At 39.9% G+C, this 144,179-nt stretch overlaps 3 protein-coding genes across 3 annotated transcripts; 2 read left to right on the forward strand and 1 right to left on the reverse strand.

Annotated features, from left to right (window-relative positions):
• Positions 1 to 16,273: 16,273 nt before the first annotated feature.
• INPP5F (inositol polyphosphate-5-phosphatase F) lies at positions 16,274 to 55,103 on the forward strand. Its single transcript, XM_032191019.1, has 20 exons — positions 16,274 to 16,399; positions 30,500 to 30,580; positions 37,002 to 37,138; positions 37,858 to 37,986; positions 38,708 to 38,875; positions 39,166 to 39,222; positions 40,270 to 40,468; positions 41,207 to 41,386; positions 41,672 to 41,739; positions 42,186 to 42,310; positions 43,586 to 43,663; positions 44,379 to 44,499; positions 46,502 to 46,630; positions 48,112 to 48,229; positions 48,738 to 48,936; positions 49,763 to 49,834; positions 49,938 to 50,011; positions 50,834 to 50,962; positions 51,690 to 51,777; positions 52,566 to 55,103. Exons 1-20 carry the CDS (start codon positions 16,303 to 16,305, stop codon positions 53,695 to 53,697), a joined length of 3,381 nt encoding a protein of 1,126 aa, XP_032046910.1. The 5' UTR covers positions 16,274 to 16,302; the 3' UTR covers positions 53,698 to 55,103.
• A 1,858-nt stretch (positions 55,104 to 56,961) lies between these two features.
• MCMBP (minichromosome maintenance complex binding protein) lies at positions 56,962 to 72,920 on the reverse strand. The gene is made up of 16 exons (XM_032191669.1): positions 72,730 to 72,920; positions 71,914 to 71,999; positions 69,850 to 69,990; positions 69,477 to 69,518; positions 68,889 to 68,990; positions 67,397 to 67,526; positions 65,795 to 65,946; positions 65,242 to 65,342; positions 63,320 to 63,489; positions 62,582 to 62,705; positions 60,646 to 60,763; positions 59,924 to 60,089; positions 58,811 to 58,944; positions 58,074 to 58,238; positions 57,600 to 57,688; positions 56,962 to 57,338 (listed from the first exon to the last, which is right to left on the reverse strand). Exons 1-16 carry the CDS (start codon positions 72,785 to 72,787, stop codon positions 57,212 to 57,214), a joined length of 1,905 nt encoding a protein of 634 aa, XP_032047560.1. The 5' UTR covers positions 72,788 to 72,920; the 3' UTR covers positions 56,962 to 57,211.
• A 166-nt stretch (positions 72,921 to 73,086) lies between these two features.
• Positions 73,087 to 94,212, forward strand: SEC23IP (SEC23 interacting protein). The gene is made up of 19 exons (XM_032191289.1): positions 73,087 to 73,262; positions 76,245 to 76,780; positions 78,219 to 78,414; positions 78,766 to 78,959; positions 79,307 to 79,396; positions 80,716 to 80,836; positions 81,149 to 81,238; positions 81,794 to 81,935; positions 82,526 to 82,734; positions 83,299 to 83,417; positions 84,013 to 84,183; positions 84,526 to 84,621; positions 84,816 to 85,022; positions 85,709 to 85,864; positions 86,343 to 86,445; positions 87,351 to 87,536; positions 88,457 to 88,619; positions 91,487 to 91,575; positions 93,959 to 94,212. Exons 1-18 carry the CDS (start codon positions 73,109 to 73,111, stop codon positions 91,566 to 91,568), a joined length of 3,015 nt encoding a protein of 1,004 aa, XP_032047180.1. The 5' UTR covers positions 73,087 to 73,108; the 3' UTR covers positions 91,569 to 91,575; positions 93,959 to 94,212.
• Positions 94,213 to 144,179: the final 49,967 nt, after the last annotated feature.

Below are 144,179 nucleotides of genomic sequence, written 5' to 3' on the forward strand. Positions count from 1 at the left end.
GCTCAAGGCCAGGATTCATATAAGTCACTTTTTTTTTTTCCTGAAATGAAGTTTTTGCACATCCTATTTTAAAGCATACAATCACAGTGATATACATCAGCAACAAAAGCTGCCAAGAAGTCAGAAATCATCTGACTCTGTGGGTTGCTCCAACCTTTGGATACAATAGGTGATACAGCCTTCTCTTAAGCTGGGCTGTAAGCAAAGGACATTCGAGCACAGAGCAAAAATACGGACTGTGTACAATGGAGCACTGCCTACACAAGTTCATCGCATTATTGCAATGCCTGGTGATTATTTTCCAAAGACTGCTGAATATTTTTAAATGACTGGTGATTATTTTTCAATGAATTTCCCTCTCAGGAGGCAACTTCATATGCTCTAATTTGTATTTAGCGAGTATTTTAATTATATGATTCCAACGTGCTTTCTAGTCAAAGTACTCCAAAATATTCCCCAGGAATAACAAATGTATCTATTATTCCAGTTTACAAGTGTCAGAGTAAATTATTTGCAATATCAGTAGGTGTTGAGTGGTAAGCCAGTGGTGTTGATTCCCAGTCCTTTCTGAATCCCATTAATACAGGCATTATACTGCTGTGACAGGGCATCAGTTTCTATTTTACCTTCCATAAGCAGAATCAAAATAAATTAAACAAAACTGAAGATACATGATATAAAAAATCATATGATAATGATATATTCCAAGTGAGAATCAAATCTGTGACCACATTTAGTGTTTCTGGTGTTAAATTGCAATTGCCTGGATGCTGTGTTTGATTAAAAGCAGGGTAGTAGCATCTATTTTAAGATTGTTAGCAAATTTTAAATACAGAGTCTGTACTTATCCTTTTCACTGTAGTTAACATTAGGGCTTGAGGCAAATCAAATCAACCAAACAGAACAATTGCATGCATAATGCACTAGCTGGGCTCAGAAACCTCATTTGAAACCATTTTTGTTGAACAATTATTTGGGGACTTGCTCACATTTATTTTCTCTTCCTCTTTTTTTCTTTTTTCCCCCCACACATTCAGAGCTATTGGTTCTGTAAAGGAGTAAGCGTGGCTGAGCAGGAAAATGTGGAATGCCAACTTTTTGTCTTTTTTTTTTTTTTTCCCATTCTGTATGTGAATTTTTTTCTTTACACAGCTTATTCTTTTTTTTTTTATTATTATTTTTTATTATTTTTTTATTTTTTCTTTTTTGGTAAACTTTGGAAAAGGTTTTAAAGTATGCTTGAACTACAGATGCTTAGAAAGACAGCATGAGTAGCCAGCTCAGAAAGAAATAAAACTCTTGGGAAAGAGGCACTCATTGTCCTGAAATTTGCCAGAAATTATACCACTGCTAAGCAGAATCTGGATGCTGAAGTTCAATTTGCACATTATAGACAAATGAGGCGGGTTTAAATTAAATAACCTCACAAGACCTGAGCTGGGGACAGGACACTAAAACCATCATTCTGAAGACTCAGAAGCCAGCCGGGAGAAGAGCTGCAAGGGAGGAAGGTAAGGTAGCATGAACATTGCAATTTCCTGTTGGCTAACCACTTGCAGTTCTGTGGTGGTGGTGGTGTACTTTGACAGAGAGCACCGCTAGTACTTTATAGGTATATGCACGAGAGAAGAAACACAGAATGGAATGGACGTGAGGAAGGCTAAGGAAATGTGTAGATGTGTAAAGAGATTAAGATTAAAAATATATATACATGGTTGCAACAAATCATATGAAATTGTGAAAAGGAAATGATCACATTACCTCATTCCCATCTTGCTCAACCTGTACCTAAAACCCACTAGTGGTGAATATTGCACAGCTCATATCGGTGAGCAGTCTACTCCTGTGCTTATTTATCCAAACTCTCACTTTCTGCCTAATCTAACTCATTCTTCCTGCAATTATTACTTTTTGTATTATCTGAGCTAAGAGTTGGGATTGTTTGGCCTCAAAAAAATGGCTTGGGGGAGACATTATCAGTGTGTTTAAGTGCCTGACGAGAGGCAGAAAAGAAGATGGGCCAGAGTCTTCACAGTGGTACCCAGTGACAGGACAGGAGGCTACGAGCACAAACTGAAATACAGGAAACTCCACATGAGGATAAGAGAAGGCTTTCCTCTTTGCCATACATCCCTAAAGAACTGTAATTCTTCAAAAAATATATCTCCTAACATTTATAATATCCTTTGGCCTTTTTCAATGAATTCATATAATTCTTAAAATGATGGCATCAAATAATATAGTACCCCTGCTGCAGCCTTACTAGCAGTGGAGCAAAAGGATTATTGCACAGGCCTTATGTATAATGCTCCTGTGTATTCATCTTAGCATAACTGGATTTTTTTTTCTTTTTTCCTGCTGGTTGGTTGATCCATTTGTGATCTAGGATTACCCCAGAATTCCCAATTAACCAGCTGTTCCTCAGTTTGTATTTATAGGCACGATCATTACTTTTCACAATTTTTCACTTACCTGTCATTTCCTTCATTTGGGACCATTTCTTCAACTTGGCACAGTAATCTCATAATGGAATCCTGATAGCGGGTGGGCTTTCAAACCCTCCTAGCCTGATGATTTACTAAATACACTGCTTATTCCATTATTGGAGCCATCAATAAAAACACAGATGAGTATCAAACTTGTGAGTTAACGTGACTGGTCCCCCCTGCTCCTGACCCCTGGTTAGCATAGGCAATGATAAGGCAACCACCCATACTGTGTAAGTGGTCTGACCATGTACTGTCCTCTCTGCTTCTCTCTCCTCCTCTACGGTGACAGCTTGTGGGGCCACCCATTAATGGGGTGACAAGGCCATCAGTATTAGCAAGACCCAGGTGCTGGGTTGCCAAGATGTGGTGATGCCCGTCATGGGACACCAAGCATGGGGAACACCATTTATAAAATCAGGCAGCAGTGGAATTGGATCATAATTAATTGCTGCTAGATGGCAAAATCCATGATCAGGAACTGAGAATTCCAGAAATTCTGTGCAACTGTAAGCTATGCTTCATGCTGTAAATTGTAGATAATCTACCCAGGACTTCTAGACTCGCATAAGAGGAAAGGGTATTGAATCTTAAATTTGTTATGTTAACTGTTCTTTATTGTCTTGCAGGTACCTGAGAGTAGATACTTTGATTTATTTTATTTTATTTTTTTCTATTTTTGTCATGTACAAAATAAGGCTGACTGATCTAAAATTCTCCAAGACTCCCTTTTTTAAGCCCTTGGATGGTGGCGCAGATTCTGCATTATATAGAGAAAAAAATATTATATATAATATATATATATAAAAATTATAAAATATTATAATATTATAATAATATATTATATAAAATATTTATTATCTATAAATATAATATATATAAAATGTTTATTATATAATTATTATATAATATTATATATTATATATAAAATGTTATATATTATATATATTACATAGAGAAAAATCACACTTGCGTTGATTTTTCAAACGTTGGAAAACATTTGGTAAATTAGAAGCCCAAATAATTTTCCTGCCTTGTGGAGTCTCACTCATCCTCTGTTAGTTTTCAAAGATCGGTACTTACCACTCCAAGGCCATCACGTCTTCACCTGGTCCTACCAGGTCGATGACAAAATGTAGCCTCCTGCAATGACAACACACACTTGTCATTTTTCCCTTCAATAACTGCTCAGAGATCAATCTGTTTCCTCCTGCAGTTTCTGTGGCAGGCCTACGGTGCCTTCATAAATAAAAGGGTGCCTTGCAATTCTTTTTGTCTTTTTTTCCCTCCAAAGAGATAATTCAGTACATATAAGTGTATATATATATATGTATTGAATATTTTATATATATATATATAAGTATATATAGCTTCTAGGACATCTAAAAATTTTCAGGAATGGCTTTGGTTTTTTCTCAGAAACATCTTTTGGTAAAGCTGAGTCATCTGTGTAGCTACGTTATCAGTCACAGTGCTACAGCTCTCTGATGGCTCACACACAGCCTTACAATTAGGGTATAAGGCTGTCATAGATATGTATCTATAGATAGATACATAGATATGTAGTATCTATATTGCACAAATACATATATATGTTGTAGCATAATTAAAATGTCAAACAAAATGAAAAGCATGTTAGTAATTACCAGGCATTACGTGAGGCTCTGATTTTACCTTGGCTTCTTATTGGTATTTCCCTTCACGAATGACTCGAACAATACAGAACTTCCCAGATTTCTCTGAGGTACCATCTTACATATTTTCCCCCCTCTTATTATTTCCATAAAACACAGACCGTTCACTTATCTGCAAATTATTATGATTGTAATCTCTTCCATAACTTCTTTTAAAACCATTTTGCACGTATCGGTATACTTGGGCTCTAACACCTCTGCACAGTAGAGAAATATTATCTTCAGTTGTGTTTGTAAAAGGAAGACAAGTAATTTATCCAGGGGTAGACAAACAGAACAAGGATTCGTATTTTCCAATTTTCAGCACTCTTTTTCAGCCTCATGTCTATCTTCGTTCCCCAGGTTTTACAATGACCTACATATCATTGCATGAGAAGTGCAAAGCCAGCAATAAACACTTTTAGCCTGTAAATAGCAATGATCATCTATGCTAGCTATTTAAGCACAGAACATTTAATCTCTCAGGAAAATAATGTTCTTTTAATCTTCTGGTTTAGCCCTTTGAGAGTCACAAGAATTGTAATTACTGGCACGGTACTTAACTATGCATCAAGTGCTTGAGCACTGCAAATTTTATACATCCCTTTTTATCCACAAAGCACAGATGAAGGAAAAGCTGACAGTGTTTTTTGACCTAAATCATCTCCCAGCAGCTGGAGATTCTGCTCTCAGGGGAAAAGGGCTCAGAGTCACCCTCAGCACTTCATACATCCCGAATCCTTTCTCACACACTGCTATTCTCTGCAGTGTCAATGCAGCTCGACGTGGACGCTGAGGTTCTGTAAATATGGGGGCTGTTGGAGAACAAATACTGGGTATGTGTGGCAATGAGGCAGGCTCAGGGTTTTGCTGTTGCTCTCTATGTCTGCTAGAGTAACTACAATAGTGATGTTAAAAATAATCACCTCTTCAGCCAGCATAGCAGTGCTGGCAAACCTGGTTTGGATACAGGGAGGCTTACAGAAGGCTGCTCTCACTGTTCCAGCTCACGTCATTTGGGAGAGTGATGTAATTATGTCAGTGGAAAGGCTCCTTTGGATGGCATCCTCATCACCACCTCTAATGCTCTGAGGATGGACAAGCACGTGAACTGGATTCCCCGAAGCTGAAACAAAACCAGGTGTGCTGTGGGACTGCCTCCGGTGTGCTGCAGTTGCAAAGGGGGCCATAGGACAAAGCTGGGGCCAGACTTGGGTAAAGCTCCTGCAGTGTGCTTAGGGTAGAAGCAGGATCCTCAGCACCAGCTGTTTTCTTCTCCAAATCCTCTCCTACCTTATTGCACCACTTGCTGATGGAGGCACGGTGGGCACCGGCAAATTCCTAAAACAGACACGATCCAACTTGGCATGGCTTCACAACCCATAGTGAAGTGCCAAATGAGGGAAATCCTGACTAAAAAATTAAACCGCTTCTGTTCAGTAAGGGCCAGGTATGTTCACTATGACTCTGGTTACTGCTATGTGCAGCCTAGTTTCAAAACCAGCATTTTAGGAGGTTGTTCAGCAGCTGCTTTAGTTCCCCGAATTCAGTTCACCATACGCTGCACAAATGCTTGTGGCTATACAGTGCAGGCACGGTACAGGAATAGAAACACACAGCTGGGAAGGAGGAAATGGTTATTTAGGCTGGCCTGAGCAGTGCTGGCGAATGTCACAGGATGGCGAATATTACCCTGAAACACTCCTCTGGAACAGCAACTTCCAAGAAACCACTTAAGAAATTGATTCAAATTGGCTAAATGGTATCAGATAAAAAATGAACTTTATGTTCCAGAGATCCTAAAAGCCTACTTTATATCCTTTCTGAAAGGAAAATCTCTTTTTTTTTTTTTTTTTTTTTTTTTTTTTTTTTTATGTGAACTATTTTGCTCTTAAAAAGCAACCCAAGTTTAAAAGTAAAAAAGGAGGTAAACTCTTCTAAAGGGTAATAAGCCTTCTAATCTGCTGTCAGACTTTTGTAAAATCTTACTTTCTGAATCTCTCTTCAATGAGGTGCTAACAGGTTTCCATCCTATCTTTTATTAAATTTATTTTGCTGACACTGAGTGTGAGCAAAACTTTATTGTGTCAGCAAAAATTTATTTTCCAAGACACCGAGTTCAATATTGTTTCACATACAGAAGCACGAGCAAGACAGTATTGTCTTTGAAACATTTCCATACAAGCCTAAATTCTGACCTCACCTCACCCTGGTTGTGAGAAAGCCTGTTTTACAACGCCTACACTGAACATTTCTTTTATAAAAGGACAGGTATCTGTAGGTCTGGAAAGGAAAGTTTCTTGTATGAAAAATGTGCAAAAGCTCCCACTTGCGGAAAATGAGTCTGTTGTGTGGATTTCTTTGATGCTTTCTGAAAAATGGGATTAATGCTCAATCAGCCTTTAATAAATGAAAAGACTAAACTGGGCCTGTGCAGTAAAAAATATAATCTATTTAGTGAAGGATTTTCTGTGTTTGAAATAGTCTACGCTGTACAATGCAAAACAACCAGAAAAACAATATGCCTATGTGATCAGATTGGGAAAAACAAGTGAAATCTGGTGTAAATTAGCTGTGGATTTTATTACAACGCTGGTGAAGACTGGCAGTCATTTACCTAGGAGAAACTAAGAATTAAATGTGGTCTTGGTATACTACAAATAGTATTTTAACTTACGAAGGTGGACCAAGGACACAAGAAGCAATCTTTCCATGTGTGATTGCACTTGCTTGGTAGACTGCAAGTGCAATCTGTAATTGTAGAATAAAATAAAACAACGTAATTGTAGGCAGTGAAAGCATTCCCATTTACTTTTGCAAATGGTCTCATTGATTTGATCTTAACAGAAAATGCAACACGAGGAAGTCAATATATTACCCATAGGGCACATGGCGTGTTGCAGATGTTAACCACACGCACATTTTGAACAGAAAATCGTATTGTTTTCCTACGTGCTCAGTGGAGTCAATGGAAATGTTCCCATTGGCAAATAAGATGTTTCCATGGGAAAGGAGGAAATGCCAGAGTCTCTCTGCCTGTAGAGATAACAGCTACAGTCGCCATATGAAAAAGTTATTCCAGTGGAAAAAAAAAAAAAGTTAAAAATAAATTCTGGCAAAAATTCTTATGGTGAGCTGCTTTCCCTGGTTTCGAGAAAGTTTCCAATTGGTTTCCAAAAGGTAACATTCATGCCAGTGGTTTTGTATTTTTCTGTTGTAAAACAACATATAAGCATTTTTCAGAATATTTAATATCAAAAAGACTTTTACAGGTATCTCTGAAGTGTTCTGGTGCTGACTGTTGGCTGTCACAAACCTCTTTTTATCCGCTGTGTTGCCAGTCAGAAGAGCCTACTGTGTTCCTTCTCTCCTGAGGAGGTTCCTTCCCAAAGCAGGCTTTCAGAGTGTCTGTTTAATGCCTAATATAACCCCTATAAAAAATCCACAGAAGCCATTTCAAAAACATTTCAGTCGGGAAGTCGCTCGAGCCCTTCTTGCATCACAGCTCATTGACCACGTCCCACGGCTGGGGAGCTGCCGTGTCAGGCTAGTAAATATCTGATTAAGGATTAGGTAAATTACAGAATCTGACCTGAATATTGTAGAAGCCCTCAACCATGGATGTGATTGAAGATAGTAGGAGTATAGCCTCGTGGATTTATTATTCATACTCCTGTATTAGTGGGACGCTGTATTCAAGACATTTGAGGTGCAGAAAGAGGCAAACCAGTCTGTCTTGTCTGCAAATAACCAACCTGCAAGAAAAGCAGCAGGCAGAACAGCAGGCCAGCCGGACTGAACAGGGCTCACCAAGCTGACATGCAAAAAGGGAGCATATGGAAAACCTAAGTGCATATGGACTGCCAAGGAGGAATACAGATGCATCGCCTGGGCACACTGGGATGGAAATAGGAAGGCCAAAGCATGGCTAGATTAAAAACTGGCAAGGGGTATGAAGAAGAACGGCTTCTATAGCTACTTTGGCATCAAGATGACCTAAAAAAAGTGATCCCATTGCTGGGAGGCATCAGCAACCTTGTGATGACATAGAAAAGGCTGAGGCCCTTTTTTTTTGCCTCAGATTTTCTTTTTACTAATCTGCTATAAGGCCTCCCATGGCTCCTTGCCTAACTTTGGGTTCAGCATTCCTCCCTGTGGTAGGAAGAAGAGCAATGTAGGGACTACTTAAACTGACATGCAAAGTTTTTGGGAAGTGCTGGGGTGCATCCCAAAGTACTGAGGGACCTGGCTGATGTCACTGAAGGACTGCTTTTTATCTTCATCACAGAACTTGACAGTTCTGTAAACTGCTAGACTGAATATCCCTTATATACATCATAAGGTAGCAAAAATTACTTCCATTCCTTGTTGGATAGCTAAATTAATGATGGCTCAACTTGGCAGTTCAAAGCAAAGCAGTAAATGTCCGCACCACAAAACTTCCACCAACTGCACCTGTGAGCTGGTATCTCTGATAGCAAAGGAGGCAGGATCTGAATATGACAATAAAATACAGGATTGCTTCAAATATGTTATAGGCATACTGACTGCCAAAGATGATTTCTCTGATGCTCATCTGGAAGCTACCAGAGCATGAAAGTCTCTCCAAACAAACAAAAATATTCCACCATTTCTTAATCACAGGCAAATAAGTAAAAATCCTCACGTTCTCTTACACAGTTGTTTCTGAAACTGATGGCATCCATCTCAGGAAGAGCTGTGTATTTATCCAACCTAGCCAGTCAATTGTACTTGCAGGCCCGGACTGTTGCTAAATCAGATCACTTCCCATTAATCAACATTTAAATTTGAAATCAAGCTGTGGGCAATCAGGTAACACTGAGAGTGAGAGTGCATGACTAATGCCTGTGCATTTCCTTCCTGTTAGCTATTGTCAATGAATTGCAAAAATGCAAAGTTCCTTCTTTTTTTTTTTTTTTATTATTATTTTTTTTTCTTTTTTTTCTCACTAGCTGAGGCTCACGAGCTTATGAAAACACTGTCCAGCTGTGAATCTAAGGAAACCACACTGAATGTAAACAGAAAACTACCCAAGGGGAAAAAAAAAACAACTGATCAAAGGGTGAACAAGGGCAAAGCAAAGTCTGTCCTTGAATTCCTGCAAGGAGCTCTGAATTATTTTAACGGCAACCCTATGCCCTGCACTACTGCACTGAACTGCCTGGAAAATGCACACAGAACGGAGCTGCTGCTGCAAACAGCAGTGAAAAATGTCCAGCACGTGATAGAGCAGACTGCACAGAAATAGAGAAAAGAGATGGGAGCAAATCCCGTCAAGGTATTTGGTTCCCAGTCTTAAACCAGGAAAGTTCTGAATCCCGTGCTCGTTTTAAAAGGTAGAAATGTCTCATTAAATATAATTTAATTTATAAATCTAAAGTCAAGCATACAGTAAATGTTTTTTGAGACTGATTGTTCAGTACCCTCCAAAATCAAGTGCTTGCCTGGGTCTTGATTGTGAACGTGCAATAAGGAGATTTCTCATTTCTGAATGTCCTTCAGTCACGTGTTGTGTAGCATAACCAGTAGACATATCCGAATAATATGCTAGTGGAGAAATGTTGTGTCAGAGAGCAATGAGCCCTTTCAAAGCACAGTTTTGGAACAGTGCTGCTCAATATGAGGGAGTTGAATACTGGTTGGTGTAGCTGTGCATATTGCAGTGTGGCAAATACCAAGTCCAGTTCAACTCTCACTGACAGGGTGGAGTCCACAGCAGTGGGCAGGGCATCTTTCTTCCTGTCATTTAAAAACTGAAAAAAAAGGAAATGAAGGAATGGTGGCACTGAATAAGGTGTCTGCTTGCACTGCCTAGAAGACGATGACAAATATTTAATGTAGGCAGGTGTGTAAAATTGGCAGCTAAAAGAGGATCTTCTACCTGCTGAGAGTTAATTTCTCAAATACCTGCCTCATGACCCGTCTGAGTGAATCTTGGCCCCAAACCATTCTCAAATTTCTTTTTTCCTTAAGGCATCACACATTTCTCTGTGAAACAGCGAGTGCAGGCAATGCTGCAGCTACTGCTTCCTGGGTCTCATTAACAGAAGCACCTGCTCTGCCCTGCTCATGTACCAGGCGGGGAAATGAGTGAGGAGAAGAGCAAAACTCAAGAATCTCTTTCAGTTGTCATTTGCCAGCTTCTTTGCAGGGTCACAGAGTGACATCTCTCCAGCAGAAGGTTTCTACTGAGCAGAGCACCTGAAAAACCTCAGGGTCTTGCTGCTCCTCACCCTTTCCTCTTAGGCAGCTAAAAGCTTTCTTTGCAGAGCAGGAACTTTCACTTAGAGACACAAACTACGTCCCAGTGCAGTCTTTTTATTTAACTTGCAGTTTTACAGTCCTTTCTCTTCTTGGGCTAGGCTTGGTTTTATTGCACTATAAATGTTTCTCATTTACAAGTAAGGAAACAGCACAATGGTGTTCTGCTGGGAGAGCTGCCTGCATCCGTCTGTTGCTAAGAGTCTTTCTGTGTCTGCTTGCCTTCCTCCCCTTCCTAATTGTTTTTATCTATTTATTTCCTTGACGTTAATTTCAATTCTAATCAGCAACTACAAACTCATGCCTGGTGTTTATGACATTCTTTCTGCACTCTGATTCAGTTCAGATTTTGCTGTACTTAACACATTTTTTTTTTCTCAATTCTTACCCTAATTTTTCCTATTTGAAGGAAGTATTTCTTTTTAAAGAAATGTTATACAGAACCAGTAATGCTTCCTAAACCCTGCCCGCTTGCATCATTCAAGCAGTATAAAATGTCAGATCCTGGCAATCATCGGTCAGATTAAAGACTGCTGGCAGAACGCCAGAAGAGCTGTTTTTTTTTTTTTCACCACCTATTGCCTTCTCCCAGGACTTTAAAAGGTGCCTCAGGGCAGAGATGCATAGCAGACTGAAAAGAAGGGACCTGAAGCCCATGTTCCTAATGAGATATCCTTGAGATGCAAGTTTCAGTAGCTTCTGTAGCTGATGCCAGAATAGGAACAGAAAATAAAGAGATGTACCTTTCCTTTTGAAACTCCCATTCACTTGATGTTAACAGCAGGAAAGGATTTGGTAACCATCTAAAAACGTCTGTGTGGTCCAGTGGCCAATACTGTCCAGGCATCAGAAATATTTTTCTTCTCTCCCAGGCCTGCTCACAGCTCTTCTGGCCTCACGTCCCTAGAGTACCCCTGTTCAGTGAGACAAGAAAGAATGGGAAGAAATTAAGGCAGGAGCTAGTCCATGAATGCAGATGCTACAGGCAACAGAGAGAGATAACAGGAGAGAACAGGAAAAAGGAAAAAGAGAGGAAGAATTTGGAAAAATGAAAGAATGATCAAGAAAATAAGACAGAGAAAACTACTAAGGAAGTATCTTTTTTTTTTTCTTTCTTTTTTTTTTTTTTTTCCAGAAATACACAGCAGCTGTAGGTTGTTTTTGTAATGATAAACTAACACTGTATAAAACATTTCACCGTCAAGAAATTAGAGTATTTATTAAATAAGGTGAGCAGAGGAGAGAAAGGGAAATGCATGGGAAAGAACAGAGAGGCTTTGGGGGCAAAGGAAGAATCCCACTGAAACATAAAGCCCTCATCTCTTCTGAATACAGATCTTCTCTGTTGTCCCCTGGAATAATTCTTAAGTAAGTATCTTTCACATTTAATTTATACAGAGGCATTTTTAATCTAAGAGCCTGACACTCTTTCCAAACTCTGCTTCGCCTATTTTAACTTGCAGGGCAGAGGTTTTATTAGCTTTAATGCATTGTGGAAAGGTCAAAACGAAATTTCAGGTCGCTAATGCTGTCTGGTACAGCTGAACATGCAGTCTCATCCAGACCATTTGTTAGGCAGCAAAATTTATCAGAAGTCAAATGTTTTTGGTAGCCCTGCAATTGCAGAGAGTCCAAAGCCTTATTATGTATGCATTTCATCAGAAGGCTTCCGTCATTAATACAACATTTTTGTTTCAAAATTTGTAAACAGTCCCAGAGAGTGAAAATGTGTTTCTATTTTTGTTTATGCTGGGCCTTTTTTTCCCAAGCAGTAAAGAATCTTCTATTGAAAGTTGTCTATACACCCATTTCAAAATTTATTCTCATGAATATAGCATTAACTGATATTAATACTGCAATATGGAGGAAAAATATGTCTGTTAAACAAGCTACCAGAGCTGCCCCAGGGAAAAGGCTAGTCATGAGAGACTAGAGATCACATCTGTCACTTGTAAAAGGACTGCATGTTGTTATATCCACTGCCAAAATTATCGCTTCCCATGTGTTACATTAATACTTCTGCATCTTGGCTTCATTTTCTTGAGGTCAATGAAAGATGAGTGGAAGTTTTATATGTGTTTGTAGAACCATGGCCTGTGGATGCTGTGTGAAGCAGAGGTCAATTCGGCTAATATTATTTAAGTCATTTACCACTCAGGCTAGACAGGACCTAGGACAACTATTGCTGAAGTTGTTTTCCAGGGAAATGAAACAAAAAAAAAGAAGCAAACAGCTGTAATAGTGCCTTAAACCAGCATGAACTACAGGAGAAAAATACTCAGATTTAAATGGAAAAATATTTTTTCTTCACAGAATACCACATACATTGTTCTTCTGGATATACATTCTTGGCCTACAGGATTACTCTGTAGTTTTCCATAAAATACTTTTAAAGGTATTGTAGGAACTACTAGCACATCCTTCTTGGAGTGACATTTTTCAGTGCTGGCTTATTTATAAATGTATATGCAAAAGACTTAAGTAATACCAAACATTTGCCACCATTAGATCTTTTTTTGGAGCTTAGAAAACGCCCATCTCTTCCTCCCAGCAACTTTCTACTGTCTACGATGATGAACCAAACAAGCTAATGAGCTTGATCCGTCCTGTCTGTCTTCCTTGTGTGACATAAAACATAGATCTACTTTTTATATTCCCGTTGGAACGTCAAGATTGTTTCAGAAAGCTTCAAGAAAAGCCTTCATCTTCATGACATTCATTCTGATTTGATTGCAATGTTACTAAATTAGTTCTGAAACAATTTCTCCTCATGCTTGATACTGACACTGCAGACAGCAAAGGACAGTCCGAAGAATCAGTGCATCAACAGAATTCCCTCTGACTTACAAGGTATCTGTGAAGAAAATTGATGGGATGGAGGATGAAAGCAAAATAAAATACACTGAAGAGTTTTAAGTATCTGCTTAAGGTCTGTTTATTACAAAGTGATTCATTAGATTGCTTAACAAGGATGGATATAAGTATACAATAACTGTTAATCAAATGTTGAAATGGAATTGACAATTAACTACTTAGTTAATTGTAAAAACTCATGTTCCATACTTAAAATCTCTCTGAAACTTCAAACTCACAAATCTCTACAAAAATGTTGTCTTCAGCATTTTGTATTTGTCATTTTCCTGGTGCGTTAAATAGCTGTGTAACAGCACGAGTTTAGAAAGCTGGATGTGAATAATCTTTAATGATTTTATTAGAAGCACAATTAACACTTTAAACATATAAGCACTTTAACTACATTTTTTTTTATCCAAAGAACCAAATGATTTCATTACCTTGCTTTCAGATTCCTTTTTGCAGAAAAAAACACCTCTTCAAGGATTTATATTGGTGTAACACTGAAATAAAATAAAATAAAAATAAATCTACATCTTCTAAATACTGTGAATCATGGACCAATTAATCCGAACAACAATCCTTTGTAAAAATTACAGTAGAGCAAATAAGATGTGAACACAAAATACTACTTCTTACACAAAGGATAACGTAGCTTCATTTGCTGTGTACTTTTAGAGTCTAATGAAACAAGAGGAAAGTGGTGCACCATAGTGAATGTGAAAGCTGTACCATGCCCTTGGATATGGGCATGTACAGCAATACTAAGAAGAAGCTTTAATTGCCTGTGTTTACTTAAATGCACAGTTTTAAACATACGCCCTCAAGAGGAAGTCTTTCAATATAAGGTCTGTGGAACAATCCAACCCTTCACTGCCTTGCTGGGTATGTTTGATAGGCCTTTGACAGTACACGACATTGTGTTTATCACAGAATCCTAGAACCATTAGGGTTGTAAAAGCCCTCCAAGATCCTCTGGTCCAACCGCCCCCCTACCACCAATGTCACCCACTAAACCATATCCCCAAGCACCACGTCCAACCTTTCCTTGAACACCCCCAGGGACGGTGCCACTACCACCTCCCTGGGCAACCCGTCCCAACACCTGGCTGCTCTTTCTGAGAAGAAATGGCTCCTCATTGCCAGCCTGAACCTCCCCTGGCACAAACTGAGGCCATTCCCTCTGGTCCTATCACAGTTACCTGTGAGAAGAGGCCGACCCCAGCTCCCCACACCTTCCTTTCAGGGAGCTGTAGAGAGCAATGCGGTCTCCTCTGAGCCTGTTCTCTCCAGGCTGAACATCCCCAGTGCCCTCAGCCTCTCCCCATAGGACTTGTTTCCCAGGCCCTTCCCCAGCTTCATGGCCCTCCTCTGGACGCTCTCCAGGACCTCGCTGTCCTTGTAGTGAGGGGCCCAAAGCTGAACCCAGCGCAGAGCACAGGGGGCGATCACCTCCCCGGCCCTGCTGGCTGCACCATCCCTGACACGAGCAGGGTGCCGCTGGCCTTGCCCACCTGGGCACACTGCCAGCTCGTGTTGAGGTGAGCACTGACCAGCTCCCCCAGCTCCTTTTTCAGTGCACAGCTTTCCAGCCCCTCTGCCCCCACCCCGTAGCACTGCACGGGGTTGTTGTGACCAAAGTGCAGGACCTGACACTTGGCCATGTTGAACCTCATCCCCTTGGCCTCTGCCCATAGATCCAACCTGACCAGGTCCCTCTGCAGGGACTTTCCATCCTCCAGCAGATGGATACTTCCTCCTAACTTGCTGTCATCTGAAAACTCACTGAAGGGGCACTCAATTCCCTCATCCAAGTCATCAATAAAGATATTAAAATAGGAACATCAAGAAGAAAACAAAAGAGATCTATTTATGAAAATGCTGAGAAGCCATTTAAACCCGTCTCTTGCCTAATACCTGCTGGCCTGGCCTGACTGGCACAATCTGCCCCTGACATGGACGCCACACGCAGGAATGTGGCAGGCCAGCGCCGCGCTGGGAGCTGCAGGACAGTCACCAAGCTCAGCATTTTCAGTCAGTATCTGCAGCCAAGAAGGGGAAGGAAGGGTGGGCGTCTTTTGCATACCCGCCCTGTGTCCTTTGCATACCTGCCCTGGGGAAAACAGGGGCGGGTGCTAGCATCTATTACCAGAGCGAGTAGAGTCCAGTTCCCTTCATAGGGTTCCTGCATTAGTTATGGGTATGTGGGAATGACAGCGCAGATCACAGGTCTGATGTGAGATTTAAAATAAAAAACTTAAACTATACACAGAATTATATATTTAAATTTAAAATTATACAAAGCCTTGGAAAGGGTTTATATAGAGGGTCTATATTCTATAGGGGTCTATATTCTATATAGAATAGAAGTCCACCCCTCTAGCGAAATTTCAGAAAATCAGTCATTAAGAAGGGTGGACAAATACAAGATGAGGAAATCTCTTTTCATGTACCATGCACAACTGCTGAGGCGGGACGTGACTGCATTTTCAGGACAAAGTTTATTTTTTGGGGACACAGCAAAGCCAACAAGCCCAGCCCTGCCCTGCTGGCTGGGCGTGTGGTGGGGCGTTTTTTGTGAGAAGTGCTTTGTAACGCGGGTCCCCAACTCCTGGGGGGGGAGCAGGGAAGGAGGAGAACCCCTTTGGGCTGAGGGGGCTGAGGGGGCTGAGGGGGCTGTAGGGTGTGACAGGGGCTGAGGGGCTGTGTGGCGGGGAGGGCCCCGCGCTGCTCCTTTAAGCCCTCGGTGGGCGGGGCCAGCGGGCGGGGCCAGCGGGCGGGGTCACGTGCGGCGCAGCGGCCGGAACGCAGGGAGCGCCCCGAGCCCGGGCGGCGCCGGGACCCCGAGGGGGGAGCGGGAGCGGCGCGGGGTGGGGGAGGCGGGCAGCGCGCGCGCAGCGGGGCCGTGCGCGTCCCCGCGGCCGTGCCCGCGCTTCGCGTCGGGAGCGCGCCTCCCCCGCCCCTCAGCCGGCGCTGCGCGGCCTCAGGCAGGCAGGCAGGGAGGCAGGATGGAGCTGTTCCAAGCCCAGGACCACTACATCCTGCAGAGCGGCGAGCGGGCGCTCTGGTGCAGCCGCAGGGACGGCCGCCTGCAGCTGAGGGCCGGTGAGGGAAAATGGCAGCGGCGGGGGGCGGCTCGAAATGGCGGGCGGGGGGGCCCGGGGGGGAGGGGGGGGGGGCGGCGAGGGGGTCCTGAGGGGGGTCATGAGGGAAGAGGGGGGTCCTGGGGCTGTGAGGGGGGTCTGGGAGGGGAGAGGGGGTCCCTGGGGGGGATTTTTGGGTCCCTGGGAGGGATTTTTGGGTCCCTGGGGGGGATTTTTGGGTCTCTGAGGGGAGTCATTAGGGAAGAGGGGGGCTCCTGGGGCTGTGAGGGGGGTCTCTGAGGGGAGAGGGGGGTCTTGAGTCCCTGAGGGGGTCCCTGAGGGGTTTCCCTGTGTCCCTGAGGAGCGCAGCTGAAGGGTGCCGGGGCTGTGTCCTAAGCAGCTGGGTATGTGCTGTGTGGCACAGGGTATGTGGTGTGTGGCCCATCACGCAGCTGTTACTTAGAGCTTTCCGAAAGTGGGGTCTGTGTTAACCCCTAAACACATACAGGACCAGCTCTGGGTGAGTACAGCCCGCTCCGTGAGCCTTAAAAGGCTGGGGCAAGCTCTGGGTGAGCAGCGGCTCTCAGGTGTTTATCCACAGACCTGTTTGTCGCCCTGCTCCGTCCCGTGTCGCGTCCTCACGCTTCAGTCCCGGTGCTTTTGTCCTTTTGGTGCCGTTCCTGTGCGTCTCTTGGGTGATATTGCAGCCCGTCGGGTGTAACGTGACGTCTCGCTCCCCGCTCCAGGTCGGAGGTCTGGCAGCGCTAAGCTGATAAATCACCTCACAAAACACCTCGTGGTCCGCGAGACAGCAGTGCAGCTGGTCAAGGAAATGCGTGTTTTCACACAAACTCAGTGTTAAATTTGCTGTATTGTAAATACAACAGGCATAAAAGCTCTTATTCTACCCGGAGTAACAAAAGCACAAACTCGCGGGCTGGTTCTGGAGGCAGCTGTTTGGAAGCTTGGGTTTGAAGCATTGGTCGCTTGTTTTCATGCAGCTGCTGCTGTGATTTCCCGGAGCCCATCGGCTTCGGGGAGGCTTTGCCAGGGCTCAGCAGTCTGTCTGTGTGCTCCTAAGCAGGACTTTGTCTGTAATGGGACTCTGCGCTTCCAGTCCGAATAAATGCGATGCCTGTTGTGCACGACCCGCCGAGTAATGAAAAGTAACCTGAGAGTTAAGTCTCCTAGCCTGCTTGGTGTTCTTGTTAGTCACTCTTTCCTATTTCAGTGGATTTTTGGTTTTGTTTTTCCAACTCTGTGGCTCTGGATGGTCTTAGTGAAAATGGGTTCTAGTAGGGTGAAATGGGATGCCTTGCTGGGTAGGCTGAAAGGAAGCCTGAGAAGGGAGCACTTTGATCGCAGACTGATTTTCTTGGGTCAATAACTCTTCTGTATGTGAGGGCAGAGCTGGATATCCCCGAACTGGACAGTTTTATTACATCGGACCAATTATAATCAAGGCCACGGAGCGGAAGTGAGTAAATAGATTGCTGTGTGATGAGTCAGTGCTGAATTAAAAAAAAAAAAAACAAAACAAAGTCATAACTTGTATGCATTGACATGTTGAATAGTCTGTTGAAAGGCTATGATCTAACTGTGTCTCTATCAGTTTTTGGAAGCTTTGACTTAATTCTGAGCAGAATTTTGGGGGCAGAGTAAATCATTACACATCCGTGGGTTGAAACGGGCAGTCCTGGCAAACCTTGCAAAGCATTGCTTTATATGACAGGTCTAAGTCTAAGGAGCTGAAACTGAGCTTTATAACACTCTCCTCCCTCAACCATAAGGGCGCGTTCAGAAACTTGCTCATCTTGAAAACTGTATTTCAGGCTTCTTTGAATCGTGGCGAGAATTTGGATTAAAAACAAAACAGCAACAAAACAGTGAACTTGTAAATATTTGCCGTAAACAAAGTCTGGGGCTGGCCGAGGTCATGCCTGCGTTTACATGATGTCTCTGTCTGTTGGTGTTTTTCTTCTGTGAAGTGAAAGTAGTAATTGAGTCACCTGCAGGCAATCTGAATCCTGTTGGCATCGCAGGTTGTTGGGGTTTCGATGTTCGCAGTGTGCCTCTTCCAGTGTGGTAGAAAAACGTTGTTTAACCCTGCTGTAAGCACCTCGCCTCAGATCTTGATCTGGAGTTTGTTCACGCGTAGCTTGCCCTGTTTGTGCTCTGCTCGGCTGCTCTCGGCCAGCGGTTGTATGTAGATTACAGCATGGTGTTATTGCTGTCACGGCTGTAATTTATTTATATCTGCGTGTGTATATATAAAAGAACAGAAGTCGTTAAGGCGCTGAATTCTTCTGTCACTAGAAAAAGGACAGACCCTCCTGCTGAGTGAAAGCTTCAGCTCTCGCTGTGTTGGCCTTGACGATCAATACCTTGAGCAGCGGTGCCAGACGAAACGAGACTGGGAGGGAGCAGTTGTTCCAGAAAGCAGGGCAGTGATGCTGCCCTCTCCACCCTGCCCAGCCTTCTCCCCACCCCTGCAGGAGGAACAGCCCCCACAGGTTTCTGAGCATGTCTCAGACAGGTATTTGGACCCAGCTTTTTGGCTCTGCACGCTCAGATTCCATGACCTGCTTGTAAGAGGGAGGCGGTGATAAGATGTCTCACCTCTGGAGCTTAACTAGGGGCAAACGAGCAGTCATCTATTATTAAATGCCTTAGGAAATTAGCGTTACCGTGTTGGTTTTCAGCTGTTGGAAATGGTTGTGAATGGCTGGTTCAGCAACTGAAGCAGTACCTCTCAATAGATATGTTTTAAAAAATAATAAATTGCATAGATATACATGTCTTTTTTTTCTAATGAGAGGCTTGTTACCAAACAGTATTTTTCAGAGTATTGAGGAAGAGATGTCCGGTTAGGTGTCTTCATCTGATAGCATGAAATCTGAACTGAGTCACAAGTTATAATGCAACCCAACATTCCAGCTCTGGGTGCTTGCCCTACTCCTCAGCGGCATTACAGAGTCACGGAACAGTTTCTTGTCAGAATCCCTGACATTCTTTTACAGTCAAAAATCATGAAGAAAATTCCTTTGAAGCCTAGTGAAGGTGAAGGCCTTGAGGACAGAAGCCCACATTTGCTTTGTGTGAGGAGTGCTGCCCCGATCCCAGGGGATTTATCAGCAGGTTTAAGGCCCCAGAAGGGTCCTGCGCATCGCCCTGAGGGATGGCAGCCCATGTGTTAACTCTGGCTGCTGAACTAAATATGTCACGCACAACTGACTTCCTGAGGTGGCGTGCCTTAGAAATGGCCTGTCTGTTCTGGAAACTATTCCATGCCAGAGACTTGCAGCTTTAGAGTTCTCTCTGTTTTACGAGCTACTTCCTACGGGACCTCAAGCTGTTTTTTCTGACACTTCAGTTTCAGTCGTAGCAGTTGCGGAGCTGTTTCTCAGCAGTGCCTGCTCGTGCTGTTTGGTCCCCTTCCTTTGCTGTCAGCACAACATACGTGTGATGCGTGTGACAAACCAGATGTCAAACTGATCTGTGTTAAATGCAACCCAGCAAAAAAGGGTGCTCAGAACCAGCGAGCAGTTAGTTCCCTGTTGCTGCTTGCTCCTTCCTACAGAAGTGAGCAGGGACTAGAGGAGAGCTGTGTGCTGCTGCACATCTTTATCTACTCAAATACGTACATTAAAGAGTTCTGTACCTTCTGCCTGGGAGGTGAGATCTTCAAATGTATTTACCAGAGGGTTTTTCCTACTTTCCTTAAATAAGATGTGCTTTGTAATTTCACCCACTTTTTTTCTTTTTTTTTTCTAAATGGATCCTAGTTAAACAAACCCTGGGACTTAACTGAGTATGCCACATGCTAACCTAGTTAGAAATAAATGTTGAGGTGAGGTGTTTCTGGTTTAGTTTCCTGTTGAATCTTACTGGCAGAAGTGAAGCTGAATGTAACGAGGCTGTCCCCATCTTTCCCCTTCTCCTCCTGACTCTCTTTTTATACAAAGAGATCAGGAATTGTCAAACTTGTCCCAAGTCAGATGCATAAAGTGTTCTGGAGTTCCTGCCTGCTCTGAAATGACTTTTCGCTTTAAGTAAATGAAAACCCTTTCAAGCTTGACATGCTGATTCTTGTGAGTTGACTGTTTGCTCTGTAAAGGAAAAGGTAACTATTTTGGTGTGTGTGTGGCAGAGTTTAATCAAATCTGCAGTTCAGGTGCTTTTGGGGCTCGTGTTTTGGTAGCAGAGGTCCCGCATCTTTGACCTCTCAGAGGTTAGTACTAACTGGTGAGATGGAGGAGATCAGATTTAACTGCGACAGCAATATTGACAGGAAACAGCCCTTCATTTGAGAGGGGTCTGCACCTATACCAAAGAGCTTGTGGCTTCTCCATCTGTGAGTGTCGATGTTCTTGTTACTGGCTTTGTCACCCAGAGGTGAGGGGGGTGTCTCAGCTGTATGTGCAAGTGTGCAAGTCAACGTGAGAACTTTGTGGCAAGCTTTACAAAAACCTGTCTGAACTGCAGGGAAAGGCAAGTATTTCTTTCATGTGCCACTTAGGCTCTTTCAAAACAACTTCTTTGTTTTTGGAATGTGATTTTTGTTGTTTTTGTTATTTAATGGATACTATTCAGCCTGCAGGAAAGCTCAGGTTGCTGAAGTTCAGCTACTGGAAGCTGGCAGAGCTACCCTTCACCTGTGTGTAGGGGTGATGTCTGGTTTGACTCAGGCAGTAGCTACACTGTCCTTGACTAAGATACAGAGCTTTTTCTGGCACAGTAAGTGGGCAGTATGAAAATACTTTCATTTTTTTCTGTTGAAAAACAAATGCTTCATAATGGAATTATCATCATGAGAAACTGGTGATGCTGTAGCTTTTGAGAGACTTCTAAAGACGCTGACCTGAAGGCTTTGGTGACCAGAGGAAGCGATTTGGTGGGCAGCTGGGCATTTCCTGGCAGTAGGGGTGAGGCTCCCAGCAGGAAAACATTCCTTCGCTGCTGTTCCAGCCTGTTGCATGCCAGCTGCAGCTGGAGCCCTGAAATGTCAGGGGACTTGGCCGTAACTTCCTCTAAACAGTTCCCTCCAACTGTGAGAGGTGTTGGATGGTGGCTTTAGGCTTTCTTTTAGAGGTAAACTCTGCAGAGTCATATCAAGCAGCTCTGAAACATAGCTTAAATATTGAATCTTGTTGAAAGTCATTGTTAAGGCTCTGTATTGAGACTTAAGGCCCGGAGTCTGTCAGGCTATAGTTTTTCCCTCAAGTGCGTCAAAGATTCGAGACAACAGATAAAAGTAATAAAAGCTTCTGTCAGTGTCTGGAGGTTTCATGATTCATGCTCAATATAATAAAGAACACAATTTTTTAATATACTTAAAGGTTTTGAGAGGAATACACATTTGGTAGCTCAGAATTTGCTTCTCATAAGCATTACATTTGCTATAAACTTCGGCTTCTGAAAATTACTTGTGTTCATTGAACCTTCTATATTTGTTACAGAAATGCATATGGTTATTCCAACAGAAATTCCCACTTGCAATTAACAATCTGTATCTCTTGAAAACCCAGCATTCTGCCACACGAATCTAATTTGATTGGGGATGATTTAACTTGTTTTTCCCAATTTAGAGAGCTTTCGCAAGCTTATTTTCAGTCATCACTTAGCCATACTGCTTACTCTTGCAAGTATCACTTGGAAAATCTTAGCCAGGAAATAACACATGGCAAGAGGGAATATGAAAACAAAGAGCCCACTTAAGAGGGGGTGTGGGTGGATACATGCAGGTTTTTCTTCTCCCTCTGAGTAAACTTTTTGTGTAGTGCTTTAATTTTTGTAGGTGGGACTCACGTTTCCAGCTGGTGGTCTTCAGTTTTAGCAGCTGATTGTATTTGAAATATACTCTTTATCCTTTAGTTGCCAAAGTCACTGCATTTATGTCTTCACAGGAAACCGAGTAATAGGAGCAAATATCAAGGAGGCACGAGAAACCTTTAAACAGATTTCTGGAGGAGAAATTTAGAAATAGCACAAATTTCTTTTATGAAAGCTCTGCTTTGGTAAACACATATCATCACTCAATAATGCATTGCATATGCTTGTTCCAAACACCTCTACCTCCCAAAAATAAGACAAGGAATTATTTTCTGAATAGCTGAACTGACATTAATAGAATTCCACCTGAAAACGTTGGTCTTCATTTTAAGGAAGAAATCTTACTTGACTAGAAGCCCTGAAACAGCGTTTGTGTTGTCTGTGGAAAACTGAACACAAGCAACTTGAAAGTGCTGTAAGCTTGAAGCTCTGTGTGCCGCAAGTCTTGGTCTCTGATAACGTGCTAGGGATGGTTGGCAAGATCACATGAACGTGCTGAGGTAAATAAATGGCTTAAAATGTGACAGTGCTGAGGTTTAAAGAACAAAACAGAACTCAGAGCCAAATTTAGAAGTGCATGACACTGCCTGGGGGCAGTTGCAAAGTGTGAATGACAAGTGTGGTTGCTCTATTGCTAATTGGGAGCTTGGGTTTGTTTTTGCCACATTTGTTTAGAACAGCAGCAGCGTTCCCACAAATGACCGATGTTTAGCTTTTCTCAGTGCTAAAATGGTTTTAGTAATGTTCAAGTGATACATGGCTTGTCATTTGGTTCTACATAGTCTATTCATCCCCAGCAGTTACTTAAACAACAATAAAAATCTACCTAGCGTGGCATGAAATCCTTTGCTTTCTGTTCAGATACATGAATTAAGGGCTGCATTCAGAGTACGCAAATCCAATTTGTTCTGCAGTATCTCCTGCAGTTGTCTTCTGTAATTCTAAAATGATCATGCTTGTTTCTGTTGAAATATCAAACTGTTGAGAATACGCTTGTGTAGAAAGAGGCACCAAATTGTTTTTTTTTTTTTTAGTTAAATTTTGAGGCAGTTTTCCAGTCCATGCTGTTCACTGCTGAGTGCTTTAAATGTGATGGGTAGTAGAGGACATGCACGTTTTAGTTTTTGGATCCTTCTATGTAACTCATCCAAAGCATGTGTACAAAAAGAAATGTTTGAATAATGTTACAGAGCATGTATACTGTTAGAGTTACTTAGTCACGGTTCCTGTTAGAGTCACGCTTTCCTTCTGTAATATGAAGAAGCTTTTCAATCAGCTACAAGACTCTCCAGAATGCTTTTAGCCTAAAGCAGAGCTGTGCTTTCTGAGCAAAATATGCTGACTGGGAAAAACAAGGAAAGGGGACTGAATAGAGGCAGAAATCTTTGGCTAGAAGTAACTCTTATGCAAAGGATTTCTTAGTCACTGAAGTGCAGCCTGCTTATTCCGAGCTGTTTCCTCCTCAGTGTTTTTAAGGGAGCAAGGGGCCCTACAGGTGCAGAACAAGCTGAGGTGATGCTTTCTTTACAACCGCGGTCCCAAGTGAAGAGGTGAGCTCCTCCAAGGATGCTAAATCAAAGAGGCACATCACAGAAATGGTTAACCTCAAAAGAATAGGCAACACGGTACCGAGTAAGTACAACAACAGGACTGAGGATTTTAGGCCAGAGCAGCAAAAAACTAACTTCACTGTAGGTCTGAGATGTTCCAGTTTAACAAAACTGTCTTGTGGGCAGGGGATGGGGTTGATGGCAGCCTTCTCAAACTTGGTGTCCATGAATGACTTACAGAAAGCTTTTGTTTTGTTTTTAACTTGGTGGAAGGGGCCTGGGAGTTGAATTCAGTGAGTGTGACGTTCAGCTTGCTCCCGATGAGTTGATGAAGCTGTGTGTGTAAAAGAAGACTGCTGGATGGCTTGTTAAGGCACGCTGATGGAGTGTGCTGTAGTTATTTTGTTGTTAAGTAATCCATATGTGGGGAGCAGGGGCAACTAGAACAGCCTCCTGAGGTGGTTTCTAATACTTCATAATTAGCAATTAGAGTATTTTTTTGGTTTAATTGGATCTGCCGGCACTGTATGCCTTAGAACCGGCCTCAGAACAACTGCTAATAGCAGTTTGTCACGTGTAGTGCAGGAGTTCCTTCCCCAATTACTTGTCATATTGGGTACTCTCTAGACAACTGAATCTCCTCCATATGCTTTTATAGTTTCCTGAGCAGTGCCTGGTGACTCGGGGGATTTTCCAACTGCAGCAGAACACAAAGAAATGTATTTACCAACACAAGTAGTAAGGACTCTTCTGTGAGGTGCATTCTCAGGGCTTGCATCCTGCTTGCTCTTTTGAAGAAGTTTTGCTGTGATGAGATTAGAGCTGCGTTATATGCCCCCGTTCCCACTGCTGTAAATCTTGTCACTGTCCGACCTGAACTGAACTCGAATTGTTCCTGTTCATCCGGTCCAATGTTGAGATAGTTGAGGAAAGCGTCCAAGGAAGTTGAATGTCTGTTTCACTTAGACACAGGCCGGATGGATGCATGCTCTGTGGCGTGCTGGCTCCACCGTAGGAGCACATGCACTCTGTAAAAAACAAAACAAAAAAACTTGCATCGAGTTGCTGTTTGGCAAGTGTGCTTCCAATCCTTAGGGGCTGGAGGATGAACAGGCTCGAAGGTGGAGTAGCAAGGAGAAGACTAGTGGGGATTTTTTTTTTGAAATCCTCTGAGTTTAAGCTAGCTGTGGGTTTTTAAAGATGGGGGGAATGGGGATCAGTGGTGATCGGATTTCTCTGTTCAGAGGAGCACTTCAATTCCAAGCGATTGAGGGCTCTCAAGTCTCCCATGCAGACTGAGCAAGCTGTGTAAATGAAAAGTTAAAGATAATTAAACAAATTATCCCTTCAGCTAGCCACCCGTTTCAAGGATTGGGCTGGAAAATAAGCAAATAAATAAGGATAATACTTCACGACCATTAGGTGCTAGTAGTTGTAAGACTAAGTGTGTTAATGTTCCTCCATCTTTCTGCAATTACAGTAGATTAAACATGAATTTAGGAGTCTGTGCTAGAAAGAACTTAATTAGCCTAAGATTGCTTGGCAAAGTAGCACTTGGAGTCTTTTGTCTTGTAGGAAATACTTTGTGCTCTTAAGTCTTCCCAGTTAACTTGTAATCTTTTAATCCTGGCTAATATTTCGGAACACTATTCAAAGATGAACTGGAACTTGAAAGCGGAGTTGGTTCCCTTTGAAAAGTCATAAGGGCACAGTAGCGCTAATAATGAAGGCTTGTGGTTGTCTTTGATCTGAAGCAGCCAGAACTTAAAGGGGAAAACTTCAACTCTATTAAAATTGTTGTTTTTTTTTTTTTTTTTTTTTCTGGAAGTTTACTTTTCAGAGGTCAAGTATTATATTAGCAGAGCTGGAAAATTGACTTTGAACACGTACAATAGGTTGCTTCTGCGCTTTCTCTTTTTATATGGAAATGTCTTTTGTTTGTGTTGGATGCTGAGAAGGCTGTAGGTAAGAATTCATAAACAGTGTGCAGGTTTGGATGGTTTTGTCTATATCCAGCCTGTGTTTGTTTATAAATACGCGTTTATAAGCAGTCCATGTTTATATAGATACATATAAACTGAGCTTGAAGTTCTGGGACGTTCAGTCAATTTTTATACAGAGCTCACTGACAGGAAACGCTTCCCAGCTGAGGTCCTGAAGCTCCTGGGGGTTTGAGGAAGATAAGGAGAACGGCCCCCGAGTTACAGCAAAATTGGCTGATAAACGGCTATTGCTCTTTGAATCGGAGCTGGCCGCAGTAAGGGCTGGGTCAAAGTGATTCCAAATCAAATCTTTTTTTCTTCCTGCCTCCTTAACATCTCCAGACTTGCCTGTAGTCACAGCACGAAGCCGGTGGTGAATCCCAAAGCAGCGTGTTCCCTTGTCAGGGCTTGTGCCTGACCTGGGAGCGACGCTGCTGGGGGAAGAATGGCCAAAGGGCTGGAAAGCGCTTTTGGCTTTTGACCATCTTGCGAGTTGCTTTGTACCACCCTTCCCAGGATCACACTTGTGTAAACACAACCGGGTAAAGGAGCTTTATCTGGTGCTGCTGGTAAGTTCGGAGGGCTGGTGATGGAAATAATCACATCAAAGCTGGTTTTGTTCCCTGCTTGTGGCGGAAGCCCTGGTGTGCTGCGATTGCGATTCCAATGCACTCGCTGTGAAGCAACTGTGTGCTCCCTGACTGCTCATCTTAGATGGCAATCAGAAGAAAAAAAAAAAAAAAAGGCAGTTTTTTTCCAAATAGCTTGAATTTAGTTAGTTGGGAAAGGGAGGGAATGGGAAATCCCTTCCTTTGGGACAGAAACTTGCTGTGCAAGCATGTACCTCAAAGTTTTAAGAGCATGTGGTCTATCAGACCCTGGCAAGTCTTTAAATTAAAACCTCCACAGGGCATGATGATCTCCCCAAGGAGGAGAGTTTCCAACTCTTTGTTTGGAGTGCAGTGGCTACTTTGGCATCGTGTCTAACAAGCACGGTACCCTGAGAAGTCTGTTGGATGATGCTGGGTTGCAGTTTCAGGTTGATCAGTCTTTATTCCTGGCTGGCTGTGTTTGAAGGGATTGCTAGATTTCTAGCATGGCATCTGTAGGAAGACAAGTGGAAAGCAAAAGCAACTATTGAGCAATTACATTTGAAATTTCTCAAAGCACTTTTTTTTGTGTGTGTGTGTGTGCAGGGAATAGTCCAGTGTGTGCTTTTATGGAGCCTTGTGGTAGTTAATGCTCACTGATAGGTATTTCTTCTTTTTAAAAAAGAAAATTCAAACTTGCAGTTGTGTAGCTTCAGCATTCATCAGTCAAACATAGCTAAATGCCTTTTCTGTATACTATCAGAAGATTTTAACTGAGGATTTTCTTTTTTTTTCTTCTGTGGTTATTTTCCTCCTTGGCTTTAGAAAGATCTAGAGCTCTTTTGCAACGTGTATCACTGTCCAGCAACTTAAATTTTGCCGTATTTTACAGTTATTCTAATCTTGTAGACTTCCACTTAATTTTTTGGATCGAAATGTATTTGCAGTTGTTGCACAGCCATGTAACCTTCAGTCCTTAAAATTATGAGCAAAGATGATGGCTAAAGATACGGTGGCTGCCAGGATTGCTGGGCAGGGGATTAAATTATGGCAAACAGTCCTGAGTGATTTCACAGCACTGAGCAGAGGTCTGAGAGCTGCTTTTGCTGCAACGGAGTAAGCAGGACTGCACTAAACACGAAAGCCTGTATTTTTTGGGGGGCAGGGTAGTGGGACTAGAGAAAACAATCCTTTTATGTTGGTTCATCCACCTTCTGGTTCCAGAGCATGCTTCCTAGAGCAAGAGGTTCCTGTGGCTGAATACTTGAATTGTTTTTATTCAGCATGATTGGCGTTGGCTCTGAGCCAAGAGAGGGCTACCGAGCAGGAAATGGAGCTATAACTGGTAACCAAGTTCTAATCAGAATGTCAAACCTAGATGTGTTTTATTTAACAAAACCCACTTTGACCCGCTTGCTTCTGTGCTGTCACACATCCTTTCCTATACAAAGTTCTCTAGAAATACTGGTTAAAAAAAAAAAAAAAAAAAGCGATACTTGCCAAACAAAGTGTGATTCTGCAGTTGGTATTTTTCCACAGCCTCCAGGCATCTCTGCTGTGAGGCTTCTTCACATCTAGATTTTCACTGGATGCTGGAAGAAAAAACCCAAACACGTTAATATCCACCGATGTCCGTGACGGAGAGTTTACCTGCTACGTCCTGCCTTCCCCCAGGAGCATCTTCTGGAAACAGCTGTCGCTGTTGGGAGCTTGATATCTCTTATCTCACGAGCAATACTGCCCAGCTGGTCAATCTGCATTTGCCTTTTGAACTCTTAGCATAACATTAGGATTTAACTCCAGAGAGCTCCTCTTTTTGCAAAGCTCGTCTGTGCTTTAAGTGAACTGAGGAGTCAGGGGGCAGAGTCAGTTCTCACCTTCTCTGCTGCTAGGGAGAAGTATTCCTGCAGACGTCTTGGATGTAGCATATGATTAAGTTGAGGGCTACCTATGTCAAAGTAAACAGCAAAAAATATGGAAAAGTTTCAAAAATACTCTTTTTTACAGTCCCTATTACAGTTTCTTTATGCCCTTTCATATGGGCAAGTCTGAATTATCTTTTCCTTATATCTGCAACTAAAACTAGATCTTGGTTTCCCCCACCCCCTCCCCTTTCTGTAAGCTGCTAGAACGAAACCTCACTTGCCATCCAGGGCTTTCCCACTAATCTTGCCATAGCAGGAAATGAATGGTTTAGAGAGACTTAGGCCCTGTTCGGATTATTAGTTTTGTAGTTACAGTAAACCTGCACTGCTTTGAAGTCTTCTGAAGTCTGGCCTTTTTTTTTGCTGCTCGGTTTGCCTGGTTTGGAGCTCTCACGGTGGAAGGTGAATGATGAAGAGAACTGCAGGTACCAAAGACAGCAAGAAGTAGGTGATGTTTGAAACAGTACAGCTCTAGAAGGTTCCTGGGGCAAAGATGGCTCGGGGTGGTGTCAGTGAGCTGGGAAGAAGGTGGAAGACTTGAGAGCAGGGAAAGCTTTTTGTGTTCCTCTTTCCTGTAGGCTTGGTGCTGATTTCCACTCAGCGTAAGGATGCTCTGGCGTGTTATTTGGGCTGAAGCTCAGGCTGCCTTTGAGCACGCTTTGTATAAGCACAAGGTTTTTGGCAAACAGGTACAAGATGAATTGTACCCTGAGGCTTCTCTAAGTACTAAATCAAACTGTTCATGCTGTCCCTTATTTCCTTGTGCTCATCTACTTCAGTCTTCTCAGAAACTTAACCAAGTGATGGCGTGATCCCCTCTTACAGGAGGCTCTGTGCTAACTGTTTGCAGTGCTCTCTTACAGTGAAGCAGGAAGAACCTGGAGTTTCCCTGCAGGGGTCTCGCATGAGATGGCACAGCCTGGTTACACACACTGGCAGGAGCTCTGTGCTGCCTCCTGCAAACCTCCTCTGGTAAATTTTGCTACTGTGCACACTGTGTTCAGACAGACAAGAAGGAACAATGTGAAACTCCTTTTAAATGAGTGCAGTTTAGGTCTATTCTGACTTCTGTGTCTTGTGTCAATGCTTGTGTTTCATGATGAAATTAAACGAAAAGTGAGGAATTCTTGGAACAGCAGAGTCTGAATTGCAAAGAAGTTGCACAGAGAACATGTGTCTGAAAATCAGTGTTTAAAAACTTACTGTCAGGTGTATGTAAGTTGGTGATTGTACTCCATATCTTAGGGTATTGTGTGAGTCTGTTCCTCAGACCGTCTGTCTGTTTACCCTGGGAGATGACATCTGGACTAGTGAAACACTTCAGTTGGAGAATTCTGCCTCCTTTGGAACCAGTGAGGTTTGGCAGATAATAACAAACATCTTGTCCTTCTTGGTATGGGACAACCTCGCATACACGGGCATTAATTGCTTTTAATGATTCTCTTTCGTTTAAGATTTACTTCTGATTTTTTTCCACATTCTTGAACTTTTAGTACACTCCTATTAGAAACTCGTACTGACTATTGGCGGTGGGTACTCTGACCACAAGAGGCTTTTCGTGCTAATACTGACTTACGTGATGGTTTGATTCCTGTTGAGAGGAGAACCTTTCACAGATGGTGGAGCTGATAGTGTTGCCTTCCTGCTTGCTCTCACACTTCTTGTGGTTCACTAGAACTCATTACTAGTAGGAGAACTGGAGACCATAAACCTTGGTGTACTTCAGTATTGTTCTGTGCAGTTGTGAGACTTCTTTAACAAAAGACACTGTACCCTTGTGTATCTGTAAACATAAGAAGATGTGAAGCTAATAGTAACTGGGTGAATATAAGAGAGCTGGGACTGAAAGTTAACATCTGGTCTTCTTAGAGCTACATTAGCAGCTTAATGACCTGTATTTAATTTCACTATAACCATGTAAAATTTCAATTAAGTTACAAATTCCAGTGGATATTAGGAGAATTAACCCTCCTTTAAACTGAATTATGTAGCCCCAAATGCTCTTATAGTGATTTCCTGAAATAACCAGAAGGGATATGGCTCTAAATAGGAACAAATCATTTGGTCAGCTAATTAAAATGGCAAATTGGTAGCAAGCAAAAACTGAACAGCATATGCAACTTATTTTGTTGTGGGAATCATGGCATGCTTTCCACTCTCTGCTTGGGGAAAGTAGCGAGAATGGCCTGTATTGGATTGATCGTCCTGCTGAGTTCACCACAAAATATGTTCTCTTTTTCCAGCTACTGATCTTCTCTTGGCTTGGAACCCCATTTGCCTGGGCCTGGTGGAGGGAGTCATCGGTAAAGTTCAGCTTCATACAGGTACGTGTTCTTTCTTTTTGATGCTGCTAATGCACTTTGGGTTAGGGTCAGTGATACTGTAAATAAAACTGTAGCTGAAATGGATGATGTAATGTTCTTTGCAGTGGTGGTGTAAGCCAACTCCATAAATTTGCCAGTGTTTATATTATAGCTGTGCTTTGCAAATCCCTCTTCTTTCCAGTGCATGCATTCTGGTTTGTCGTTGTCTGATTAAAAGATGGAGAACTGTGCTCACAAATCATGCAAGTCTGTTCCCTGAAGTCCTGTCTGAGGCTCCGTGTGAGATGCACCCACTTGTAGTTTTGCACTTTTTTTTCAATAATGCTTTCAAGCTTTTTTGTTATTTGTAGGGCACTGTGCAGCAACTAACAATGCAAGTATTCACAGAAGTCAGGTTTTCAGATATCGAGAATTAAGGTCTTAAGAATGATTATCACCTTGGTGGATCACTGTTCGAAAGTAAAAGGAACATTCAGAGACTTCTTCGTTAAATAGGGATATTGTAAGACATAGCTGTAAAATAAAAGCAGAAATAGAATGTATTGTGGTTCATATTAAGCCTGTCTTTAACTGATTCTAAATAACTTTTTTCAGTAAAATAAAGTCAATCTCTTTGCTTTAGTCAGCTGTAAATTCCTGTAGCCAAAATAAATACCTGTTCTGGTATATACCAGCTTTTATCTATAAGGGGACTCTTATTACCAATAGGGCTCTAGATGTCTCTTTATGGGCAGCTTTTCTACCTGTCAGTAAACTCTGTTCATTTACTGGGTGCTGGTCTTTTTGTAAGTGCTTAAGCCCTACGTCTCACGTGGTGCCTGGCTGGATTATCGGTACAGGTAGGGTCTGAAGGGGTACCAGGAAGGGTTAAGTGCTGAAATGGATCAGATGTTTGTGGCACGTCACACACACAAACAGCTCAGTCAAGGTGGTAGTGGCACATTAACAACAGAGAAGGAAGGAAAATGGGGACTGCTGTACCCCTGAATATGACGGATTGAGTTCTGGGAATAGTTGGCTCCATAGTCACTGTAACCCCTAGGTCTTGCTTCTGAGAGAATAGTTTAGAGCCCATCTCTTTTCATAAGCCTATGATTGCTTTCCCTTTCCAGCTGCATCACTTATCTTTGAATTTCACATGATGTTTGTCTGTCCTCCTTCCGTCGATCTATTCAATCACCCTTTCTGATCTGATGATATGAAACGGTTCAGACTCTGCACTTCTCTGACGCTTTCCTTCTCATCCAGGCCGTCTGAGCTGTTCAGCATGTCCTGTCCATAACAAATGGATGAATGATGGCTGAGCTCCAGCAATGACCTTTTTCTGCTGTGGGAAAATGCTCCATGCTTGCTTGTAACATGTTTGTGTTTATTAACCAAGCATTTAGCTCCACAAAGGCCTCCCCCTTCTCCCTAGGAAGCCTCCTATAAAAGCATTTGAAGGGGGAGACCTTGTTTTCAAATACTTTCTGGAAGTTCTCCTGTGTCATGGCAACTGAATGTCCCTGCTTGTGTGCTTACTGGGAGGCGCTTCTGCTTATGGAAGCTGAGCTAAAACTCCCCAGCATGTGACCCTTGAACAAGTGCCAGCCTGCTGCTGTCAGGTAAATCAAGGTTATCAGGTAATAAGCCCGATACTGCTCTTCTTTCCTTATGTCCTTCACAGCGACTGTATCAGTTATGCTCATCCAGGCGCTTCATTCGCTTGTTGCTTAGGCCAGTGCTAGCGTTTTGTGTCTTTGCCTTGTTCAGGTAGCACATCACAAACCACTTACAGACCTTCCATCCTGTGCATCTTGCTGAGGCATTTAGTGATGCAGCTGTCCTGTAGACAAATGTTCATTCTCTGTCACTTCAGTGAGAGATAAGTCTGTAGTTATTTATCTGTAATCTTTTGCTGAAGCCTCTTGGTCCCCTGCATCTGCTGACAGTTCCTAAAAATTGTCTTCATTGGGTTGCAGCCCAAGTGAGAGGGCTGACTGAGGTGGCTTTCATAGCTAGTCCTAAACCTATTCATGTCGATGAACTCTTGCTTGCTTATTTTGAAGTGCAGTTTTATGTAATCCTCTAGCTGAGTCATCTAACACTGTAACAGTAACCTGTCTTCATTACTTATTCGTGTATCAATCTTTGTCACCTGGAAACTTTATCAGCAAGAGTTGTATAAATATTTAACAGAGCTGGACCATTATCTCCATACTTGGTAAGAGGACTGGGCTGTGGAAGCTGGATGAGATACTTCTTTTTCCCCAGACCTCGTATGTGTCAACAGGAACAGGAGGACTTGTTGCTCTGATTTTTTCCACTTTTCTTCCCCCCCTCCCTTCCTTTCCTGGACTATAAGGATCAGAAAACTTATTTTGAAGCTCTTCTGGCTAACTAGTCCTGTTTGGGCTTGTTCTGCTCAGCATCTTGTCGACTGATACTGGAAACTTTAAGTATTAAAATTGCTACCAGTGTGCTCAAACTGTCACGAAGCTCATATGCACTTTATCTTGGACATAGATCCTTATGTATTGTTGAAAGATTTGCTCAATGCAAGCATCCTGGAATAGTCCTAAGATGACCTTGAAATAACCAGATTGACTACAGGGGCATTCTTGATTTAGCACTGGCAGTTGCCAAATTGCTGTAACTAGGGATGTGGTTTGATATGCTCTTAATCTTGCTGGTTCTGTTGCTGACCCAGCACAGGAGAATTTGTAGAAAAGCTCTTTTGGCAGGGGAGCAGTCTTGTGAGAAACTAGCTAGCCAATATTGCATGTTTTTCTAATTCTGTAAAGAATTTTTTTACCCAAGAGGATCAGTTGTACATCTGGACACAATTGCACGCTCATTTCTGAGATGAATTTCTACCGAAGGTATCTTTTGGTTCTTCCCCAGCTGTCAAGTTCCTAAACAAATTTTTCTGGGGGGGACAGACCTATGATGGAATACTTGAAGGCTAGGATATGGGCTCTTACCCTCTGTTGGCCCATCCCAAGATGACAAGTAAGAAAGTGTGGGGTAAAAATAGGAATACAAAGGGGAAAGAACTTTAGGATGTGTCATGAGGACAACTTACTGAAATACAACATTGCTTGCTTTCTTGGTATAGAGACACAGAGAGTAGTCTCTGCACGTGCTTGCCCCTGTACGGAAAGAACATCTCTTACATAACCATGGTCTCCATTAAAGAGTATTAATCTTATGTTTTGTGATATATACATACAAAATATAAGGATAGCCATTCAATTGCCTTTAGTTGAGATTCCATTAAGTAACTAAAATGAGCTTTTGTTAAAATTTAGTTACTACTTTACCCTCTAAAATAGTAATGGTAGCCTGAAATCAAATTCTCAGTTGAGATTTTCTGACTTGCTTTAGCAATTTTGATTTCCCTTCACTTTGTTAGAAGAGCTTTGGCTTTTAATTACTGAGGTTCCTGCAGGTAGTATCGTTTGCTGGTTCAGGTGCACTTCTTTAGTGGTGTAAGTTCCCATGCAGAAGTTCTAATCAGTTATTAGAGACTACTTAGTGAGTTAATGAAATGTCGAGGTGCCAGAGTATGCTCAGTATAATAATCCTGTATATCTAATTATAACCAAGGCTGGATTTCTTAGCCAGTGCCAGCCAAATTCCACTGAACTCCTCTGTTGCAACCACACGTTTTTCTGTTCTGTGGTCAAAATGCATTTTAATGTCTGTGCTCTTAGCATGGGAAAAAACACAAAACCACTGGTTAATTAAGACCTGGGTTAAACACTGATGGCAAGTTTCCACAGACTCTACACAGAAGGGAAGCGAAATTTTTCCTTCCCTATCTGCAGGAAAGGAAAGCCCTTTCTCTTAGCCTGCCACTGGATCTTGATAGAAACAATAAGTGGTTCGCTATCTAAAATCTCTTCTAGGAAGTGCAACTGCTGCTGTCTCTAACTTCATCTAATCAACAACTTAAGACACTTGCTTTGCTTTCATCTAAATTCCTTGAACAAACAAAAATAAGAAGATGGTACCATAGTAATTCTTGGCTAGAATCAAAATACTTGCAAAAAACATAATTTATAGCAAACTTAGGCAGTTTAAGACAAGTTATTGCAAGAAAAAGGTACTTGGGAGAACTAAATGGTAAATTGTTTGGGAAATTTTAGAAAATAGCCTAAATGGCAGTGATGTGCTGACAGTAAAGCTGAATTCCAGGTTCAGGGAGAAACAAGAGGTGATGGTTTACTTAAATACAGTGCTTTAAATCAGTTGTTGCCACCTGCTCTGCCACAGTTCATAAAACAGTGAAACAACAACAACAAAACTTTACCTTTAGATGGATGACTTAAAATGTGCAATCTTCTGGAATGAGGTGGAGCGGTGGATCTCCTGTGTGTACCACACCTCCTACGTTGGGCAGGCAGTAAGCAGTCTTTTTCCCTTAAAAAAACAAGTTTGACAGAACTACTTTTTTAACTGCAGAAGCACAAACTCTGGCAGATTCAGTCATCTAGATGTTGTTGGCAATTACGATAAGCTTTTATGGCCGTTGTTGAAGCTTTTACTTCAGGGTATATTTTATCTGAATAATTACTTTTGGACTGTTTCTTTTGATCTGCCAGGAAACTCCTGTTTTCTTTCAACATTCTTTGGCTCTGGCTATAAGACAAATGGAGTTTTGAAACGAATGCCAAGATGACGGAGTCCTTTTTTCCTTTTTTTTTTTTTTTTTTAAAAAAAAAAAAAAGGCACTCAAAGGATACAGAACTCACTTGACTGTACTAAGTTCTTGTTTACTGCTAGCAGGGCTTGTTGATATAAGGCACTTCACTTTTTTTGGGTAATGGTGTCATACTGATTATTTTGCTTGAGCTCTAGATGGTGTATCCTTTCTTGAAAAAAATCTGCTTGTTTGTTGAAATACCGATCTCCTCCTGGGTGTGTGTTGTGTGGCTAACTTTCTGTAGGTGGGAACAAATGAGACTAGAACTGCACAGCAAGGCTGTCTGGGTGCTCGACTTGCTGCCTTCCTGTTAAGCCTGGATTGAGTTGGGTTTCCAAAGCCCTGATTATTGCACAGGAAAACCTAGACCACCTTTTTAGATGCAGGGATAGAGACCTTGACCTGCTGCTGGGGTTTTTGACATTTCGGTTTCGACATTATAGCTGGTGCTTCTTGAAGGTGATGGCATCCTGAGATCCCTCCCAGCCAAAATTCTCTCATCCTGCAGAGATCATGATTTTGATGCTGTGTTCAGGCAGCAGTGCTGGGCTCCTCTTAGAAGACTGCATAAATTAAACAAATGGTGCATGACTTCCCCCTTTTCTCTCTCCCTCTTCCCTTTTGGGAACAGCCTCTGGTTGTCACAGCACGTTTGTAATTCTGTGACTTTTAGAAGCTGCTTGGTGCCCTGTGTAGTAAGTGTGTCGCTCTACTAAAGATAATGGTAAAGAATTGAAGTACCAACTGTGGATGCACTGCTGTGCATCACCACAGTGAATATTGTCTTTATATAAACAAACTTGCTCAAACACTTTGTCAGCGTTGGGCAGAAATGTTGAAGATTTAATTGGAAAGATGCTCACAGCTTCGAAGCTTAAATTCTATGCTGAAAATATATTGGGAAAATATCCTGGCTTTCCTTACATTATAGGATGTGCAGAAATGCGTTGAATAAATTGAAGGCTAAGAAGCTGTTTGGAATTTATTGAGCAAGGAAAACAAGCTTTGCATTTGCTGCAAAGCCTCTAAATAGACTTTTCAGAAGCTAGATACTGTATTTCAAAGCATAACACATGATACGAGCTGCTGCCACAAGTATGGAAGCATATTCAAGTTACCATAGCAAGCTTTTAATGCTTCTGTAGGACTTCCTCTGTTAAACTCTGACTTCTCCTCAGTTAGGAGAACTAGTGAGCTTGTCTTTAAAACTTTCTGTACCTCTTCCATCTCTTAACAGACCTTTTGCTTTGACTCTTAATATCCCAGCATACCACTAGCCTGCTGATTCAGCTGAGGAAACCAAAGTACTGTTACCTGTGGCTGGCCTCTGTTGCTGTTTGCTGTACAATAGAAGGTGCAAAGGGAAAATCACAGCTTGCTGCCTGGTGATCCCTGCCTATTCTTTTCAAGTTGTACCATGGTTTGTGATAGTACATTCCACTGCGTGTGCATCATCCTAGAGACAGCCTAATTGCTGTAGATGAAGCAGTGATGGCTTTACCTTTAATGGGTAATTCTATGAAAATGTCTATCTTTTAGGTAGAGTAAATATGTTTTTTTTTGGTTTTGTTATTGTAATGCCACAATAGTGAAACAGGGCAGCAGCAAATCATCATTCACTGGACTTTTCTGGTCAAATAGCTTCTGGCAGGGGTTTTGCACTGGGAGAAAAATTTCTGACCGATTAGTTAAAGCAAATGACTTCACAGTAAGCCTCTATTAATCTTTCTTCAGATTTGCCGTGGTGGCTACTTCTAATTCGTCAGAAAGCATTGATTGGCAAACTTCCAGGGGACCATGAGGTGTACAAAATAACAAAGATTGCAGTGATTCCCCTTTCTGAAACAGAACCTCAGGATCTGGAATTGGAGGTATGACTATCTTTAATAAATCATGATTTTTTCCCCTTTTTTCAGTGAAATATAAATGTGAAGAGTAGATTAAATACATGCCTCCTTGTGGCGTATGTGGAAATGTTAAACATTTTTTTTAAATGCTGCTTTGATTTTAAAAATGTTTATTTGAAATAGCAAGATATGCTGGGGAGGGAAACTAGGATAAAATGATGTCCACATTTAATTGAAAACTCATTATAAAATTTGTTCTTGGGATATATATTTTTAAATTACTGTAATTGAGCACACTTCATGTGCGCTTTTTGCAGAGAAAAGCTGTCATATCTATCTCCTCTGAATCAGGAGGGCATATGTTTTTTTTTAAGGATGCTCTTGATTTTATCCTGTTTTGGGATATTAATTCTGTAACTTGGCTTCAAAGCCAAAAGAGAATTGTTAAAGGAAAAACATCATAAGTGAATAATACTGACTGACTTTAAAGGCTTGGTGGTAAGTGGAGGTGGGTCTGGATACTCATCTCACCTCAAACTGAGGCAGACAAGCAACCAAAGGGGAAAATGGCTTTTATAAAAGGAAGAGGAGAGAATTGTGCTCTAGATGGAAACCTGTATGCTCTCCCTGTGTTTCAGAGAATCTTCCCTAGGTTTGTGGACTTTGTAGACTTTCATTAGTTTCCTTGAATTTTCTAGAGGCTATTTAAATTTTGGCTTTAATTCAATATCATTATTGCTCAGCTTTGTAAAAAACATCACTTTGGGATAAACAAGCCAGAGAAGATTACACAGTCCCCAGATGACTCAAAATTTCTGCTGAAGACTCTTACTCAAATTAAATCCAATGTGTCTGCTCCAAATAAAAAGAAGGTAAAGTTTTTACTTTTTTTTTTTTTTTCTCCTTTCAAAATACTTGTTTAATAATTAGAATGTTAAGGTGGGTGGGTGATCAAGTGGAGCAGTAAGACCTGGAAAGAAAACCAGTAAGTCTGGAATGTGCAACTACCTTGTTTTGAAGTTCAATTTCATTTTTCATTACTTCACTGTTGCTTTTATATGTTTTTTTTTTCCATTTTGAAATTGTGTAATTGCTGAGTAACTGCCAACAGAACACCTTCCTAGGATTTGTTTCTAGTGAGGTTCTAAACTTCTGCAAGTTGTTCCACATATGCATCTCTTGTCAGAAAGACAAAGTTTGGCACACAGTTTCTCATACTTTTATTACTATCTTGAAAAAAAACAAATGCTTTAGATACCATGGTTTGGATATGAAAGTTTAAAGAATATTAAAATTAGAGCAGGTAGATGCAGTATTTTAGTTTAGAAAACCATACAGTTTGGAAGCTTTTCTGAGCCAACATTCAAGCAGCATGTTTGAGTCTGAGTGCTCTGGATGTCCTTCCTGATAAAAGTACTTTGGTGATATATGATATTAACGAAGATGCTTGCACTTGTGTTAATCTCTGCTAGGAATTTTAAGATCTTGTTCCTCAAAGAGAACTCATGAGGTTAGAAGTAGGTTTTGGCAAATGTGGCTAGAATCCTTTTTAGTAAAAGGAAGACATAAGGCATTAATTTTTTTTTTTTTCAGATTAAAGAAAGCAAAGAGAAAGAGAGGCTGGAGAAAAGACTATTGGAGGAGTTGTTCAAAATGTTCATGGATTCAGATTCTTTTTACTACAGCCTTACCTATGACCTAACAAATTCTGTGCAGAGACAGAGTGCGTGTGAGAAAACTGACTTGTCCCTGTGGCGAAAAGTAAGTGTTCTTCATTGTTGACCAGCACACCTAAAACATGCGTGGTCCAAATTGGACTGGTCACATTCTCTGATAGTACAGTATGAAGATCTTGCCCTGTTACTGGCTTCAGAGCATGGGAGTGAAGTGTCCAGCAGTGTGTTTTGAGCTGAACTGTCATAGTCAAAAGTAGTGAACTCTACACTTGGATTTGCAGTTGCTCTGAATAACGTTGGTGGTTTTACCAGAGAGGTTTCCAAATATTAACGTAAAATGTTTCAAAAAACAAAATCCCCTTGTTTTTTAAACAGGTTGATGACAGATTCTTTTGGAACAAACACATGATTGAAGATCTCATCATCACTGATGTGAGTCGTGTTTTTAACAATAGCTGTGCTTTATATGTACTGTTCATTTGTTTTAGTTGAAATGTTTACTTAAAGCCTCATAGAGTTTACTTAAAAACCTGTTTAGCAGACAGGTCATGATCAGGGCTGTACCTTCTGCCGCTGACTTCCTGGGCAGCTCAGGTTCCCTTCTTCCCCCTCCCAAACCTTTGGCAGCCTTTTAGTCAGTCTGCATTCACTACTAATGAGCAAACTAAACTGTAAAGAGTTATTAAAATATAGTAATGCAAAGTAACTTCATATACAATATGCCAGTTTGTACTGATTTCTGAAGGCAAGCTTAAGATCTATTTATCTTTGAAGTAAATTTTCACTGAAGAGAGCTGATTACTTGATAAGGAGGAAATGCCAGAAAGGGAACTAACTCTGAATTCCAAAATTTTGTTATGTGAAACAATCACAGAATGGTTTTTGTCTTCTGAAGTGAAGAATACTGTTGTCTTTTTTTCCCCCTTGGGCAGAGCAGCGGATCGGCATACAGTAGTGTAGAACCAGTCACCATGAACTTCAGTTTAGAGTAGATAAAGTATCTTCCTGTCTGACGGGTGCATAAGAATGGTTGTTGTATGTCTCTTAGTTTTTTGTTCATTGTATGATCTCACTTGATTCTGAATTAAACCCCTAGGTAAATGACTGAGATTTTAAGTACTAAATATGAAGTTAGGCCAACTCCTAGGATCTGTAAAAGATTACACTAGACACCTTGCATTATGCCCTATATCTTTCTCTTTCATTAATGGATTTTTGCTTTGCTTTGTTTCATTTCCATGGGGGTTGGGGGAACAAAACCTTAAGTTGCTTTCTGTCTTACTCCTGATTTAAAAGCCCTACAACTAATGGAGGGAAAGATGCTTGTACCTTTTACAGAAATAGGAGAAGGATATGGCAGAAATTTCTTTAAAACGTGAAAGGCATGTGGAGCAACTGCTTATAAATGTGGGAAATGGCAGAAATAATTGTAGGTAATATGAAACCAACAGGAGCATAAATTTTTTTTATAACCTTCAGAATACTGAAGTGGACTTCTGGATTATACCCATCATACAAGGATTTGTGCAAATTGAAGAACTTGTAGTAAACTATAGTGAGTCTTCCGATGATGAGAAGAGCAGTCCTGAAACTCCCCCTCAGGAATCAACTTGTGTAGATGACATTCATCCAACATTTCTGGTGGCACTTATTTCACGGCGGAGTCGGCACAGAGCTGGTAAGGAAATGTGAAGTATGAGGATTTTTCTTAAGTACTGGAGAGGGATGCCTGAGGTAAAACTTCAGTGCTGTGCTGTTCAGCAGATGAACAGCTCTTGTCAAAGTAGGCACTACAGCCTGCCTGCTTATGCGAGAACAGTTACTAAAACTGAGCTTCACAAGCTTCCTCTTGTGCACTGAATGTATCCTTGGAAATGATAGTTCCAAGATGAATTTCCATCTTTGCAAAGAACACTGATTAGGACCTTGCATATGACTGTCCTGATGTGACATTTCAGGCCTGAAATAGGCCTGGCCTTCTTTTCTGTAAAATGTATATATCTTCTTGGGCTGTTTCTGGGAGCTTATTATGAGAAGTTGAGCATCTGTCTGTAAAGATAGGCTTTAGGTTCATGGAAAACATGAAAGCAAACAGTAAAGTAAAGCTTCCTGCTGAGCTTGAGGGGACAGGGAGTAATGCAGCCTTTGGGGTGGATCAGAGTGGACCATTTGTGACCCGGCAGTGCCAATAAACTGCTTGGCCCTGGCAACTGACTTTCTACTGTATGTAGTATGTCAGTAAATAAAAGTTCATGTAGTCAACATACGTTTGGGGAATTAGAATAAGATTAAAGAAACTTTTATCATTGATCATGGATTTTGGCAGGAGTGCTCTCGTGTTCAGAAGTTACGAAAGTTACCCATCTTTAAGACTAATAATTAAATGTGAATTGGTCGTTATTCTTGTTTCTCCTAGGAATGCGGTACAAGCGAAGAGGTGTTGATAAAAATGGAAACGTGGCAAATTACGTTGAGACAGAGCAACTGATTCACGTTCATAACCACACTCTTTCTTTTGTGCAAACAAGAGGCTCTGTGCCTGTCTTCTGGAGCCAAGTTGGATATAGATACAACCCACGGCCCCGACTGGACAAGAGTAAGTATTGCAGCAGCGTGCTTAAAGATCCGTTCCCTCTCTCCACCCTGTTATGCACTCAAAAGTGAACTTTTTAAGAATGTCTTTTCAAGTAAACTATAGTAGTAGAACAATGCTGAAGTTGATTGAAGTGATGAAAGACCATAAAAGTAATTCTGTAGAAGCTCTCTCTAGGTACTTAAAGCAGAGCTGTCTTTTTGAAGAGCGTAAGTTTGGGTATCTGGTACTTCAAACAGAATTTGTTGCTAACAGCCTGTTTCTGTCTAACACTGCTCTGCCTTGTAGGTGAAAATGAAACAGTGTCCTGTTTTCGTGCGCATTTTGAAGAACAGCTGAAAAATTACAAAAAGCAGGTGAGGGCTACACGACAGTCATCGTACAAAAGTGCAGGGGATGAAAGTTGGGGTTTTCAGTTTTCCTTGGTATTGCTGATCTGGGTTGGTGGCTTTAATTATTTTTTGAGAAGCTTGGTTTTAGACATCTGGAAGGGTTGTGTGCTAATAAAATCTTACAGAGTTTCTCAAGTAACTCTGGACTGTGGTAACTTACAAAGACGTTTAAGGCCCACTCTTGTATACCTGTCCTAGCAGTTCGTAGCTTCTTTGTGCTAACATTCAGATAACTTCTAGAGCTTATTTGATCTCAAGTGCAACCTACCAAAGACCATAAAACTTCCTCAAGGTTACCCACAAATCTTTTTTTTTTTTTTTTTCTTTTTTAACTTTTGTACTCTATTACATGGTACCAGCAAGTCATGTTGCGGGGGATAACAAGTGTTAATTGTATACATTTTTGACAGGTCATTATTAATTTGGTGGATCAGACGGGCAGAGAGAAGATCATTGGAGATGCTTACCTTAAACAAGTTCTTCTGTACAACAATGCAAATTTGACTTATGTTTCATTTGACTTTCATGAGCACTGGTAAGAAACCTTTTTAAAATGTTGCTTTTCATTTTTATTTGGTATGGGAGGAGGGTAAGGAGGAGAAAGCCATTATTTCTGCATGAAGGTTTCTTCTAAATAGGAAAAATATCTTTTGTAAAGTAAAACAACGTAAAAAGTTTAAGTTGGCATAAACAAACATTGCTTTTTTCTTGACTTTGTACCCAATCTCTGTTAAATTTACACTTATTTATTAGGCAAAGCTTAAAAGTTGCTGTACCTTTTTAAGCAAGACCTTCCTTACCATGCTATGAATGTCCATCTGTGTAACCTGCTTTTCAAATAGTGTAGCATTCTGCCCTTACGAACAGCTTATAGTAAAGAATTCTGTTCCTTTTGCTTCTTTTCTGGAAGAACCCATCAGATGTTTAGAGAATTCTGGTGCTGTGTTCCATGATAAAAAATATACTGGATTTTACTTGAATCCAGTATAAATAGCTGCTGTTTTCATGACTCCGCTCTGGCATGCTCTAGTGCAGTGTTCACATGCCCAAGCATGTGAATTGTCACACAGGCGTGTGTTTCCCCTGCCTTCCTCTAGCAGACTGCAGTTGTAGACAAATACGAAATCTAAAAATTATGTTTTAATATTCATTTCCTAACTTAATATAGGCTCAGGATCTGTCCTGAAGAAGTGTTATGGACCCAGTGTGTCACTGGCAGATACTGTCTGAAATGGGGGAAAGGGAAAACCCTCAAAACACTTATGACCTTTAAGAGAATCCTTTTCTGTAAGGACATCCTGGGTTGATTTGCAACTTTACTAACATGAGCTTTCACTTTTGTTTGCTTACTCTTCTCCCAAGAAGTGCTGTAGCAAGGACTGTTTTCACACTGAGCATGAGTGAGTAGGGAACAATACTGAAAATACAGGATTTGGCAGGGGTGGGGGAAGGATGTCTGTAGGTGTGTTAGTACCATAGGATCATCGGTAAAGCAGGGCAGGCTATCTCAATTTCATTTCATAGTGGTTATTTTTGCTGACTCTGCATAAAATGAGTACAGAATGTTCCATGTTCCTGAATAGTTGCACACTTGTTACTCCTAATAGATTCAGGAATGCTGAATCTCTTGCCTTGGTTTTAGGTATTAAGTTGTTTAAAATAGTTCTGAATTTTAGCTGCTGTTTAAAGTTTGTCAGAATATCTGTCTCTCCCACTTAGCCAAACCCCTGTCATTATTTTGTATTACTTGTAATAACAGAATTTCACCGAACTTAGTTTGAACTAAAGTAGAGATCTTTCTCTATTTCAGCCGAGGAATGAAGTTTGAAAATGTTCAAACACTGACTGATGCCATTCATGATATTATTCTTGACATGAAGTGGTGTTGGTAGGTACTTTACTGTTTTCAGACTTGTATGAAATATTTTTTTTTTTGGGGGGGGGGGGGGGAAGTACCTGTTTAGAAGCCTTGACTTTGTCATAACTGTATGTTTTGGTGTCAAGCATTTGCATTGGGGTTTTTGCATTTAGTGTTCTGAAGTGTTGCTGTTTACAGACCTACCAGCAAAAATTTTCACATTGCTTGAGGTTTGCTGCCTTTAATATTCTTAGGGCTGCTTATATTAAATGGGCATCACTCTGTATTTGATCCAAAGGCCCTATAACTACTCTTTGAAAACAGTAGGCATTTTTGATCTTTAGTTTATATTAAAGTTTGTGCATTTTGAAATGAGGATGGCTGCAGACTTCCATTAGCTACAGTGTATTGTTCAATGTTTTCCAAGTGAAATATTGCTGCCACTAGGTTGCTTTGTGTTTCGAAGTTAATTTCCTTCTCTTGAAAGTTGGTATTATGTATGAATTGAATTGAACACCTGATGGCATACCATATCAAGTTTATAGCCTAAATAGGACGTGTTTGGGTATGTAGTCTAAACTAATGAGATGTGGACTTGAGGAACGATAAGTGAGAAAAAGGGTACCTAATCCTGTGTGACATGTAGCTGAGTTGAGTGAAACTAAATTGTATTCTGAACATAAGACTTCCTGCTGTCTGTAGAAGCTGGTACATTACCCTGCTTTTGCTCTTTTTCTGTTGAAAGGGTTGATCAAGCTGGTGTGATTTGTAAACAGGAAGGGATCTTTCGAGTTAACTGCATGGACTGCCTGGATCGTACCAACGTAGTACAGGCTGCTATTGCAAGAGTGGTCATGGAACAGCAGGCATGTACAAATAATGTCTTTTAAGTATTGAATACCTCCTCATAATTCACAGGGAAGTTTTTGTTACTGAATACAGATAAACTTCTACTGGATACTGAGAAACCTCTACTGGAAAGGGTTGCTGCGAACTAGGAGCCTTGAAGCTGCAAATAACACATAGTGCTAAATTAACATGAAATCATTCTAAAACAGTGATTTTCTTCACTAGTCTTTTTCTTCAGAGAAGAAAGGACTATCTGTCCACATCTTGAGAAGTCTCTTGTTTTGATTTAGTCATTTTAATTTAAGCTGTGCAGTAAAAAAATCACTCCCCCAAATGAAATGTTTAATGACTAAAATCCAGCTTCAAGTTGGATGCTATTTTAGCTGCTACTGAGTGAAATACTGTGGTGCAACACATAGGGAGATTTGTTGTCTCCCTCCATGTAGAAGAACGGGAGTTAGTTCGTGCTGTAAGTATCAGATAGCTGACCATCTTCCCTCCCCTCCTTCCTGCCCCAGTATTTTTTTTTTATGCAGAAGCTCAGTGATGAATATTCTTTTTCTTGAAAGGATGTCTGTAATATCTTGTAATAGTAGTTGTAAATAAAACATTGAAGCTTCAGCTACAGCCCAGCCCACACAAACAAACCTGGCTATACATAAGGTGAAGGCTAGAAGATGAGGTGGGCCTTCTGTAAGGATGAAGAATGAATGGTTCTTACCATTGTATCTAGCAGTTACTGTTTGCAGATAACAGGATGAGCACTTGCCATAAACAATATTTGGGATTGAAGTGGGATCAGCAATCTATAGTCATCTTAGACTAGGTTAGTTTCTATCTTCATTACCTCTGCAAACTCAAAGACCCTGTTTTTAAACTCAGAATTACACAGATTGTTGTGGAGAGGACTTTGTTAATCAATGTTATAGTATTAGTTCATGATGTGCTGTGTCATTTTCAAATTAAATCCAAAGTACTTCAGAATCAATTCATGCCGGAGAAGTGCCCCAGGCTTTGGAAGGTGATTGATGTGGAGTAGTTATGATTACAAGTATCTTGCCTTTTTGTTTCCTAGCAGCTATAGGACTTGTTTTATGTCAGCTGGGAATGTAACAGGGTTTTCAAAGTCCATGAACAGCTTTGTATCATTTTTCATTTAACTTGCAAATATGCTTGAGCACTTCATGTTATAAGCTATAAATTAAGGTTTGCTATTGTATCCCTGCAGTGGGCCTAACACTTAGTGACTACACTGCAGTTATGTGTGGTAATATTGACTTCAGAATGGGACACTGCAGCTTAAACCAATTTAGTGTGTGGGAAAAGACTTCAGTTTGTATTATACCCGAGACTTATCATGGAAAAACCTTAAGTACTGTTTGTTCCGGAGACTAAGATATCTGGCTTTCAGTATCAGCGTTAAACAGTAATGGTCCAAAATACACAAGTACTAATTATAAACACAGCATACAAATTTGCTAGGAAGGTTTTCTTCTGGGGGAGGGATGAATTTGGAGCAACTGCATTGGCTTTAGTGTCTGCAAACAGGAGATCAAGTCTTCATGGTGTGTTCTTTTCTTGTAACTGGAAAGAGATTCCACTTTATTTCCAGACCTTTGTTATGAATGCCCTTGCAATACAAGGCGTTAACTTGTTTAACCTGTTACCTCTGTTAAAGTTCTGTGACATCTGTTCTTTTGGGAGTTTCTCAGAGGAAAAGATGCTTCCTGTATCTTGAGTAACTAACTTCCTTCAGTTAAGTCTTGTGAAGATTGACTTCTACACCCATACTTCATATTACTGCTGAGGCCAGTGATTCTTTTGGTGTGATGTTTCATGATGAATCACGAATTCATTATTAACAGTGAATTTAATCTGAGAAATGAGAAGGTTGGGCTTCTTATTCAGACCATATAAAATTTAACATTGAAATATTTAAGTGTTCTTTTTTTAATCAAGCTCTGATACTGAGAATGGCTTTATCTGGAACTGTGTATTAATAAGTATGTCAAATTCTAGCTCAAAAAACTGGGTGTGATGCCACCAGAACAGCCTTTGCCGGTGAAATGCAACAGAATCTACCAGATAATCTGGGCAAACAATGGAGATGCCATAAGCAGGCAGTATGCTGGCACAGCAGCCTTGAAGGTAAGGGGTAAAGAGTTGTCTATTTTGATACTGAACAGTGAGCTGTTAGAGTTCTACCTCCAGTGGAGAATTCTCTTATGCAAGAACAGCCAAATGTTCTGCTTGTTTTCATCTTGGACACCTGTGTGGCCTTTCAGCAGAAGAACATTTTGTATCGTGCTTGGTGTGAAATGGGAAAGACTTGAGTGTCTGGGTGTCCTCTGTCACCGCTGGCTGTAGCATAATGTTATTCTGGTAGCTTCACATCCAGATAAAAAAAAAAAAAAAAAAGCATAGCTGAGCTAAGTTTGTTTTATATCAAGCATTACCTCAGTGCTTACATTTAAATAGTCATAGAACATTTAAGCACAGTTTTTAACAGTACTTCAAAATATTCTGAAGGAGTAATTATATTAATTAGAAGATACTAGAGATACTATTTTTTTTTTATTAAAGGCTTTTCTTAATTAGTTGCAATATGGTCTATCTAACAAGATCAGAATCAGGCATGGAATTTCTTCCTGTCTACTCTTTGTGGCTTGTCATCTCTGGTGAAAAGCCATAGAATTTGAGCTACTTTGTGTGTTCTGGTGGGACAATTCCTGGTACCTGGTGCTAGAGAAAACCTATGCAGTGGAAATCCTTAAATCCCTTTTAAAAATTGTTTCCTGAACTTTGGTTTGTTTACTTACTACATCAGTGTCTTTAAAATGATCAAAGCCAGCCTGATGCTTTTGTCTTATTGCAAGTATTTGGCTAATTCTGGAGCACAGAACTCAATTTGTAAACTTAAATTTTCAGTTCTTCTGCTTAGAGATCTCTCTGCTCACTACTGAGGTTAATGTTTTAATTGCAATGTCTTTCAGATTAACTGAAATACACTTGAAATGTTCATAGTAATAGTTAGCATGGTTTTTAAAACTATGCCAATGTTCAGAGTGTCGTTGAAAGTAGTCGGAATCCTCTAATGGAGTGTGGCCACCAAAACTGCTTTTTACTCAAATTCTAGATCACAGAAGGCCTAGAAACTTCTGTTTCTGAGGTTATGTGGATTTGTATTGTCTTCCAGTTTGTTGTGTTTGTCTTGCTTTAGTAGCAGAAGCAAAAAAGATGCAAAGCCTTTTCAGTAAGCTCCACTCTTATGTTGTTCCAATAGTGTTCTTTTTTGGTAAAGGACAAAATTTTTTGAGGTATTTGAGAATCCCAAAGTGATGTCTTGAAAGTTCAGCTTTAATGTTATCCAGATTTATCCAAATCCTACTTTCCATTATGACTATGTGCATTCATGGTCTAAGATTCTGTGCTGAGTTAAATACTGTTTATTTTATTTTATTTTATTTTTTTGAAGAACACTTATTTTCAACCTGAATATGGAAATAGTTACTTGAACACTATTTCTGAGTTGTCATCTATTCAGTTCGGAGTGTCAGAATGCCAAAGCTTTTTAGCTGAGACCGCTTCAAAGTTGTGTGTGTGCATGACTTGCATGTTCTGTGTAACAGGGTGACTTCACAAGAACTGGTGAAAGGAAGCTGGCAGGGGTAATGAAGGATGGAGTCAATTCTGCAAACAGATATTACCTGAATCGTTTCAGGGATGCTTATAGGCAAGCAGTCATAGGTAAGAATAAAACTTCAACTAAGCCAGATCACTGTACTTAAAAGTCTATTTAAAATTATCTTGGCTTTATCTTTGACTGCTTTTTCGAAGTGCTCTGGGTGTATTTAATGTTCGTTTCTGTGCAGTGGACACCATATGGCACAGACGTTTACTATTTGGAGATTAAACATCACTCACTGCATATAATTCCACTGAACTGTAAATCACTGTAGAATTTGTTCCTAACTTAATTAATTTTAGCATTAATTGCCCTGTAACATCTCTTAAAGGTCAAGTTTATGTTGGAAAGGTTTCGTATTTGGAGATACTTGAAAAATAGTTAATCTTTCTGAATCAAATGCTGCCTGAAATTAAAAACTTAGTAGGTAAAACCCTGTCTTCTATCAATAAAAATACAGCCCCGCATTTTAAGAACTACTTAGAAGGAATTTAGAAAGCATTTAACAGATTATTGTATATCACTGAACTGTTGGCAGCTTCTTACTGGTACCTTGTGTGTTTTATCTAGATTTGATGCAAGGTATCCCTGTAACGGAGGATCTGTACTCCATCTTCACAAAAGAGAAAGAGCATGAAGCCCTGCACAAGGAGAACCTGAGAAGCCACCAGGAATTGGTTAGCCAGCTGTTGCAGAGCTACATGAAACTGCTGCTACCAGATGATGAAAAATTCCATGGAGGATGGGCACTCATCGACTGTGACCCAAGGTTTGTTGAATAATCGTCCCTGATCAGCTGCTACTGTGACATATCTTAATTACTTCTGACATGTTAAATGATTTTGATGGCTGAAATGTTAAACAGTAAATGGACAGCTCTGTAGAATGACAGTCGTTGAAGAGATTGAGTCGTTGTAATTGTACAAGTAAAGGTCCTGTAAACATGTGATTCATCCCAAATGCTATAAAAATGGTGCGTGCTGGAGTTCTTGTGAGAAATCACCTGGTTATGCAGTTGATATTACCAAATTCTAGTAGGCATCATGAAGAACACTTTTAACTGCCTTTAGTTCTAAAAAGGGCTGTTTGACGAGCTGCTTTTTTTCCTGTTACTGCTTTATAGAGAACATGTAACGTGACTTGCAAGTCATATTGGATCAGATTAAGGATCACATTAAATTCTTGTGTAATGAATGGGTAGTAGGAAAGCCTAGATGTCTCTTCATCAAAGTAGAGAACAAACTCTAATTTCATTGTCTCCTTATCAAGTTCAAAATATTCTAATGTGTAATAGAAAAACAGCAGATCTTTTACAGGTGAAACTTTAGCATCTAAAATATCAGCACAGGATTCTATGGTAGCTATTCACAGCACAGACTCGTCTCCTGGATTGACTCTGAAATCTTTCCCCGTTTCTCTGTTAATATTTTAATAGGTTGTGGGTTTTTTATTTTTGTATCTGCTGCTGACCTATTTGAGCTACCTCCAGGTTTAAGAATTAACTGTGAAAGTGAGTCCCCGAAATACACTGGAGATCCACTATGTTTGTGGAAGTAAAAACTTTCTCCCATGTATTTATTTATTTTTCTCCTTAGTCTCATTGATGCCACTCATAAAGACGTGGATGTTCTGCTGTTACTTTCGAACTCTGCCTACTACGTTGCCTAGTAAGTTTCCAATTTCTCTTACTCTGTGTAGCGTCCTTTTACTAGCTTTGTTATAGATTAGTAAGAGTGTTAAACTCTGCTTCTTTTTTTTTTTTTTTTCTAGTTATGACGATGAAATTGACAAAGTGAATCAGTACCAAAGGTTAAGCCTTGAAGCTTTGGAAAAAATAGAAATAGGTAAGAATCTAAGCACGTGTTTCTCAAATGCTCTTAACGATAGCTCTCCCAGTTATTCAAAGTATCCTTCAGATACATTGGAACAGCAAACCTTACTTGGCCTCCTGTGTAATCCACCCTACTTAGAGTTGTGCTGTCTGATAAGATACCAGTCTAGGTCCTGTCTTCTGGTACTGCTTGAAATGTAAGCTTTGATCCATGGTAGGGCTCTTAAAAACAAACCAAACAAACAAAACCCAAAGCCTTTCACTATGTATGTGCAGTTCCCAGCAGTTAATTGGACAAGTCTGCCTCGCTTGTGTATTGTGGATGTCCACACCACATCTTGACTCACAGACAGAAGTTGAAACAGCAAGGCCAAATACCATTAAAAAACAAACTCCCCTCACACACAATGTAATGATACATATTCCTTGCAGTGCACTGAAGAGTTGAAGTGCTTGATTTAAATCTCTATATCTGTATTGCTTCTACTTGGTAAAAACATAGTAACTTTCTTTTAATCTTCTCAGAAATGCTTCCTAGAACATGGGATGGAATAGATACGGAATTTTTCTTCTACCTGAAAGTATGACTTGTAATAAACAGTCAGGCTGGATTATAACACATACAAAGTCCAGTTGCTTTTTGAAAGTAATTGATGGCTTAGTTATTGTGGAAAGTTTCATTTTAAAATGCTTGTGCTATTCAAAGAAAACATGAAGCTTAGCCTTTTCGGCATAAAGAAAAACTTGCTTAGACATTTAGCTGTAGTCTCTGCAATAGTTTAATTTTTTTCAGTGCTTAGTTCAAAAACATTTCTAACTTCCTGATTTTTCTCAGGTCCCGAGCCTACTCTCTTTGGCAAACCCAAGTTCTCGTGCATGAGGCTGCATTACAAATACAAGGAAACAAGTGGATATTTTCACACACTTAGAGCTGTGGTACGCAACCCAGAAGAAGATGGAAAAGGTTTGTTTCATGTTTAAGAGCTTTACATATGAAAGGATATTCATTATACCCATATGTTTCTCTAGAAAACACTTCCATAGCTCTTAAAATAACTTATGAAGGAGGCAACTTGTAGTGTAACCAGCTTCTCTGCTAGCAGGAAGAAAATTGTATGTGGCTTCCTGTGCAAATGCTAAACCGTCTCTCTTTTAACATACAGAAAAGTAAGCATCAGATGTGGTTTTAAAGCAATGCTTCCATCGAGAATGAACACAACTGGTTTTGAAGTAATGAAAATCTAGACATAAGGATAAAAGGCTTAAAACTATCTCCTAGTAGTAGAAAGAAATTGATTTAGTTAATGAAATCAGAATCTAGAAATGTTTCTTGTTTAACTACATTAAATGAATGCTAATAGGGAAAAACATCACTCTTTACCTGGAGCATTGTTTTGTCAGCAAGAATCAGAATAAATATAATTGTGTTCCTTTGGCACACGTATCATGGCAGTGATTCACATACACCTAGTATCTGGGGTTCAAGGAGAGTCTTTTCTTTCTTTTAAGCTTATTTGTAAGCTTTAAATCAGAGTTGCAACTTGGGCATGACTACTCCGGGGGGGGGGGGGGGGGGGGGGGCGGGGAATAATGTAATGAAGGATAAAAGAAATGGGTCTAACTTTATATTTTGGAATGTGAGGTTTTAAGTTTTTTTTAAAGAGTCTGATGGGCTGGTAATTGGATTTCAGACACTCTTCAGTGCATTGCAGAAATGCTGCGAATCACAAAGCAAGCAATGGGGTTAGATGTGCCCATTATTGAGAAAAAGCTAGAGAGGTAAGTACTTAAATCATGCAAATCCTTGTCCCACTTTTGCTCTCTTCTCAGTGGCTTACAGTACATGGTAACAGGTAAGTAGCTAGAAACCAAACTGTTTCTTTTAGTCACGTGCTAGGGCTTAATTTGTTCATACGCTGCTTTCAGTAGTCACTGTCTGCAGGTGCTTGCTTAGAAGTACAAACAAGAATGTTATTTTGCACATTTATGTTTACATAGAATATACATTGTCAAATGTAAGTAATGTACTGCAAATCAGATCAATTTGACAGACTAATTGTGAATTAACTTCCTACCTGAACTTGGTATCTGCTTTATTAGTTCTGTAGGTAGGAAAGAAACTAATGATGGAATTACTTCCATGTTGATTCCAATGCAGACGAGTATTCAACAAGCCCAGATAACATTTCAGGTCTTGTTTGAAGAACATTCATAGAAGATGATGTGATGTTTAACTCTTATAAAAAGAACGTCTTGGTATCTGGATGCTGGGTACAGCATGAACAGAGTTAGGGTTATAAGTACACAGACCTCAGATCCAGTTTCATCCAAAACTAAAAATGTTTGCATAAGCTTGCTTTTCTCCTTGTTTGGCTGCTGTTCTGTGGCATGCTCTTTGTTTTTTTTTAAATTTGATTAGCTTATATGGGTACAATTATGTATGGGAAAGATAACCTTTACTAAAATTCCAATCTCTATTATGGAAATAGACTGGAAGATGGTGAATACTCGGGGTTTATAAATGAAAATGCCATGATTGTGCATTAGAAATTTATTTTTTCTTCCAGGAGGAGCAGTAAACCTCATGAAGACATCATTGGCATTCGGTCTCAGAACAGAGGATCCCTGGCCCAAGGGAAGAACTATTTACTGAGCAAGTTCTCATCTCTCAACCAAAAAGTGAAACAAACTAAATCCAATGTGAACATTAGCAATCTTCGGAAGTTAGGCAGCTTTACCAAACCTGAAGTAAAAGTCAATTTTTTAAAACCAAATTTGAAAGTTAATCTTTGGAAATCAGATAGCAGCCTTGAAACTTTAGAGAACCCGGTGGCAGATGCTAAAGTTCATGCTGAATCTGATACAGAGATGTCAGATAATGATTCGTTCCACTCAGATGATTTCCTGACCAATTCTAAATCTGACGAGGACAACCAGCTAACTGACTCCCTGGAGAACATCGGGCAGACAGACTACGTGCTGCCTAGCTGCGGTATCATCGCATCAGCTCCTCGGCTGGGTAGTCGTTCCCAGTCTATAAGCAGCACTGACATGACCATCAGCATTCACGTTCCGTCCGAGGTCCATGTCACTCAAGCTGGCCAGTCGGACTGCGAGGACGTACCCGTTCCTTCTGCTGACAACGCGGAGATGGAGTTTGCGAAGCCCATCGATGTGTACTGTCAGAGGTTTGTACACGACGCCCAGAACAAGGTGTCGGACAGCTCTGAGGCAGAGGCTTGCTCTCAAGAGCCGCATCCCATGATAAATAAAACCAGCAATAATACCTGTAAGAAAGCAGAAAGCAAGGCTGAAACCATCAGAGACGTTCCTTCCAGACCATCCAAGCTGGACGTCCAGTCTTCCGAGCCAAATCAGCTCTTAGCTGTTGAAGGAACTGACTTGACTAAATCTCATAGAAGCCCAGGGTCTGCGTCTGGTATCCTTGAGACAGGACTTCACACGACTCCTTCCCCAGCTGACAGTAGCAGCAGCAGAGCTGTCTCTCCTTTTGCTAAAATTCGCAGTTCCATGGTCCAGGTTGCTAACATCACGCAAGCAGGATTGACTCAAGGGATTAATTTTGCCGTGGCAAAGGTTCAGAAGAGCCCTGCAGACCCAGAAGCTATAAATGAAGTCAAGCAAAGAGAACTGAAAGAAATGTTTACACAATGCCAGACGCGAATAATTCAAATTTAGTTGCTAATTTGTGTCCTAGTCGTCTGTTAATACAATACTTTTTTTTTTTTTTCTTTTTTAACATAAGAGCTCATTGTAGCATGAACTGCTACTGAATACTGGGATCAAAATATTTAGAAACTTGTTTACAGTAAGTACGAGATGCAAATGAATTTGGTTGTGACCAAGCTTCAGAATTCCTTTAGGCAGCTGATACAAAAGAAGGGTAAATCATATTTGAACAGGTAGTTTAGACACTGGGTTTTAATAAGCATGCTGTTTATCTTAGATTTGTTGCACAGTTATTTTTTTGAGACTAATTTTGTAGCTCTCCTGACTTATGTAGAGAGTATTTGTACTAAAATGGTTATACTGCACTTCTGTGACCTTACTTTCCTTGCACTGCACCAGCAAAATAACCTCCTGGTAAATCATGTGTTATTTATTTTTGGAGTAGTATTTTTACTTGTTTCCATTCACGTTTTAGATGTAGCTTTCTATGAATTGTGCCTCCACAATGGGACCTAATGCTTTTTTTTTTTTATTTATATATTTAATTACATTAACCAGTAATTAAAACTTGCTGTCCTCTTCTTTCCACACTTCCTGGGACACTTTCAGTATAGATACTGTGTATTGGTACAATTGCAAATACAATCCTGCAGTGCAAATTTAGTTTGTAGATTCATTTTGAGGTAATGGGAAATGGAGCAAATTCCCTGTAATTGCTTCATCTGTATTAAAGCTGTTCTATTCCATTGTTTCCAATTCTGAACGGTGGCAACGTGCTCAGTTTTTTCGCCTTGTATAAAGCAAGATGAGCCAGATAGCTGACCTTAGGTACTGGGTCCCTCTGTGCTCTGACTTCCTTAACATATACTAACTGTCCAGATAGAGGAGTTCAAATATCTCTTAAAACAAGGCAAGCGTACCATTTCATAAAGTCAGTGTTGACATCAGAGCATAGTTGTCATTATTTAATCAAAACCAAATTCATTACCAGCTCAAGCTTTGCATACTTGCAGGATAAGGCTAAACTTCCACTCGTGCTGGGAATTGGGTTAAGAAAGCACTCGTCTATGTGTCAAAAAATTAAACCTAAATTATTCTTTTCCAGAAATGCCTTGCAATGCCATTCTAGTGTAGGACACTGTCTAAAAGCTACTGTAAAGCAGGATCTTACTATGCTGTGGTTTGCAAATCCAACCTCCTTAACTCTAACCACTGTTATAGATCCAGTGCCTCTCTGTTCTAGTACATGTACTGTAGATAGGCTGCACGTGGTGTTTAAAGAAGCTAGTGTCATATGGGTAGGCTAGTACAGTGTCTTAGGACTTCTAGTTTATCTGAAATCATTATCATCTAATCCTGATGTCTGAAACTTTTTGATTTATTTATTTGATTCAAGTGATGTGGGTTTGTTTTTTTTTTTGAGTGTCTATATTTGTGGCTCTATTTAAAATTAAACTACTGCTGTATTTTAATGTGAACAATATATATATGAAATATTTTAATAAAAAAAATTAAAAAAAGATGCTTTCTGGGATGTGGTATCAAGACATGCTACTGAAGAATCCTGGGACTTTAAGTTTCAAGGGAGGGTGAGTTATCGTGACCCTTTAGCTGACAAATGACTTAAATCCTTTATCCTTTTTCTCCTGGAAACTGCAGTGCTAGAGTCCTCGCCTTAGGAGAGGAAAGGTCAGACAGTCCAAAAGGTGCACCTAAAACTGCCTAAGCCTTTGTACTGGTAAAGTGTCTGGGAGTGGGAGAAGAAATTTGCACAGTGGGAGTGCCTGGGAAGTATTTTGCTGTGATTCTGTTGGGAGAAAATTGGTCTGCATAAATATTTACATTGTGACTTCTGTGAGCTAAACCAGTCCCTTTACAAACTTGTGTGCTTGCAGTGTGTGCTGGTACTGCTTCTTAGCACAGGAGGACAGGGGTATTGGTATCTGTGATGTCAATCCTATACCTCCCACTGCTACCTTGAAAAAGGTGGCTTAGGGAGCAGTCTGGGGCTTGTTGGTGTGAAAACGAGCTCCTCATCTGCTATAGGGGATCATCAGCTTCTGAACAGTAGATCAGCAGTAATCTGAAAATATTCTTTCAGTTTAAGCCTTGTCTAAATACTATAAATAACAAAGACAGTTCCAAATCATGTGCCAACATGTCAAACCATTCCCTGAGTGTCACTGGAAGAAAACTTTCCAAAATCCTTCCTAGCCAGACTTGTATTCTTAAGACATTTTTCTGTAGTCATTCAGCTGATTGCTTAACATTGTGTTAATGTGGAACAAGTAAGACAAAACCAGGAATATTCATCTTTAGTACTCTATAAGCTGAGTGAGGTAAAAGGGCATCAAGCTCCACTTTGTTAAGAGTATTTCTGTATTGAGTCTTTTGACAGTTAGGGGTGAATTCATGTCTATCACACCTTCCTGCTTGAAAGTCTTGTATTTCAAGTAGATTTGATACTGAGGCTGAGGCAAGCAAGAGCATAACTGGAAGGGGCAAGCCTCTGGACTGTTTTTTACTTTTTAGCTTTTTTTTTTCTTGTTCATGAAAGAAGTGAAGCACTATCTTGTCATCTTTAGAACTAATTAACACTACTCTGATTCTTGCAGCCCTCTCCTGAGTTCCTCATGAGGACAGCCCTGCCCTATTATTAGTCTTTCTGCAATCTTTTCTGACTCTGTAGTGGAGCCGTATTTCACCCAAACCACCCCTGTGTGAGACCAGTTCTGCAAGTCCCATTAGCACTGGGGCAGTGTGACCTGACACTCACTGCACACTGCAGTGTGAGTAGGTATACCCTTCTTAATGTTTAGTTGATATTATTCAAAGAATCAAAGTGGTGCGTTACTGGTAATAGAGATATTAGAATATTTCTTGCACAAGTACACACGTATCACCCCTTTCCAGTTACATGTATACTTTAGAAGTTACACCAGAGTGCAGCTCAGGGGAATTTACAAGTTAGTCTTCTCTAAATACAGTAAAGAGATATTTCCTAGTGGAATTTTAGATAAATTCTTTCTATCACACTATAATCATCATTATGCTGCTGCTCAGAGGGGAAGAGCATCCCTTACTTAACAGGAAGAGCAGTATACAGCTTCAGATACCTGCAGTCAGAAGTTTCATTTAAATAAGCTATTTAGCAGAAACCTCTGTTCCTCAAAATTAAGTAGTTCAAAAATTCCATCATGCTTATTTCAAAATAAGGCCTACCCCTGTTTGGGTTAAATTTTCCTACTTTCAAAGGAAATGAGTTTACACACATTCAGTATTAAAGTTTAATATCAAACAATTTGCTCATTGTTACCAATTCTCAATTACAAAACAGGCTCCAAAAAAATTTCATAAAATATGTTTAAGTGGCTGAACAGAGATAGTGTGTTCAGACTGCATGGGTAAATATCCATAACATTTTGGTATAAATTATCTACAAAAAAACTGGTATAAACAATATCCCGATTTAGTATGGGTTCCATGTAGGATTAGACAAATTCTCAGTGACATCCACAGAACATTAGAGTTCATTCCCATTAACACATTTCTGCTGCTGAAGTCTGGCTTTACGTAGTGCCTCCAGTTGTTTCGCCCTCAGCCACCTTTCTCTTGACAGCGTTGTCTGCCCCGCGCTGAGAGACAGGAACCTAGGTGAACAGAAACAACAATTAAGAGCTTGTTCAAGCTGTCACACGTGATACACTAAAAGGACAAAAACAGTTTTCTTTCATTAACCTAAGAACTAGAATAGGCAACACTGCCTTCAAACACTCTGAATTAAGAATCTTTTTTTCTGTCACAGATTCCATCTTTTGTTTGCCAGCCAGCCTCATGCAAATATCAAAGTACAGCCTTGGTTTGGTTCCAGCTCGCTGGGAAGCCTTCAGTTCAAGCAGGCTGCTACCCACCTTGCTACCAGCAGAGTTCTGTGCAGATCGTCAGCTGTTATGCTCTCAGGGTCATTCTTGCGCATTTCTACAAAGTCTTCTTCTACTGCCTACAAACAACACAGCACGTAACTGAGTGGCAAAAAGAATCTTCAGTATCAGATAAGCCTTCAAGGAAGCTAAACACCATAATTAGCCTTAAATTACAGGAGAAACATTGTCAGGAAGCCAGCTGGGGTAAAAATAGGCTAGCTTGTCTTTGAAAGTAATTATTCTGAAAATGAGTTTTACCAAGCAGGATGCATATAAAGTATATACTGAAATACAACTACACACCCTTGAATTCACATTCAGGGCAAGAAACTGATTTTGATTTCTAAAGAAAGCTTCCAACAATCACTGCCAGGGAGAGCAACAGGCAAGTACAATACCATTCTCTTAAGGTGCTTTCTTTGCAAATAGACAAGGAGAAGATACTCGTGAAGTCTTCCATACCTTGGTCACTTCATCAGATATACTGTAGTCGAGCAGCCTCAGTAAACTGAGATAGATTCGAAATTTGTTCAACACAGAAGGGAGCACTGCTGTTAGGAGGCTGTTCATGTACTCCTCCATGTTTGGTGGAATTATCTGTGGTTGTAAGTGGACTTGGCAATCTGACTGAAAAAGAAAATCACACATCATCCCTTTTCACATCATGTTTTTCTATTCCAAGATTTATTTAACCTCTAAGGCAACAAAACTCACTATTTCCCAGAACTGAAGTAATTATTTTTAAATATTTAACAATTCCATCTGTGAAATCCACTGTGAAGTTCTCATTCAAGCAGGAATGGGTTTTCCTTAAAGGCAAGAGCAATTTCTCAGTTCATAAAGCTAGAAAGCAAGTGGTCAGAGATTTGTAAGGCTAGGCTAAGCAGTTTTGCTAGAGTCAATGCCAGAGCTGTTGCTCTTTATTCATACACCCACAGAAGCTACTGTACAGGAAGGCATTGAGAGTCATCTATCTGCAAACTTGACCCATTGGTGCAATATCCATTAGCCACTTCAGCCACTAGACGATGCCATCAGTATTTTGTTCCCAATCAAGAGGCATGGAAGGTGAATCTCTTACACCCACCACTGCTCACAAAACATTTCCCATCTTCCCTTGTCCCCGGAATGGTACACTCAGTGCTTTAAGTAGCTACCAACCCTAATGATTCCCCAAATTCAAGATGACCTCGCCATACCGGTAGGAGTGATCGGCCCTCTGAGGTGATCAGAACGTTAATATTGCAGGGGAATTCCATCTGGTGGTAACTGAAATCATAATCCACCTTCTGCCAAGTTATCAGATTACCCAATGCTTTCACATTATGTACACCTAGAAAAGCAAGAAAAAATTCTCTGAAAAATAGTCTTAAGTGTCAGACCTGAGTCCCCCCCCCCCACTGTTTTTAATGAACAAAAATTCTTGAAAAAAATCTTGAAAATAAAAAAAAACTAGAAAAATTCTTGCAGACTTTTTTTTTTTAGGTGTGTCTGTGCCGTCTTCCATATAGACACAAAGAATTGTTGATTTCCATCTTAATAAATGGTTAAGTCTAAATTTTCTCTTGTTCTACAAAGCCAGATAACTACTTAGACAGAATTTTTTTTTTTCCTCAGAAGACGACAAAACACTGTGACTTTTGTGACAGAATGCAAATGTGAATTAACAGTGTAAGGAAAAAAGCCTTGCTGGAGAGAGATCATTAGATTGGCCAGCAAGACTGGACAGTTGAAAAATATATCATCTTGTCAAATTATTGCAGAAATAGCTTGTCTTAGGGGGAACCAAAACCATTAGGTGGAACTGAAACTATTCTAATCAGAGGTAGTTTGGACTAAGACTTATTCCAATGCATGGCCTCTTCCATCAAGTATCAATTACGCTGTCCAGAGTACTCTACAATGCACCTACACTACACAGGGTGTTTCATTATCAGCCATTTGTGGTCTGGGACAGAGACTACTTCTCAATAAAGGGACTCTTGGGAAAAATAAGTGTAGGACTTTTCATCGAAGAGCTATTCATTTTGACTCAATACCAGCACCTCCAAGCAAAAACTTCCAGAAAGCAAAAACAGTTAGAAAAACAAAACAAAAAGAACAAGCCACAAAGCCAAACAAACCAGTAGATAACGCTCTAAGTTGTCTGAAAAGGCAGCACACTACTTGGAACACCAAAACAGGATACAGAAACCAACAGTTCTGGAATAGAAAGTGATCACTGGGACACAATCAGCACTACTGTCACTGAAATATATCAATCTTTGTTGTCCCCATACACTTTTTTTAATTAGAAAAAACAAAAACACTACCTGTTGTGTCAAGCTGTCCTTGCTCAAGCTGAGTCTCATCCACTACAAGGGAAGTGTTGCTGGCAAGCTGCAGTACTCCGCTGACTAAGCGATTAGCTGTGTAGTCTTTGTGTGGGATAAATCGTGAATGGTTCATGTTTTCAATTGTCATTTGTAGGCGATAGGACTGTAACGGGAAAAGAAACTCATCAGTGCATTTCCCCTCCTCCAACGTCCCTAGTAAGTAGTTTTTCCTTTAGCATGAGCTGCAACTGTGAACCTCCACAGTGAGTAAAACAAAACTTGTTACCACGCCACAGAATACATTTTACCCTATCCATTTATACTAGATGCCTAAAAAACATTACTAAAGGAAAATAATTCTGTTAAGAACCAAAACCTAACACTTGTACTGCATGCCTAGAATAACCAAAAAAACCACCAATAAATTATTGACACAACATAATTATTATGGCCCCAAATCAAATTACTATGAACTTTCTGCAGAACAGTATCCACAAACTCAGGTACGAACAGTAATGACACAATAATTAAGCATTCTATGCATTTAGATAAATCAACCCAGAAAGGCAAAATGAAGCATCTCCTTTTTACCTGCCCTTTAGATGGCTATCAGGACCTTTGTTTAATGAGCTTGTCTTTAACTAAATGTATTTGTTTGAGCCAACTACCCCAAATTTATGACTAAAAGTGTTACAAGACTATAACACCGTTGTTCTTACTGCGGGAACGAGCTGCTGGATGATGCGGTATATGTGCTCTGTGAAGATGCTGTTCCTTGGACATCCACTCAAGTTGACTGTGAATTTTCCCAGAGGAAGCACATCTCGTCTTGCATAACTAAACCAAAAGCAAAGCAGGTTAGGCAAGCATCTGATTAACCCGGTGATCACAGATACCACTCAATTTGAGTGCTGCGTGCCACCTCGGATAGCTAGCAGGGTTTCAATGCTAATACATACATAGTAACAGTCCTGTTCTTCCTCCTTCTCCAGCATCCAAGGAGCTAAATTAGGCTGCACACTGCTTTGGCAGGCTTTGCAGCATTGCACAAAAGCAGTACATTTATAGAGCCTGAGATCCTGTGATATGTTCTCTTCTCCTTGTGTTCTGCTGTAAATACTCCTTCATCCTTTCTCTTTCTTACTGCTCAATTTCCCTAATTATTATGCTCGTTCATTTCCTTTACCTGCCCTCAGCTTTCCTCTCCCTCTTCTTACTGTATATCTTCTCCCCATTCTTGACAAATTTCAACTTTTTTTTTTTGTGATACAGCTAAGAGAGAAAACACATTCTACTCGAAGTGTTAGAGCATTCACAGTCTAACCCAAGAGCACAAAGTGCATACATAAAGAAAAGCACAGTGATACTGAAGTATGTGTATTTATATGGGAATTAGGGACCAGGGTTCTGGGCAGACTGTGCACAAAGCCAGCAGAAAGCCTTCCAGCTGGTAATTACACTGCTGTGGCATTACGATTGGATCTATGCTGATGCTGAGAAATACCTTGGAGGTTTTTACACGTCACTTGCAGGTATGACAAAGGTAAGATGCTGATTCCACTCACAGCTCTGAAATAACTTTTATTAAGCATCTGTGCTGTACTAGATTTTTCATACATTGGTTTGAAAACATCATAATATATCCTGAGTTGGAAGGGACCCACACAAGGACTCATCTGCCTGCGAGTTTCATAAAGGACCACCCCCAAAAAAAAACCACAAAAAACAACAACCAACAAAACAAAACAAAAAAACAAAACAAACAAACAAACAAAAAACACCACCAAAAAATTAAAGTCAGACCTTATGTCTGAGAGCATTGTCTAAACGCTTCCTCTAGTGGTCATTCACTCTGTAGCAAAATGGGATTTTTGAAAACCACAGAACAAGTGGTTTGTATACAAATTACATTTAAAAAAATTGGAATCCATTCTGAATAAAATCTAAAATTAAAACCTAGCAAATAATCTATTCAAAACAGATTGCCTGAAGTTTCACACCTGAAATTTTCATGAGTCAAAGGACGGTGCTCTTTCATCCAGTGACAGTTTAAACCAACACAAAAGAACTTTAAGCAAATTCATTTTAATCAGCAATGAAGGTGGATCAAAATGTATGCACACTGAGCTGCAGCATCAGCTCAGGTAGCAAATTTCTACCGCTTGCTAAATATGAGTCACTTGAACTTATCATTAAATGCCTACGTTAATTAAACACAGTCCCAGACTGCACCTTTCAGTATCTTCTACTACGTAAACAATAACCATTGAAGTTGGTAAATAAAGATAACAAATGCTGTCTTTGAGAAGCCAGTCGCATGTCCTACTCTACAAAAAGTTAAAGGTAAAAAGATTTCACCCTACCTCTGCTTAAGCTTGTTTATTTTGGAGATTTTGTCCAACTATCAAAGCAATGCTGAATGGATATATCACCATGAAACTGGCCTTCTTACAAAACTTCTGGTATTTTCAGTCAACGAAATACATTTACTGCATCCATTACAACAGGACAACTTTAGGTGGATAAAGTACTGCTGGAATAGTATTTAAACTATTCTATTTCTGCCACTCAATGGCAGAATGGTGAAGAATCCCCCAAAAGGAAATGTCTTAAAAGATGAAGATATAAATTCTCAGCAAACACCAGAACACTTACACTGTGGAGATGAGATGCAATATAAGGTACTCGGCGGCCAAACTGTCTCCCAAGAACGCATGTGTGAGGAACCCAAGCAGCTCTGCTCTCACTGGTGACAGCTCAGACATGAAGTTAGAAACAACTGTTAAAAGAGCAGAAGACAAAAAATATCAGAAAACGTGCCCCTTTCCTCTACATAAAAGCTTACTTTGTTACAGCTAGATGAAGACAAATAGTTACTCCAAAGCAGTCTAGGAAAAACAAACATTCATTAGTTTTCCCACTGAGTATTACTGGCTTTGGGTAACAGTCACACAGGCCACAAAGAGCAGCAGTTACTTAAGAACAGAATTGCCTTTTTTATCATCACAGTATCATAATTCTTTACCCTGTGTGTTTCTCATTTTCATGCTTATGCTACATTGGAAATCTGGTTTTCCAGTAATTCACTACTCCATTTGAAAGTAATGTAAGCAATCTTACAGCTGAAAAACTTGAAGTCTTTGGGCTTTATCCAGAACAATTTTCATTTAAGTCACATTTATTTCAGAAAAAGCAGCACATAAGCATTGCATTAACACAGGCATTTGCACCTTGCCCAGTTCCGTAGTATTGAATGGCTCCTCATTTAGAAAGATTTAAACACAAATCTTTGCTCAGAGGTGCATGAATCACTGGCAAGAAGTAGTTGTTCATATGTACTAGCAAGGTGCACGTTTACATCTACAATGAATGAAGTCAAATTCAGATACTCACAGGTTTTACTCTCCTCTTCATTAAGGCATGCAGGCAGCAATGGATTAATGTGTTGTAATTTTTGTGCCAAAATCACGTGGATTCTGGGGACTAAGGAGGCTGGAGGACTGTGTACTCTCTGCTCTTCTGCTGTGTCCATGCACTCCATAGGATCGAGGGTTGAGTTATCCCTAGGAAAGGGCACAGCACAACTGAACTTCAAAACATTCCGTGCAAACTTCTCCACCTGACCACGTACAGCTGAGACCATGCCACAAACACAGCGTGTCTGCGTTCCCAACATCTGCTCCCAATGCCTGGCAACTGCTCTTGTACTCAAACCACAAGAACTGTCATCTTTATGATTTTTATAAGCACCATAAATACTGAACCACAATTACATAACCAACAATACAGAACCACCAGACCACGCTTGATCAAAGAAGTAGGATCCTATGATTTTCATAAAGTAACCGATTCTTATTTTTAATAGGAAAAAAAATTCCAAACCAACCAAACCAAAACGAAGTGAACAACCAAACCAAACCCAACAACAGACCACGCTTATTATTTGCTGCACCACTTAATAAGATGCAGCTTAACATGAAATGTTACTTAATGTAACATCCAGCAAGCACTGGATAAGGGCTCCACAGCAACTTCTCAATAAATAACATAACAATCTATTACATTTGTCTTGCGTATGCCCTTGTGGGATTTTCATATTCTACCTGGGTTCCAGAAATTGACAACGAAATCTTCTGGACAGTCACGTAACAGCTACATCACTGGCTGAGTAAAAAAAAAGTCCCAATATACCTAACTCAAACTTGCAGGTATTACCTCTCAATTTAAAAGTTCAGATATACAAGCTTTGGCCTTCCTGATGATGCCTTAAAAAAAATCCCTACCAGGTCACCTTTGGATCATAGTTTCTACATATCAGATTACAGTGAAGTTTAGTATAAATTTGATAAACTTTAACTGGTCTTTAAAGCTGAAAGGCTTCATGGCTTCAATGCTTCTTCAGCAGTTCACTGACTGACTGTCATCTCTTTCTACTAAAAGAAACTTCTTTGTTTAGCATCTTCACGTTAGAAAACATTACTAAACACTGCCACTTTGTCTATTTGCGATAGAATGACATGCAGGAAAAAATAAATAAATCTATGACACCAACTGAGCTGTCAATCCAGGATTAGCTTTCTGTCAGAAAGATGATAACCAAAAGCAGCTGACCAGGCCGAGTTCCTTTTAAGAAGCTGGCACTATAAAGGACACACTGCACTCCTGATATTGTACTTATCAAAAAGATAAAGTTACCAACACGAATTATTTATTTGAAGCTCAAGGCATTAGTAGTACCTGTGTTAGGCAGGTTGTTAATATTATTTTAGTAATCGATTTCTTGCATCTCTCTGGGTTATATGGTATTTTGTCAAGTAAGTAATCACAGAACAGCAGGTGAAACCAGAAGTTTCTACCAGCAGTATAATATGATGGTACAACTTTAATTAATGAAAAGTTCATCCCGATTTACACTCATTTTGGTCACTTTCACTATCTATGAATACATTTTTGTTTGTTTTTAATATTTTACTGAGCTGTTTACGGTAACAACTTTCAGGGAATTACAAATTTTAAAAGCATATTTTTATCATTTTAAAGCGCTGTTTCCTATTCATTTGATCACTGAATGTTAAATAGGCATGAAAGCTCACGGAACATTTAGCTACAGAAGCAATTCCTCTTTACAGACTGTACAACACCCTATAAAACAAAACGCATCGTGTATTCAAGGGTATGGATGTACCTATTTTTGTATGCTGTTTTTATGTATTTACACTCTTTCCTGCCTGGATTAAAGGGATAACCAAAACTATTTTGCCCATTAAAATGAAAAACATCCTGCATTTCAGAATCACACGCCAGCTAAGCCTTACCTTTCTTCATTGTTTACTATGCTCAGCACTGGATCCACAGACAGAATGCCATACACCTCCAGAACGTCATTGACTTTGTAGCTATCCCAGCTCTCATATACCTGCCACAGAGAGAGAAGTTTTGTGCTGGAGGTTTTATAGTCAATACAGCATGCTAAAGAATTAAAGACTATTTTAAATACAATACAAAGTGTTTAATGTATTGTTTTTTTTTTGCTTGTTTCATCACAACTTTTTCTTTAAGAGGGCAGATTCTAAAAGCAAAGAACCAGAAGCCAGCATCAGCTCCATACTTGAGCATCTGGTAACACTTTTTTCCTGTCCCTCACCAAGAGCAGTGAGAGCAGAGAAGATCCAATGAACGCTGTTGAATGATTTCAGCAATTTAAAGAGAGCAGTAGTGAAGAGAAATAATGCAATTATTTGTAGAAACAAGAGTTTTAGGCTTGAAAGACAACAGTGCCTATAAGCTAAAGGCTACTTGCACTTTAACTTCAGATTGTCTGCCTCACTGGGGCCACAGTCATGCTCATCATCTTTCTGTTCGTTTTACCTTTACGAGACATGCTGGTCCTTTCTCTCCTGGCAATGGAAAATTTAAGTCAAGAGGAGGGGAGCAGTTGGGAGAAATGAGATGATGACCCGCAGAAGCTTCCGTTTCTAATCTCTTTGGCTCCCCACATCCATGGATATCACCACCACTGCCTGAAAAACAGAGGGTTCATGGGCTCTTTAAACAGAAATGCAAAATGAACAACTTCCTACAGCAAACAACATTGCATTCAACTAATTTAACAAAAAGCCAGAAGGAAAATACACTTTTAAAAAGCAGTTTATTACAGAGAATATTCTGCCTCAAAACAGAGAGGTTTCACCTATTTTACCAAGATAAGCAGGAGTGTGTGTACAGATCTGTGTCTCTTAGTAGTGAGTAAAGTCTTCATAAAATGTGACCAAACAACCTGATTTTCAAAATGTAATGCCTGAACTGCATCAATTCAATTATTTTAAAGTTTGTAGGACTGCACAGGCAGTATCTTTCTGCATCTCGAGTCTAACTAGATATTTTTAAAGGTGACAGTACACATCAACAGAACAGATTACATTAAGAATCTCATTAGATGTTCAGCAGTAACAAAGCTACAAAAATCTAAGCTGCAATTCATCAGTCCAAATATGAAGACAAAACAGTCTAAACTATCTAATAAAACATTTGCAAACCAGTACAAATACAAAAATAAAACCCTAAAATTCAGCAAACAGGCCACATGGACATAAAACACCAAATAAAAGAAAGCAATAGCCTCTGCATTTTTATTCTTTTAATTGGGCTGATAATTTTAAACCATTTTCTCTTCAAAAGAAGAGAAGAACATTTTTATGTTCAAAGGGCAGCTCACCCAAGACCAGCATGGGTTTGGATTTTGTTTAAGTGGCATCTCCACAGAAAAGCACTGAAACATATAGCTCACAAACAGATCACAAAATGAGTAGGCATTGCATATCATCCTAACTCAGTTTTGGCAATACCATCTTCTTCAAAGGTTTCTTCTAGCTTTCCTTAAGATGCTACAAAGAATCTGGTATTTATCTGGTTCCCTTACAAATTTAGATTCGTAGATCTTGCACAAGCTAAAAAAGGGAAGCCTGTAGGAGACATATTTAGAAGCAATATCTTTGTTTGTATCAAAGAATCATCTAATCAAGATGCAGTTTGGCCTCAGTTTACGCAGCAACATCCACACACAGTAAGACAGAAGAAATTGCAATTTTCTCCAGATTATCTTTAAATCTCCTTGTTGAAAATTAAATAAGAACTCCTAAATTTCAGCCTGCTGCCATAAATCCCTTAACGTGCTGTCATTTAGGAAATGTAATACACAAGTGGTGCTGAACAAAATGTTTATTTTAGGAATTGTGTTACTAACTCTAGGAAGTGATACCAACAAGTCATACAATATCCAAGCACAACACCATAGGCTCACCCAACACTACTCAGTCCACTGATGACTTCAACAGAACCACCAAAATAGTTATCAAGTTTCCAGTAACACTACTAGTTCAAACAACTGAAAACATTTCCATTTCTAAAAATGGAATTCCTGCAAATTCTGCTAGAATACCCTAACGTCCAGTTGTCAATTCTGAGTATTACCTATATGTTGCTCTTTCTGCTTCGATGGGTGCAGTTCCATATCCTCATCTTCCTCGTAGCTCCTCTTGTGGCGACTTGGTGTGTAGGATGTTGAAGGACTAACTCGCGCTTGGCTTGCACTGATATAGGCGTAAAATTGAGGATTAAGGACAACACCACACTCAGTTGAGAAAATCCAGGCAAAATAAGCTTTGGCAACAAAATGTGAATATGCGATTTTGAACAAGATATTAAAATAATGATGCAAACCTTTACATTGGTGACATCTCTTCAAATACTTAAGTAACCTGCTTTAGAACTGTACAGCAATCATAGGCTTTGTTGAAAATGGACACAACCTACCCCCAACAAGTCCTTTTCCACTACCAGTCTCCAAAAAAAGCCTTGTCTTCAGGCCCAGAGAACATGCAGGCAGTCAGAAACAACTCAATCTCAAGAAGTTCCTCTTCTGCAGCTCAACCCCACAGAACAGACTTTGTAAGAAGAGTTGCTAGCTGATACAAGTATGTAAACATTTTCTGTGTGTTTATTTTCAACGTAATCACAGAAATTGTAAGGTATCATTGCTGTCATATCTATAAATTAATTTTGATAAAGTTTATACACTTTTTTTTTTTTAGCATGATGAGCAAACATTGAAATGATGCTCAGTATTTTCATAATAGTCAAGGTCATTTTTAAATCCCCATAGCTGCAGAACTTTGATATAAGCATTCCTCAAAAACTAACTCTTGCCAATCATTTGGTTACAAAGAAAACGTTACTTCAATTTTAAAGTTGTGTTGGCAGTCTGTGCCAATGGCAAGTAGTTTTCTTAAATTCTGAACTCAAAACAGGAAATATCAAATCATATTATGTTTACCAAAATCCACCTTCTTACAAAATGCAAAATATTTCAAGGTTTCTAGCCATCACCCACTCCCTCAGAGAAGAGGATATAAGCTCCCTGAAGCTTTTAAAAGCATCCTGTAACCACTCCTCTCAGGTAATTCAACTTCCTTTTATTACAAAAAACTAAACCATGATTCGTGTCTCCCCAGGCCATTTCCTGTACTCATCGCTAAAGTGACATACCGTTGAATCATTAAAAACGGTATTTAAAATTTTTCAAGAATTATTGTCAACCACGCTCAGCTACAGGTACTTATATGAGACTCTAAATTAGGATGCTCACACAGTAAATTAGAAAATACCCATGGAATGCCCATGGCTCAACTGAAGCTTCCCGTTTTCTAAACATGCAAATACAGATTAAGAGAAATAGTCAAGATTCCCCCAAGCATAGATGAAAACCTAGTCTAAATCTCTTGCAAATCAAAAAGAAATGCTCCTAATTCTTCCGTAAAACCAATTCTCCTTTTATCTTCTATATCTACGCATGCCTAAAAAAAAAAAAAAAAGAAACTTCAAATAATTTGTTTCCTTAAATCTAATGAATTAGCTGATGGTCACTGTTTGTATAACACAGCACTAGCGCAGACAAAAAGGATATTTCTTTCACCCATGCTGATTCCCCAGGCACTGGAACGCAGTAGAACGTCTGTCTCTCCAAGGTGACTGTTTGCGAGGAGTTCAGATCAATTTCCTGCTGAGGCTACAACACCAACAGAAATGATGATACTAAAAATCTGATCAGAGTGTTTTTTGTTTTTAAAACTAATTCCATAGGTACAGTTACCGAGCCAGAACTTTTAACAAACAGGCACTATTACATTCACATGAAATAGGGAACATAAACAGTCTGCATCTACAATGTTTTGATCCCAACAGCACTGTACTACCAAAAGTTGGTTGTTTTCCACAGCAGAAATTTTCAAGATTTGTTGTGCTTTCGCCCTGATCCCACCCAAGCAAAATGAATTTTAAATGCAAGAGAAATAGCTGGAAGACTGCTAAATTTCAAATGCATATTAGCAGTTAGGAATACTCTGCTGTCCAAAACTTAGATTAATTTTGTGTTTTTAAGAACAGCATTTCCAAGAATCCACTGATAAGCACCAAGTAAGTTACACTGCACTTAAAAACTGCATCTTTCTGTCCAATATTTCATCTCAAAATTCATATAACTTGTGTAACTTACCCCACATTCCGCCACATCTCTGTATTTACCAAAATGCAAAACCTGTCAAGAAGGAGAAAAGACAACGCAATCATTCTGTTTCTGACAGCACCCCGTGTATGAATTATTTATATCAAAATTATTGCAGTCTTAAGTTCTTCAAAGACACACTGCTGAAGCTTTCATTTTTTTTAAGCTAATTTTTATTCCCCAAAGTCCCCAACAGAATTATAAGCAGTGATGTATCACTGATACCATTTGAACTCCACAAACAGAATTACTATCAGATAGTGCCGAGGCTCCATACATTTAACTCAGAAACTAGAGAAATACGAAGACTAGAACAGAAAAATGCTAAGCACTTCCTGAAATAATAAATTGGTTTTTCACTTACACGTGCATTTGTGTTTGGGTCAACTGTTTCGTATACTCCCATATAAAACTCAGGATCAAACATATCTTGAACCATGCAGCGAAATTTCACTAGACTGTTGGGCTTCAGGTAATGTACGGGAACATCATTCAGTGATGGAACCTATAAAAGAGAGCTTGCTCTAAACAACTGGCTTACTAAGAAGTGCCTTGAAGTACACCAAAACCATCACAAAAGCTGTCACCAACTTATTTTTATTTGGTGCATCCTACTGCTCCTTTCCTTGGCTAAAACTTTTATCTGTTGCTGTTGATAGGATTAATTGCCTCTGACAATTCCGTGCCTTATCAGGTAGCACACACTGTATTTTCTGAGTACTTTCCCTCCACTTTTAGTGCCATAATCCAAGCAGTAACAAAGAGCATGTATCTCAACATTGGGAGTTCCCGCAATAGCTGTTAAAGGTAATAATTAGTATTATCATACACTAACAGTTCCCAAACTCTTCTAGTTCCAAAGCCAGAATCCCAGAATGGTTTGGGTTGGAAGGGACCTTGAAGACCACCCAGTTCCAACCCCTGCCATGGCAGGGACACCTCCCACAGCCCAGGTTGCCCAAAGCCCCATCCAGCCTGGCTTCAGGTGCTTGTAGGGACGGGGCAGCCACAACTTCTCTGGGCACCAGTCTCATCCCTTTTTCAATCCCAACACTACACTATTAACAAATGCATTTTGGTTCACTGAAAGCATACGTGAACTCTACAACAAATTTTTAAACTAACTCTTCAACTGTGAATTACTGCAGCAATAAATTGGATTTTATTTACTTATTTTAATCTTACTTAACAGCACTTTTACAACATATTATGTACTGGAGCAATTGTACACACAATTTCTATAACAAAAGGCCACAGAAAACCTGTATTTCAATTTCCAAATCCCTCACAGTGGGCAACTCTTTTTCACATGTTAACATGTCAATGGAAAAAAAAAAACAAACAAGAAAAAACAGCACACACGTAAGTAGTATATCTTAAAATTATGGGACTTGTTATAAGAATAGTTTTCACATTTTAAGGGTAAATTTTTTATTGCAAAAACACACCTAATATTAAAGCAGCAAAAAACAGAAGTGGCCCTATAAGAAATAGGGGTTTAAGAAACAAGACTGTGCTCCCTCATAAGCGACTAAGAGAGCTTGCTTTTAGCTCCTTCCTTATGCTGCAAGTTTAACACAAATTTGCCATTTATACTTTGATGTAAACTGTCTTTGAAATTTAAATACAGAATACTTTCACTGACAGAGGAAGAAAAATAATTTTCACTTGTTTTTTTTAGCCCTAGGTAGAACAGATTTGACACAAGACTTTCTAACCCACTTTGTGGTGGTCCAGGATGCCGTTTTTGCCAGTCTTTGGAAAAAAAAAAAAAAAAAAAAAAAAAAAAAAAAAAAAAAAAAAAAAAAGTCGCTAGAACAACCCAAGTATGGATGCTTTATTTTTAAACCTAAAGCACAGCTTCCCTGCTGAATTTCCAGAACTAGGCCTGACCCAGCCTAATACATCACGGTTTTAGCAGAGTATTTTTTCCTCAAATGTGAGAGTCTAAGCACGTAGTTCCTCAACCCACACGAATTTTCCAGCATGGCAATAAAGGGTCATGTGAGAAGGGGTTTATGAACAGCAGCTCAGAAACTCGTGGTGTACAAACACTTACTGCAGACTAACAGGGTGGCGTGAAGGCTTTCAGAAGTGACAGAATTTGTCAGCTCCTGCCATCTACTGGATGATGCTACAAACAGGCAGCATTTAGCAGTTATGGCCCAGGGCAAAACAGTACACTAAAGTCAAGTGGATTGGCTTCCACAGTTTCAATTAGAATTTTACATCTTTGTTTTACATAGGTCATTTACATTTCAGTTGCTTTAATCTGTATCACAAAGGCCTAAAATCTAGAAATACACTTCTGAGAAGGAAGAGCTTCTAAAGAACAGATCACCACAATAATTAAGAGGTAAAAAGAATGCTGTTCCTAAGTTCCAGGTTAAGATCCTAACTCCAGAAGAATGACAGAAGAGATCCTTACCCAGTTAGTAGCATTATTTTCTTTTAATTTCTCTTTGAAATAGTCAGTCACCTTCTTTTCCCAATCAGAATTTGGAAGATTTTGGGCTACAAAACAAGACACATTTACATGAGCGTTAGCATCACGTAGCATAATGCTGAACAGAGAAACGTGTTAACTTAGTAAGCAGTTTAAACACGTATGCGTATTCTGAGCAAACCACTTAATTTTAGACAACTTCAGGGCTGTTGCAAATGTTTCAACTTCCTTATCTTACCCCGTTTGAGGCAAACTAGGAGGAACGCTGATGGAAATGCAGAAGGGCTCTGAAACGCTGCCGTGTACCCTGCGAGAAACTGCAGGAGGTGAGTGGCCACCTTCCGCTGGGTGGTCACTGAGGAATTATTTTTATTTCGCGGTCCTTTTCGTTAAGATCAAGCCTAGCACCGAAGAGCCCTGGCAGCATTCACAGGAGCACGGTGACCAAGGAGCCATGCGGGCAGGTAGAGCAGAGACCCTACACCCTCAAAGGCTGCCCCCAGCCTCTGTGTGCTCAAGCACGGCTAGCTCGGGAACACCTCGCAGCAGCACCGAGCCCAAAACCCTCTTCAGCTTTTTATTTTAAACCCGGGAGCCGCTCCCCGGGCCGGGACAGCCCCTGCGGTTCGCCGCCCGCCCCTCACCTCACCTCAGGCGGGGAGAAGGAGGCGGCCGCCCGCTGCCCGCCCGCCGCCTCCGGGCAGCCCCGCACCGTGCCCGCCGCCCTCCTCCCTCCATCCCCAGCCCCCGGGGGCTCGCTCCCCCTCGGGGCAGCCCAGCCCGGCCGGCCGCGCTCACCGAAGATGCCCTGCACGATGCTGAAGGGGTTGTTGAGCCAGTCGGCCACGCACGGCATGGCGGCGACCAGCCGGGAGGGAGGGAGGGAGCTGCCGCCGATCCCCCCGCTGCCCTAGCTGCCGCCCGCAAACCCAGCACGGGGGCTGCCGGCTTCCGCCTTCCTCCTCCTCCTCTTCCTCCTCCACCTCCTCCTAAGGCGGCAGCCGCAGCAATGGCGGCGCTGCCCTGCCCGGGCCCGCCTTTTCCTCCTCCTCCTCCTTCTCCTCCTCCTCCTCCTCCTCCCGCCGCGCCCGGCCCGCGGCCGCCATCTTAGGGGCGGGCCGGGGCGTGCGGAAGGGGCCGGGCGGTGGCGGGGCAGGGACGTGGCCGGGGCGCAGCCATGGCGGCGGCGAAGCCTGGGGCTGGTGGAGGCGGTGGCACCGGCACCAACCTCCTCTTCTCCTCCTCCGCCACCGAGTTCAACTTCGCCGTGCCCTTCATCCCCGTCAGCCAAGCCCCGGCCGCGCCGCCGGGCCCCGCTCTGCTGGCAGCGGGTAGGAGGCGGGGGGGGTGAGGGGGGAATGGGGTTGCTCGGTGCCTGCGGGCGGTGTGGGGGCACCGGGGGGAAGAGGGGTCCCTGCGCCTCCTCCTTCTCTTCTTCCTCCTCTTCCTCCTCCTCTGTTCCTTGGTGGAGGTCTGTAGGTGGCCTCTAAACGCTAATTATTTTAAATTCAATCGGATCGGTGCGTATTGAGTCCAAGATCCAAGCCTCGGTTTCAGCGCTGGCTTATCTTACGTAGGGGAAGTGTTAATGTGTCAGGAAATAAACGGAATATGTCTCTGTAGGCTTAACAAATATTTGCCAAGTGTGGCCTCAGAATGTTCCTTAGATCGACATTTTCTGGGGGAGAGAGGGAGTAAAAGCATTGGAATATTATTCCTGCTTATTTGAGGTACCTAGCTGATGCCTTTACTAATGCTATTTGTTCAGTGCTTATATATGTTTTCTTGCAAATATAAGTTGTTTATAAGTAGTTTATATAAGTAGTTTCTAATGGCAAATCTGGAAGGTAACATTGCACAGATAACTCTCCTGTGGCAGCTTCTAGAAGACGAGCTAGGGAGAAAATCTGTTGATCAGATTTCAGTAACGCGGTGTGATTAACTGTGTGCTTTCCATTTCACTTAAGTTTTGGTTGGATGCAGGTCCACGGGCTTACAGCTGGAGTGAGTTTCCGTGCCAAAGGTCTACTGAGGTTATGCCACATCCTGTATTTCTTCAGGAAAGGCCCCCTTCCTGTTAGCTTCTGTGGTCCCTCGCCTTGCCCCTTCGTCCAGCCAGCTGGCATAGGGACCTGGCTGCGCAGAGCAGTTTGCATCTTGCATCAGTTTGGAACAAGAAGGAACAAGCCCTGGGGTTTAATCCTAAATTGTAATGGGGATCGGTCTCGGGAATTGTTTGCCATCCAACTGAGAGATGACGTTTGGAGGCTGTGTGTTAATTTGTTGTATCTCAAAGAGTGCTTTGGGCTGTGCAGTTTGAGGAGAGAAGACATTCTCTGGTTCAAATGCAGACGAAGTAACCAACATCCTTAGTGTGGGATGAGAGGAGCGCTGCCAGCGAGGAAATGGACTTCTGCTGCCTGTGATTGTCGGGTGGCAGCCTGGTACCATCTGTGAGGGGTGTACAGGCAGCTGTCACACAGTCACTGTTGAAGAGAGACTGTTCTGTGTAGGAGATGAATGCTGCCCCGGATGACAAAGCTGTAGAATCACAGGAATTATTTTTTTCATTTGCATTAAGTGCTTTTTCTGCCGGTCTATGTATATGTTTCAATGTAGATTTTGCAGATTAGAAAAAAAGCAATGTAGAAAGTAACATGCTCTGTCTAAAAGCTGTGTGTATGTGTATATACAATTGTTGTCAACTTCATTTTCTAGGAAATGGACAGTTCGACTAAATTTCCAAAGCATAGTTGAAATTTAGGTTGTTCGTGAGTGTGCATGTGGTAAAGGCCTTGAAACTCCTCAGCATGTTGCTGTGTTTGTTGTGATCTGACATTGCGGTGAGATAAATTGCCTGCTCCGCGACTGGTTATTTTGGAAAGCAGAGAACTGGCAGTGAGGTATGCAGTTTGCTTCTCTCTGTTCCACAGTGTTTATGAAATATGAAGGGAAGAAGAAACTTCTAATCGTGAGAATAAGACCCTTTATTAAATACAAATGGCTATTCTGCTTGTAGTTGGAAGGTGATCCAGAGGCCTGAGTTTATGATGGTCGTTGCTTCTAAATGGCTTTAATGTTCTGCACAGGATGGTTCATGTACAGAGATCTGGGGGTTTGTTCCTCAAAGCTGCATAAAACACCACAGGTGAAGTAAGAAAAAAATGATAGGTATGGGTGATGCTTGCCTGAAATTGATGCCATCTGAGAAGACAGCTAAATAAAAGTTGGTTACAACAGTCCATTTTATTCATGACAGCTGCTGCTTCTTTGGTTAATTAACTAGAACTGCAGCTTCCCAGGGAGACTGCTCTGTGGATTCCCCCCCCTGCTCCCCTGTCCCCTGCCAGAGCAGTGACAACACTCTTAGGACTTCTGTAAATTGCACTGGTTGCTTGCAGGGTGCTGTTCCCTCAGCAGGCCGGCAGCGACACTCACACTGCCCTAGGTCCATCTCAGTTTATTGTGAGAACCTCAAGCCCCTTCCCTTTCCAGGTGCAGCTGGGTCACTGCAGAAAACATTGTCCAGGAGCTGGTTTATGTCCTTTCTTGTGATGCAAAAGGACAGTCATGGCCTTCCATGATTTTAAGCCCTCTCCTGCAATTATGCAGGATGGGGACTTAATTTTCTGCTCCAGAGATTTACCTCTTGTGTTGCTCTAGAGTAGGACTTTTAGACAGAACTGGAATAAGTCTCACTCATCAAATGACTTGGAGTGATGAATTCTGGCCACCTTGCAAAGCAAGTGGGAAACCTTGTGAGAGGTTTGCTGAAGGGTTGGGTGAGAATGGCCTTAATCCAGGAAGAACCATAACCAACAGGCATGGTCCGTTTGGGATTTAAGACCTACTTTTGAATTAGATCTTGGAAGTCTTATGCTTAGTCACTGTTTTCATGGTAAGAGGAAATGAACCAAAGCTGCTTTTGCATTTGATAGCTATAAGGGAGATTGAAAGGGATTTCAGTGCCCTGGAAGCAGGGTTCTTTGCTAAACTGGCTTGCGAAGGTCCTGTCTTGAGTCATACTTTGGCCTCTTATTTCAAACTTTTACTTTTTGTTGCTTTATATGTATGCACTGAATGAGTGTTGTGGTCTGTTTTCAATGTTTTTGAAGACTTAACAGCTTTTGTTTCAAGGTTATGGCACATTTAATCTTCAAGGATATCTAAGACCTGTAGTTCTTCTGGCTCTATGGGGTCCAGTAGAGTTTTGGAAATAGCTGATAATGTTACAGAACATTTTGCATACGTATGCTGACTGGTTTGAACCTCTCAGGGCATCTTTCGTGACCTTTTTCTTGTTGTTTTTGCAGATGATTCTGCAGACGTTGGTGAAGAGGACAGCTTCTTGGGTCAGACCACTGCGAGCCCGAACCCACCACAGACTTTCAACTATTTCTCTCAAGTACCTAGCAGCAGCGATCCCTTTGGAAGCATCGGGCAGCCGCCCCTAACAACAGTCGCACCGCCTGCTGGAGCACCGGCCTTCTCCAGGCCTCCAACTTCCCTTCCACTGGGGTCTGGGCCACAGGATGGGCAAAACGCCTTCTCACCGCACGTTCCCAAGTCCCAGGCCTCGTACGGCACACCACCGACTTCACAGGGGGGAATGGCAGCTTACCAGACTCCTCAGCAGAGCTGTCCCCCACCAAATGTCTCTGCTCTCCCCCACGGCGCGTCTCCGCAGGGCTATAACCCTTACCGCCACACCACCCTGAGCAGCAGAGCGAACCCCTACCTTACTCCACCACAGCTGCAGCAGAGTCCTCCGCCAGGCCAAGCTGCTCACCCGCCGTCCTCTGTACCACCTGTGCAGATGTACCAGACGCCTCCAGGGGCATTGGCGCAGGTAAGGGACTTGTTCCTGACACGGTGGTACCAGAATGTAATGATTTCAGATGCTTTCCTGTCTGAATTGTACCTTAAAGATTCCTCAAACCCACCCCACTCCCCCAAAAGAAAACAAAACAAACAACAACAACAAAAAAGAGACCAGAAAAGTCTTGAATTATTTCCTATAGCAAAATCTTCTAACTGGAACTAGCCTGGAACTATTGCTTTAGGAAAACATCCCAATCCTTGAATTGAACGTACCCTGATGCTGTAGGTATGTGAGCCTCTGACTTCAGGAGCAGAGCCCGGTTATGAAGTTCTGTTGCTTGTTCCATTCTGTTACCACACTTTGCTGCTGTTTTATCTGTGCTAGTTCATTGTTTGTGCCTCTGATGTAAATCAGATCACTAAGTTCTCACAAAACATCAGCGGAAAATACCTTTTCAAGCTAATCTTGCTGGTGAAGGCAGTGCTTTTTGTAGTTATGGTCTAATTCACATAATTTATCAGCAAGCTCTTTGGCACACAACAGTCAAGGATTGAGTGTGACGTAAAGCATTAATCTCCATCCTTTATTACCTTCATAATATCATTATTAGAGTAATGTGAATGTGTTAGTAATAACCTGACAAGCTCTCCATAAAACAAGCTGACAAAAATAATTTTTATTTTGCCTGAACTTTCTGGCTGCTGTTGCAAGTAAGGAACAGAAAGATTATATAGTGGCAGTAAACATAGCAAAGGCAGCAAAACCTGAACAACATGGAGTTTAAAAGAATTTCAGGACTTCTTTCTATTGATTTTTATGTATTGTTCATTATGTTTGTTTATTTGAATGTATTGACCAAAGCAGTTTTTACTGCTGACATCACTTGCTGTTAATTGTACTGAGATGCTTGTACAATTTGTATGCCATCAGCACTGCGTAAACTATGGTCCTTTCAAAATCAGTTACTTGGATTACTGAGGCTACACTGAAGTTTAAAATCTGCATTTCTAGTTCGTTTTGCAGGAAGAGAGCAATTACTGAGGGTAGTTCTTGTTAAAATCAATTATTCTTTATGCAAAAACGTTAAATATGTTCTTCTCATTAATCATTGAAACGTAATATGTTTTCATTGTCAGATCTGGTGGCTGTCAGAAGTAAGGTCAGCCTGAGTTTTGAAAGCATAAGAGAATATTTTACGTGTTACTGTCTTTAAGTAAGCAGGATGCTAGACTGTAGCAGCTTTCAACAGTATGTGTGGGAAGAAAATTCACATCCGTTAATTGGTAACATCTCAGCTTTCAACAACGTAACGGAGTGGACAACTTGTCTGTAACGTTTTTTGATTAAAAGATAAAGTTCTTGCAAAATATGTTAGAAATAAAGGCTTAGAGTGCCTATCAAAAGGTAAATCGGTTATGTAAAAAAGCACCCGTGTAAGGCTGAGGGGCTAACAATATATTTTCAGTTTCCACAGCCTCAGTCGCAGCTCCCGGCTCCAAGGCCTTCAGGTCCCCTGGTCCCAGCACCTCCTGTTCTGCTGCAGAACCAATATGAGCCAGTTCAGCCGCACTGGTTCTACTGCAAGGAGGTGGAGGACAAGCAAGTATGGATGCCGTTCAGCATTCTGGATTCTGCAAAACTAGAGGAAGTCTATAATTCTGGTAAGTTAGGAACATTTTAATTGTGTCAGTGTGAAGATGTACATCCCTAATGGATATCGCATTTTCTCATGTACTACTTATCATTTTCTCATTCCTCTTTTGTTAAACTCTGCCAACACTGGAGTAAATATTATGATTTGGGAGTTGTTTAAAGCTTGTGTGTATTTGTGTGTGTGCATCTGTGGACATACAGAGCATGTAGAAGCATTTCAGTAGCTACACATTGGTTGCCTGAGATTCTGAAACTTCTCCTCTGCAATATAAATATCTGTCTTAATGGCTTATTATTGAGGAAGAGAAAAAAGAGTGTGTATGTTAGGATTGTAACTGAGCATGGCTTGTGTGTCACAGTCCAGCCTGATCCTGAGAGCGTGGTCCTGAGCACTGACGGGGGACGCTATGACGTGTACCTGTATGACAGAATGAGGAAAGCTGTCTACTGGGACGAAGAGCCTTCTGAAGTGAGACGGTGCATGTGGTTTTACAAGGGAGACAAGGACAGCCGCTTTATTCCTTACACTGAGGATTTTAGTGATAAGCTAGAGGTTAGTATGACTTTTACATAAACTTCAAGAAGAACTTGGAAGTACTTTGTGTTTGTGACCTTAGAATTACCTCCTTTTGTTTCATTACAATGATTTCCCAAATGTGCTTTCTGGAACATAAGTAAGCAAATTTCAGAAAGTGGAGTGGCTAAAAAAATGCATTTCTCATGCGCAGGTCTTGCAGTGCTCTTGCCGAAAATCAACTTACGTAGTGCTTCACCTGTGACACTTTTGAATAAATAAACTGATGTAAATTATGACCTTAACGTTACAGATAATACACAGGGCCAAAAAATAATCTGTCTGAGAAGGCACGCTGATTTCATGTCACTTGTTTTCTGTTGCAGGCAGAATATAAAAGGGCTGTAACTACAAATCAATGGCACCGTCGACTTGAATTTCCAAATGGGGAGACAATTGTTATGCACAATCCCAAGGTAATAGGTTCTGGCAATTGGTTCTCACGGGATTCATCAGGGGTGAATGCACACATGGATGAGAGCGTAAAGTGAATGCGGTGTTAGTCTTGCTTGAAATTTACTTATTTATTGTTTTGGATTATGTGTGTATTAAAGATGATAATGCTTATAGAAACTGAACTCCTGCTTGCTTCAGTTTTCTGTCACATGATTAAAATAAAGTGCTTGCTGAAATATAGAAAGAAAAAGGGTGTAGATTAGTTGAAATACTTACTAAGCATAACTGGCAGCAAACAGGAGGCAATTTAAATTACTTTAACCTCAAACAGTCTGTACCAAATGGAAAGTAATTAAAACAAAGAGTTTTCATGTGGAGAAGGGCATTAATCTAACTGTAAGGAAACTAGTTTGCATATCTAAGTCATGAGGAGTCTTCCACTGCAGCTATTTTTAGGCCATGAGAAAGTAGAATAGGAGTTAGACTTGATGATCCTTGTGGGTCCCTTCCAACTCGGGATATTCTGTAATTCTAGAATAACTTTAAAACTTTTCTTTTTTAATACTATAAATGCTCTGCTGATAGTCTCTTGTGATTAAACTGCGGACTTCAGCCTTATTTACTAGTGTTGTTAACTGTTGCCTTATCACAGATGCAGTAATAAATGAAACTGAATATAATAAAAAATCAGGGGTGCTCCTACATTAACCATGTGTTAATGTAGGTTTAGAAATTTCATCCAGTAATAACCCTGGAGAATAAGCATTTAAACCACATAGTGTCAGACTGTACAGGGTCAGCATAAGTCTTATGAACAGTGATGCTACTGAATTCATCATTTTGTAGTGTTCCCAGGTTATTTCAAGTGTTTTCCTTCCCTGAAAAGCACTGCTCACTTTTTCACCTTGAGATAGAATAACTGTAAATAGTGGTCAGCGTCTTCACAAAAAAATAGTCATCTGCTAAGGAGAAGTGGACACTGGAGTCCAGGAAAGAGGAGCTTGAATGCTGCTTGCCTGAGGAATTAAAATTGTTCAGAATCACTGAGCAGGCCAGCATCTTCGGGTAGTGGTTACTTTAAGTCATATGGTTGCTTTTCAAAATAATGAAAATTATCTGCGTTATTTTGGAGTCTAGTTTAGAGGAAGCTGTATGGAATAGTCCATAGGGTTTTGTAAGACTTTTTTTCATGTGTGCTAACTGAAGAAATCATTTGAGCTTCATATGCAAGCTAAGCAATCAAACAGAAATCATGTTAAACCACACAACACTTTTAGACTACCAACCCAAATCACGTGTGTTTTTTGTATTTATAACTGGAAAATGTGTTCTTTTTCAGGTCATAGTTCAGTTCCAGCCTTCTGCCACGCCAGATGAATGGGGCACCTCTCAAGATGGTCAGGCGAGACCAAGGGTAGTAAAACGGGGAACTGATGATGACCACGATGACATTCCTGATGGTATGTGCTTAGTGTGTGGGGGGTCAGCAGCTTCAGCTGTTGGTTCAGTTCAGAAGCTGGACAGGAGTGGGTGGAGCAGCAATGCACTGTTTGTGCCTGGAGCCTAGAAGTTAAGGTTGCTCCTTCATCTGAGCTGCTTGCATGAGGTTATTTGGTGGTGTTTTTTTGATCAAAGCAGTCTTGTGGGCTGCATGGTTTCCTGACCCTATGCTGTGCAATAGGTGTTATGGAGCAAGTAAGGTAGCTTGATTCTAAACTTCACTGCTGCAGTAAATGTTGGCATTCTGAATTTTTCCTTTCCTCTTTCTCCAGGAGAAATGGCCCAAATTGACCATCTAGTATTTATGGTTCATGGCATAGGTCCTGTATGTGACTTGAGATTTAGAAGCATTGTTGAATGTGGTAAGTTTTTCCTTGTTTAATTGGCAATTTTATTCTTAACTGTTGAAAAGTAGATCTCATACGCAAATAAACAGGTCTTCAAAAATATAAATATGGCAAGTTTTTTACTGTTAAGTTCAATTTCTGGTAGTTTTTTTTCCCAGTTATTTTCCAAAAGTAGAATTTGTTTTGTCAGACTTACAGCTTTAATTGTTGCTATGAGTTCTTCAGTGTTAGACTTGCAGAGTGGTGTTTCTTTGTTGTTGTTTTTTTTTTTTTTTTTTTTTTTCCAATATACTCCAGGATGGTTGAATGAATTAAGATGGCTACGTCTGGTCATGAAGTAAAAATGTGTTTTTTGTGATGTTAAATAGAAGCTTACTAAAAGACAAAAAACCTGTATTTCTTATAGCTATAGAAGTAATATTTGCAAAAACTTTTCCGCTTTGTAATTTCCTTCATTTGTATTTTGATTGTTTGTTGAAACTGAGGAGGGGGGGGAGAAGAGAATACCTGTAATTGTGTGTTACTTGAGTGCTGCTACCACTGGATTTTCATGACTTTGCTTCTCTACAGTTGATGATTTTAGGACTGTTTCTCTGAAGTTGTTACAGACTCACTTCAAGAAATCTTTAGAGGAACGTAAAGTGAGCAGGGTGGAATTCCTCCCAGTTCACTGGCATAGCTCTCTGCATGGAGATGCAACGGGTGTAGACAGGTGAGTACGTTGTTTATTGTCTCAGAGAAGTTAATACACTTATTAGGCTAGATGAATAAGTGTATGACTGGGTCACAAAAAGAATCACAAATTGTTTTGTAATTGACACTTTGATGTGGAGTATAGGGAAAGCCGGGAAGATGTGGAGTATTTCTAATTCAATATAAACATGAATTCCAACTTGGAAATCATCATGCCTTTCACCCCATTAAGGCCTCTCTTCCCATCTCATGCTTACTTTCCTCTTTAATTTTTGAGTTCTTTTCCACTTCTCTTACCAATCTTTTCCCAAAACTTCCTTGTGACAGCAACATTTGAAGAGAGATTATTTCAGGCATCCATTCAGCCTGGAGGGTGGGGGAGAAAAAGGGAGCCACATCTTTCTCAAATACGTCCTATCAGCAGAGTGCACTGATGTATGAATATGCAATCAGGCCAGAAAGCTATATGCTTTTAAAGATGTCTGTAAAGAACATATCTGTGGTATTTCGACTGCAGCTTTAGAAATTGTTGTTTCAAAAGCTAGCAAAGTACTTACCTGCATTTCTTTAAATGTGTTCATCCTTCTAACGCTTCTGTGTTACTACCAGGAACATTAAGAAAATCACTTTGCCGAGCATTGGGCGGCTGCGCCACTTCACCAACGAGACACTCCTCGACATCCTGTTTTACAACAGCCCCACCTACTGTCAGACGATTGTGGATAAAGTAGGGATGGAAATGAACCGTTTGTATGCACTTTTCATGAGTCGCAACCCAGACTTCAAAGGGGGAGTCTCTGTGGCTGGACACAGCTTAGGTAATTATTTAGAAAACTCTTTTAGGATAAAAGCAGCATTCCTACAGTAAGGAAAATGGAACCTTTGTTAAGCTGTGACTGTCTTCCAGAATACTGCTAACTAAAAATTAAGCACCACTCAATAGCTATGTTTATAAAGCTTTGTGAGAAGTTCATACTTCCTGGATACAAGTACATTGGTCCCTGCATTAGTTTGCTTCATGAAGACTTAATGTCTAATCTGTGTTTAAAAATTGATGGGTTATCTGGTGTCGTGTTAGGTGGGTAACCTCCTTAGTAAAGTAAAGCTATTTATAAGGGTTTGGGCTGGGACTTTTCTTCCAGTTTGGTAATCTAGGATGGTTAAGGAAAGGTAGTTTATACTACATAAAACTATTACACATGAGCAGATCGTTTGCTTTTTGCTGAGAATGGTCATGTTCCTGTGTGTGTGGATTGATACTGCATTGATCTCTTGTGATCAGTCTATGCATTGCTGTTACTGCTGCATATAAACCCTGCTTTGTACTTAGGGACAGAAAAATCTGTAATTTTTCTTAAAGGAACTTTAATTCCTGTTTCCAGGTTCCTTGATTTTGTTTGACATATTGTCTAACCAGAAGGACTTGGCTTCATCAGTAAATACTGGGGCTTTCTCTGGTGTTAATGGGACTGTGAAGGATGTGGCTATTCATGATAAGCAGGTAACTTGCATGCTAGTCTTTCAAGTCAAATAGATCTGATACTTTCTTACGTTGTTAGGCTTTATTAGCTGGAATACTGTTGCAGGTTCTGATAGTGCATTTTGACATGTTAACACTAACGTGCCATTTTGTAAACGCTGTCAAGTATCAGTACAAGCTGTTTGCATCTCTCTGAAGTTCCAAGTAGAGCAGTCATGGGATTTGGTCATGAGCATCAGCTTTGACCCTTATGGACATGTAACTGGGTCTTTGCAGTATGTGAACAGTAGGGAAGGCTTGTAAGAAGGAAATTTTATCTGTTGTCAAGCCTGATGCAGTAACCAGTTGTTTGATAATTAAAAATAAATAAATATGTTTGAGCGTTGGAAAGCTCAAGAAATCTTTTGCCTCTCTTAGTAATTTTTAAATATATGTTTTGGTGGTCTATTAGTAGTAGAAAATCTGTACCCTTCTCTACTAAAAATGAGCGTAAGTTAACAAAGCTTATTTTATAATAACCTTTTTAAGATAAAGTAATTAAATTTGCATTTGTTTGCTGCATATTGGCTTTTCACTGTCCAGTGATGCGACTCTCTTTCTGTGTTGTCCCTTTAAGATGGCTGAAGATACCAGTTCCTTGGGCTCCTCAATTACTACTTCTGGTGATGACCTCTGTGAGCCTGAAATAGATGACGATGTTCCTACTTTGCAGAAGACTCTGGAAATGCTTAGTTTATCAGACTATGCAAGCACATTTGAAAAGGAGCGAATTGACATGGAGTCTCTGGTACAGTACTGTTCGGTTGACTTCTGGGGATTGACAGGGTGCAGATGTAGTGGTATTTGGTGTTTTTGTTTGCTTTTTTGTTTAGTGTACCATCAGGAATGAAAATAGTTGCAAAGGAAAGATAATTAGTGAATGAAAACTAAATGTTATGTGACTTGGGTTTGTTTGTTTTTCAGTTATTTTATGTCACTGTGTATTGTGGGTTTTTATTTTTTTGTAATTTCTGTAGCTTTATAAAATAAATTCGTTTGATAATGAGGAATATATATTACTAGAAAAGTTATAAAGTATACCTTGTGTGTGTGTATATGTGTGTATATATGTAATTTTTTTTTTTTTAAGCTGATGTGCACAATTGATGACCTGAAGGAAATGGGGATACCTCTTGGACCAAGAAAGAAAATAGCCAATTTTGTAAAAGACAGAGCAGCCAAGCAGGTAAATATATTTTTCATGAGTGAAATAAGGAGTTGTTAAGCAAAGGTAACTGACTTTCTCGCTGTGGAGTAGCTTCTCTTCTTTAACACGCTTTTTAGCATCATGAAAATATGAGAAGGCTTTTGATAACTGTGGGGGAAAAAGTGTTTTTTTTTTTTTTTTTTTTCTTCTGACTGTAAAACCTGTCTCAAAAGGAACAAAAGAAAGCAGCAGCAGAAAAGAAAGCAGTACTGGCTGCCACCCTCCAAACTCAGGAAGCTTCCCAGAAGGCAAAAGAGACAGTTACTTCTATTTCCCCTTCGGAGTCGGGTCAGCAGCACTCAAAGAGGAGGCTTCCATTTGGTGCATCTGTTTCTTCTGTGAACATTGACTATGAGTATTTTGAAGTTGGAACTGGCCAGGTGAGACTACATAAATTGAAATGATTAATCTGAAACAATCTTATTTATTTATCATATATTCTTCTTATTTATTTAAACATGTTGATGACTTTGTGCTACTTAACTGTTGTACAATGATCAAGGGATGTTTATGTAGAACCTTACCCTCTGGTGGGAGGGAGAGCTGGGACCATGGGTTAGATTACTGAAAAACAAAACTACAACAAGAATGTCAGTACAATTGTTATTATTTTTTTAGAAAACTTTCAGCAACAAATGAGCTATAAAAATAATTCTGTTCCAAAATCAAAAGTCTGTGAATGCCATGACACTGAAGGGCTCTGTGGCTGTATATTTAACATAGTAGCCTAAATGGGTCTATATATGATGTTATATTTGTTTTACCTCAAAGTTAACTCAGGTATCAAGCCTCGAATGCTTCCTGTTCAAATAAAATTTTTAAAAAATATATTTTTAATGTTTTTATAACTATATATTTTGTAGTTAGAGGTTTTAAAGAAAAGCATTGTAATACTATAGTGTACTAATGTACTAGTATGGGGGTGCAGCAGTGCAGCTGAAACTTCCTGGAGGTACTGTGAGCATGTGGTTGATTTAATACACGTCTTGTTTTTCCTTCTTAGCTAAGCATGATATTAACTAGCTGGCAGTGCTGAGAAATTATTTGTCTAACTTCTGTCTGGTAGGTTTCAGTAGTTTACAATGCGTTGGACTTTGAACCGGATATTTTCTTTGCTCTTGGTTCTCCTATTGGCGTGTTCCTTACTGTGCGAGGACTGGAAAAAATTGATGAAAACTACAGGCTTCCGACCTGCAAGGGTTTCTTCAATATTTATCATCCAGTGAGTAAGAGATTTGACTTCAGCTGATGCAGACAACAATATAGAATACTAAGTTAAAACTTTTCAGCATTATACCTCTTTTCCCCCACGTACATTTCTCAAAAGACTTATCTGGAACATACATTCCAGATATTTGCGATCTTTACAGCAAAAGTGAAATAGTGTTGGCTTTTAAGTTCCATACCTGTAGATATCCTGATGATATTTGTCCTGTTCATTTTGGAGTTTAAACAACATTTTTTTCATTAACTTACAAAATCTTCAAGAAGAGATTGAAACTGTTTGTGTTTGAGCCATTTACAGGACTTTTCTTAATTTCTAGATTGATTCTGGGATATGTTTAAAAAAAATAAATAAATCTGTAAATGCATTATATTTGTCCTCTTCTGTCCTGTCCTGTTTAGGAATCAAACAGTGGTAGAATAAGTTGGTTAAAATAAATTCTAAGGTAACTAAATGTCAATCTGTTTCTTAACAGCTGGATCCAGTAGCTTACAGGTTAGAACCAATGATCATTGAAGACTTGGATTTAAAACCAGTTCTTATTCCACATCATAAAGGCAGAAAAAGGCTTCATCTAGGTAAAAAGAAAACTTAAAAACTCTCACTTAAAAGAAAACTTAAAAACTTAAAAACTCTCACTGCTAACTTACTCATTTGATGCATTAGAATATTGCAAAATTTCAAGAGACTGGTGGGTGTTCCTCGATACGTGTCTCCATGATCACTTGTTCTGTTCCCCTTAATTTCTGAGAAAATGAGAATCAGAAACTAAATTTACTATGGTTTTTACCTTGTTCCAAGTCTTTTCAGTATTGGAAATGTTGATGAAAAAGGCAGTTCCATAGCTTGGTGGGCAGAGATTGGGTTTTTGTTGCTTGTGAGTACGCATCAGATCAAGGTGATTTAAATTTTGCATGCTTACATAAGGAGAGTCAATTCTGCCGTTTATTTGACTGTCACTGCTGTAGAAGTTCAGAGCCATTGTGAGAGTGCCACCAGTACTGAATGGCACCTAAGCTGCTGCTGACACATTTACTGAGCTGTAACAGAATTACAGGCTAGACTTGCTTGGGAGTGTTTCTCAAAATTCACAACTACAGCAAGAGTCATTGGCATCACTTCTGTTCTGCTCTGCTGGAGCTTGGGACTGGTTCCTCCGTACTTCAGTGCAGGATGTCAGCAGGGATTGTGGGTGGTTGCGTTGAGGGATTGACTGGGGTAGGTAGTGTTACAGACCCTTCAGAACCTGCCTATGGACTGTTGCCTGTGACAGTGTTAACTCAGTGACCCATACAGTGAGAAATTAATTATGCATTAATTATATTTCATCTAATCTTTTTCAATGGAGTAGAGATGCAAGAAACTCACGTTCACAACGCAGCATGCGTGTTTCTCCTAATAATTGGGAAGTTTGTAGAATGGAGTTTAATCATTCTGGTTTTAGTTTAAGACTTTAAATCCTTCTACTGTGGTTTTTTTTCAGAGTTGAAAGACTCTCTGTCTCGTATGGGATCTGATCTGAAACAGGGTTTTATCAGTTCTTTGAAGAGTGCCTGGCAGACCCTTAATGAATTTGCACGTGCTCATACATCTTCGACTCAGCTACAAGCAGAACTGGAGAAAGTAGCTAACCAAATTAAAGAGGAAGAAGAAAAGCAGGTGGTAGAAGGTATGTGGGCACATCTCTGGTTTTATAATTTATTGTTCTCAAATTAATAGAAACTTTTGTATCTTAGCTCTTGTTTGATACTGATTTTCCTGACTCCATTAAGGAAGCCTATGTGTTTTTGGAGTATTAATATTAAATGTAAGATCCTTTTCCTTTTTCCCTTTTAAAAAAGGAAATATTGCCAGCTTTTATTGAAGAGCTTCAGTTTGTTTAACCTTTCAACTTTCCAGTAAAAAAGTTTTGATGTGGCAGTTTTCTAGATTAATTGTTTTCTTTCCTCCCAGGGCAATTTAATACAAATAAATATTTGTTTCTGGGATTTATTCTCTTTAGTAATCTTCTGCTGAGTTGTGGGATGAGTTGAGAAGCATTAAGTACATTCTCTAACAAGAGAAAAAATGGCATCGAGGAAAATCTGCATGGGTCAGATACAAATGCTGTCCCTGGTTATAACAAAAGCAGGCTTCCTGGTTGTGAATTATCCATCAATGTTTAATAATGCTGGCTTTGTCTGTACTTACAAAGGAAAACCTTCTGGTTGAAGTTGAGGATAGTGATTGACTCTGTGCTAGTGGGTTGTAAATATATATATTTATATAAAATTTCAAAATATTTGTTTGTGGAGTGACTGGATCAGTCTGTGTACAAATAGTGACGTTTATTTTTTAAATGGTTTAGCTATTCCTTTATGTGGTTCCTTTATGTGGGTTTTCTTCAAACAAATGCTTTAAACTGTCATGAAAGAAATAAGCTTATTGTTCCAGTAGATTTCTGAATTATGGAGTGACGTGCTAGTCAGTTAAATTTGTCCTATTGCAAGCACTTGGAAACTATAATAGGGAAAATGAGTGATATTTCTTGATTATAATGAAGCAGGCTGTGGTTGAAAATAGTTGAAATCTTAAAATCTGTAATTGTAGCTGAAAAGATCACTGAAAGTCCAGAACCTCCAAAAGATGAGGATTTTTCAGTGAAGGTTGGAATGCTGAATGGAGGACGTCGCATTGACTATGTTCTGCAAGAAAAACCAATAGAAAGCTTCAATGAATACCTTTTCGCTTTACAGAGTCATTTGTGCTACTGGTAAGAGGAAATGTGTGATTCTATAAATACTGCTTCTCTGATGTAATTGTCTGTGTTTAAATGTCAGAAATTATGCCCTAATGCTTTGAGTACATTTTGACAAAAATAGCTGTGTTTTTATACCAGATACGTTTTCAGACTGGTTCCAGGTGTCAGTGTATGCATGTGATTTAGGAGACCTGACTTTTCTGCGTCTTTTTAGTATTTGAAATGTTTGAAAAGATGGCTGTCCAGTTGGACATGAGGTCCTCATTATATGATTGAGACATTCAAGTAAGAAGGCAAACTGGCTGTCCAAGAACGTTGGTGTCAAGATGTCCCACCTAGATGTCACTAGATTAGCTAGTTTCATTTCAAATAAAATCGTGTGTTAGCACAAAGAAAAAAATCTGTAGTTCTGTTTGCAATCAAGACGTTTGCATACAGGTCTGTTGAACTTTAAACTTCAAAATATATAGCTTTAGCGACAATCATTTTCAAAACAAGGAGAGCTTGGTGAACATTTTGCCAACTGAAAGTGTGGTTGGGTGCAGGGACAGGCTCCCCAGGACACTGGTCATGGCACTGAGCCTGCTGGAGTTCAAGGAGTCTTTGGACAATGTGCTCAGACACAGGGCCTGATTTTTGGGGGATTCTATGTGGAGCCAGGAGTTGGACTCAATGGTCCTTGGAGGTCCATTCCAGCTCAGGATATTCTGTGATTCTATGAACTCTAGTTTTTCAAAGAAAACTATTTGTGAAGGAATTGTATTAGGCTACAATGCTTTACAAAACTTTACCTCTTCATGTTGAAGTGTAATTGATGCTCTGCTATCAGAGATTAACGAAAGAAAGGAAGAAAAAGGCACGGTGGATCTTCCTGCAAATTTGGACGGTTATCATTTGACTCTTGTATACAGTACTCACTCATACACAGAACAATTTATGGATTAAGAAGCAGATTCTGGTGTCATGTAATACACTGCAATACATCATTGCCTTATCTGGATTTGGATTTACTTATTTTTAAGTGAATAAATTTCAAATGGAGAAAGTTGTAATTCCTTTTATAGGAATAGCAGTTACTATTGACCTGCTGTGTTTGCCATTGGGCAGTCAATTGTCTTTTTTTTTTAAATTTTTTTATTTTTATTGGTATGTTGTCTTACGTATTCTATTACTGCCATAAAATTAAGCACGCATGAACATACACAAGATGGGGAACGGTAGAACAAAGGGTATGCAAGCAGTATTTGGCAACGTGACAACGCACCTTTATACGTAATAAGCTTGGATATCAGTTGCTGACCTACGCAAAATGATACTGGTGAAGGGGGACTGACTTTTTTTTGTCTTTAAGTAAACAAAACACTTCTATCTTTCAGTCTTTCTGAGTTGAGCAGGTGCTATACAAGTGGTGCTCTTAATTTTTATTTATTATTATTACTTTAAGGTATTTATTTCCAATAGCTAATAATTTTTAGAGGTAGGCATTATTTCAGAGGGTAAAATACAGAATTTGAAGGCATTACCTGCAGGGGCTTATTAAGGTCAGTATCAAGGCTGCAGTGCTGTTGAGCACTGTGCAGAGCTCCCCGAGCAGTCGGTGACCCAGTGGTGGCAGTGCTGTCTCACAGGTGGAGTTGAAGGAATTGGAGCTTTATTCCACCAGGTGGCAGACAATCAATTCCAGGTTTTAAAAACTGGCTCCCCATTTTCTTCTGTTTTCCCCTTTAACTCATGACCCAAATTTGTGATTTTTTTTTTAATTTTGTTTTGAGGAGGGTGATGATGATTTGCTCACTTGTTTTCATGCTTGTTTCATGCTCACTTGTTTTCATGGTTGTTTAATAGCAGAAACAATCAAGAAATGTGGCTGCCATATCCAGATTCAACTATGGAAAATGTCTGTAGACCCCTAGCTTGCATGTTGAATTCTGTATTTTTTCTCTGTGAATGATGTTATTCACATTTGGAGGATCACAGTTATGACGATCTAAATTTTCTTTGCTGTCTCCCTACATAATTTCTTTTAAAAGCAATGAGATGTTATTCATAGAATCATAGAATGGCTTGGGTTGGAAGGGACCCTGAAGATCATCTAGTTCTAAGCCCCTCTGCCATTTTTGATGCCAAAATTTATTATTTGATATTTTTATTATTTGATGATAATGTTGTTATTATCTAACAACTCCGGCAGCTTTGGAACTTTCTTAAATGGGGAAGTTTTAACAGAGGTAAAACAACTTGGAAACATGGCACTTGAATTACATTAATCTTTAAATGAATTGAGAATTTTTTTTTTTTATGGTACTAGGGAGGAGAAGATGGCTGTGGATATTTACTACAGCCTTGGCTATGTTTATTTAATATATCTTATTTACAAGAAGGTGTCAGCCAGTTAGGAGAGAAATAGTAGGATTTTGCTGATAGAAAGCTGCATTTTGACACTGGAGTGATAGATGCAGTGGAGTAAGAAAAATAGGAAAGTTTTGACAAGCTGATGGAATATATTCAGGAGCCCATGGCAGACAAACAGTGATATGATATTTGAGACAAGTGAGCATATAGAGAGGGGAATTTCAAGTTCCAGCCTAATAAGTATTAGGGAGGATAAGGTGGGGGAAAATGTTTGGTAAAAGGTAAACACGTAGACTAGGGATAACAGGAGAGATGATATAAAACAGAGGAAGAATTGTGGTTCAAAAAGGGAGTTGGTAGAGCTAAGGCCATGTCCCAAAAGAGAGGGTCAAGGGCGATAGTTAATTCAGACAGTTTAGAGAGCTGGGGAGCTGGGGTGGGATGAAGTATGCTTTACAAGACTTAGAATATGGGCTGTACCAAAATAACCCTTTTTTTTTTTTTTTTTTTTTTTTAATACTCCATAGGGCATCTGAAGACACTGCCTTGCTGTTTCTCAAAGAAATATACAGGACTATGAATATCAATCCTGAGCAGCCACAACATTGATGTATGGGTACGTGAATTCGTAAGTTTGTTCTGATATGACTTAAATTCTTACATCAAAGTCAACGGCAGCTAAGATCTGTTTACTTTCCCCTTTTCCTCTGAAATTTAAATTATGAAGCAGGTAACTGCAAAGTGTGTGATTTTGATTTGGAAAAAAAAACAATTTCTATTTTTAAACTCAGGGGAAGTCTTAGAGTACTCCCTTCCCTTCCCAAAAGGTATTTGATACAGTTCTTGGTATGATGTGATAGTTGCCAGTACAACTCTAAAATGTGGTCTGTTTCTTCCTTAGTCTAGTTGTTCAGTAAATGATTGAGAATAGGAAAACTTGGTGATAGTGGATATGATGAAATTTCACTTACAGTGCAGTAGATTGAAGAGCACTAAGAGTGTTCCAGTGTTGCAATATGCAATTGTAATATCGGTTGACCAACTGCTAACATGTATGCCAGGGAAAAAGTCACTTCTCACCTAAGAAGCTGTTAAAATTGATACTGATAAACTAATGAATGAGACCTTTACTGATATCCTTTTATGCTTATATAGCTAAGAATTTCAGCAGAACAAATGAAATGTGGTAGCGTGGAATTTGCTTCACTTTGAAATAAAATTAAATGCACCGTATAATTGAGCATCTTAAATGTGAAATATACTTGCAGGTAATTTTATTTTAAGCTGCATGTTTCCTAGCTAAGGATCTGTGCTGTACCACTTTGCATCACTGGATGTGGTAGAGAAGACTGTATTCTCTTTTGAAAGGCAAGGGGCAAGAAATATGCACTGTGATGCCTTTTTGGAATTGTACAACAAGATAGTTTCTGATGTATTTCTCCATTTTTCAGAAGAATTGATGGTGTCAAGGTACATAAATACCTGACGTGAAGAGAAATACTTTTCAGAGGAATAACTAGATAACTTTACTATGTCGTGTTAGTAGTCTTCTAGTCTTCAGAATGCTTCTGATAGTCAGGTGATGGCATCTTTTTTTTAATGAAGTGTTGTAGCTGATCAAGTGCATTATTTTTATTTAGTGTGCCTAAATAGTAGGAAGAAGATGCTAGCAGCACACTTTTGACAATAGTGCATCAGTTATCACAATGGCTTTTGCAGAATCTCAAGTCATAGCTGTGCAATTCTTCTTTGCTTTTGTTTCTTTATGACAGCTTAGGGTGAAATTATACGGAACTCGCTGATACAGAAATAATGTTCTATCTCAATTGGGGGGCATGGGACGTAGTAATTCATCACTACAAAACCAGAAGTGGATTTGTTGCTTAGCTTCAGCAGACACTGGGATAATTGTATTTTCGAGAACTCCACAGTTTAGCAGGATGTCACGCGACAAAGCACAGTCAAGGATGTCTGTGCAGCTGTAATACCATTAGGAATCACTCGGAACATTTCTTAGCCCTTGGTTGAATGCTAGCCTCAAATGTTGTACAATCAGATCCCAGACATTTAAATGGGAGGGCATCTAGGGCCCCTGGGATGCATGTAATGAAAAATAGTATCTTGGGAAGGCTGTGTGCTACAAGACGCCTGTTTGTGAGGCGTCTCACAAAAGGCCTTGTGAGCCTTTTTTACATAAGGAGAAACGTCTCCGCATCCATTGTATAAAATATTCCTGTGTAAGTATTCTGCAGTAGGAAAAAAGGAAAATTGCAATCAGGAAAATTGCAACCTGTGCAATCAGGTGGGGGTTGGCCTCCTTCACGTGAAGGATGAATTTTGTAAGCAAAAAGAGGAGGTAGGGGACCAGATCTCATGTACAGCATCTGTCGCACAGTATATTTGTGTAGTCTTCTGTCCTGGGATGTTTTTTTTTTCTTGAAATCAGTTGGTATCTCTTGACTCTTAATTAAGTCAAGTCAGTAGTGTTTTCTATCTCAGCTAAAATTATGTATGAGAAGAAGCAGTTGCACTGGCAGTTGGTGAGTAGTCACCAGTATTTATTTGCTTCTACTCACTGATAAAATAGTCCTAGAGGTATTTTACCTGTTTGTGGGGTGAGGTGGGGTGGAATACAGCAGCATATTAAAGCTTTGAAGTATAAACTAAGTACTTTTATCTCTGAATACAGCAGGATAACTTAGAACCATAAGTTAAAGAATCTAGTAGCTTACTGAAATGAACAGTGAATGATATCCTATGAGCAGCTGTAAGCTCTTTCTCTTTATAATTTTAATTGCCTGTTTGCGTACACAAAAAGACGACTTCAGGAAATTTTTGTGTTTAAAAACTGATCAAAAAGGATGATGGATTTTTTGATCTTCTAAACTTCTCTTGAAATTGAATGTTGGCATATTTTATTTTATTAGTACTACTACAGAAATTCAAAATTTGGTATTTTCACATTCCTCTTATGTACATGTTCTATTTTCTCTGCACAGCCATACCTGTTGGTCTGACAGATCTGCTGAAAAACATTTCGAAGAATGTCTAGTATTTTCATAGTCAGAGGTGACAGGATAAGCACCAGACTCTTTTCCTGGAGTCCAGAAGTCGCTCGGATTCTGCCTTCCCGTGTCACTTCAAGCAAACTTCTGAAAAGATCAGCGCCGTCATTGGAGAGACGGATGAAATGACACGATTTTGATCTTATCAGTTTAATTGTACAGTTGCCAAATATAAAGTGATCATTGAAGAGGTTCTTTGGCATGCAAATCATTACTTCTCTCCTTCCTTCTATCTCAGCTGGCTGTCAAACGTGCTTTGTCTATCAAGGCAGCATGTCCTTATTAAAAAGGACTAGTTGAGAAACAGCAATAATCTGCTTTTCTTGACACGTTTGTTGGTCCACCTTTTAATAATGAAATGTGAACTGTAGTTATAACCATCTTTAACACAGATGACACAAAGCTGTTCCTATTTACTGAAAACTAGCAACCAGAATCATTTTCTTACTATTGTAAGTGTTACGGAGATTTTATAAAGACCTTTTTAAGCCTCTGTTTTGAGTTTTATTATTTTTAAAGTAGAAATGAATCTTTGATTTTGAAAATGTTAGAAGTTTGTTACAGCTAGTTCAGTGTTCACACTTCCTGAAATGAACAATTTAAAATAACATTTTGGTCTAGCAATTAATGTAATTTTAGTGAAACTAGGCTGCAGCTGTGAGAAATAAAATACTTACCTTGACCTTGCGGAGTTTAATATCTCAAAATAGTAAATGTAAATACAGGAATCTGAAGCTTGCAGGTGCTAGATAACAATCTAGGTTGAGAGCATCAGTCCAGGCTTATTTGTCATGTAATGAAGTTGAGATGAGTTGGGTAGCGTGAAATCCTTTGAATTTGTGTCTCTGAATACTGAGCTTCTGTAGCTTTCTTCTAGCTTCAACTTAAGTGCAAATTGTGGCTTTTCATAATATTAATGACTTAACCTTACTACTGACTACTTGCTTCTGTTATTGCAGTAAATGCATTTTGAAATGCAGTATTTTTTTCATAGTATATGTAAAATACACATTCTTGTGTATATATTTTGGTTATTATAATTAAAAATACCTTACCTCCCATGGCTCTTTACAGCAAAGTTTTGTATTTCATCACAGAGTAGGCTGGAAGGGACCTGTGGAGAGGTTCCTTAGACCAACTCCCCTGCTCAAAGCAGGGACAGCTTAAATCAAGGCTAGGGGCCTTGTTCAAAGATTGCGATTCATCACCTCTCTGGGCCCTATTCTTATGTTTACTGCTATTGCTGTTTTTTTTCTAATATATAATTGTGATTTTCCAGGTGGAGCTTGTCTGTTGCCTTTTGTGTTTTCGTTGTGCATCTCTAAGAAGTCTGTCTGTCTTCTCTCTATCCTCACATGAGATAGTTGAGGACGAAAATGTGATTTTCTTGTTTGGCTTCTCAAGCCTTTCCTTGACATCTCCTTTCATGCAGTGTGCTGTGGCCCTGTGGTCATCTTGGTGTTCTCACTGGACTTGCTTTAGTTTGTCAAAGTCTGTCTTGCTCTGTGAAGCAAGTTTGTCAAAGAAAGCTTTTTTTTTTTTTTTTTATTTAATAACATGTTTGTGTCTTTGTAGACCTTTAAAGACCAAGTTTTGTGAGCCTCACAATTCGCTTTGTTAGATAGAATTGAAATAATATATTAAACAAAACCAAACCAAACAGTGGCCTCATTTTCATCTTAGGTATCATGAGGATGGATTTTTCAACTCTATGTAACACTAAACAATCTGATGAATTACATAGCTCTGAAATATGGGCTTAGATAGCTCTGAAAGTGCCTTACTCACTCCCTTATATTACTCTGAAGCTGATGGGCTGTGAAACAGTAAAATTTTAATAAATGTGTGAGAAATGTTGCAAAGGACCCTGGCTGGTGAGGAGCATGCTTTGCAATGGAAGAATGCACAGGGGCAAGTTGCAAGTGAGTGAGGAGCAGCTAGAGCAGAGACACATTTTTTGGAAAGGTAGCATTAGAATTGGTTCTAGTTTTGTAAATAGAAATTTGACTGCAACTGCAGGAGCTAGCAGTTCTTGAATCTAAAAGCAGATGCCTATGTAACCAATGATAATGTAAAACAATGAAAAACGTTTCCAATTTCTTTTTTCTTTTTCGAAAGGGTGATTTTAAATCTACTACAGATGCATCTATTCCTTCATCAGCAGAAGTCCTGTGAGTGTGCTGCACCAACTTACTAGGCAGACCCTACACAGCACATATTTTTCTAAATACAAGTTGTAGGTCTTGTAATCCATAACTGTGTAGGCACCACTAATTAAGCTTATTAGCTATGTAATCTATCTGCAAAAAATTCAAAGTTTCTTTGCTACACTTTAATCAGTTCTGAGGTGATCCCAGGGCTAATATTTTTTTTTCTTAAACAATTAATTCTCATAACATTATAACAGAGAATGCATGCGGAACAAAAGGTTATGGATGACTTGCCCAAAGCCACGGAAGTGAAGGGCACACTATACAGTGTAAAGAATAAATTGGGGTGAAAAAAGATATAAAGGGAAAGCTATTCAGTTTCCAGTGAAAGGTCCCATCTTGTTGGTCCTCCGTGCATATGCTTGTGCAGGCTCTGATACGATCAAGTTCTCCATTGAGGTCTTACATGGAGAATTAATTTTCACGGGGAAATGTTTATAAATGAATGCTAAGGTAAAAATGGGAGCCTCTCCAAGAAATCCAACACAACTCCAAAAAACTCCAAAACATTCCCAGTTGAATGAAACAAGATCTTTCACTGAAAACAAGTTCCTTAGGAAAAGCCTTGTGGCCAGCTCAAGCAAAGAGCTCGCTCCTGCCCCTCAGCACCTCTTGCCTCTGCTGGCACTGAACGTTTCTGTCCTCTGGAAACCTCTCCTAGCACATCTCTGTAACAGAACGACAGGCAAATAACTTCTGCTTGTGCCATGTGATGTTTTGCGTGGTGTTGAAGTTTCTCAGTAGCTGCTGCTAGTGTTGTCCTGATCCTTTTTTCCCGTGAATGTTATATTAATATTTATAACTGTGTCTGCAGTATGACAAACGTGTTACAAATTCTGTCTAAAATGATGCTTTCATAATAATGTTCTCTTTGATTCCTCCCCATATGTTACTTTTTTTTTTCTTGTTACGAATAATAAAATCTAGCCTTTTGTTTTTCCTTACTAACAATCAGCAGTTAGTGCCAGTGACAAGGTGTTAGTCTGGGGAGACTGGGTGTTCAAATGTAACAGGAATGAGCATTCAAGAGCAGTCCTCTGCAGTGCTGCATTTCTCAGACCAAGCAAATTAACCTCAGACTTTATTTATTTTTTATCATCACTTTGAATTAGGATAAGCTTACCAAATGCTAAATAAAGAATAAGAATATCAAATGAATTCATTTTTAATACTGAGAAATACTGTTTCAAATGTCTTCCGATTTCAATACTCAAAAGACTGCTTGCCATATTTACATTTAAGTGAAAATGTGTAAGTCATTTACAGAATACTTTGACTGAATGAGAGGAGTTTGGTGGTTGTCTTCAGGCTTTTGTAACAGCAACTGCTGGCTTAAAACATGAGCTTGGCTCTAGATTTGTACCTGATTTTTCTAACTGTAAATGAGGATTAGCTTCCTAATGGCTAATGGATCTACTACAGTGTACATAAGATTGCAAGGAGACCTGTTGGGGCTCTACATTTCCATAGTTTGTGATTTTTTTATTTGCCTCAGACTCCAATTACTAGCACTCTCTTCTAAGGTACCAACAAAGAAGGACTAGCACTTTCCTGTGGTGATGGGGAGGAGGAGAGGGAAAGCAGTGGGTACCACAGAGCTCACAGAATCACAGAATTGTCTAGGTTGGAAGAGAACTCAAGATCACCCAGTCCAGCCTCTGCCCTAATACTAACCAGTCCTCCACTAAACCATATCACTGAGCTCTACATCTAAATGTCTTTTAACGCACCTAACTTGGTGTCATCTGCAAACTTACTGAGGGTGCACTCGATCCCCTGGTTGTTGTGATCGCTGCTGGTTTTTGTGATCTGGTGGATCAAAACTGGGAGCTGTCTTCAACCCTTCCCACAGTGTTATGTCCAGCACGTCTGAAGTTACTCCTTTTACTCCAGTACTCCCAGTCTTGCATCTTACGTACTCCTTTCAGAGTTTGTTCTGAACTTTAAAGCAGCCTCGGTTCAGAAAAGCATGACCTGGGTTCAGAAATGCATGACCATTTCCTTGGTTGCAAATCCCAAAGAACAAATATTTGGTTTATTTCTGAAAAATTTCAATGAGCTGAGCAGAGCTGATCACTAGCACAATCCTTGCTTGCGGCATCGCTTTTTGTCGAAGCTGCCTGGAGTGCGTGAGAGCCCCGTAAAATGCACCTTGAAGATAAAGAGCTGCTCTCACCACCGTGCGTGAGGAATGGTGCTTTTAGCTTGATGACTTTCAAAATCGAGGACTCTCGAAGCTTCCTTTATGTATGAAGGCTATAAAAGAAGAAGGATCTTTTATACGTCAATAAACCAGCTTCAGATCCATACAAATTCAGGTGATCAGAAGTGAAGTGTGTCTATTTAAGGCATGGTAATGGAGAACAAAGGTCTGAGAAGAGAAAAAGCAGTTGACCTTGTACGTCTCTTCCTGCCACAGAAATCTTCAGATAACTTTTAATGTAAGCTTGTTAAAATGGCCTCATAAAAGCAACCAAACCATAATTATGCTCCAGACTGCTCTGAGTGTGTGAGTAGGGAAAGGGTTGATTCAGAAACTGCTCCTGAGCTTATCCAGAAGGAGCTTGCTTGACCGTAGGCAGAAGTCACATTTTCCTATGCCAAGGCTCGTTCTGGGTACTGTGAAGCGTTTAGTTATTCATCTGTTTGTAGCTCCTGGGCTTCATGATTTTCTCTGCCCACGTTCGGGTATGATCGTCCTTTCCCCAGTTTTTCCATCTGTACAAAGGGCAAAGAAAATACAGTGATGAATTTCTGAGCAGTAAGCCTGAGCCCTAGCGGCCTTCGGGGAGGCTCTCTCAGGCAAAGTGGGATGGAAGCTGTGGAAGGGAACTGAGGGAGAAGCAGCTCGCTCGTTTCTGCCAATACAATGTAGGCAGCCTCAGGGAAAGGGGAGCGCAGCCATTTCATGACAAACACTTTCTCTCTTTTTTCCCCCTCAGCTTCTCTGCGGAAGCTCCATGTGGAGAAAATAACGATGGTGCTGCCGAGTGAAAAATTAGAGTTGCAGCCATAGAGTAGAAGCAAATAACCTAAAAAGATCCTTCATGGAGGTGGCACTATTTCTGCAGAACGTTTTGGCTAAGTGATTTGTTAAGAGACCATTTTTTTCAGTATTGGGCCCTGTCAATAAACAAGATTAGATTTGTTTTTCAGACCGTCCTTTATACAAATTTATGTGCTTTGAGGCACTGGAAGATCCTTTGCTAATGGGATCGTGGCACAAGTTTCACTATTGATTGAAATGTAATGACATCTCCTGCTGAATGATTTGTGAAATTCTCTAAAGAGATAACCCACTTAGAAAACGGCAATGCCTGACAAAACCAAAAACCAGAGCTCCGAACAGAAACTAGTAACTGAACTGAGACAGCGACTGTATGAACTAACAGATATAAATGCATATATACATATATAAATCTTCATTACATACACATGTGTGTGCATGTGTGACCTCTATATAATACTATTATATGAGAAAATTATATATATATATTTTTTACCAAGCTACAACCTTAAAACCTCCTTAGCCCACGGTCCACAAGTTTGGTACTGAGAATGAAGGACAGAGCAGCACTAGGTCCTGCAGACATCAAGCAATCACAGAATGTTTTTTCTTTCTTCTTGTCTTCCTAATAAATATGTCAAAATGTGGAAAAAAGATTAAATTAAATTACTTTGAACCACGTATTTAATGAGCTTTGGTATGTTGGAAGATTATATGCACAAAAGACCTAGTCCGGTGGGATTTCATGGTGCTTAGATGATAAGCACAGATGCACAGGTAAACCACTCATGAAAAATATATGAATCTAATGTCCACAGTAAAATTCTAAGACATATTTTATCTACATCATTACAGCTGACCTAATTACCTATATATGTATATATATATATATTTGTTGTTGTTGTTGTTATTAAACTCTTCCAGGATAGTGTCTTATTGCTTCTCCTCTCGCTTCATCCAATGAAGGAGGATTAGAAAGGAAGCAGTGAACCTGCTGCTCTCACACAGCCTCAGTAAACAGGGATATTTTATTCCTGACTGAAAATATGGCTTCCTGGAGCAACCATTACCTTATGTAGGGAAACTGAACTGCTCCAGTTAACAGACCTGTCCCCTCTCCCCTTAGGTGCTCCCATGCCTCTTCTCCTGAGAACCCAGGTCAGGGACACAGGGGCTTTCAGAGCCACGTGTGCTTATTTCAGTTTTGCAACAGCACTTTTATTTTTTTATTTTTTTGAAAGTTTGTTTCTCTTCAATTCAAATTTAAACAATTAAAAAACAGTTGTACGTAAGAGTTGAAGTCAGTGAATAGCTATGGACAAAACCAGAGGACATCCTACCAAAAGCAAACTCTTACTCCTCTTTTGATGAAGGTGCAGCAGGGCAGATCTGATGCAAGAGTTTAAAAACAAAACAAAACAAACAAACAAAAAAACTGATGCAAGAGTTTTAAAAAAATCAAACCAACAAAACAACCAACACTTCCAACACACTATCTAACAACATCTAGTCAAGTATTTGACCAGTATCTGTGCCGAATGGACTGCTTATCAAATATCACTTCCATAGTTTAATCAGGTTTACTGAAATATCTGGGAGGTTTGAGCTAGACAGTATCCCGTTATGTATCTGTTATATATGCCAGCATATGTCCTTAGCAAAACAACAGGTATCATCAGCACACCATTAAAATCCTTCAGACTGCATTCAGACTGCATACGCACATGTGTGCTGAACACACATTGTGCCTAATTTGCTAATAAATCTATCTCATTAGGTACTTTTATATATATATATATATATATATATGTGCATTGACCTTTCCTTGGTTTTCAGCAGGAGGTTTATAGTTAAAGTACAAGATAATTAATGGCAGAGCTAATCATATCAGATGTTGGACTGGAAGCACTGAGGATAAGCAATTACAGCTCAGCTAACTACAAGTTAAAATAATTTGTAGGCTAACACCACTGCAGGAATTGTGCTTGGTCAACAGTGAAGCTCCAAAAGTAGTTAGTAAGGACAAATGTGTTTCACAAAGGCACAGATTTAATGAGCCTATATATATATATATTTAATGAACCTATATTCAGTTCAGTAAGTCTATATATACATATGAAAAATGAATTATATATATACAATATAATAACAGAATACTGTTATCGTATATGTATATAAAATATCAGCCAGAGCCCCAAGAAGATCCTTGAAAGATCCTATACTTTCACCGGTTCACCCAGTTCATTTAAAATTGAAGCTGACTGGAAAAACAAACAAACAAACAAATAAATAAAAGGAAAGTTCATACAACTTTAACCTCTGAAAATTGTTAAGAAAATAAATACATAGAATAGATTTGGGGGTAAAAATTCCAAACCCTTTACAGAAAACCAGTCCCTGTATGAAGCAGGACCATCCTCCTGTGGTTGAGAAGCTCTTGGATGGATGGGTGTTGGTGGATGGACCTTTGGGCCCCACTTTGAGGACACTTATGGTGGAAAAGCCGGGGTGCCAGCTCACAGCACTATGTTGTCCCCATACCCACAGCACCCTGAAAGGTGACAACAGCTTCAGAAGGGTTCCTCTGTGATGATCCCATCCCCACAGATATTTCTGCCATCACTAAATGCAGTATCTCCTCAGGCTGCCAAAAGCAAAAGTCTGAGATTATATGCTTTGCTCTCTGCCCCGCTTTCTGCTGAGGGCCCAACAATTCCTTATGCTCTGGGCTTCTTATGCTTTTAACCTACCAATGCAAAATTCAAGAAGCCTGTCCTGCCTGGAGCAGAACTGCAGCATCTTGTCTGAATTCATTTCTTCTTGGTTGCAGAGTCAGGCATTTTGACTGCAATATGGACTCAGCTCTGCCCACACACAGTGTGCCTGCAGAAAAATTAAATAATATTTTCTTTTTATTGCTATTCATTCCTGGTGTCTGCCTATATAGCACAGACTCTCCAGTGCATTCTTGCAGCACTTTGCTAATTGAAGCAATGTTTTGCAACATTTTGTTTACACTGCCCACATTTATCTCATTTATTATAATAGAAATTTCCCTGGGAGAGAGGCCTATGCAGCAGAATGTCTACTGTAAGTGATCAAGGATCTGGATGGAAAAAACAGGAGTCCAGAGATGAGAGTTGGTGGCAATAAAATATACCATACTAAATTCAAATTCTGGGGCAGCAACATACAAGTCATTAATCATATGAGGAAAGATTTCCTGTCAGCAAACAGTGAAGGAAAAAGCTTCACTGTCTGGCTTAAACTAGATTTGATCTTTACAAATCTACAATTTACAGACCAAATTAGGCCTTTGAATTGAAAACATTATTTATAACTTAACATATGGATGTGGAAACAGAAAAAACACCAGAAGCAGAGACAGATGGCTTGCCATCTTTGAGAGCAGTTCCCTTAGGAGTATAGCAGGTTTCAGATGCAATGAATATACACCAATCACTGAGATTTGTTAGGGAGCTCCCCAACACCTTGCCTCCAGAGCTATGCAGACAAGGTAGATGTGTTTGAGATCTGTGTGAAGCACACAGCTCTCTGGATCAATGTATTTTGAGGCACCTAAGGGAGTGATTGAAAAAAACCATTGGAATACAGAGGGGAAAAAATGTCTGGTCTAAATGTCTTTTAAACCATATCAGTCATTCATGCAGCTTTTAGGGCAAACAAGAACAGTACAGTCTCTTTCATCCCTCATGCAACATTTGATGGTACACAACCACATTTGGCTCAAAAATATGCTTCCAGTATTTTGACAAGGGCTTTCTGGTGGAAAAGAGTGTTCCCATCCAAGTTTCCCCATTACCTGGTGATAAACTCCAGGTGCCAGTGGCAACCTGGAACACAAAGATAATAAATTTCTCATTTCTTAACCTTGTGTGCACTTTCAAACAATGAAATCCAGACCCAATCTTTGACTTTTCCATGCTGAGTCTCAAAAAGAAAGCTCCTTCAGAAGGAAAAGAGCAGAAGAATTTCTTAAAATTGTCTCTAGTAAGAGAATTTCAATGCAGATTATGTCAGCCTTCGCCTCCAGCACAGCAAGGAATTAAAGACTTGAGGCTAAGCTTTCTGCTGAACTCCAGCTGTAACGGTGGAGCTCGAACAATGCCTGCCAGCAATAAAAGCAAACCTCGTGTTTTTCTTGGCAAGGCCCTCGCTTGCATTTTACCCAAAGCTGTAACATGCTAATATTAACCCTGAATCCATTACCTCTAAGCAACGAGTTTCCAGATTCAATTAGTGTGTCATTATTAATGTACACAAGAGACTGATTCTAAATAGCATTCTTAATAAAAGATAATGACAATGCTTTTCTCTCAAGCAGGGATTGTGTTCATGAGATACCCTTCCCTTCAAAAAAAGAGACCTTGATGCCTCGAGTGCTGTGAGTGCAGAATATGGTGCAGAATGCAAAAATATGAAATAGCTTAAACATAGCTGTGCGTTGAGCTATGCCCTCAAGCACAGACAGGGCACTGCCTTTCCCTCCTTCTTGGCAGAAAAGCAGTACTTGCTGCCTAGTTGGTAGTGGAGGAGATGGGCGTGCAGTGGGCACCAACATGATGTGGAGGTGGCATGGGTAGGCCTGTGAGGAAGTGACTTGTGTAACCAGCATTATTTGGGGTGCTTGTTGCTCTGTTTGATCTCTACTGTTGGCTTCTGACGATTTCAGATCACTCACAAAACTCCAGGTGTATAGCCAGTGTTTTTTGGTGGCCATTTCCCTCACTCTGTGGAGCTGTGGGCAGGCTCTGGAGCTGGTCACAGCCTGCTGTAGCTCGCAGGCAGGCGCACACCTTGCGGAGGCACCCAGGGCCCTGGCCTGCTGGCTCTCAGTGCTGTGGGCTGGAGTTGTGGGAAAACACAGCACAGAGAGAAATAAAATGGCTTTAAAGAATCTCTTTTCCTTCATGACCTTGAGCCCTTACCCCTGCAGAACCCCATGCTTAGGAGACAGTTTAAGTTACAGTGGCCTTCTGCAGCCTGGTGGCTGCGTGGTTCCAGCCCCACCTGCTGCCTCCACAGCCCTGCCTGCATGTCTCCAACCTCCACATGGCTAGGAAGGCATCCATGCCTGCAAGTCTGGGCAGAGGGTGGTTTGATGCCTCTGGTGCTCCCCTCCACAAGGGCTGAGCAGGTTTTGAGGCTTCTGATGACCCTGTAATATAATGTACTGGGATACTGACCATAAATACGCAGTGCAGAATCTGGCTTAATTCTGTCTTCCCACAACACTGACAAGGCCGTTGAGGAGTTCATCCTGCTTTGGCAGGACTTCAGGTCTGACCTGCCATGCTTTGTAGAGCAAGTTCTGCTTAAAACTTCCTGCCCCTCCGTCCATGTCCATCCCCTCTTGGAACAGAAGTTTTGGATGTCCAAAAGTTCTGCCTGAATGTGAGAATAACTGTGCAAGACCAGTCCCTCTGTATAGGACCCAAGACATAAAGATGAACTTCTGCGTTTATTAACATTAAATAATCTAAAAAAGAAATAAAGGAGGTGAAATAAAATAATAACGCCTGTAACAAATGCTCTTGTTTTAGGCAGAGAGCTGAAGAATGATAGAAAATTTCCCAGTGGGGCTATCCTGCTCTCATCATACCCATTTTCACTGACAGCAAATTTTTTTTTTCTTTGTGTGTGTGTGTGTGTTCCTGTCGAGGAGCACAGAAATAAGAGAAGCAAAGACAAGAGCCATGCAGAAATTCAATCCATACATCCTTCTTGTCATCCCTTTGCAATCAAGCTCTGTCATACTTCTTGAGGAGATGTGAGGGCCATTTAATCCCTTGGAAGGGAAAGGTGATGAGCCAGAAAATGAATGAATTATCAGCAAGTGCAGGCAATCCATGGGAGAACATTGCACGCAGTGTTGACCTTGTAGTAAAATCATTAATTTGTGTGTGAGACGTGAAACCAAAAACTGACATTTTTTCTCTTTTAGCTTTAACTCTATAAAGAAGGAACTATAAGAAGAAAGTCAAGTAGCGTACCTGAAAACAACTCACTGCAGTCCCTCCTCTGAGCACACAGAATAATATTGCCCATGATTTATAGTCGATTCATATTTTCTGTCACTGAAATGTTCACAGGGTTGGATCTTAAAGCTCTTTCCCTTGAGCCAGGTTGCAGCCTCTAGAAGGGAGGTGACTACTGTCCTCCTGCACTTAGAATCAAAGAATCACAGAATAGCCTGAGCTGGAAAAGACCAACTCCTGGCTCCAAACTGGACCACCTAAAATACAATCATATTTCTTGAACTCTGTCAGGCTTGGTGCTGTGACCATTTCCTTAGTGAGCCTGTTCCAGCACCCACCACTGACAGCTTGGTCTGGTGACTACTTGAGGGATGTGAAAGATGAGAAAAAAGGACATGATAAAGTTGTCTTAGACCATTTGCAGGTATCCCGCAGATATCTTGTTGTTCAGAGGCCTACTGGGAGTTTACACAGCCTTGGGCTTGGACTTAGGTTGAATTTCCATGTCCTTTCACAGGCTTGTGCTGGCTGCTAGAATATTATGCTTGGAAGGACTGTGTTAGTTATTCTGTTATATCTGCCACTAAAACCTAATTTCAAAGGTTTTCCCTCTTCAACACTTCAGTTGCCTCTATTAATGTTGTCAGATAATTTAGTTTTTTTTTTGGAGGGGAAGGTAGAACACATTTTTACAGGCTCAAATATTGATTAAAGTCTTTTACTGTTTTTTTGTTTTTTTTTTTTTTTTTTCCATTTTGTTGAAATGAAATGAATTAAACATTTGCCTACAAACCTCTTTCAGCACTTCACGTTACAAAACCCCGTTAAAACATGACATCTCAGAAAATGAAGTGACTACAGACATTTTTGACATTTTTATTGCCCAAGACATCTATTGTATGCACGGTAAATTACTGAAAAATAAATGAGATTTAAAAAATTCTCTCAGATTTAATAACATGTAGTATTTTCAGCAGCACAGGCAGGATTTTGTTTTAATGAGATTTTTGTTTTGTCAATTTAAAAAATAAATAAATCAATAAATATAGGCAGGACAGCTGCCACAAAATAAGATGCCAAGAAAAACAAAACTGTTTGAAATGAGAGCCGTTATCCTTTTTCTTAATTCCTACACTTAACAGCATTTAATTCCTAGAACTATACTGGTTGTGATTACAATTTACATCTAATCATAAAATCATTCCCTTTGGTAACTCTGTCTTTTGGCATGCTGTGTAACTAACATTATTCATGGAAATCCTCACTCAGTTATGTGCCCATCAATCACTACATTTTTTTTGTATGTGTGTGTGTTTTTTTTTTTTGACAGAAATCTAATATTGCATGACAGCTCCATTTATATCTGATGCAGAACATGAAATTGTGACTTTTCTATTATGTCATAAGACTTAGATGTAGTAGTTACAATGTATTCTTGCAGAAAGTATAAAATTAAATCTAAAACATTTATATGAAATAAATGCAATTAGTCTAATTAATATAGCAAGCTCAATGTGCACTATAATTGAACTTCATTCAAAATACCTCATTAAAACATATCTAAAGAATTAGAATAAAATCCTCAAATCATCTTGAAAAAATTGTTACTCAAATACATTTACACTGATGAGTAACGTACAGCTTCTACTATTACTAGTCAGCTCAGCATCATATTTTCTCTCCAGCACAGCTGAATTATAAAACTATAAACTCATCTATACAAAGTGGTTGTGACAGAACTGACAATCTAAACCATTTAAACCCAATCTATGTATACAAGGAAGAATTAAGTAATTTTACACTGCCATCAGGTTCCTTTATAAATGGAGCTCTGAAAAGAAATTTAGCCAAAATATATTTTTCAGTCATCGTGGTTAAAAAGGAGCAAGAATTCCACTTTCAAACAAGAACTTAGTGCATCAGGGACAGCATTTAAGCTCAGATGGGGCACATCACCTCCTGCCTGGACAATCCTACAAGAGTGCTGCTCTTCAGCTCGGCCACAACCCCTGTTGGGCCATGGATCTCCTTGATCCAGTCATGGATCCCACTCATGGGCTTGCTCTCTATTTTGGCCCCTGCCCTGTCTTGTCTTGATGGACCTTCCTAGCAAGCACTAGACATGATCCTGACCTGATCCCTGCTGCACCTGGGATGTGCCTTATCACCATGATACTGCCTAGTGGGACCTCTAGGTTGGACCATCGCTGGGTCTGCTTTGCTTAGGTTCTGTGGGTAGGCAATGGCCAGTGATGCCTTTGCCCTGCCAACCCTGGGATCCCCCTGGCTCCCTGTCCTTTAGGGAACAGCCAGCCCTCACCATGCACTGACAGTACCCTGGTGTGGTGCTACATTCACAGGCCTGCTTTGCTTCTGGTGGATGTGTAGAAGGCTTTGGATACGTCATGGAATCATAGAATGGCTTGGGATGGAAGGGATCTTAAAGATCATCTAGTTCCAACCCTGTGAAATGACTCTAATACGACATCTTAAAACTGAAGGGGAGATGAGAATGCTGTCACCTGCTAAAGAGCATTAGGCCAGTTGGAGTCAAAGCCAGACTAAGTAAGAGGTACAGTATTAACAAGTTATTTTTGAACACTGGAATGATATTTGAAGTGTTGGTGTAGATTTTCCTCTGAGGGCAACCTAAAAGTCAATGTCAGGTGTCATTTGTGAAGGAAAGGCTTAGTTAAAACCAGAGGAATTCTGCAGCCTACACCAAAGTGATGATAATCCTTCTGGCTTTACAGCCCATGGCTCTATGAATCCCAAGGACAATCTGAACTCAAATATCCATCATGCACTTCCATCAATCACCATATGCCAGGCTGCTTTCACTGGTCATAAGAATCGCATTTATTCCACTAACAGCCATCCTGATTTCAGTGGTCTCTTTGTAGTAAAATGGATCAATCCACGTGGGGAGTGCTTTGCCTGGCGGCTGCCCAGATGGCAATTCCAATCTGTCCCAGAAATGTCTCTTTGGTTCTCCAAAGTCAGCTGTGTTTCATTCTCTTCCTTGCAAGAAAACACAAACACAAAAACTCCCTACTCCAGTGCATAATCCATGTTTGGTTTGGGCGTTGTAATAATTTCTGCTTCCAACATGTTACTACTCAAGGTCTTAAGTTTGTCACAGAATGTGCAGATGTTTTGAGGCTCTGTTTTTAGTCTGAAGAATAATTTTTGTTGTTGGTGGTGGTCTTTTTGGTTTAGGTGTCTGTTACATGGTTGACTGCAAGGTTGTACACTGGCTGTATGCCAACTGCTTCTTTATGCTACCACAGCCTATACCCGGGGAAGTCAGTGGCAAGATTATCAATGAGATTAGTGTGAATAAAATGTAAGGTTTCCTCATTCAGGAACAATTTTAGGCAGCTCAGTTATCCCGCTGCAGTTATTCTGAGGTGTTAAGAATTTAGGTTAATTTTTCAGTATTAAGAAGGCATTATTTAGTCCCAGAACATGAAAAAATATGAAGCTGCCCCCAAACTGAGACAATATGATATAAGAAGAGATTAAGATGAAATGGTTATAGCAAAATATCCTGGATAATTATGCTGATGTACATTTGTGTCATTACAATTTGGGGGGGAGGTATTTGGGGAGCTAGTGAATTGCTATAATGAATGTTTGTCACACTCACAGCAATCACATGCCACCCACGATGGCTCATTTTAGTTTACTCTCTGAAATTCTCTCTAAACTCATCATATACTACATGTTCTGCTGCTGACATTTAAACCAGAGCAGCATACTAATGAATCCAGGAGTGGGGAGAAGTTTTCAGTAGTGGATTTGCAGCTGCAGTGGACTTTGCAAGGGAAGCAAGACTGAATTAATAGCCTGCTGCTTTGCCAGTCTGGATTCATAGGTGACTTTGGCAATTTGCATAGTGGCATCAAGAGTTTGGGATTCAGCTTGAAAATTATGGAGTAATGGCTCACTCCCAAAATAATTTTGATTTGTTTACTTCTACTGCTCACTTTACTGCAATTGCATGGGTTATTCATAGAATCATAAAATATCCTGAGTTGGAAGGGAATCACAAAGATCACTGAGGTCTCCTGGGTCCCCAAAGAACCACCCAAAAATCAGACCCTGTGTCTGAGAGAGTTTTACAAATGTTTCTTGAACTCTGGCAGGCTCAGTGCAGTGACCACTGCCCTGGGGAGCCTGTCCCAGTGCCCGACCACCCTCTAGGTGAAAAACCTTTTCCTGATATTCAGCCTGAACCGTCCCTATCACCACTTCAAGCCATTTCCTCGGGTCCTAATTATACAAATAACATAATTAAAACCTATAGGGATGACTTCTCATCTGGAATCGGTCTTTAGCTTATGGCTCTGAAGTCAATACAGCACCATTACTATGTGCCAGCTTCTTAGTCCTCAGTTAGCTCCATCTTCAAGTCACTGTGATTTATTTATAGGCAATTTGTGTGCAAATCCATAAACTGTCCCACATGTACATGTATGTGCTGATTTGGTTCTGCATTTTCTTCTTACACTGTCACAAAGGCAGCGTTTGTTGTTTGCAGTACCTACCAAAAGCAGATACAGTATATGAAGCATTTGCTCCTTTAGAAAGACTACATTTAAGAACAAAAGGAAAATAAAGGCAAGAGTCTGTCTCATGATTCTTCTGCAGTCAGTTTGCTGTTCAGTTCTGTCAGCAAGTGATACCACTTGATACAAGTGTCAAATGGCAAAACGCTTTCCCATTACTGTTTAGCCCAAACAGTGTTTCATTCAGAGTAAAAAAATCTGTCCTGGATGGCTAGTTACATTTGCATTTTTGGGTCTAGGCTTCAAGTTGTGATGGAGTACTTCAAAGGGACCCAGTGTCTTTTATTAGCATCACTAAAATTCCTTTCAGGCTGATTTTAGTATCGATGTGCTTATGGGTTTATTGTATGTCTTTGGTCTCAGCCTGGTGTAACTCAGTGGGAATCGCTGCATTCCTCTTGAATTACGCTGGAATGAATGAAGGGAGTCACACTCTCTCTTTTTGTTCTAAATAGATAACAAATAAATACAATTTTAGCAAACCTTCAGCTATGTATTCTGTCCTCTGAATGTACTTCTTCAGGAAAAGAAAATTGATGGAGAGTTACTGTGAGGCTTTGTTTAGACTAAGAACTATGCCATGTATGGAGATTAGAGACCCATCAGTTGCTATTTTTTAAAAAAATTATTTGAACATTGTTTTCCTTCTACTAGCTAATGATAACAGATAGGCTGCCACTAGCAATCCTACCACCTATTGAGCTTCATTTCTCATACTCTGCCACCGACAGCACGAACAGATCTAAACAACTACAGCAAGCAATTGAAGAAAGAAAAAAGGAAACAAGAAAGCCTGTGTCCAGCCCCGCTGTGACCAAAACAAGGACAGACACTGCTCAGGAACACTGGGGAGCTCTCTGCCTAGTTTAACCATGGAGCAGGCATACTCAGACAATAAATGACCTTGGAATACAACAGCAAATCTGAATGTTTCTAAGCAGAATACAGGGTATATGCTTCAATGTTCAGCTGCTTGATGACGTCTCTTCATTTTAAACATCATTATTTGAAAACTAGATATTATAAAATCAGAAAGTACACTTCATTAAATCATCAGCTTTTACTAGGCACTGAACTTGGCTTAGCATGGTACCTGTAATAGGCTCTATCCTGAGACTGGAAATGCCCATCTGCCCTTGTATATTTAGCTATTAAAAGGAGTAATTATGAATACCGGAAGGCAGCTAATACAATTGTCTTATCTTTAAAAGCAAAGCACATAGCTGTCCACAGAAAATCCTGGTCAGTGTTTTAATAAGAAAATGATTAAAAGCCAAGGATATAAATACATATAAATCTCTTTCCTGCATCCATATATAAAATATGTCTCTTAAGTGTTGCAATCTACACAGCTTACAGAAAAAGGACAAAAATCGATATAAGGAGCAAACAAACATCGATATATATCACTATAGCAAAAGTGTTTAGACGTCCAGTTTCTAAATGCTGACTGTAATGAATTTATCTTGAAAAAGATAGTATTTTCTGCTCTGTTTCCCCTCTAAAGTTTTATTTACTTATTTATTTAAAAACAAAACAAAACATTTTTTTTGTACAGTTATATCAGTGCATAGTTCCAAAGCAAATCACAGTTATATTTCCAAGTAATTAGGATTTTTTTTTTTTCCCCCCAGGGAAATCGGTCAAAAGTCCAACCTCTATTGTTATTCAAATCACACACAAAGAACTGCTTAAAAGAACTTTAGTTTTGCTTGCTGTCACTGCTATGGTATGATGTGTTTTCTCTACCAAGACAACTGACCAATAAAAATAAAGGCCATGCATTTCTTTGCAATTTGGAAATAATGACATTTATAATTCCTAATTCGACTCTTAAATCTCCCAGTGAGATATCGTGATGGTGTTCCCCACAGATTTTGGTCTTTCATCCTATTCATTTACCTTTTTCTATCACGCTGCTTCTACTGCCAGCTTAGGGCTCAGGTGGCCCTTAGCTCAGGAGAAGGAATCTCCAGAGGGCTGTGGAGGAGTAGGGGAATAAGAGTAATTCCCACAACTGAAAGAAGCACCCCCCACATCTCTGAACATACCGCTTTGTCTTCCCTCAAATCTGCCCATGGGAACATCTTTTCCAGAGCTGCTCTTTCCGTGCTTTCATTAATAGTGACTTGGGACATCAAGGCCACGACTGCAAGGAATGTGTGTACATTGTGCACCTCACTTCAAAAGGTAAGCATGCACAAATTGTGCAATTTGCAGACATAAATGAATCATGGGATAAAAATCTAACAATGGTAAGGAGAAAGGTACTCTTCAGCATTTGCTGTGAGATTTTTGATTCTTGGTCTTTGAATCTTTTCAGTGTCAGGCCACATTTAGTTCACACTAGTATGGAGAAAAGTAATTTGGTACTGAGGAGAACTTCTTTAAGATCTGTAGGATACTGACAGAAAAAGGGAGGCTGTTATTAGGTACTACTTAATTTAGAATTAAAAAAAAATAAATCAGCCAAGGGAACACAAATAGTGATTAAACTTAATCAGAACTTGCCTGCTAAATTATTAGATAATACAAGGATTAAACCTACAGGATCATTAATAGAGTTTACCAATATATATATAACTAATAGGAGAATTGGTGCAACTGCTCAATTTGAAGAAAGGTATTGAACCAGTTGTTTCTTCTGAGGTTTCTTGAGTGACACGGATGAAGCATAGAAGACATTAAAGGATCCTTTCCACTGATGTAAGTGAAGATAGATTAAGCACATCCCTGATGTGAAGTAGGGCATGGGCTAAATGGCATCTTGAGTCCTCTTATTGACTTTTTGTTTGTTTTGTATGATTTAGAAGATACCACCCTTCCTTGCCTACACTGGTTTTTATTGCATTCTTCTGTCATGGGAAACATCACTATCATCTCACTTTTTCCTGGCTACTAGACTAACGAAACAAGAAAAGAGAAACTTGCATACTGGTGACAGAAGAGTAGAAGACCCTGCAAGTTTCAGCCTTCTTCAGTTATTGGCCTTTCATGGTTGATGATGGCACAGAATTAGATGCAGCCTGTGTAAAGTCTTCTTGATTACAGTTTCTTCTTTTACCATGGTTGTTTTTTCATGATGTCCCATCCTCCTCCCCCTTAGTGGGAGACTGTGAATACTGCTTTATGATTTTATGGCGTAAGGCTCCCTTTACAGCAATAGCAGCTTTAAATTGCCTGGTTGGATAAGATAGAAAAATGGTAGTGCCAATTCTTGGTTTTGTGTAACAGCAATTTCTTTGAATTCAAATAGTTTCTAAAAGCTGATGTTATCTTCTTCAGCATCCTTAGAGCTTGAAAGGTCACTACTACTATCAAAAGCATTTTCTTCGACTCACTTTATCTTCCACTGAGCTAGGGTTGGCCTCTTCTGCTGGGTTAGAAAATCCACACTAGAAGTTGCTTGGTATTTACTGGATGGATAAACTTAAAATATTAAAGCTTATTCCTCTGTCTAACTTTGAAAAGGCTCTTCCATATTCTTATGATATTTTTCTTCATAAATAACTAGGAGTGAGTATTTCTAGCTCTCCAGAAATTATTTGACACTTACTGTCAAACTCCACTAACTCTGTGTCAGGTTCTTACTTAGAAGCCATTCAGTTCTATCATACCAGCTTCAAATTCACTTTTGTGACCTTCTGAACATGAAAGGCAGTCAGACATTTCTCTCAACTACTCAAGACTTCAAGGTTTTAATTGCTTTTGTGCTGTGCCTGTCGCTAAACTCAGCTGGCATTAGCTCCATTATGATTGTTCTTAAGACTTTTGGGTTCACAGAAATGTGTAAGTAAGAAATCTTTTTGATAGAAAAGGAATAAAAAAGCACAATTTAAAGTTATAAAACACAGGGCTTTCAAGGGACCATTTTTACCCTGTTAAAGTCAATGACAATGCATCCTGTGGGCTTGATGAATGCCAGACCAGGTTGTTGGCTCCTAGACACTCTCTAAGCTAGCTAGCAATGGTAAGCAAAAGCTAATCAGCTATAAATAAAATTATATTGTTTCACATTTATTACTTGGCAGACATACTTCCAAGATAAGTACGGTTGTGTTCTGAAAAGTCACTCTAGGAGTGGCAATATGAAATGGTGTATTTATTTATCACTTTACTCTCTTCACAGATGAATCTGTTCAGTTCATAAACAAAAAATAATGTCTTGTGCCTTAGTACTTTGGATGCAAATGGCATACTTGCAATGAAAGTTAAGCCATGTTCTTTACTGCTTATGATTCATCACCACTGAACATGATCAAGCCCAGACAGATCATAGTTGAGGCAAAAACCACAAATGAAAGGTACTTGTTGTAACCCTGATTTAAAGGTATACATGTAGCAGTGGTTTGGAATGCAGAAACTAAGTTGGAGGGGAGAGGAGGAATAGTCCTTTTAATTCTGACATTGCATGCATTTCACATTTAAGCTGGTTACCCAGCTGACATCTCCTAATCACACATGCTGGCTGCAGAACACAAATGCTGCCAAAGCAGCCATGCAGTGTGGCTCACTCTACCTCACCTGCTGGTCTCCTAATGAAGACCGAGAGCTTCTGGCCATGATCCTGAAGCTGCTGCATGCACAGACAGCCTCACAGCCTGACTCATTCAGCTTGTGACCTGAAGCAGCATGCTAAAGCGTGGGTAACAGGTCACAAAACGTAACCAGACACAAGGCATTGTCACCAAGCAAATGTATCCGTAGTACATCCTGCAGCGATTAGTTGTTATGTCAATAACATTTTATTTAATCAATAATTTTTATTTAATCAATCAAAACAAAAAATTATCAGTGATTGATCTGTAGGTTGGACAGGAGTCGGTGTTTATACAACAGATGTTTCAGTAGCTCTGCTCTCTTGACTGGCTGGGACAGTTAACAAAGCGATGTCAATGACACAAACAAACAAATCACTCACCCAAACAAACAAAACAAATAAAATAAAAATTAATGGTTAATTTCAACCAGACTGTGTAGCCAGAATCCACAAAAAGTTTATAGAAGTACTCTACGTGCTGAATGCCCATTCTGTAACCTGTACCTGTGTTGCTCCCCCATGCTCCTGTGATCACCCTGCTTTTGCGGTAGCATGCAAATGCACCAAAAAATGGGGAACACAGTGAAAAGTGAAAAAAAAACAGATTAATTACTGTGAAGTAAGTTGCATTTAAATACACTGTTGCATTTCTTTGGATCCAAGAAAGTTCTTTAAAAAAATTAGGCCAAATTTGAGGTTGTTCACCCTCCATTTTTATGAACTTAACAGCTGGAAAAGTGTTGTAATATAGACAAAAACACAACAAATATTTGAAATTACTGTAATTATTCATCACCCATAAACACATCTGAGGTCTTTAAAACACTTTTTTTTTTTTTTTTTTTCTTACTAGCATCTGTCCTTGCCTTTTCCCTAAGCGAAACAGTTCCCATGTTACTACAGCTTTCAGAGTCACTTCAGGGCTGCTGTAATTACATAATGAAATAATTCATTTAGAAAATTTAAGGGCCCTGTCCTTTGCCATCTCTACATAGTGATGTGGTAAATTCAAGGGTAGAACCCATTATCTGAATTTACAAATAAATACACATTGGGCACATCTCCCCAAGCACTGCAGGAAGCCCCATCCTGCCCAGTGGATCCAAACACCCTCAAAGACTGATAGATGCTCAATAACCATGTGTGTTGGAACTCCCTTTATTGCTCCTGTGTGCAAAATATTCCTCCAAATTCTTCCTTAAAGACTCTGCTGAATTGATGTTTGCTGCTCAGGTGATGTTTGTTAGCACTCAGCTGTGTTCTGTGGAGCAAGATTTAAGTTAAAGCAGTTATAACACTCACAGGGCTTACAGCCCAGCTGTGCATGCTAAAATTAATGAATAGCATTTAGAGTACTTTGCAAAAGGAGGTCTAAATTATATTTTATGTATACATCTGGGCAAATAAGAAAAACAAGCCAGGTGAAGAAAGCCCCTAAACTCTTATGAAAGATGAATTAGAAGGTGACAGCATCCGTAATAGCTGCCCAGGAACATAGCCCTAACAAATATGACATGATTTGAAATCAATTTCTTTTATTGATGGCTAACACATGCTAACTCAAATCATCTGCTGTTTGCCTTAGGGTAATTGCACATACTCCACATTAACACCAATTAGCTGACCAAAGGGCTGGATGCAGCTCAATTTGCTGATCACCTTGGGAGACAGAACTGGGAGTCAAATGAGATGCCACTCAGGACATGGAGTGTCCCATCCATGTGCAATGTGTCTGGTGATCCTATGCAGAACACTAGGGACTTTTCTTCATGTCCTGGATGTGTGCGTGCTGCTCTGCTTCAACATCCTGCAAAGCAATAGGTGTAGGGAGGGCAGGAGCTGGGAATGAGGAAGCAAATGGCTGGTTTATGAGAAACTGGGCAAGGTTACTGAGAGACTGGTTACAACTGCCTATGTGTCCATTTTGCAAATGAATGCTACACAGTATAAATCAGATCACATGAAACCTCTAGTTGGCTGCAGAAGCATGATAGCTCTGGCATGCATCTATTTTTGGGCACAAATCTGATTTTTTCTTCAAGTTCTGTCATATCCCAATCTTAGTCACACCATGAAATATTACACTCTCAATCGGCTCTCATTTTGCTCTAAGCAGATATACTTTGTAATTTACTTTTTTCTTCTTCGAGAAAAGAGAAAGGAGAGCAAGGCAAGGGTACTGAACAGGAGCAGAGTGCTCAGGGGGAGCAGAGGAGTACTGAGAGGCATCATCTGCTCACTGGCAGCACTGCAATGAAAGAGCGTGTGAGGAAAACCAACTCTTCAGTCATATTTCCTAATCTGGAGGGACAGGTGGGTGTGGAAAGTAATGACAGTCTGTAATAGCCTTGGCTAGCCATCTGGTAGGATTTTTATTTGCTCTGTAAAATATAGGGAGTTTAATATTGAGTTTAGAAAAAAATAAAATAGTGCTGTCTGAAAATTCAGTCAGGAAAATAGACTTCCAGGAGGACAGAGAATTTATTCCTTCCCAGAAACACCTGATGCATTATACGTGTGTACTTATATATATGTGCGTATATACATACACATTATGTATCTAATTTTGCTTAGAAAATTATCAAAAAGCCCAACAATAAGTTTATTAGTAGTGTTGGGTTTTAATGGGCTAATGAGAGTCACAGAATAATAGGAAATTTTTGAAATGTATCATTTTTACACACTGAATAATTTAAAAGACATATGGGGAGGAATTTAAATGCTGTCTTTAATCAACAGCTTTAGAAGAACCCTTGAGAAGTTGCAAAGCCAAACGTTTGAGGTTTCAGCAATGGTTTGGTAGCACAAGGATGGCAGTTCTCAGCCAGACAAAGTTGACCCTCGCAAAACTCCAAGCATCATCATTGTACTTTGAAAGTGAAACTGCAGAAGGGCTCATCCTGTCAGCACTGCTTATCCATTCAGGTTATATCCATTATTAACCTGCAGCTTATGTCTTTTTAGCTCAAAGCTAGAATTAACATGTCCAAGGAGTCTTCGTGGAATTGCTTTCATTTGGAACTAAACCACCCAGCACATTATGATCCTCCAGTTTGTTGTGCTGAACAACACACCATGCCTCGCCAGCTCTCTCATATTTCATGATGCAATTTTAGCTTTCAGCCAGGATTTAAAAACCATTTCTGATGCATCAGAGTGAGGATAGATCAGTAAGAAATACAATTGCTCTGGTTAGAGTAGCTATAGGTGATTTCTGCTTGTCAGGAAGTGTTGGGACAAGGATGCTCAGTGGGGTCAGTGCACCCCACAGAGTGGGGCCAGGTTCCTCAGCTCTGGAGTGGCTCCTGAGAAGTTGGCCATTGCCAGTCAGCAGCAATGGACATCTGAAATGGAGAGCTTCACTAAAACTGGCTCTGAGATACCTGGGACTGTGTACACGGTTGTACTCACCTCTTTCAAGTCAGTTCCAGATTAGGATCAATGTCTTCTGGAGATCATTAGACACAGACTGAGGTGTTACCAGGATGTAGTAACACTTAGAGGATGTGACTTGGTTTGAAATGGCCAATGTAGGGACAAACAGACATCCTGTAGGCTGCGTTACTTCTGATGCTGTTATAAAGTGATGGGCAGCTGCATGATGATTGAGTAAACTTCTGCTGTTTCAGCTTTGCTGAGATGTCTATGGCTCAAAATATATATATATATATATATATATTTATTATTATTATTATTTCTTTCCTGGTGGTAGTTGTCACTTAATTGCTTTTTCTTACTAATAAGAAGAGTCTTGCCACCTGATATTTTAACTGCTGCCTAATAGCATAGAAAGCTGCTGGCAGATTTCTTGATTTCTCTTGATTTCTTGTTATGGAAACTATTCTATCTTCAGTAGTGCTGGCAGCTTTAATAACAGAAGTTCGGGAGAAGTTATTTCTATACTTGGTTCAAGTTAATAGCATAATTGGTCCTGTAATTGCAGACAGTACTAAGACTGGTTTTATTTTTATAGAATTACAGCTGGAAGTTTAAAGATAGCTTTTGCTTCCAAAAAAGTTTTTATTTTCATTATACAAATGATATAAAACAAATGATAAAACTGAAAATTAAATTTTTAGAGAGTAATGCCTTGGAAGGAAGATGCTACATATAGCAAACTTTAGCCACATAAACCAGTCTTAATTTAAAACTTGAGCAAAACCTCTCTGATAGCATTTACATCCCCAAAGATTGTGTGCTTAGGTTTCATAGCTATTTAGTATTTACAGGACTGTGAATAAACACTGCGAAGCTAGCATCAAACTGTAGAAATTTTATTCTTTGAAGGAACAAATCCTCATCTGAAGGACAGGCATATCACACTTTCCACATGCACTGCAGAACTTTTTGACGTAATGGCTAAAGTAAAATATGAACTTAAGCTCAACAAGAATCCCGGATCTTGACTACATTAGAGTCAAGCTACTTGCTTGAGGTACAGACTGCTTCAAGAAATATGAGGTACTTGTGTTAAATGACTTATTTTTTTTTTAAGCATGGGGAAAAAGTTTGAGGCTGATATCAAGCAGAATGAGAAAGGATTGAGCATCCTACCATAATTTCTACTTTTCAGGTACTTCTCACATATTAAACACACCAATTTCAATTGCAGCTTTAAGCTATTCAAAACACAGAAATAATTTCCCCAAGGCTAGAAAGTACATTGCCAACATATATTACATGAAAAAGTCTCTGAACCAATGAAGAGTAAAATGCACCAGTGGAGAGAAGAGAGGAGAGAAAAAAAATAATGAAAAAAAGGTGTCTTTAGTAGCTTATTTATTTATTACAAGCTTCTCTGCTCTGACTACTTGGACAATTCCTTTGCATAATTGTTCCACAAAGATTTCAGCAGGTGGAGTCATAGGTAAGCTTGGAGCACTAATTGCAAATTCATGCACAAGGGTTTTTGTCCGTTCTGTCAATTCAGATATCTTTTATGACTGTCCCCTGGAAGGCTGTTACACCACAAAGATTACCTAACAGACCGACACAACTCCTGGTTGCCATATGCCGTACTGCTCGTGGAGGTCAGTGCGTGCAGTCCTGTTGGGAGCAGAGGTGCAGCCAGAGCTGCTGCCGGCCTGGCCCTCGCTGGCAGTGCTGCTTGTGGATGCCAAACCTCCCTGCAGGAAGCACCTGTACTGCTTAATTCAAGGCTCTCGCAGCTCAATGTAAATATTTGCCAATGTATTTTCTGATGATATATGGAGATTTTAAGCATAAATTTGCAAGTCATTTCAGAAACTCAAGCAATATTTTGTTTCCAGTTGTAATATTTTGAAAACATCCCATGCTGCCTACAATTTTCCTTTATCCACCAAGGAACCTGTTGGACCCTCTTTGAGTAAATGTCAGCAGCTGACTGTTCTAAACACTGAATAATCACTCATGAATTCAATATTTATATTAAAGCATTTCTCAGTGTGTTCAGACCACAATAAGCACCCAGTTCCTTAATCAGAGACTATTTTCAAGACATTTATTGATCATTTAAAAGATGAATACTGATGCTGGTCCTTATTCTTTGTTCTAGTAACTACACTAGAGTTCAACTGTTTGCTCATTAACATGTCAATAACAGGAAGACATTAAATAAAAACCTATTTCCTTTATTGATGTGTTCTTTTAGGTTATGATATTTACGGCACAGGACATAATAAACTTTAAGGTACCTTGTTGGTGTTAGACATTATATAGAAATTTAGTTTTTATTTGTTCATTTCACAGTCTATCATTTGCATGTTAGCTTGCTATTGTATTATCTCTCTCCCTCCTGAAAAATTACAGATATGTATGGTGATACTTTTCAGTAATAATTTGCAGAACTCTCCTCTCCCCACAATTTGTTACAGAAAATGGGCTTGTTTTTATCGAATTCTCAGTACATTTCGTTTCTTTTTAAAAACATTTCCTTATGTACTCAACTGATGTTCCTTTATGTCTGCATGCTGGGAACATCTATATTTCAGCTCACTTTGATGATCCTCCCTATATTTAATTCCTGTGCTTTTCATATTCAGTGCACTAATTGGCTTTTCACAGTCTGACTTTTCAACTCTGCATGATAGATCTTATTGCATTAATACCATTTTTACCCTTGTTTCCTTTCCCACAGTTCAGCTTAGTATTTTTTCCTTTCTATTAGTTCTCTGCTGTCTTCTTCCTGTCAGCAATGTGTATACGTATAGATCAAACTGCTTCAAATTAATGTCTCACCTAACACTTTTTCCAGTCTTTGAAGGCTTATTTAAAGACTAATTGGCCAAACCTTTTAGCTTCTTTAAGTTTTCTACCTAGGCTCCTCTGCAGCTGTGCAGATTTACAACACCGCTCTGAACGAAGCTGTGGGCTAAAATGGGAATTTGGACAGCAGGCGTGGAGTCATCCATCACTTGTCCTGTGACAATTGTTGGTACTTGCTTGCATAGATCACCTGTCACAAGAGAAATGGTCTGCATCTGAAATAAGTCAGCTGCTGGACTACAAGTAGGTTACTTAGAGTTTTGGACATGGTCCTCCGTCAGGAAGAGATTTTGTCCCTTCAGTGGTGTTGGCTTTTCAGTGTGGGCATCTGAGCTCTAGGTCTCGTTGAGCCTGCTCTGTGCAAGGAAGACCCCTCATCTGGGTATTCACTGGCTAATGACCGTCTTCTGACCCATATTTACTGAGCAAATTCTCCTGAAGTCCAAAGAAAACATTTAACAGCAGGTAACTGGTGCTAAAAAGATAAAAGAAATACTATTGATGTATGTATATATAAACAAGAGCCTATCCTCTCATAACAATAGGAAAAAAAAAAAAAGCAAAAGCAGCTATATTTCACGCAATATTTACTTCTCCCATCTTGTCTCTTACTATCTTCTTGCTCTTAGACCTCTTCTTTATTGAAAAATATTTCCCAAAGCCTTTATCAAGGAAGTAATACCTCTTATACCTCTAGTAATACTCTAAAGGGATGAGTAAAAACTCTTCTATCCTTTGTACATCTGAGTCTCATATAGGTAGTTCTCACTTGGCAAACAGGCAGATACAGTAGGTAAAAGAGGACATGCATGTCAAATGAAATTCTTCTGGGATAGCTAGCTGCAGTCTTAACTATAAAATTGTTCCCAATCAATGGTTACTGATGGCATAAGCCATGCAGAACATCTGTCACCAGCTCAGCAGGGAAACTTGCTTCTCGGTTGCTTCTTGACACAGCTGAAGGGGCAGCCTGGTCATGAGGAGCCTCTTGCTGCAGAAAGCATCCTTCCTGTTGTCCCACCATGACCCTGTAGGACTGTGCTGTGCAGACTGCCTAAACCTCAAAGCTCACATTTCATTTCTAAACAAATGTTTAAGAGCCTAACGTTGGTTTTATTTCTTCCTCTTTATTTTGAACCAACGTTCAAAAAACAATCAGGATAAACTTTTAGGAAAGAAAATCTGTAAACACAGTGAAGAATAAATTCAGTAAAGCAAAGACTCAGAGTTTGTCTCAGAAGATAAACAGAAGAAAAGAAAGAAATAAAAAAAGAAAGAAAGAAACAAGATTTATTAACATTACTTTAACAGGCTAAAAAAGCTGTAAAGAGTCTGTAAGTTATCAGAGCTAGACCACATTTATCCAAGCCTTTTATCAGAATTAAGGTAGATATCTACTAAAGAACAATGCAATATATAAGTTCAGGGAGGCCAGAAGAGACTGTGGAAAATGGAAACAAACAGGTTCATCCAGGGGAGTCTTAGAATATTAAAACCTAGGAAGTTGCAATGTTTTCCCTCACATCTTGAAATTGCTCCGACATTTGGTGATGGCTGACAGCAAAGTAGGGAATCATTAGAGATGGTGAAGGGGAAAGAAAAGAGGGATAGGAAATCTGCTTGTACACAGGTCAATGTTTCTTACCTGGCAATTTAGAGAAGATAATTCTGATGCAGTACAGCCATGAAATCACTTTAGTCATGCACTATGGCAAAACAATCTATGTGCTCATAGAATAAAAGAGTAGCGAAAGTGACAAATAAGTCCAAAATCTTACAGCTAAACTGTTACATATTTCATCTCTTGATATAAATACCTACTTCAGCAGATTTTCTTTTTCCTCAGTGTGCTGAAACAATTTCAAATACAAGTGATAGAGCCTGGATTTTACCAGGGAAGGAGGGGCAGCATGTATCTGTTTCCTTATAAATACATGTAAGTTGGTTAAATACACAGACTGACTTAATTAGGAGATAAAATAGAGAAATTGAAAGCTTCGCTGCCTATTATGTATATTGAGTAAACTCATCAGTAATGCTAGATATAGAATTGGGATTGGTAGATCCAGTTCTACTCCGTGTTGGTGCAGCCTCACCTCCAGTACTGTGTGCAGTTTTGGGCACCACAATATAAGAAAGACAGAAAACTATTGGAGAGTGTCCAAAGGAGGGCTGTGAAGATGGTGAAGGGCCTAGAGTCCAAGATGTGTGAGTATCGGCTGAGGTCCCTGGGTTTGTCCAGCCCAGAGCAGAGCAGGCTGAGGGGAAACCTCATGGTGGCCTGCAGCTCCCTCACAAGGGGAGGGAGGGAGCTGAGCTCTGCTCTCTGGGGACAGCGACAGGACCCGAGGGAACAGCATGAAGCTGGGACAGGGGAGGGTCAGGCTGAGGGTTAGGGAAAGGTTCTGCACCCAGAGGTGGTCAGGTACTGGGACAGGCTCCCCAGGGCAGTGGTCATGGCAACGCCCTCAGCATAGGGTCTGATTTTTGGGTGGGCCTGTGTAGAGCCAGGAGATGGACTTGATGATCCTTGGGGTTCCCTTCTAACTCAGGATATGCTAAGGTTCTAGTGACTAGTGGCCAATTGAGCTGAAAACTGATTGGGAAAAAATAAAGCAAGAGGCACCTAAATCACCCTAAGAAACAAAATAGCACAAGTTCTGGACATGGCATGGTAGATCAGCCCTTTCTCTACACTGCTGATCTTTCTCATTCAGTACCATCTTGGGGGGGTTTCTCCCCACTTGCAGTTCAGAAGACAAAAATGGACAAGACAGGAGGAAGAAAAATAATTCTGGAAACCAGAGTGGGTTGTTTTTATACCTCATTTGAAAATCTTAGAAATGTGAAGAAAGAGTAAAAAGCATTTTGCTTTTGCTGTTCTTTGAAGCATCTTGCTTAACATGCTGTCACACCTTCTCTAAAACTATCCACAGATCTTCCTCTCCAAAACCTGCATTGTCTCCACTCCCCAGCTCCAAGTGCCACTCAGGGCAATCCTGTTGGTCACAGGCACCCACACCAGCTAGGGGCTTACGGTCCCAATAGAGTCAGGCGTGGATTTACAGGTGGATTTGCTGGGGTTTGCAGCTTGGACTCAGCATGCAGCAAGTCCTGGTTCATGCTGTCTGTGCCAGGCACAGAAAATGCCTTCAGTGGGGAAGTTTTTTTATTCTAGCTGCCAGTCCTAGAAACAGGGCTTGCAGATGATGGGGGGGAAGGTAGAAACCACTTGTGTTGTCCCTCCTTTCTTTCTGTGTGAGTAATTAAAGATCAACATTGCTTAAATTGCACAGCAGCACGTCCAAAGGTCTGCACAACTGAGCAGCGCAGTGGAGCTGCTCATTTAACTCTGGCTGGCTCCAGATGGTGCAGGCTCCAGCCTGTGATTTCGCCAGGGCTAATGGGATTAAAGAGCAAAAAACTTTCTTCACTGAAGTAAACAGAAATGACAGGCTGAATAATACATAGCTTTAAGGTTCCATTTTAGATGGTTGAGCTGACAGAAATTGTATCCTCTTTGTTTGAAGTCAGAGTCTTTCCCTTTAAATTAAAATGACTTCTGATTAATGCAATCAAAGCAAAAGCAAAAAATGATTTGTGGTCACATAATCACTTAAAAATGTCTAACATAAGTGTAACTGTTTGCATAAAATAGGCAAAATATAATATGTTCACTAAAAGAATTTTCTTGTAATATAACCATCAGTATGCGAGTACATCAGTATGCGAGTACAAAAAGTTGCATTTTCCACAGCAACTTCTATTAGTTTAAATGCAATATGACATATGAAACAATATCAGGAATGTTTTTCCCCTACATTTATTTGGTTTGCCTTTATGTATTCATGACAGCGCTGTACACAATTGTTATTGTAGTTTGTTGGAAACCTTTACACCTTGCATTCGTTGGTACTTTATCCAGCACTGAAAGCAAAATGGTCTGAATGACAAATCTAGGCATCTAGAAAGTGTTGGGAAACTTTCTTTAATTCTTCTCAGCACTCTGCCATTGCCAAGAAAATGCTCTACTCAACCGTTCTTTGTCTGAAAGCATTACAGTTTTACAAAGGTAAATCATGGAAATGTCTATGTGTCAAATCAAATAATTGAAACCAGAACTGTGGACATAAGCTGTTTGAATTTTCTTTTCAATAACAAGAAAAAAAAAAAAAGAGGGCATTTTTAAAAGATGAAGTCTAGAAAATGCCTGTGTTTTCCTTTTGCAGTCCCTTTCTGCCCCCAGCCCACTGTTAGCTCTGGACTTTCCATCTGAACCTGAACCCTTGCCCCACATTATGCCTTATGGCCAGGCACTTCTGTCTTTCCCCAGGCTAAAAAATGGTCGGGGAAGAAGTCCTTTTGCAGACCTTAGTTTCCTTTCTAATTTTTACCCAATAAATCTTAATTACACGACTGAAGACTTCTAACTTCATAAAATTCTAAAAAAAATGCACTTTATCAAGTCCTTTGCTAGGGAGAGAGAACATTTAGGGGAAAGAGACTAAAGTGTGAAACCATTTGGCAAATCTTTTTGTAGTGATGCAATTTTTGCTTCTAACCTGAAGGGGACTAGATCCATCTCAGAATACATAGATTTTCTAATCATAATAAAACCATTTTTTTTTTTTTTTTTTTTTTTTTTTAAATCTTGAGATCATTTGCATCATTCTCTGTTTGACTTGTGTGGGGAGAGGACACTCAAATTGTGTTCCACCAGCTCAAAATACCCAATAGGAAATGTCTAGATGTCTCAAATGAGACTAGACCTGCTCAGCCCCTGCTGAACTGGGGCTGAGAGGTCCCCAGCCCCTTTGATGTGCCCGTTCACCCTGGAGAGCACTGGGTGGACATGGCTGAAGTCCTTTTTTGAGCTCCTAAATCAGGGTCAGCAAAGATCCCAGCTATCGCAGGTTTACAGTTAGAGGTGAAGGCAGAGCAAAAATCCATAACAGTAATTTCCCACAGTAACCACACACATTCTACTGCTGAGATCTGATTTTTTTTTAAAGCCAATGACCTACCTTTCTTGGTCACTAAAACTGTGGCTTTAAAAAATCTGTGGGAAAACAGTCAAGGGTAAAGTTTGGCAGAAGCTGTATGAAGATGGTGGTGGTTTAGTTGTGACATGAGGGTACATGAACATTGTCTCCAAAAGTTGCTCTGTTCATAAATAAAAATGACAAGTGGCAAGCAAGACGACAAAGCAGAGTAGCAGATGTATGGCACATGTGAAGGATCCAATACTCAGCCAGGTTTTATCTACACCTATGCTTAGCCTAGGAAAAAAGCTGAACCTTAGAGGTATGGGTGGGAAGTCAGAAGTTGATATATTTTTCCCTTCCTATATATTTAATTTAATTTAACTCCTAGTATTTGTTGATCTGCATTTATACACTTGGAATAACATTTTATAACTTATAAAACATTTTCTTCTAATGGTAGGTTAATGAATGTCAGATCCACTGATATGTGCAGAGATCACAATATTGCAGTGTTGCAGCAGTGATAGTATCAGTGCATCTTTCAAACTCACATACACAGAAAGTTCTTACAAACTTCTGAATGGCAAAGCTGCTATGTTGATTTGTTTTTAATGTGTTTCTCTAAATAATTTTGTGCAGAAAAAAATAATATCTGAGAATATCACATGTAGCTATTTAAAAATTTGTCTTCTGTTGAACAAACTTGCCAGAAGTTGTTATTTAAAGCTTTTCATTGAAAAGTTTGGCTTAAAAAGAAATTTTCTATTTCAAGAAGTACAAGATGGGACCCACTTAGATTCTGTGAAATGAAAAGGCAAAGCCCACTGTAACACTTCAGCTTTTTTCTTCCTTTTACTGTTATTTTTTTGGTAACTGTAGAAGTGCTTAAAAAGTTATAATGACTGTTGTTGTAACTCCAAATGTCATTTGCTGCAGGGTAGACTCTGCCCTCGCTTACATCTTGGTAAGTGTGCTGTAGGCTTTCAGTGAAATTGTTTCTAATGATTTCGATTCCTAGAGATTGACACTTTGAAAGGCTAACTGCTGATAGCATGACAAAAGAAATTGAAACCCAAATACTACCTTTGTCATGTGTTTTTATTCATGAAAGCACTGTGTCATTGTATACCTGTTTTATTTTCTAACAGACCAGTTTGTGTGCATGTCAAAACCAAATTAAAGTAGCAGTGTGTCTGCCATACCAAATACATTAATTCTTTTGAAACTGCTTTTCCCATGATTATTTTTTTTTGAGGAAATGGGTACTTTTGAAGGCAACAGCATGTGTTAGCAACAGCATTATAAATATTTGTTACTTTAAGCAAGAGTTGCTCCTATTTGCTGGTAAAAATAGAGAACAGCTTTAGAATTTCATGAAGTTACTGCTATTGCTGCCTCAATGTAGTGTAGCCACCCTTCAATTTGTGGTATCGGGGTCTAGCAGTTTCTTTCCCAGTCTAAAAAGTAGTATTTTTTGAGAGAGAACATAAAAGATATAGTAAATTTAATAAAATTATTTCAAGCATAGGTATTCAGTAAATATAAAGGAGAAGGCATCCAACATAAAAAGACCTTTTAATTCAGAAAGCAAAAGCCAAATTACAATAATACAAATAATAAGCAAATTAATAGACAGAAGGCATTCCCTTTCCAAGTTGAGAATATGGTTTAGTTCATATGCCTCAGTGGCATAATTGGGTCTTTGAGGACCTGAGAGGGGAGCAGCTAAATTGCTGGCAAGGTGAAAACTAGAAATCAGTAATTGTCCCTGATTTCCAGCAGCTGACTGAAAGGTCTTTTAGGAAGCCACAGAGATATCTGGCTGCCTGGAGGGGGGCAGGAAGGTCTTGGTGCCTGGTTTGAAAGAGGTTAGTGTTATTATTATTATTATTATTTTTTATATCTATCTATATATTTAAGGGGGGAACAAATCAATATTTTAAGTATGGCTTGGAAGTGGGGGTGGTGTTTGCTCCCTGCCTGCATGGATGTGACCAGGCTGCAGACATCTGTGCCCATGTTCTTGGCTGGGCTGCTCATTGCATGTTTAGCTGCTGTTGGCCAGGCTCAGGAACCTGCTGCAGCCATGTGGCTTGGTAGTGCAGGGATTGGGCTGGGTAGCTCTAGTTCAGCTTCAGGGAACGTAAATTCCATCCCAGCCAGACATGATACAACTGCACAATAAGTTCGGTATGGCTATTTGGCAGTTGAATTCCCTACTGTCTTAGGGAAAAGGTACAAACTGTGCAGTTACAAACATTGGACTGCTGCTGGATTCTTCCTGTAGGGCAAGGAGAGTTAGGGAGGAATCTGCATTTGCAATATGAATAGTTCAACCCTCTGCAGATCTTGCTCTTTCACTTTATCCACTGTCTCTGCTCCTCTCTCTTGCCCACTGAATAGATTTGTTCTAGAAAATGTCAGTTCCCCATTAGGTTCCCTTTGTGAGGGCTATGAGAAGTAACACATAAAAATATAGGTAAAAAAAGTAACTGTCTGTCTGTGGTTAGGGTGTATGAACCAGGACGAGTGGCTGGTTCCCAGTTCAGCCCGCTGACTGGTACAGCACTGCGTGCCCTGATGCCACGGTGTCACAGCAAAGGTGGGGGTTGCTCTGTGAGGACAACTGCTGCAGGGATCTGGTGCAGCAATTGTGTGCTTCCCACAAAGCCATCAGCCCTTCCTTCATTGCCACTTGTCCTGTGAAGCTGGGAAATCCTCTGGGGGAGAGCCTGGGTTCCTGCCTCTGAGGAAGGTGTGCAGGTGTCCCATGGTGGGTTCCTGCAGTGGGCTGATGGGTTCCACCTGCCTGGCTCCTGTCAGCAGTGCAAACGTGCTGCGGGCTGCCATCTCTGTGCCCTGCCATCTCTGTGCCCCCCCACCTGGGTCACAAGTTGGCGGATGAAGTATTTATTGGGTGTCTGGGGAGCAGCGCTGTCTGTGAGAAATATTACCTGCGTCCCTGCGGCTGGCGGGGCTTGAAAGGAAATATTTATCTGAACTGCTCCTTGTGTTCTGTCCTTTCCTTGGTCTTCATTATGCATTATATTAGAACAAATAAGCATGGAGTGGAGCAGTGATGAATTTCCTTAATTGTGAGGCTCTCTTTATGCTGAGACCTCTCATCTTTAGTTCTGCTAGAGCTTTGCATGCATTATGTTTGACAACAATCAATGTTATCGCTGTCTTTTATCTACTTATAAATTGTAAAAAGGGAAAACAAGGCACAGAGATGTAAGGGTGAGATGCTGCTGTCACAAGGAGGTGTGTTACCTGGGTTAGGTAGTGCGTGCCTGCCACACGGGTAAGGATTATTTCATTCTTGGCTCTTGGTCTAGCAAACACCACTACCTTTTAGTGAGCTGTTCATGCTCAGACTTGGCTTCTCGATTTGCTGTGCTAATAGTTTTAAAGCACATTGCTTAGCTCAGTGCAGCTTTCTATAATACTCAGCACTGCTGGGCAGAGAGAAAATACAGATGTTATTTGCACGTAGTGTATAAAAATAAGATAGCTTTATAATATCTGATGGCAGGGAGGGAGAAGAGGGGAGTAATACAACTCCCTTGCAGAGGAGGTCTATTCTGTAAAAGCTTTAGAATAGCTGTTTGCTCTGTTTTCTGCTAGGTGCAGCTGGATGTGGTTGGGTAAAAGGCAGGGAGGTTGTGCTCCAGACATTCACGTACAACAAACAGTCAGATCAATATCAATCTCTGCAGCCTGGTGCTGTTAAAAAGGATCACAAGTGCATGTTGTTCCACTGCATTTGTGCCCACAGTAGAAATTAAAGTGAGTTGAACGATGCTGTAGCTCCTGGGATGCTGCGATAGAGAAACAGAGGGCAGCTGAGACAGCAGGCTAGGGAAGGTGCAAATGGGAATGATTTGGCTCTGTTGTTGGCCACAATGAGCTAACTCAATTCAGGATGAAAAAAGGATAAAGAGGGAGAAGTGTCTTTAATGCTGATGACACTAATACAGTGCTAATATCATTGGGGTGTGCATTGTCTGCTCTCTAATGATATACTCCTGATTGTGGTAGAAGTGAGGCAGATTTCAGAGCTGTACATCAGCAGTTGGGAAGGAAGGCTCTTGTGGTCTCAGTGGGAGGCCTTAGCAAAATGGCACTGCATCTGTGCCGTGGAGAACAAGTAGGTTTGGTTAGCAGTGCTGGTACAACTGGAGTAATACCTAGAAAAGGTGTCTTTTTTTTTTTTTAATTAGATTTTCAATTGAAGAGATGTTTGCATCTCTTCTTATACTAATCATAAAACAGTTTGGGTTGGAAAGGACCCTAAAGACTACCTCCTTCCACCCCCCTGCCATGGCAGGGACACCTCCCACCAGCCCAGGCTGCCCAAAGCCCCATCCAGCCTGGCCTTGGGCACCTCCAGGGATGGCAGAGCCACAGCTTCTTGGGGCAGCTTGTGCCAGTGTGTCTTTGCCCTCATAGTAAAGAATTTCCAATATCTAATCTAAACCTACCCTCCTGTAGTTTAAACTGTTCCCCCTTGTCCTTTCACTGCACTTAATGACAATTTTTGGAAGCATGGATGGTGAATGATGCAGACAAATATAAACCTTCTTGAGGAGCTGCAAGAGGACAGGTACTCTTTAGTAGTGTACAGGCACCAATATGAGGGTATTGGAAGATAGAGAATGCAGTTCCCAGGTTTTTAAATTGATGCTCTGAGATTATCTGAGATTATTTCAGAGCTTTATACTGTCTTTTTCCATTTTTCCTCCCTCATGTTCTATTTTCCCCCAATACACTAATATCTCATTGGAAAATATATAAAAATCAGTTTGTTTATCCCTTTTCTGGGCAGGTTAAAGATATTGTTGCTACAAAAATTTGGAAGCGATGAGTTGAAATGGGAAGAAAAACTGTTCTCAGATGAACCTTTGTATTACGATGACATCCTTTCTACCTGAAGTACCCCTGCAGTGTGTTTCACAGGGAGACAGCGGTGACAGTGAGACTGGTGGATCTCGACTTCAGTGACAGGAGAGAGACAGGCATTTGGTGACAGGAGAGAGTTGTCAGATGGATATGGCCTGGGAAATCTGCAGCTATGAGTTTGCTTCCTTTATTTTAGGAACAAATGTTGATGCCATCTCTATAAAGAAGCAGGGTGACTGGCCTGGAAGAGGAAGGAAAGGCTGTTCTGGGCTGGAGGGGAAGTTGATGGTGGATGGGGCTGGCCCCCTCTTTTTTGGGGGGGAAGGCCAGAAAGGGGCCCCTGCTGCTCCAACCCATGTCAGAAAGCAGCTGTAACCCTGCCTTGGTGGAGGGTCTGGCTCTGGCACATCTGTGCTGCAGCCATTCCCCAGCCTCTGCTGCCTCCCTTCAGACGCAGGACAGAGAGGTGAGCAATGGAGTCATGCTTTGAAAAGGAAAATAAAGCCCTGGCATGGTGTCTCTAACAGTGTTTAATGTTGGTTGAGCCTTGTTGTAGTCTGTGTGGGTTTGTAGAGCTGAGTGAGGTCAGCTGTGAATATCCAACTTCTCTGCAGCTGCTAAACCAGGGGGATATTCCACAGGTGCTGAGTGCCTTGTAAAACAGGGCTCGGTTGGTCTGTGCTTGCTCTCTTCATCTGTGTCAATGCCCTGGACTTGCATGAGTGCTCACAAATGCTCCTGTGGGTAAGTCTGGTCCAACAGCACAGCGTGGTCTGCATTTAGATGCATGCGAGTAGAAGATAGCTTTGTGTTGGAAGGGCCTGTGCTTGGCCAGCTGGCTGGGTGTTTGGGCAGTGGTGTCTTGGGCAAGTTTCAAACCCATGGGAAATAGCTTGGTTTGATAGTTAAAATTTCTTTAGATTAGAAATATCTTTGCAGTGTGAGATGTGGGTAGCTGTTTGCACAGCATGTAGCTGGACAGGTTCATAGATGTTCAGCAGGTAACTGGTAAGGAGCCGAGGACAGCCTCCAGCACTGAAAATAAGATTTTGGAAGTTGCCGAATGTATGAAAAAAGTGATAAGTTTAATTAGTTTTCTACTTTATATTCATATAAAGATAGCAGTTCTATCATTTGATGGACTGCATGTGTATATGGGTATAGTGAATTGAAGAATAAATCTTATTTCCTCAGGCCTGTTTTTGATTCTGTGTAGTGCCTTGTTTCAAATTCAAGCACACAGTCACTCTGCTGTCCAATAATATCACAATGCAAAAGCAGGTCCTGGACATCTCTTCATAGAACTCTGCCTTTATATCATTTTTCCCTTTAAGATTAGCTACAGTCTTTGTTTTACTAGGCATAGCTCAGTGCTTAAGACCAATCATGAAGGATCCATCTACACCATTTTTGACCCACAGTGTTTGTTTTTGTCATACTAAATCTTCCACACCGAATTCTTTAAAATGTTCTATTTCCCCAAGAAATGTCTTGACTATAGGTGCAAAGCTCTGTAGCATGAAGAATTTACTCCAGCCCACAGATCTGGTATTTCTTACAGCTTTGATGCTGTCCTTGGCAGCAGGTCTGTTTGTATTCTAGCACTGATTACTTGTGATGTAGCTAATGAACTCCCTGAACTTCAACAGGCAACCTTATGCTGCAGAAGTCTTGCATTGGTCATAGGCTAATAAAGTTAGGGCAGTAGCATTAACAATTTGGTTTGATGCACTTCATGTTTTATTCACGTTTTAAAGTATTTTTTTTTTGCCATTGTTCTAAATTCACCTTCTGGTTTTTAAGAAAACTTTCTAGCTCATGGAAAAACAACTCTGAAAGAATGAATCTCCTTGGGGTGTGTAGTATTTTGCTGTTTAAATTTACAGCTTTAGAGTATGTCCTTGGTAAGACAAAATTCACACATCTAATGTTATTTCTAGAGTTACTAGAAATCTTGCCTCTGATTCAGTCCTATGTGAGACTAATTTTCAGGGATGTTGTTAAGGTCATATTCTGGTCTTGCAGAAATGCTTGAACAGTGAGCCATTTTATTATATGCTTTTAGCTACCCTGTGTGACATATGGGTCACTGGTTTGATGTGTTTTTTTTTTTTTTTTAGGTATATTTCAGTGTTAAATTCAAATAAAATTAGCCTAGCTAGCACTTAGATCTCAGCACATTACATCAGAAAGTTGTAGACCGACTAAAAAGACTATAAATAACCTAAATGGGCCAAATAATCCCAAATTGTAAATAAGAGTTGAGGTGAAATATGTTCACTTCGAAGTACTTCTTCAGGCAGTGCTGTAAAGGGTTGGGAAAAACTTCTGCAGTTCATTTAATTAAATTTGGAAACAAACAAACAGGCTGCAAACATCCTTCTCACGCGATTGGATATTGTGCCTTTGCAAGGTAATGTGTATGTGGCTTCAGGGAGAATTCAGCTCCAGAATTCTGAGTGGTTCCAAATATTTCACTGCAGTCTCCAATACAGAAGAGCAGAGCTAATTATTTCACTTACAGCTGTTCTTTCTCCCCAAGAGAGGCAATGTAAGATAAATTGCAGAATTAATAGATTGTTTTAATTCTTGCCTGTATCCACTCTTCAGTGACTTCTTTAAAATGCTCTTGAAATCTGTTTAGTCATGTTTACTTGGTGTTTCTGGCTTCCTAGTGAAGGATAAAAGACAACTTGTTCTAAAATTCCAACTGTATTGCTATAAAAAAAAAAATCAATCTGGTAAGAACTGTTCTTGATATATGCTGTAATCAGTAAGTTTCATTTAATAAAGTGAAATAAAGATGTAACAATGAAATACGTAACCTAAATTCTGTAGGAAATGTGGGGTGATTTGTGTGCAGGCATCTAGCTTTTACTGGATCTGCCCTGGGTGGTCCTGGATTTTATGGCAGACAATAGATACCTAATTGTCCACAATTAATTGTATTTTAGGATTGGACTGCTGCTGGTGAATGGCCTCCTGGATGCCTGAGAATCACTTGCAAAGAATAATATCCTTCATGGGAGCACCAGCTATCCAAATAGATATATTTACTGGTTACGACCTTGGTTCAGGCAGGATTTGTTGGCTGATGTTGGGGTTTGAATGGAATTCAAAATAATTACTCATGTTTATGGATAAATTGTTCAATTATATTACAGAGTGTGATAAGTTTAGTGGATTTTAGTTGGTACCTGGGAAACAGTGATGCAAGGAGATATTTATGCAAATAAGACTAGCATCTGTAGTCACATTTGTTGTGGGAGGTGGATGGGTAGGTGGCGAATAAACCTAGGAAGGCTATTAATGCTTCAAATCGCCAGTTGAAATTAAAACAAAAAAACTAGCCCATAATGGCACATCCATGCTATGGTGTAATTATTTTTAAATATGAGCTTGAATTGGATTTAATCAGAGAAAGGATAAACAAAACCCCAAACAATGGAAAACCCACCTCTGTTTCTAGTTTACAAATTGTTCAAACCACAATCCTGTAGACATTTGGGACTATTAGTAGTTCTCTGCAATGTCTCTGTGCTTTGTTTGGTTTACTGGTAATTATAATGTTAAAAATTCAGCTACAGGGGCTTCAAAGGATTATGCCCCTTCGTGACTGCTTCATCCTTCTGGAATTGTGAATAACTGAAGCTTGAGTCTCCTTCAGGATGGTGTATCATATATATCTATACACCTTATAAAGTATGATGGTATGGCAGTTGTGTCATCTGGATGACCTTGCTTTGTGCTGAAATCTGATTTGGAACTACTCAGTAATGAGTCAAACTATCATCGACTTTCTCTCTATCACATGCACTGATCAAAAGGGTTTTTTAGGTAACAAACCTGACATTTTTCTATATTAGTATACTGGATATAGTTATGTATTGCTTTGTTTTTAATCTTTCGAATTGTGATTAAGTGGATGAATGACAGGCTTCTGAACATGAGACAAATCTACTTTCTCTTAAATTAATTACCATGAGACTGTATAAACATTGAAAACAAATTTAATAAAGGAGGCTCTCCAGATGGTTGAAGGTAGACTTGCACATTCAGACCATTCCTCATTATAATTGCAACACCATGCGCAGATTCTTACTGACGCTTTGGGGAATTTACAGATGAGATGCACTACAATCTGCTAGGAGGCATAATATTCACAGGGTTTTATTGTCACAGAAAAAGCATAATGACTATTGAAGGAAACTAATTGCTGACAGTTTTTAGCTGGCTTTGGTGCACAATGCATTTGTTCTGCCCTGTAGATCCTTGTTTCAAAAAATATTTGAAGTATACACAGAAATAGCAACATGGCATTCATGTAGCTTTCTTTAAATGACTCCAAGCTTCCTTTGTCCGTCCAGGTGCTCGGTTGGTGATACACTTTCAGAGGTTCAGAGCTGCAGTTTCAATGCAGCTCTGGCCAGATTTCCTGGATGGAACAGCTTAGGTCCCAAATAAAACAAACCGATGAGAAATGGCTTAATGTGCATTCCTCTCTGCAGCAATAGATCATGCTGGTCCCCTTTCTCTGCAGGAGGAGCTCTGCGCTGCTGCTGTCATCTGTGAGCAAAGGAAGAGCTGTAGCTCAGGACTCTCCCACTGAAACACTTGCAAAAGAGAAGGGGTTTCTCCAAACGTGCTTCTGATCTCTGGCCGCTGTAGCGTGGCTTAATTTGTGGTATTTTTCTTGATTCTTCTTTTGTCCTTGTTTCCCTACTGGGAAAAATTTAGTAGGCATGCTTTATTAACTTGTCAATGTGACTTTCAACACTTCTCCACTTCTAGCTGACTTAAATACAACCAAACTGCAATGGATTTCCCTGTGTTGAAAAGAAAATGATGGGCTCTTGTACCAGACTGATTCCCAGCATTCAAGGTTCTGTAAGAGCTGAAGGCATCTACAAACAGAGGTGTGCAGGGTAGATACTGCCAGTACTATTAGTAGTGTATTTTTTTTATGCCTATAAATTGCTTACTGAAACTTAGACTGGTGTGCAGTAGCTTCTCCAAGAAGCCAAGGGATTCTCTAAATTCAGTAAGGTGTTTTTGGAAGTGTACTTCAAAGGCATGCATTGTGTTTTAATCTGTTTACCTGTGCAGTCATCTTTGGGGAATTTGCAGATGAGATGCACTACAATCTGCAGTCAATAGTATTGCCTGCCAAGCCATCTGCCAGACTTCCAGCCATGGCCTTGGAGGAGCATTGCAGTGACCAGCACAGTGTGCCTCATGAATGGGGGTCAGCTAATGTGCTGTGATAATTGAAAGGTCTTCAGTCTTTAAAGAGTTGTGAAGGGTCACTGAACATTTAAAAGAGAACTTAGCAGGCAGACAAGGAGAAGAGATGTTCGTAGTAGTAATTTGATTTTGCTTGCTGTTTTTTGTTAGTGAAAGGTGGGCACATTTCTGGTCTTTGCTCACTGTTGTTTGATTGCATTGGTTTGGGTACTGAAGGAAGTCACAGCTGCCACTGGAAATGGCTTCATCAGTGTGGAAGAAGACTGTGAGTACATAATTCTTTTATGCAGCAGATGCAGTTGTGCATGAAGTGGTTGGAATGGAGCCCGGGCAGCACAGTCTGGGATTTGCAGAGCCGTGTACGGACTCAGGGAAGCAAGAACATCGGTCCGTCTGAGTTGGGAAGGGATGGGAGTGTTCAAAGGTGGGAGATGGCAAAGGAGGTTAGGGAATTGTCCAGTTCAGTGAGCTAAAATCCTGATGACATATCTTTGTATAGCTGCTCCACTAAGCAATCTACAGCAAAAACTGTAGGAATGTGAAGTCTGGACTGTAGAGAAATTTTCTTTGCAATATCAGTGTAGAGGCTGGAAAATGTATCAGGGGAGCACTTCCAACACAAGTTTCTCAAAATGAGTGCAGATTACAGGAATAAAACTATTTGGTCCCCTCTTGGCACCTGCTATAATCTATCAGAGCTCTGGGAAATTCAGATGTGTAAGCAACTCCTGAAACAAAAACAAAATCAGTATTCCTTTTGGTCCCTATTTTAAAATCATTTGTGTCTAGTTGTGGGGAAAAATACAACAAAAGGTCTGAAGAGTGCATGTTTATCTACTGCCTTATTTAAGCATCTCAAATCTATGAGATGAGAGCATTTTAGTGCTGAAAATTGATTTCTGGACAAAAGAGGGATCAAAGAGGTAGAAATCGGAACTTGAGCCATGTTTTCTTCAGCAGCCAGACTTCAGATGGCTGCATGGAGGGAAGGCTTAGCAGCAGGTTGAGCTGTGGCTTGATGATATGATAATCCTGGCTTTTGAGTCAGTGATGGACAATCAAAAATGCTGTGACTGCATGACAAAGCAGATCAGAGAGAACTCTCTGTGAAGGGTGAAATATTGTTTAAATAAATGTTTATGGATTAACTTTGTAGCAGGAAGGTCTTATGCCATGTCAGAAGTTTTGTCAGTGGGCATAAAACCAACAGAAAATATCATAACATTCATACTGTGCACTGTAGTTAATCAGAAATGCAATAAATTATGTGCTTGTTTTTGTCGAATTGGTGACTTGGTAGTGCACTGGCCGTGGTATTTATCAGTATGGAGAAGTGTCCTAAATTCAAATCCTTAGCAATCATGCTAAAGAATATCTTCTTCCTACAAAATACCATGAAGACATCATCATAAAAGTGCTTGATTTTTTTTTTTTTTTTTTTTTTTTTTTTTTTTTTTTGCTTTGTTTTGTCTTGAAGATGTTTCTGTCTGGACCTAAAATGAAGGTCATTTTGTAACTAAGTATAGCTTGGAAAATCAAGTGACTTCTTCTCTATTAATGGACACCTAGCATTTTCAGAGAGGTTGCATATGACCCTTGTGAAAATTTTTTGTGTACTGTGTATACGCTCTTTTACATATGATTATCTGAGAAAGATTTGGTGTACTATATTATAATAGAATTTTATAACTCTAGTCTAAACATCTTTACAGAGCAACAAACTTTGAAAACTAGGCTTTAGTTGACTTTAGATTTGTTTAAACTTGAATATTATACCATCATCTATACTTTAGGCCAGTTATTTTATTAGTGGTGTACAGTATGTTTGCACATACTCTTTTTAATTGCTATTATTACAATAACTGGAAAAGATAGGTTGCAGAACTAAGATCAAGTATGAGTAATATTCATCAGAAGTGCATAAAATACTTCTTAAATGAGTGTTATGGTTAGAGTGTAAATCCTTGGAGAAAGTGTTGGGGTATGGATTTCCAATACTCAGTTGTTTGATAGTAGAGATAAGAAATTGATCTCCCCATAAATTTATAAGATTTATCAGACTTCAAGACAGTGAGAAAGTTCTGATTAGATTACTTTTACAACAGTTTGTGCTAGTGTTACAGAGCTTCCTTTTGGAAGGCTCCCAGTTTATTTAAAAACTAAGACGTGAAGATGGTGTGCCTAGGTTCATAGGTTGTGATCATTACATCTGGCCTTCAAAAAGGAACTTTTCTTGAGTGATCTTCAGTTATTCCAGTGGTTCAGGGTTGAAGTTGATTTTTTTTTTTAAATTATCTAGTCTTAATCTTATACCAGACATCAGTGCAAACAAAATACAAAAATCTCTCATTATGGCTCTGCTCATAAGTATATCCGCTAGTCTTCCGTATCTAGGGATCTGCTGTTTCACAGGATTGAACCACAGCACAGCCTTCTTTTGTGATGATAATATTAATGTTGTATTCTCAATGCAACAAGCTTTCAGGAGAAGTTGCTGCCTTTTTGCTGCAGAAAAATCAGTTGTAGAATGAAACTGGACGCTGACTGGAAAGATTCTTTGCCTTGCATTAATTAAAAAAATATGGCTTGATTAGATGAATATGGTAAAAGTAGGGAGATGTATCTAGTCTTTGACCTGTTGATTCATCATCCTGTGTTATGGTGTAAGCATAAGAGAAGATGTATAGTCCTTGCTTAATAATGGTGGAAAAAGAAAAAACTATGGGAAGGTTAGCAATTCTAAAGGTACTTGTTTGCCTCTTGTATCCTGTAAACAAAATTCTCTAATTTATCAGACTCCAGTAAAAACTCTTTCAAAGAAGCTTTCTTCTTTAGCTCTTGCAGCTGAGGACAGTTTTCTCATCCCTTTTCCTGAAGAAAGACCTTATTTTAATCTAACATCATAACTTATTTTGCTCATTTTTTATTTTATTTTGCCTACATCATGTTCTTGTTATTTCATATAACTGTTAATCAGAGACTGACCTCTGGTAAATCTGCATGCATTTCATTTCCTATGCCCAATTTACAAGCTTTTTCCTACAAAACATCTGGAAAAATAAAGCATTTGGTGTCTGGCAAACTTAAAACACACCAACACAGTAGCTGCAGGATTGAAAGGATTTGTACAGAGTGCTTTTCTGGCAGACCCTCTGGGTCACAAAGTCTATTCTGCTTGGAGCACCCTAACTAATTACAGCAGCATTACAGGGATTGAGAGGATGTTTCTCAAAGAAGTCTGCATACCAAAAGACTTAGAGCTTAGTTCAATGCCAACTCTACTTCTCTGCAACTTCCCCCCAGGTCTAAGCACCTTCTACTTCAAAAATTAAAGCCCAGCTCTTAATATAACCGTCAAGTAGACAGGACAAAGCATTAGTCCATAGTTACCTAATCTTAAACTTGTATTTATTGAACTGGTAGTGCCCCTCAAATTTATATTAGTATTAACAGAGCTTTTTGTTTTCCCCTTCCTCCTCCTCAGTTCACACATCTGTTGCTGGGTCTTGCCCTTCTGGTGATGTTGATAGCTTACAGGAAAATATTGACTGCTCTTAAGAATTTCTGAACTGGCAAATATTGAGCTAATAAAAGCTTGAAGCTGTAAGATGGAGTCCTTGCCACAAAATGAGGAATTGCTCAAAGCCCTTGTCATCTTATACAATTAAAAGCCCATCCATTTTGGAGAAGGGGAGGGAGATCTATGACTCATGATTACTCAATTGGGGTATGAAGGAACAAGCACAATGTCACCAATCAGTATTCCACTGTGGGCTTTGAACCCCCCTTTTAGTGCATTTTTCTAGAACTTTGAGTTTTTCCTGCTATGGCTTTAAAAGAATAGCATGGTGTGCATGTGCCTGTGCATCTGTCTGCTCCTCATTGTATTTTCTTGTTCAAGACAGAATTGTTATGTGAAATTGTTATATGAAGCCCCAATTGCTATTTGTTAAGTGAAGTAAACAGATTACAGTATGTCTGGTTACAGCATTAAAAATACATGAACGCTACTAGAAACCAAAGAGATGTCCCAGCAGGGTAAAAGTGAAAGATGGCTTGTCAGAACAATGAGCTACAGAGCTTTTTTCATATTGAAATGATTAGATTTTATTCCCACTCTTTATGTTGTGTTACTGCTTATACACACAGTCCAGAAACATGCCCATTTCTTTGGTGCACGTGGTTTTGTATGGCCTGTCAAGGTCTGGTATTGAAGTGCAGTGGTTTCCAATCTGAGGAGGTGGCACTGTCACTTAAATTTGACATAACATCCTTTCTGTGGTGCATGTCCTCTAGTGTATCTCTGAAATTTTGGTGTGATTTGAGAGATCACGGGAAGTATATGCTATCAGCACTAATGCTTAATGATTCATGAGCCAACCCTTCACAAACATTGAGCACATGAGAAGTCTCATTAACAGACCAGTTACAGCCTATGCTTAACATTTCTCTTAACGATCCTAATTAAAGTAATCTGGAAACATATTTTTCTCAGGGTATAATTTAGCCCTTCCTCTTTCTTCAGTGCTGGATTTCATGCTAGGTACCCAAAAGATTATGCTTTTAGTATGTGGACAGAAAGAGGGAATACCAGTTATCTGAGCTAAAATGGTGTTTGTTTTTACAGAGAGGCTGGCTTCTCTGCTATCTCCCCCACTAAATTAGAGCTGGCAAGAATGTGAAGAGGCTCTTGGGGGTCCAGAATAGTTCTTGGAAGAAATGTTGTCTTGTCTTCCAAAGCAAATCTTTTCAAAGGGTTTTGAACTTAAAAATACTTTCCCACTATGGCAAAAGCTGTAAATAGTGTAGACTTGGTATCCTTCTGGATTTCCTCCTGTTTTAATCTCTCCAGGTAAGAGAGGTGTGTTTCTCATCTCAGTGAGACATCAACAATGCCTTGAGGTGAGACAATGATGAGGTTTGCAAATCATTGTTAATTATTCAGGTTTTGCTCTTTGCTGGTGTGTCCACCTGCTGGAGCAATACTAACCTTAATTTGTTTTTCAGTCTTTTGCTATGGGCACATATGAATTGATGTCAATAACCAAATATCTTGGTGGGAAGCATAACTGCTTGACTTTGGAAACACGCAGAACTATGTGAGACATTTCTGCTCTCGCTGCTGTTGCTTTGGGAACCAGGGAGCCTAATGAGATGCACATACCGTGTCAGCTACATGGTTTCTTGGGGAGCTTCCAACAAACCATTTGGTTACTTTCTACCCTCTAGTTTATCAATGTCTCTTTACATTGAACGTTGTTGTTCAAGCCAGGCTGTTTTGGGACGCAGCACTACATGTTAAATCTGGCACCATGTGGAGTGGGGGTAGAAAATGCTGTTTTTCTTATTTAGAAAATCCTTATATTTAAATCCAGTTCAGGAAACTTATTTTTTTTAATGTATGTGTGAGCCAAGGTATGAGTGAAGATCTCTCTGAAACACTGTGCCTTCTATCAGTCCAGCAGTGTTCAACCATCACTTATGTTTGTTCAGACAAAAGTGATTGACTTTTTGGCTGTCTCTGCTCCTAATCAAAAAGGTGCTGCCTTTTGCACCCACTGTGGAAAACTTACGCAGTCTGGCTTATTGCACTCCTAGTTACCAAACAAATTCTAGCAGCTCGACAGGAGAAACAGTCTGTCTCCTGACAAAGGATTTACACCCCTGTCCTCTGTAGGTGACCACAAACCTTAATCTGCACAATCTGAGCTGTGTGGATTCAGGATGTGCAGGAAAATAAGTTGCATATTTGCATAATGTGGACTGATTTTTTTATATTGTGCAAGCCAAGATGTGGGTAAAAATATATATATTTTTAACTGAAGCAGAGTTTAAAAAAATATCTGATAGTGTGTAACTTCCTAATCAAGAACTTAAGCAAACTTAGCATTCAAAAAGTTGTGTTAAAGTATACTTAGTTGGAAAATGCTTTAATGCTACTGTTCAACTTTTAAGGCAGATTTCAAGTCTTAGGACTAAAAAAAAATCAAAGGAGCATCCATTAGTGTCTTGTTGTAGAACTGTACACCGATTCCTGGGCACTGTATCTTCAGTTTAGGCTTTTTTGGCTTATGGTTGACTTGAGTGATATTTCAAAACACATGTGCAAAACATTTTTTTTTTTAATCCAAGAAAAAGACTGATTAAGCTGCTTCCAACTACTCCACACAGTATTGATATCCTGTGCCGTTGTGCCTTATCTGGTGTATTGCTGGTAGATGAAATATGATAGGATCATCTACCCATGGTACTTTGTGGGATGTAACATTTTAATCAAAAGAATTACAAGGTGCTTCAGAGCGCAATACTGAGAGTTGGGAGGGTCAGCTAATTACATATATTTCTTCCTCACCTATGATCTAACCCTTTGTAAGGTTAATATCTCTATTTGTATATTGATGGCTTCCTTTGGATTGGTGCCTCTTTATTAAGAGACAACCATCTATTGACATTCCAGCAAGTGTGGAGACTGCATTTTATTAATATTGCCTCTGTGTAATGATGAGCTGTGTCCAGCTTGGTCGTTGAGGGATGTGGTCTATATTGCAGAGTAGTGAAACAATTCTAGGCTTATTCTATTTCCTTTTCTTGAACAATAGGGATAAAAATATGGTTCAGTCTACCCATGGCCTTCAAATCATGCTTTCTACTATGACTTAACCAACCACCAGTCCCATTTTCTAGCCAGCTTATGTTGTGTGGTGTGTTATTTATTTTAAATGAAGACCCTGACTTATCTGTGTATTTGTCTTCCAAAGGCAAACAACTAACTGTCATACATAATTGGTATAAAACTTGAGTAGATAGTCTTAATCTCCTGAATATGTTGCATTCAGTAAGCACAGGAAAACTTACATGAGGCTTACTGATGTTGCTCTAGATCAAGAAGCAAGCTACAAAGGAAGTACTTGTAATACTTCTTTTTTTTTTTTTTTTTTTTTACTTGTAAGCCTAGTGACATTGTCACTTATGGATTTATAGCAGTCACAATTTTATGTATTTTTGAAATGTAGAAATATAGTATTTTGTTGCAAAGGTTATATTGGAGTAATGAGTTGAAACTTGCTTGATTTCAACTAACGTATCTCCAAGCAGCTAAAGGAAAATAATGTACTTCTGTCAAGCCACTAACAGAAAGCTGTGGTAAAAAGTTGCCCTTGCATAAGTCTTGTTTTTATAGAGTTATTACAATTAGTTTGTGCTTTTCAAAGTGTCAGCCAAGAGTCAGTACGCTTCAGGGAAATAAGTCCGACGAGTTTATTACTTCAGTTCAGAGTGATGGCCTGCCTCAGCGAACTGCAGCATGCTAAATTGTTTGTGATGAGATGAAAACACAAATTTTATTACTTCTGAAGGTCACACCATATTATATGTATCACAAATATACATAAACAGCCATAAAATGCAAATTTGTTTACTCCATTAAGCAGAATTTCCTATAATATAATTTTAGTTGTTTTTTTTTTTAGCTTGGCTTCTGCTGAAAGCAGGCCTGTAAAATGTTTTACTCAAATGACCCTGTTGCTGTCTATGCTGGATATACAATATCAACTTTTTTAATCAAAGAGCTTGGGCTTACACTACTTCCTTCCTAGTTAGCATATTGATTTCTATCAGGTAAAATAAAACATAGTTAATCTTTTTTTTTCTTCTTCCCATAGTAAGGGATAAAAGCATTTTTTTTAATAACAGTGCAGGCATTTTCAATTCTTAAATCTTTATTTTTCCAGGGTTGGTGGCTAAATCTTAAGCTGTTGCAAGAGCATGACAAGAGGTGCTATTGGTATTATGAAATTAATGATGCAGATCTGCATGTGACAAACGGGGGAAAAATGATCAAAGAACTTGTACTGTGTGATCTGTATTTTAATGGAAAAGCATGAACTGAGATGTGCTCATGGGCTAGAAGGACCCAGTCTAGATCTTTTTAAAGATGTTTTTCTTTTCAACTGCTGACTTAGTTGCTGGAGAGTTTAGAGACTTCCTGTAACACCAAGTTCTTTTTACTTAAAAACAACAACAAAATACCCAACCCCCCAAACAACTGAAAGCCTACCTGTTTTTCTATACCATAAATCTAGTCCAGCAAGTTTTTTTTTTTTTTTTTTTTTCCCAGCAAGTTTTTCTATTGTTTGAAGAAAGAAAAAAAAAAAGTCTAAAAGTATGGGATGTGAAGTTCTTTGAGGGGGAGTGGAAAGGAGTAAGTATAATTAATGGCTCTGAGTCTTTTGTCTGTAGGCATCTGATATGCTTTATGAACATTTTCTCTTAGTGATTTCTAGGTGCCTGAATTCACATGGCATGGCAGTCAATTTTTTTTATGGTTAGATATTTCAATTTTGAATAGTCTTGGCCTGGAGGACTATTCATGAAGCTCTCAGAGGCTTTTCTGAACTATATGGCTGTCTTTTGTTAAGCTTTGCAAGCTATTCACTTGATTAAATTAGAATG

Source organism: Aythya fuligula, chromosome 7 (assembly GCF_009819795.1).
Source record: "Aythya fuligula isolate bAytFul2 chromosome 7, bAytFul2.pri, whole genome shotgun sequence".
Lineage (NCBI taxonomy): Eukaryota > Metazoa > Chordata > Aves > Anseriformes > Anatidae > Aythya > Aythya fuligula.

Bases quoted from the DNA above. Each gene is read 5' to 3' on its own strand.
- INPP5F (XM_032191019.1), top strand. From the start codon at position 16,303: ATGGAGCTGTTCCAAGCCCAGGACCACTACATCCTGCAGAGCGGCGAG. The intron at 16,400-30,499 runs GTGAGGGAAAAT...CTCTTTTTCCAG, and splicing joins CCGCCTGCAGCTGAGGGCCG to CTACTGATCTTCTCTTGGCT. The intron at 38,876-39,165 runs GTAAGTGTTCTT...TTTTTTAAACAG, and splicing joins ACTTGTCCCTGTGGCGAAAA to GTTGATGACAGATTCTTTTG.
- MCMBP (XM_032191669.1), bottom strand. From the start codon at position 72,787: ATGCCGTGCGTGGCCGACTGGCTCAACAACCCCTTCAGCATCGTGCAG. The intron at 69,519-69,849 runs GTAAGTGAAAAA...CCTTCTTGACAG, and splicing joins ACCCAAACACAAATGCACGT to GTTTTGCATTTTGGTAAATA. The intron at 57,339-57,599 runs GTGGGTAGCAGC...CTGTTCACCTAG, and splicing joins AGAACTCTGCTGGTAGCAAG to GTTCCTGTCTCTCAGCGCGG.
- SEC23IP (XM_032191289.1), top strand. From the start codon at position 73,109: ATGGCGGCGGCGAAGCCTGGGGCTGGTGGAGGCGGTGGCACCGGCACC. The intron at 84,184-84,525 runs GTACAGTACTGT...TTTTTTTTTAAG, and splicing joins GAATTGACATGGAGTCTCTG to CTGATGTGCACAATTGATGA. The intron at 85,865-86,342 runs GTGAGTAAGAGA...GTTTCTTAACAG, and splicing joins TCTTCAATATTTATCATCCA to CTGGATCCAGTAGCTTACAG.